This window comes from Rissa tridactyla, chromosome 2, assembly GCF_028500815.1.
Source record: "Rissa tridactyla isolate bRisTri1 chromosome 2, bRisTri1.patW.cur.20221130, whole genome shotgun sequence".
In the NCBI taxonomy this organism is placed as follows: domain Eukaryota; kingdom Metazoa; phylum Chordata; class Aves; order Charadriiformes; family Laridae; genus Rissa; species Rissa tridactyla.
Genome location: NC_071467.1, coordinates 106,178,766 through 106,322,944, shown reverse-complemented (window position 1 = coordinate 106,322,944; position 144,179 = coordinate 106,178,766). Strand labels below are relative to the sequence as shown.

General features: G+C 39.1%; 1 protein-coding gene across 2 annotated transcripts; it reads right to left on the bottom strand.

Moving 5' to 3' along the window:
• Positions 1 to 68,866: 68,866 nt before the first annotated feature.
• On the bottom strand, positions 68,867 to 143,350 carry SLC12A7 (solute carrier family 12 member 7). Of its 2 annotated transcripts, XM_054192955.1 has the most exons (25): positions 143,157 to 143,350; positions 125,895 to 125,989; positions 123,538 to 123,660; positions 121,023 to 121,169; positions 120,241 to 120,295; positions 118,178 to 118,308; positions 114,259 to 114,500; positions 111,551 to 111,762; positions 106,476 to 106,643; positions 105,018 to 105,116; positions 104,253 to 104,310; positions 103,098 to 103,272; positions 99,734 to 99,852; positions 98,882 to 98,980; positions 96,547 to 96,666; positions 94,409 to 94,513; positions 91,968 to 92,136; positions 88,896 to 89,091; positions 88,389 to 88,558; positions 88,107 to 88,238; positions 86,348 to 86,455; positions 83,281 to 83,397; positions 81,472 to 81,653; positions 70,316 to 70,449; positions 68,867 to 69,845 (listed from the first exon to the last, which is right to left on the bottom strand). In XM_054192955.1, the coding sequence occupies exons 1-25, from the start codon at positions 143,266 to 143,268 to the stop codon at positions 69,754 to 69,756; spliced, it is 3,360 nt and encodes a 1,119-aa protein (XP_054048930.1). In that variant the 5' UTR covers positions 143,269 to 143,350; the 3' UTR covers positions 68,867 to 69,753. The 2 variants fall into 2 exon arrangements, with proteins under 2 accessions (XP_054048930.1, XP_054048931.1); XM_054192956.1 differs by lacking the exon at positions 83,281 to 83,397 and having other exon boundaries at positions 143,157 to 143,348.
• Positions 143,351 to 144,179: the final 829 nt, after the last annotated feature.

The window sequence follows — 144,179 nt, the reverse complement described above, 5'->3', positions numbered from 1 at the left end:
ACTCTGCCGTGACAAAGTGTGAGTTTTTCTAAAGACTGCAGGCTCCAATATGGAACCTTTCTAAGATTGCACTTTAACCATATAAAAAATACCTCAGTATAGCATGCAGAACATAAGCAGCTTCCAGATGCCACCAAATAAACTGGGGACTCCAACCTGAGCTTCTTCTGTGAAATCTGTCAAAGAACCATCCAGATGTAGTTTTGATTACAGTGATATATTAAGGTGCGTCATTTGCATATGATAAGATCACAAGCTGAAGTTCAATGTCTTATCTGGATTTATTCCCATACTCTTAAGAGTCAGAGTTTCTGTCTCCAACTTTCTCTAATCCTAGCCAGAAATAAGATCACACTTTCTACAGGATTTGTGGCTACTCTTGCACATCACGCCAGACTCTTTTCACTGGTTCCCAGTGACAGGACGAGGGGCAACGGGCACAAGCTAGAACATAGGAAGTTCCGTTCAAATACACGGAAAAACTTCTTTACGGTGAGGGTGACAGAGCACTGGAACAGGCTGCCCAGGGAGGTTGTGGAGTCCCCTTCTCTGGAGATTTTCAAGACTCGCCTGGATGGAGTCCTGAGTAATGTGCTCTAGGCAATGCTGCTTTGGCAGGGGAGTGGGACTAGATGATCTCTAGAGGACCCTTCCAACTCTGAAGTTTCTGTGATTCTGTGACTCTGTGATCATTCATGGTTCCCCTTCTATCAAGTATTACAAATTGTAATGTTCAAGTTTAGTTAATCTCACTTCAGTCCTGGGCAGTTTTCACATGACTGAACATTCCTCCCTAAAATTATCTTCTCTATTAACTGTAGCAAAAGAACTAAATAGTCCTTCCAGAGGGTGATTTAAGCACATGGTGTTATAAAGATGGGCACTTTGCATTGTGATGAATTTCTCAAAAGACAATTTCCAAATTAGCAAGTTCTGATTCAATAATCATTTCTGCAAATAAAGCATCGTAATTTGAAATTTGTTTTGGGAACCGAGTGCTTTACTGCTTAGTTTTGTTATCTGTCACTATTACTACAAGCTACAACCTCACATGAAAATGTGTATGTACCATGAAATTCTATCGCATCCCTTTGTCACAGGAGCACTCAAATTTCAGCCTTACATTTGTGAGCCCTGAAGCAATCGGTAGTCATAAAACTTCACGCTTCCCTCAGTTAGCAAGACCTTTTCCTAATACTATCAACTTGAAGACTATTTCTCAGCAGAACCCTATAATATCCCAACACAATGGAGGATTTTTTTCTTCTTCAGAGCACCCAAACAGAACCAGGTAAGCAAAAGGAACTAGGGGAAACAAAGCTTGGTGTTGTCTTGTTCCAAGTGGCTCCAAAGCCCACATTCAAGCACTTCGAATCTCCACACACAAAATGTGAGACACTTGATACAGAGTCAATTAATATCAGTCAATAAAGAGAGAAATGTGCCTGAAATCACGCCTTTGCAAGGAGTATTAATGTCTATTTACATTCAGAATTCATAACCCTGAAGGGGTCATTCCTTAAGGTAGATACCTAAACCAACTTCTTCATTGAAAACACTTACAGAGTTATTCTATGAACCCAATTATTCTACTCCAATACTTACAGGACCCACTCAAGATGTGGAAGACAACATTCAATTTTCTTATCTGCATGTCATGATTTATTAATGTAAAAGAAAGAGAAAAAGGGCATTGGCAAGAGATTGTAACATTTAAAATGTCACATAAAACTAATCCTTAAATCTGAAATTTCACCAGGATTATAGAACCTTCAATTTAATTTACATTTTGAATTTAATTTCCTACAGTATGGCTTAGGGGACAGTTAAACACCTAGGTCTTTGTACTCAACGCTTAGATTCTTCTCCAAGGGATATATAATTTTGGTTTTGGTTCATATTAGCTGTTCAATGATTTCGGTATGGTGTTAAATACACTCATACAAAATGAAAATACAGATGGATATTTTATGTAATGTGTGATGTTAGTACGCCATGATTGCCTTCGCACAGTATTTTCCTATTTTTTTTATTGTGCATAAAGTCTTCTATTTGTACAAGTCTTCCATTTGTATAAATATTGACTTTTTCCTTCACAAATATTTTTACACTAGTTTACCATGTCTATTTTTCCTTTGTTACCAGAATTACAGAAGATTACCAAAGATTACAGTGATATTCTGTTTCACAGTTTCTGAATATTGGACATAATATTTATGTCTCAAACACCCCACATATTCCAATAAGATAAATAAAATTTCAATAAAGCGCAGCCAACGCAGCATCTGACTTTTAGCTTGTAAATATCAAAACAGCAGAAACAGAGTAAGACTTCCTCAACCTTAGTTTTTTGGACAAGACTCATATGAAAGCTTTACTAAAACTTAAGTCTAGAGTTGTAAAGGTACTTAGATGACCCAGTTTCCAAACATGTGGTAATATTAGCATATATTCAGATACCAACAGTTAGATGCCCTGCACCATCTAAACCAATGCTTTTAGTAAATTTCTCAGTTGATTTATTTTACAGAAAATACAGGTATAGAAAACACTAAAAAATTCTGGTGATCTGAAATAATGAGACATTATGTACCAAAAACCCCCACCTTTAAAAACATCAGTATTAATGTTTTCTTTAAGCTGCTCAAGTCATATGCCACATTTAGGGTCACAACAATGGAGGAAGGCTGAGGGGAGACCTCATCACTCTCTACAACTACCTGAAAGGCCATTGTAGAGAGGTTGGTGCTGGTCTCTTCTCACAGGTAATTAGTGATAGAACAAGAGGGAATGGCTTCAAGCTGCAACAGGGTAGGTTTAGGCTGGACATTAGGAAAAAATTCTTCACAGAAAGAGTGGTTAGACACTGGAATAGGCTGCCCAAGGAGGTGGTGGACTCACCATCCCTGGATGTGTTTAAGACTCATTTAGATGTGGTGTTAAGGGATATGGTGTAAGGGAGAACTTTGTAGAGTGGAGTTGATGGTTGGACTCGATGATCCCAAGGGTCTTTTCCAACCTAAATGATTCTATGATTCTATGATTTTCAGATGATGAAGAGATGCTTCAGTACAATCTGTTCTATTTTGCCTTTTTATAAAGATGGTTCTGATTTTTCATAGGACATGAAATAAATTAATAAAAAAATTTTGCTGAGTCAAGAAATTATGAGTTTGAGCATTCCTAATTCAATAAGCAGATGTGAATGACATGCCTTAAGACATTTCCTGAAGATCTGAAATAAGCTTTTTCCAATTCCAGGGGAAGCAAGTATGGCACTGAAAATTATGTCCTGCTTTTCTTAGCACCTCAGAGCTAAGTTTTAGTATCTTATACCTAGCTACCCACTTCTTTTGCCAGTAACTGCAGGTAGTGATGGCCTCCTAAAAAGTTAGAATCTGTGCCGAAAACAAAAAAATAAACAGTACCATATGCTTAATAACTTCAATCAAGAGACTCTGAAATGTGTTTAAGAAATTTACTACTTAATTTCTAATAACACCTAGATGATATCGCATGATATGGCTGGCTGAATGGCCAGGCCAAAGGAGTCACGAGCAGTGGCACAAAGTCTACTAGGAAGCAAGTCACTAGTGGTCAACACTGGGAGCCAATAATGTTTAACATTTTTATTAATTACCTGGGAGATGGAATAGAGCACACCCTCAGCAAGTTTGCATACCACACAAAACTGGGAAGAGTGGCTGATACGCCAGATGGCTGTGCTGCCATCCAAAGGGATCTGGACAGGATGGAGAATTGGTCTGAGAGGAATCTTATGAAGTTCAACAAAGAGAAATGCAAAGTCCTGCACCTGGGGAGAAACATCCCCAAGCACCAGCACATGCTGGGGGCTGAACGCTAGAAAGCAGCTCTGCAGAGAAAGTCCTTGAGGTTCTGGTAATCTCAAGCTGACCATGAGCCAGCAATGCAACCTCACAGCAAAGAAGGCCAACAGCATCCCAGTTTACATTAGGAAGAGCATTGTCTCCCAGGAATGAGAGCTATATTCAGTTAATTAATAAAGATATATCACAGGTACTTTTTTGTGGTAATACTGGAAAGTATTGCAGTAGTGCAGTTATCCTCAGTGAAAAGATCAGATATCCAGTCTCCATAAGGTGATTAAATGCTCCTGAAATCCAACTGCGCAAAGTCATGAGTAATCACTTGGGAAACCTTGGGCTTATACCTAATCATAAATCAGAAGTACAAAAGCAATATTTGTAAATGAATGTCCTTTAACAGATTTTTGTAATTTCAAAGTATTGGTGCTACAGTCTCGAATCTAATGTCAGTCCTTACTCACAGCAGGAAGATTAGGAAGATTATTTCCTCTGAATGATGCCAGAAGTCTCTAAAGAACCTTTTATAAGACAGCTTCTGGAATATGGTGCTATAGCAAAGGCTTATTTCAAGACTGATAAAACATCTGCAATTATCTCTCCTAATTTTAATTGAATTATTTTCACAATGTCTTTCTTAGGTGCTGCCAAATACTTTGAAATCCAACACACCTCAGTATAAATAGGTTAATTTTTCCCTTGGGAGCCAACAAGTGAATCAACAGACTAATTCATAAAAACAGCTGGAAGTCTATATTGGACTTGAATGTTTAAAATAAATTTTGAAACATAGACAAGCTTGATCCAAAAATAATCTTTTAATAATAATCAATATTTTGTTTGCTACAGTCTACTGACTTTTACCAGAGCTGGTCTTGAGATTGTACATTATGGTACTCTTGAATGCTTTACACTGCCTTCAGCATAGACCTCAAAAGAACAAGTCACTCCATAGTTATTCCAGGAAGAAATAGCCTAGGTTGTGCCTTATTCTAAATTAAATGTGACACACAACATCGTGTTTTCTACTATGCAACTGACTTTAGTTCGTTTGGACTCCCATGTGACTTCTAAAATTTTCAAATGATGGAAAGCTCCAGGGCAAGTGTCACTGAGTTTCTTTCATAGGTATATTCCTTGTGTGTGCCAACTTACATGTCCTACAAATACTTCAGCAAAAAGACATTGCACCAATGCCACTTCTGTTTCACCAACAAATAACAAATTATATTTGAAGACTGTCGCATTCAGAATTTATTAATTTGAAAAGATATATGTAAGAAGTCAAACAATAGAATTCAGTAGTGTTAACTACAAAAAAAAAGTTTATTAATTGCACATCATAGGTCTATCCCTGTACACCACAGAATATACATTGCATAGTCCTGTATCAACAGTACGTTATGGTGCATTGACAGAAAATATGCCAGTTACTGGACATTTAAGCAGAGAGGAACCTACTTTTTCCAAGAAAATCATGTCATCCTTTGTCCTTTTATGCAAAATTACCACAGGAGAACAAAGGCTTTGTTAATCTATCTGCCTTTCATACTCAGTCTCACAGAAAGGTAAACTCTTTCATAAAGTTAAAAAATTAGAGGAATGAACTATATATATAGGAAAATATCACCACCCGTTTTCTCACTGGGTGGGTTAAGAGTACAACCTAATCCCTTTTTTAGACTGAATAACATACCTGCAGCTGGACAGCACAAAGTCCAATGCCAAAATACAAGAGAAGGTCCCAAAACCAAACTATTTTAGTTTCAGAAGACAAAAAGGGAAGAAGACCACATCAGTGAAATGCTTCATTAAAAAACATGTCTCCTGAAACTGTAGCTTGCACTGTGTCAACTCATTTATATTTTTCACTTTATAAAAATCCCCTCCTTTCTATTCTTCTCAAGTCTTCAATATGCAAATAACTTACCTTCTCAACGTATGTCTTCATATAATAGAATGAGGAAGTCTTTCTGTGTTTGATACTATGCAGACGTGCAGATAATTAGAGAATCTGGTCTCTGAGTACAACAGACAGGAATATAAGTATCATACAATGACTGTTCAAAATACTATTCAGCACCAGGAAGGAATACGATGTTCCTTTTCACTAACTTGACAGAGTTTCTTTAAGGAGCCCAACAACGTTCTGTGTTTGTGGCTATGGCTCTCATGGGGAATTGTATGAATACCAGGGACGTTTGTTCAGAATGGGTCTTCAGATTGATATTTACGGTGTTAATTATACTTTAAAAAATCTACTCCAGCCAGTACCCACCACCTCTCGTCTACTACCAAGCTTCTTATATCACCATATATGACTATTCAGTCAAGGGATCATACTGTTGGTGGAAGAATTGAAACACATCACACAGGATAAATTTCAGATAATTGTGGGAATATCCCCATGTAAATTCTCCTGCATACCTTTTCTTCCTCACAACTTCTTTGGCTGCCCTTCCAAAACTGTCAAGTTTCCAACTCAGCTGTAGAGAATTTATTTGTATTTTTCAAAACTTCTTATTTCCTTGGATTCTTTTAAGAGATAAGGGAAGTAAGTTTCCTGGAGAACTGCTGTGAACACAACATACTAGGATCTAGATGCCGATTACCTGTAATGAGTGTACCACCTTACAGGTTGCTAATATTCTATCCTTTTAACAAAAAAATAAACAATATTTTCTATTCAGAAACCAATATTAGTATGGATAAGTAAAGAAAGAATAAGTATGCTGACAACCTTAATTATACAGGAACCTGGAAAACTCAAAAAAGCTTGTCTAAGAAGACAATGTAATTTAATATCTTCTACACATTTTAAAACATCAGTTAACCTTCTAGATTCTGAGAAAAGCTGTTCTCCTATTTCCACTAAGAGCAGATGCTCAAAGCCTCATAAATCTTGAGAGATTATATTTGTGTCCTTTCCAGCACAAATTTTGAGGCCCAAGATAAGCTTTGGGTAAGCATCTGAAACTTGTGAAAGCTTATCCAGACTGAACTTCTGAAACTTATCCATTGCTAATTGTCTCATCAAGCCCTTGCTTAAAGGATAAATAAGAGCACAGGATACGGGCAACAGCTGCACCCTAAGTACCAGCTGTGTCAGCAGCTTTTTCCTACCATTGTGCAGTTTTGATGCAAAGGTTCTGGATATCACAGGGCAAATTTATTGCTTCTATTGCAATTATTCCCTTGCAGTTTTTTTTAGAATTTCTGTAGCTGAGATAAACTGGGGGGGAGAAAAAATAAGTTATATTTAGGTAATCTCTTACATGATATATAAAGGAAAATACTTATAAAAATGAAATTAATCCTGGTTGATGGCAATATGCAGACAAATGGAATTCATATGAAGAACCTATGTTTTTCTACTTTTCTGATATTACCATCTTGTAATTTTTCTTCACTACATTAACCATAAAACCATCCAGATAGATAACAAAAAGGTCTCTTCCAAACAGAAGAAACCTCCCAAAAATAAGGCAGGGCAAGATGGTTTTATAGAGTCTAACTTTATCCTGTGGAGGCTAATTGTGTTAAGCCTTTGGTCCGTTAAATAACAGAGGGTCTTCCAGAAGGTAAGTGAGAGCTCATGTCTGACTTGAGACAGCTGGAAATCTCTGTTGCTTTTCCAAGCTTCAGTCACAATGATGAGCTCACAAAGTTCACAGAGAAGCCTACTTTTTAAAATTCAGACTCATATATGACACAAATATATGAAGCTTGAATTTTGAAGTGCCACAACTGACCAGAGATCTATTGTGAAGGTGCCATTTCATCTCAAGATTTATGAGGCTTTGCACATATTTCTTTTACGTTCTGCCTCAGGCTGCTTAAGAAATAGAAAAATATCTTGTTCCGTATTTCTTGTGTTCTGCTTTCAGAGTAATTCAAGAAGTGAAAATAAAAAATATAAAGAAATGTGTATGTGTATCAGTTAGTCAAACTGAGTTTTAAAGTTTCAGAGTTCAAATCATGTTTGGGGTGAGGAAGCAAGGATAGGAGTTCTTGTGCAATGCAAGCAATCCGCCCATCACTTAGTCTTAGCCCTTGCTTAACTTGTTTTCTATTTTACTTCACTGTTTTCTTTAAAGCAGTTCTCACACAGACTTCCATCGGGAATGGTTGACACATGTAGATCATTTCAGGTCCATTAGGAGTCTTAAAGTAGGAACACACAGGTGATATTACAATGTCTGCAACTCCAGAATTTTCCTGCATACTATTTATTAACTGTTTCATGTTGAGTGCTAAGCAACCATATCAGAAAGAATGAAATAGAGAAGGGAACTGTTGGGGAAATTTTATGGTACCTCTCGAGGTGAATTAAACACACATTTGTGCTTAAATATAAAAGGAAAATTTAATGAATAATGCATTGGGCAGTCCTACCGCAATACGCAGTTCTACATGGAGTCTGCAAAGATGCATCACAAACACATTCCTTATACACACTTGCACCAGCACCAATTCCAGGAGGGCTTGCATGGGGCATATCAGCCTGGCCCTGGGCCCGGTCCTCCATATCAGAGCCCAACTCTGCTGCCCAAAGGTGACCCCTGGGTTTGAGTCCCTGAGTATTCTCATTCCAGGACAGTCTGCAAGACAATGCTGACACTGTTTCTTATCACCAAGGGAAACTTCACTCTTTTGCAAGGAGTCTGTTCTGTTTCTGGGCATTCCTGCTTCCAGACAGTTTAACCACTTCTTGCAGTTGAGCCTCCTTGCCCTCCATGCCAGACCATTCCTCAATAACAAATTACCACTGCTGAGCAGTTACAGCTAGAAGTTCCCCTTGAGAAGAAAATGCTAACTGAGATCTTTTCCTGAACTGAATACTCTGTTCGCTTCTAGGTTGGGTCCATCTCTCTCTCTCCCGTTCTTTCCCTGTTTCGCCAGTTAGCACCATCCTGCGGTGCCTCTAACATAACAGGATTTTGCATTGATTTGCAAGTGTCTTACTTCTCCCTATTTTCCACAAACAAGAGCAGAAAAAGAAAGTGAGCAAGCGCTCGCTCTAGGTTTCTTGCTCTCCACAAAAAGGTTTAAGCTAATGTGCTTAATACGTGCTTTTTTTCCCAGGAGGGTGCTCAAGTACTGAGAACACACAGCTAAAAATTTCACACATCTATCAGTCAGACTGCAGTGGATCAACTACTATAATGTTCAATTCATGCCCAGTCAGGTGCTGAGTGGTGTCAGGTTTTTAGGCCAGATAAATGTTTTTCTTGGCACTTAGCTCCACATTCTTAATTCCATCCAGTGTGTTTTCATTTGGGCCAGAACAATAACACATTGCACCAAGAACCCAACCAGTTAGCCACGAAGGGCTGGCATTTACTAGAAAAGCAAAACAGCTTTATCACATAACCCTACTCCTAGATCCAGAACACAGTGGGCAGGGAGGGAAATCTAGCTTCGCTTTGTGTTGTCTAGCTTTTTCTGACTACAGAGCTGTTGCCTCATTTGTCTTTGGAATAGGTATCTGGGGGAGGATAATCAGCATTATTTCCTTCCATCAGCACATGAACTCCGCAACATGTTGATGTAGCAAGATGCCAAAACAAACATTCACTGTAGTGAGCCTGCCAAATCGAATCATAGAACCATAGAATCAAACAGATTGGAAAAGACCCTTGGGATCATCGAGTCCAACCATCAATCCCACTCTACAAAGTTCTCCCCTACACCATATCCCCCAACACCACATTTAAATGACTCAAACACATTCAGGGGTGGTGACTCTGCCACCTCCCTGAGCAGCCTATTCCAGTGTCAGACCACTCCTTCTGTGAAGAATTTTTTCCTAATGTCCAGTCTAAACCTACCCTGTTGCAGCTTGAAGCCATTCCCTCTTGTTCTATCACTAATTACCTGTGAGAAGAGACCAGCACCAACCTCTCTACAATGGCCTTTCAAGTAGTTGTAGAGAGTGATGAGGTCTCCCCTCAGCCTCCTCTTCCTCAAACTAAACAGTCCCAGCTCCTTCAATCGCTCCTCATAAGATTGATTCTCCAGGCCCTTCACCAGCTTTGTTGTCTTCCTCTGCACTCGCTCCAGCACCTCAATATCTCTTGTATTGAGTTGCCCAAAACTGGACACAATACTCATGGTGTGGCCTCACCAGTGCTGAGTACAGGGGTCAATCACTTCCCTACTTCTGCTGGTCACACTGTTTCTAATACAAGCCAGGATGCATTGGCTTTCTTGGCCACCTGGGCACACTGCTCTCATATTCAGCCACTTGTCAATTAGAACCCCCAGGTCCTTTTCTGCCGGGCAGCTCTCCAGCCACACTTCCCCAAGCCGGTAGCGATGCATGTGGTTGTTGTGGCCCAAGTGCAGGATTAAATAGTACAGTTGCCCACCTTCTGTTGTGAAGGCAGTATGCACATTCAAAGTGGGTTATTAACAGACGTGAGAGAATTACGGGACTCACCAAAATGAAATTTGTCCTCTGGCCAAGTCCGTGTGCATTAATCTTATCTGTGTTTAGAATCGTGCTTTAAAAAAAATATTATATAGTCCACAGATAGAACAGACTATTTAATCACTATCAGAGCCACGTTTAATCTCAAAATTTCCAGTTCCCTGTCTTGCGTTTGATGGTACACTTCCTCTCCAGTTTGTGCGGAGTTTTCCATTAAAGTTACATCAACAGTGTATTTATATGTCCCTTCTGCACACAGTTGGAACTGGAGGAGACAAGGCTCCTAGGAACAGAACTGGAAGCAAATACAATCCTGAAGCCTCATTTTCAGTGTGAAGACTATGCAGATTCAACACTAAAAGTTCCTGAACTTAACCTTCATGTCAAAGATGTCGGCCCACTTGAAGGAAAAGACCTCTTCTCTTCTGTTATGCAAATAGGAAACCAACTCCATTACTTGTTTCAGGTGGCAAAAGAGCAAACCTTACATACTCCCCAGAAAAGACACATTCAAGGAGACTCAGACAAGACAGACATCACGTCTGAAATAAAAAGACAGTTTCCAGTCAGTGCTATTGCCACAGCTGACTAGTGGCAATTCATTAAGCCTGACTACTTTTATTGTCTGCCCAGGTGCAGAAGAGAAAAGAGCATTAAGTTCTAACAACAGCCTCGGACACTTCCTAAAAAGAAAGATTCAAAATTTAAGAATACACTCTAGTGACACAAAAACAACTTCAGAGTTGAAGAGGTTTCTCAATCATACACTGCAGCATTTTTATTAACAAAAGAAATTAAAATCAAAAGGCCAAAGAACAAACTCTATACAGAAGTTTGGATTCTACTCTTTTATGGTTCATATTATTCTGAAATTCTCCTACAGGCAGTACTCATACTACAGACTGTATAATGATTTCCAACAGCCTAATCAGCAAGACTTCTGTATGACTTCTCTCAAACTTTTCTCCCAGAGGCAAAAATGGACCCCAGGATGACTTATATACAGTTTTCATTAAACAGCTTTTTAAAATCCTAGATAAATGTCAAGACTGTAAGACTAATTCTTCCAGACTCCTGCATCTTATTTCTCCCTCTGATTTTTCTAAATCAATATTAAAAAGGGAAGAAATTTATTTCTCTTTCTCTGGAAGCAACACTTCTGCAATGAGTTCTCAGTGCCACAGGATGAAGCACCAGGATGGCATCAGACAACTCACAGAAAGCTCCACTTTCTCTCCATCCCTCCGCAAAACAGAATGCGCAAACAGTAAATGGGCTTGGAAAAATGACAAACAGAAAAACACAACAGCAGAAGCTGCTGAGGAGGGCTGGCTCTTCTGTTTTGCAACAAACTTTGACTTTTGAATTGTGTTCTCCACTGAAGCAGAAAAAAAGAAACTTTTGAACGTTTACCCAAACGAGAATTACATCAAATGTTTATGTTATGACAAAATAGCATTCTTTGATGGAAGCACATTTTGCCAGAAATGTTTCTATTGGCTCAATATGAATTGGTATTGGCAGTAAGTGAAAATAATGACATAAATTATTCATCTTCAGGAGCAAGCAAGGAACAGGGCAGAAACTATCCCTCTCTGAATCATAAAATTCACCCCTCAGGCTCCTTTTGGGAAATGTAACTAATAGAGGAAGTAAAGAATCCATTTAATTCCACATATGCAAATTTTCAGTTATATGTTATCCAAATGAAAACATTATCACCGTATCATGTATGTCCCAAATGTTTGCATTTGTAAGACCTTAATACATTTCACCAGTCACCTACCCATATGCCTTTCTCACAAAAGTGAATCATTAAGAGAATTTAGGTTATTGAATAAGTCAAAAATGTCACTTGAATTTGCAGTTACCTCCCTAAGTCTTAGAAATCTTTCTTTCTTTTGATGTTGAAAATTACTATGATTTAACCCCATCATGTGAAAATATACTATTTGCAAAATATGCCTTCCCTTAAAAACAAAGTATAAGAACTATTTGGTCTTAATGATCAGATTACATGTGCACACATCATGTTAAAAGGCAAATGTGTTAAGTGATATGATAGTACTTTATAAAAAATTACTATGACTTCGACTTAAAATAAACAGAGTCAAGGCTGGTACATTATTACATAACTAAGTTTACTCAGCTTCTAGTGAAAAATTACAGATACACTGGCAACCTCCCTAATAATGAGCATTCTTTATTTATTTCCATTTACATCAAGGAAAGACTGAGGGATTATCCTACAGAAGGAAAAGATGTATGACAACTACCAAATTATTTAGGAAAGTATTTTATTTCAGGACTTAATAGCATTTACATTAGAATAAGGAAAAATGAACTCAAGTGTTCTATTTTTTATGGAGCTATTTTGTATTAAACTAATGGCAAAAGAAATTAAGCCTTCCTGCAGAAAAGTAACAAGGTTAGGCAATTTACTCCCAACAGTTTCCTGACAAAACTGCTTTTTTTTTTCCCCTGAAAGCTATCTAAGAGCATGTCTCCTTATAAACTAAATTCCCAGCCTTCCTATGTGGAAAATATGTCAAGACATAATTTTATCATTCATAGCCATACAACATGAGGCTTCATAGGAAACAATACTTTTGTGGTAGGACATGCACTGCCTACCTATTAGCAAGCAGAAAATATATCAGGGGTTTCTTTTCTGCTGATACTTTAAAATGAACTAAATACAGAAGAGTGATAAGTTTAATTCTCACAGAACTTTGTCAAGTCTTCCCAACAAAGCATGATTCATGTATGTGAGTTCTGCCTCTTGCTCACTTCGGCACCTGCTGCTGCATCTTAGTTGTGATGCCTTGATTCTCCCCATGCCCCATCCTGGCTGTAGTTTGTTGTCCATTTGGGTAGCCTCTACCAACTACACCTTATATATGGAGGCTCAGAAGCAGGGGAAATGTGCAAATGGTTTCCTGTTGTCCTCAAATTATCTTTTTGGCACATGCAACCTCCTGCATTAGTCTGTGTGACAGAGAGGACCTTACTAAGTCTCTACTACTAGCAAGCACATTCTGTTGAATTTACAAGATGCAGTCATTTCCAGTGGTAAACACAAAAATGCAATCATATAACTGAAGGCACAGACTGGAGAGCTGGACTTAATAGGAACCTAAAGCAATGTAGAAACAAATCTGTTATTACTTAATTGATTTGTGCTTGCAACTTACCTTGGGCAAGATATTTAAAGTGATTTAGCAACATAAAAATGCATGTATTTCTATAAGAGGATTTTCAAATGTCCTTCAACAGATTGGGCATGTAATTTCCACTGAAATTAAAGTGAATTAGATTCCTAATCTTGTTTGGTACTTCTGAACACTATACATGACTAGCTGGTACTTTTGAAAATAAGACCATGGAGAATAGTTTGAATTCCCCTTTGGCTCCTTAAATCAACAGCTACTCCATTAATTGATCCTCTACTTAACCTTTTCTTTGATAAAGTACAACAAATCCTAGTATCTTTGATTTTCTACATTTCCAGCTTGAAATTGAAAGAACATAGGCATAAAAAGAAAAATTCAGTTAACAAATTTCTGGCACCCTTGCAATACTTATTTCATATGTTTTTCTTTAGAATGCATGTGATTTTATTATTTTTTTTCCAGAAGAAAAGTGTTCAGAGACAATTATTTTCTTATGAATGATAGGAAAAATATTTTATATTGGCTTTCTCATTATCTTTAATTTTTTTGTTGTGCAAAAGCAACACTCTCAAACAAGTTATATTTTTTAATTCTTTTAATCAATAAATGGTTCTGACAGACATGCAGTTAAGACCAAACATTTCTTTACTGTTTTTCCAGTGCCATTAAGCTAATTATTACCACATTACAAGAATAGAAATATTTCTGCATAAACTGCTCAATTTTTTTCTCTTCTTAGATCAATCAGCATGTATGTTGGAGGAAAAAAAAACAATCACAGTTATGTAATTATTGTAGTTTATATTGGTTTCATCTCAGTGTAACAATAACTGTAACAATAACACAAGTGAGAGACAAATTAGAGTTGAAGCACACCATTGATCCAAGGCAGTTTAAGAGCAGTACAGACTGAAAGGAAGGGCAAAAATGAGAGAGAGACACAGAAAGAAACTGACTGTTCCTGGAACTATGGGAGTGTTGTAGCAATGCCTCAGGTTATGTTAAATTTATTCAGAGTTCTATTGTAATTAGTATCAGATTAATCATTCTCATTCATAGACGCTTTATTGAACAGTAAGTCGATATGAGAGTATCCTATAGGAAGTGGCTTCCCTTCAGGAAGGGAATGTTTTGTTTGAAAGTGTTGTAACAGTCCATTTGGATTTCTCCGATTTACAGGACAATATATTACATAATTTAAACTTTATTTCATGAGCTCATTAAGAAATGCAACAAATGAACATGATAAACAGGGACTCCATCCACTTTTTCACAGACCCATCTAGCACATGAATTCACTTATTCAAGTGATAGGGTTTCGTAACTTGTAACTGGTAAATCTTAATATCGTGCACTTACAAGAAAACAAAAAAAAAAAAGAAGCGGATGGTGTGATGGTGGGAGTGCTCATTCTTCTGACTCCATCACAATGTGGTCGTCGCCTTGGTCACACCAGGAAGCATGAAACCCTCAGGAGTCACTTGGAGACACTTCAAAAGCTTTCTGGGTAAGCTGATGTTTTATACCTTCCAGCTTGGAGGACTGGTCTGTACAATTTCCACAAGTCAGTGGATTATGGTGAAACTGCCAGATAAAACATAATTTCTGCAGGAGACAGCAATTTTGCAGGAGACAGTCACTGCATCGTGTCCCTTTAATCTGCCTGGCCACCTGACCTGTCTATATGGTGCTCTGTCTTTGACCTAGTGGTGCTGCTCCCAGCATACATCAGGCCTTAGCATGAGCTAGCTTAGACAAAATCTAAGCAGAAGTTGAGTGAACAGTCACAACTGCTCAACAGTTTTGTGTTCAGGCCATTCAGTCACTGGGGGGAAAGAACAAGCCAACTAAAGATACCTTATAGCCAGACATGAAACTTCTCACAAACAGCAACTGAATCAAGAAGATGGTAGAGTTTAGAAGTTCTCTATCCTACTTTGACTTCATATTGGAGCTAAAGGGTAAAAAGAAACCCAACCCTTTTTGAGGGGGAGTAGGGGGTTGGAATGGTATTTAATGCAGCTTTTGATTCATTCCTTTTGTGAAACATACAAACTATAATTCTCACAGACGCCACAGAAGAACCTGAAATGAATTTATTTTCAGTTTTCTTAATTTAGCAGCTTTAAAGTATGGAACAATAGGGTTTTCTTAAAATTAAAAGTTGTAGTGGTTCTATAAAAATAAAGGAAGTTTAACTTGGTTAAAAATTTAATCTTGTCTTTCACTTTGTCTGAAACCATAGGAAGATTTCAAGCAGGCCTAGTAATTACGGGAGAGTCAGGATGTTAAAATTAGAATGCTGTAACAGAGGAAATAAATGAAGCACTATCTACATATGCAGTATAATACTTTTTTTAAAACAGGAATTGGAATCGTTTACTTCTGTGATGGATATGGTTACTACTATGATAGAATGTGATTCATTACAGCACCAAACAGAAAGTAAATTCCATTTCTTTGCTGTATTTAAATCTACAGTTACTGTTTCCACAAACATGAAGTCCACTAGTAGACTTGTACATAGTGTTTGTGTAAGTTGGGTGTACTGTAACCAGTTCCAGTTGCAATCCTTACATCCTTGTCAAATGGTCCACAGTAACACATTTAAATTTGGGGCAATCCAGATCAGCTGTGGCCAATTCTTAGCCATTCTACAGAAACACTGATAAAACAGTTATAGGAACAAGAATCTGTGTTCCAACATACTATGGTATTTTTCTGTGAAAAGTCTTTGTCTTTCTCCATTCATTCCATGGCTTCCTCAACTTGTATTGTTGTAACTACCAAGACATGCCATACCTTATATAGTCAAACACCTTTCCTTATTCACTTTCTAAATAAATATGTCTGATCAGAAGTTTGGAAAAAATATTGTTATTAAAACACACATAGTGAAAGACTGGTGTTAATCATGTCTGCAACATACACTTAGGATTTGACCTTGTCTACATAATTCTATAAATCTGTGCCTTGATAGCCTTCTTTCAGAAACAGGCTTCAAAATATTTCTTTCTTCATCAATAATCAGAAGCGTAAGGTCATATCCTAGTACGCTCTATTCAATCTATATAATACTTACTCAAGCCTAGCCTCACTTCGCCAGTCTTGGGACAACTTAAAAAAAAAAGGTGAGATTCAGGCTCTTACTTTTAAAGTAATCTAACAATTAAGGTCTGCATTTTCAAAATAGTCTAAAATTGCTTAAAAGGGATGATCACTTGGTGGAATTTAGGAACATAAATCTCTTAGGCTTCTCTGGAAGTCAGGGCCTCAAATGTGTTTTATTTATTTTTTAAAATAATAGCAATAAATAGGGTTTGAATTATTTCTTCATCAATCCCTGGGTTAAGCCAGAATCAACATATTACTCATGTATGGCAAAGTAAATAAGAAAATATTTTCAACTGGCTTTCTTTATTTCTTTAAATATGCTGTCCAAACAGCTTAGTTTTGTCCGCTTATATATATATATATAAAATAATGTATTTTAGTAAAACTAGATTTTCGTTAATCGCAACTGCTCTAAACACAAATCTGTTCGGTTATAAAATTAATTAGACGGAAAACCAAATACCTGGAAAATATGTAAACTGTGTGACCTCTATTCTCTGACCACTGTCCCACACACCCAATATACAAATAGCTCCATGCTCTTGAGACATTTACCTTAACTACTCACACTTCACATAGCAATATAAGCAGTCACATGACATAACACTCTTAATGACAAGGTCCAATGCAGCAATCAAGCTGGAAATATGTTCAATTAAATCTTTGAACATTGTGTGTGCAGTGTTTTCATTCACAGTACAAGAGAAACACAGCACAGTAAGGCTTTGACTAAAAGTCAAAGCTAACTGGGGCCACAGAAAATCCACAACCAGCAGAGCAGTTCTGCTTGAAAAGTGGTTACTAAACAATAGCACTTTCTTGGTAAGTAAATGGAGCTGATTACTGTATATATAAAAGCATATTTGATAATTTCTGTAGAAAAAAGAAATACTTTTACAGTTATCAATTTTGCATGGAGTACATGTATTTGACCCCTTCGAACACAGAAGGAAAATTTAATGGGCAAATCGGGTAACGAATTTGGAATAATAAGTACTTAGGATGACACTGAAAACTGGTAAATTCCCTGTTCAGCCTCAGCTGCTCACTGTGATCTCCAGACAAATTACCTGGATTATTTCTACTTGTTGAGATTAAAGGCAGAACAAAGTATGCTATACATTGCCTGAAGAGTTCACTGTCTGCCCATTCTCCTTGTGGTGCATTGCAAAACATGAGCTCAGGATATCTGTGTGTATATAGCACTGTTGGCTTCCACACAGCCCTCTGTCCAACCTTTATAGTGGGAGTAGGCCTGCAAATATACTCCCTAAATTTGCAAAACTATTCCTGAATATAGTGCATGCCTGTGTGGGAAAAATTTAGGGGACAGGATAGCCTGTCAAAATCAAAATTCTTAACAATAGGCTCAGACCCATTGGCCTAAATTGATGTTGTTACATCCTGGTCCGACTACATTGGGCCTGGGAGAGGTTCACAATGATTCCAAGTGCGAGATTAAGACACAAACGAGGTCAGATGCCACTCACTGCAGGTTTATTGTTATTCCCCAGCAATAGTCACTGAGACAAGCGATAGAGTAAAGGCAGAAGTAGAGGAAAGGCAGAAAAGCGAAGCAGTATTATGGAGCGTAGCAAGAGTATAATCATCACCACAGGCCCAACGACGTCTCGGCGGTCCTCCAGAAGTTCAGTGGCATCCTGTTGATCCGTGGTTGATGGTGGTGGGGGTGTCAGTCCCGATTCCCAAATTGTGGTGGGTCACCATGCCAGCTGTAGTCCAGGTAGCCCAGGTCGGTCCGCAGCTTGACCAATCAGCGTGACGGTGGCCTTTGCCCAGCTAATTGTCATTTTACACAGTTGCCGTATAAGCTTTTCCTGCCCCATTGCTTCTTGGGCAGCGCTTGGCACAGTCATTGTGCTTCAGCAATTTTGGAGTTAACAGCACAGGCTTGGGTGGGCCCCGGGCTAGGCAGGGTCTGGCTACTCGGTAGCCAAAGGCCTACACATTTTCCAGTTGGGGGGGCAACATACCCTCTTCAGATAATGGCAGTCTTGGGTGGTGACTGGCAAGCAAGAGGATAGTTTGAAGAAGGTGATAAATAGATACAAGCAAGCTTCTTATCGGCCCGCAAGCCTGCCATCGATTTCCATAAGCTTAAGCAAGCTTTGAGACAATTCTTTTAAAGTTCCAGTCTTTCACAGATGTGTACAAATACCTTTTGGCTCTTAGCATTTCAGGCCCAGCATAAGTGAAATGTTCCTATATAGGCATGAAAAATATTTTTTTTCCCTCCTCAGGATGCACACGAGTTGTTATTCTGCCTCACCAATGACTGACAGAATTCCTTACTAAGCTTCTGTTGTGCCATCTGCACCATATGTGGTGAAGCACAAGCCAGAAAGGCTCCTGCTTAGATCCCAAGGCTTGATGTGCAGGAAAGGTCATTAGGAAAAAAAGAGCCTTTCTTTTTACAGAAAAATCACAGAATTCCATAGTAGCATTCTGTAGGGAGTCATCTCAGAATTCAGCTGCTGTGGGAGAGCCCCTGAAAAACATAATCTACCATAATGCAAATATTGGCATGAGATGTATGGGGAAGAATTTTAGATGGGAAAATGCCTACAGGCCTGGCTGGAGTGAAAAAATAAACAAAATATTCTGAAGCAGAAAGAGAGTGTTTGAGCACTCATTTGTCCAGATTAAGGGCTGTACTGTTCTTAGTCCTACAGGGATGCACATGGAGGGAGCTGTGCTAGAAGGACCAAACTTTCCCTATTAAGGGGGTTTTGACTACTATTCTTTAATATAATTTTGCAATATTAACTAGCGTATTTAATATGTTTAATATTGTTTATCAATTTTAAAACATCACAGAAATCAGGGTCGTCTAGCACCAGAAGTAGCTTCAATACACTAGGCTGCAGCCCCTGCCTGTCCTATTTCTATATAGGTCAGGATGGCATACTGGGCAAACTTGAGGCATGCCTCCTGCTACAAAAGGTAGTACTCTAAATCACCCAAAGGCATTCTGGATTAGCAAACTAGAGTGTCATCACTGTCTGTACAACACTTGCAATGTTAGAATCTTATAGAATCATCGAATGGTTTGCGTTGGAAGGGACCTTAAAGATCATGTTGTTCCAAACCCCCTGCCACTAGACCAAGTTGCTCAAAGCCCCATCCAGCCTGGTCTTAACACTTCCAGGGATGGGGCATCCACAACCTCCCTGTGCAACCTGTTCCAGTGCCTCACCACCCTCACAGTGAAAAATTTCTTCCTAATATCTAATCTAAATCTACCCTCTTTCAGTTTAAAACTGCTACCCCTTGCCCTATCATTGCACTCCCTGATAAAGAGTCACTCCCCAGCTTTCCTGCAGACTCCCTTTAGGTACTGGAAGGGTACTATGAGGTCTCCCCAGAGCCTTCTCCTCTCCAGGCTGATCAGCCCCAACTCTCTCAGCCTGTCCTCATAGCAGAGGTGCTCCAGCCCTCAGATCATCTTTGTGGCCCTCCGCTGGAGCCGTTCCAACAGGTCCACGTCCTTCTTGTGCTGAGGACTCCAGAGCTGCCTGCAGTACTCCAGGTGGGGTCTCACTAGAGTGGAGTAGAGGGGCAGAATCACCCCCCTCAACCTGCTGGCCACACCTCTTTTGACACAGCCCAGGATCCGGTTGCCTTTCCAGGCTGCAAGCGCGCATTGATGGCTCATGTTGAGCTTCCTGGCCACCAGCACACCCAAGTCCTTCTCCTCAGGGCTGCTCTCAAGCCATTCTCCACCCAACCTGTATTTGTGCCTGGGATTGCCATGACCCAGATGCAGGACCTTGCACCTGGCCTGGTGGAACTTCATCTGCTTATTCAGCACGGTGAAGTAGAGAGAATGTTAGCATAATAGCATAGTTGTTTTGGTTTTTTTTCTTGCTGATTAGTCATTAACAAAAAAAGATGTTGAAGTTCTTTAAGGGAAATTAAGAAGAAAGATTTTTTGGGACTTTAAGTTCAACTAAACCTCAAAAAGCACAGGTTACATCTGCCTTCTTGGTGGCTTCTGAAGCTGGGAAGGAAAAAATACAGGAAAACCAACTTGCAACCGGAATCTGCTAACCACCCCACAAATCTTTGAAAATATTTGGGTGAAAATTTGGTAGAAAATTCTGTATCAATCTAACTTCTATAAACTTTTACCAATTTGGTTGATTTGTAGTCCAAACACATTCAAAAATATAAAGCCACGTTTTCAATCAGAACAGGGAAGTGTGACCTGACAAACCAGTAGGTATCTGAATAACAACAACAAAATACTGGTAATTGTTCTGCAAGAAACAGTACAATGGGATGAGATTTCTACTACCTACAGGAGCTGCCATCATAGTTTTCAGGTCACTCGTTGCAAGTTTTTAGCAAGTTAAACACAAAGGACTTTTAAGGATTGTTCCTCTTCAGTAGCAATGTAAATGCAGACTAAATCTACCAGTATTTTAAAACTTTCCATTCACTTATTGCTAAGAAATGTTATTATTTCCTTTCTTATTATTTTAACTTGATTACCGTTATTCCAAATATTCAATAATGTGGTTGTAGACGGTGATGGCCACAGAACTTGGCCAGTTTTCTAACCAAGGTATATATATACAACTGGTAGTTCACACCACAGTTTATGTCTATACTCATCTCAGCTGAGTGAGAGCAAACATTGCATTAGGTTGAATTTGGCTCGGAATCACATAGCTTTTTTACTTGAGGAAGCAACAGAGAGGCATAAGATGTAAAAAAAAATAGCCGTGTTATTAAAGCATTGAGTTACATCTGAGGAATTCCAGTCTTCTGTCACAGACTTCATATGAAGTTCATATTGGGAAGTTCACATGATTTCTCTTAAATCTTTCTTTCAGATCAAATTAAACAGGTCTTAAAATCCATGAATCCTCCACTTGCTCCCATACCACGCCAAAAAAAGAAGACCAATCAGAGCCCGTGGACAATGAAATTGGAACTACCTTAAATCCTTCCCTTAGCCTTTAACCATAGTATGAAATTCTTTAAGTTCAGAGGTTCAACACCTCTTTTTTACGTTTGGGTTTTTTTTAATTTCATTTTAAACAGTGTATTTTAGATTTTCTAGTTCAGCCAGAAAGGAATGTCTGAATACCACAAGAAAGGCTATTCTCGCATAAGTTTCCAACTTAGTCAAATCTAGAGAATACTGATATGATCTTGACAAATATTGTTCTTGATAAATGTCCTACCCAATTTCCATATCAAAGAAGTTCTAATGAGTTTGCTTTAATTTAGAATTAATAACCCTACCTGTCTAGAGGAATCTCCAAACCTCTAGGCAATTCAAAGTAAGACAGAGCTTAAAGGGTAAACTTGCATTCTCATTACCAGCTAATTAACAATTTTCTGTACATCCCTGTTGGATGTTGTCCTCAGAAATAGATACTCATCCTTTTTCACAGAAAGATTTCGGAAGTTAGCACTCTGTCCTGTCCCCTACTACCACTTTTTTGGTGTCTTCAAAGTAGTGTGCTATTTCCTATTGCTTTAAAAGTTTATCAAGGAATTCCTCAATTGTTCCAGTAGCCAAACTTTCTTAACGGCATAGTTTCAATATTTTGCATTCCTGTATGTACAGCATACAGGTGGGCAGGGTTAAAAATAAATAAATAAATAAAATCCACCTAAATCTGAAGTGGATTAACAGGACCTTGAAGAGCCCTGCAGAAGGAACTGATCAAATTACATTGTCTGGGTGGAGCACTGAGGTAAAAATGTGTGTGTGCACAGATACGCAGGCTTAGGAACAGTATAAATTATTTATTCCAAGTATAGAAGAAGTATGCTGTAGCAAATTCATATTGATATGCTAAATAGGGATGATACTGCTGGCAATTTATAGGACTTAACACATGTCATTCTGGGATCAGTACTGCAAGCCATGTTCACCCAGATGTAGTTTCTTATGATACATATCACTTCCATGAGCTTTTCAATCAATAATAAGCCTGTTTCCCAATCGGCTAAGAAGGCAATATGAGAGCAGGTTGGAAAAGTAACCAGATTTTTTGCCAGTAAAGAAAAAGGAAAGATCAGAGTCTTTTCAAAAAGTGTGTACTAATAGGCACATCTACTTCATTCTGCTGCCATTCTAGTTTAGGAAAAAACTTGTTTCAAAGTTTTATTGATTTTCTTCTCTGTTCAGAAGATGATTCCTATAATTCCTCTGGCATCTAATTGTATGTGCAATGCAATTAGTTTCTTTTGCACAAAAGCTGCTATACAATAAATTTATGAACTGGTCAGATATTATTTTGTTTAGTGATTTATTTTGTTTAGTGATTTATTTTGTTTACAGATCCAAGCTCTTATTCTAAGATATCTTAGTGTCTAAACCCTCAGATTGCCATTTATTTCATTCTTGGAATAAAGAAATACTTTTAAAAGTCTAAGAAAACTGCAAGTACAGAACCAGAAAGAAAATCCATTAGAAGCCATGTAGAAGTAGGGCAAAGCAAACAAGTAGGAAACAGCCATTCAGTACAAAGAAATAGAAAGAACATGGTCAGCATACTGAAGAACTTTTGTGGAAATTATGTATGTACATCATCATGGATATTCTATCTTTGGGTCCATCTACTGGCCTTATTTCTTACTACAACTTTAGACCAAAGTGTATCATACAGGATCGCTAATGATTTTTAGTCAACTAGCACATGTATTAGTGACTACAGAACAGAATGACTTAGTTTGAGCATCATTTCTGGACGGACTTCGGGGATTTCCTAATGCAAACTCCAGTTCACACAGGTACTACGCGTGTAAGATTCCTGGAAACTGTTAGCTGCATGGAATGCAGTGAATTAACTTTGTCATAAATACACTTGCAGTTATTGCTCAGTGTTACTAGGATCTGCCAGGGGTACTGTGGCCCATTACTCCTATCTTACTTTCAGGTTTTTTTAAATATATAAGCCTCCATAGGTTTTATACCCATCAATTTAAGTATAGCCTAAACACATAAAGCTTTATGATTTTCAACCCATTCACAATTTATGAACACTTTGTAACTTTCTAATGGAAGTACAGACCCTTTTATAATAAACATAAGCTGACTGACAAGCAACTTCGTTTCTCTGTTGCCTGTCATACAGTCCTCACAAGCACTCTGAAGTTCTACAGAGATCCACCCGTCACTAGCTGAAAACCAGAACTTCTGTCCTAGATGGAGACAAAACAACACAGGCCAAGGAAGTATCTGTTACGGCCCACCTACCCTTGACTAGAACCAAAAAAGTCAGCTGAGCCTACATTATCCCTCTTACTGTCTAAACCGTTCAGAGAAGTCAGCTTTTCTGAAATGGAAGTGCCCACTTAAATACACATACATACATTTCAAACTAGCTAATATATGTAACAATTATACTGGTCGTGTTTCACAGTGTATTGAGTTTATGTGACAAAGTTTTGGTAGACGGGGGGGTTGCAGGGGTCATCTCTGTCAGAAGATGCCAGAAGTTGCTGCCGTGTTGGACAAAGGCAGTTCCAGCCGGCTGCAAGATGGACCCCAATGCTGGCCAAAACTGAGTTAATCAGCGATGTTGGTGGTAGCGTCTTTGTGATAATGTATTTAAGAAAGAGTAGAAAAGCTGTGCAACAGCAGCTGGTGAAGAGGAATGTGAGAATATGTGAGAGAAACAACTATGCAGACACCAATATGGAGCAGGCTTCTGGCAGGAATGTCAGCCCATGGAGAGGACCCCACACAGGAGCAGGTTTTCTGGCAGGACCTGTGATCCTGTGGGGGACCCACGTTAGTGCAGTCCGTGCCTGAAGGACTGCAATCCATGAAAAGGACCATGCTGGAGAAGTTCTTGAACAGCTGTGGCCAATGAGACTGGCCCACATTGGGGAAGCTCATTAAGGACCCCACACTGGAGCAGAGGAAGAATATGACAAGGAAGAAGTGGAAGAGACAACACATTATGAACTGACACCAATCCTCATTCCCCATCCCTCTGCACCACTTGAGGGGAGGAGGTAGAGAAGGCAGGAGTAAAGTTGAGCCTGGGACAAAGGGAGGAGTGGTGGGAAAGGTGTTTTTAGATTTGTTCTTCTTTCTCATTATCTTATTCTGATTGGCAATAAATTGATTTTCCCCAAGTTGAGTCTGTTTTGCCTGTGATGGTAATTGTTAAGTGATCTCCCTGTCCTTATCTCGAACCGTGAGCTTTTCATTGTATTTTCTCCCCCTGTCCTGTTAAAAAAGTAGAGTGATGGAGTGGCTTGGTGGGCCTCGGCATCTAGCTAAGGTCAATCTGCCACACAGAGCTTCCAGTTTGGCCCAACAAGCAGATAAAAAACCAAGCGAGGACAGCAATTACATGCTTTTTGCTGAACCTCTTAAACATGAATCTATTACTTAATTAGGTAAATTATGTCCAGTGGCTATGCCTTCAACATCACAGCCACACCTTTGATTTAGTAGGTGGAGAAATAGGAGAAAACCAGCATGTACTGCAAACCACGGGGCAGCAAAGCAGAAATAGCAAAACATCAATTGAGAGTGTCCACCTGGTATGAAGGGAGGCCAAGAGCTCTTGCAACGGTGAATTTGGCAACAATATCTGCACAAGGATTGCCGAGCTTCTGCATCAGATATGTGACATTATTAAATTGCAATTTTTAATATATACACAGTACTTACTGTACTGTGGCACTTGATCTGAAGTATAAAATTTACCTCATAGAGAATTGCATCATCACTGTTGAATTCATGGGAGTCAAATAAGCATGAGTATTGCTGCACTGGTATTATATTGTGCCAGGAGTAACTCTTGTCATAAACTGAGTGGCAAAAGCTGCATGCTCCCATTTTGGGTGCAGATGTGCAATTACAAGAACTCACCCTTCAAGAGGAAATCAGAATACCTTCCCAATTACCAGTCAGCACATTTAATGAAAAACATTTTAAATGAACTATTTATGCATAGTTTGGGACATTCCTAGCAGTCAAAACCATGTTATATAAAGCACAATGAAAGCACACAACCTGAACGCAACATTTTTCCTCCACCAGTTTTGCCAATTAAAGTATATTATTCTAAGAAGCAAGCCAAGTTCTCTCAACCTTTTATTTTTTAAGCATAAAAATCTGAATCTTTTTTCCATTTTTTTCTCCCCTAAGTTTTAGTCATCAAAAGAAAATGTCCTAATGACTAATTAAAAGTCTTTTTCCACAGGAACACAATAGAGATATTCTGTTAGAAAGTAATACTTACTTTAGAAAATACAAGAGTATCATTTAGAAACTTTTACAGCACTACTTGATGATGCAAGAAACTGCTAAGATATAAGAAAAAAATCTAGACAACAAATTCAAATCTAGACCAATGACTTTTGATCTTTTACCAGGTTCTTTCCCGTCTTTTTTCTATACATCTAAGTTTGTACAATGGCAACAACTTTGTAGATGTTCTCTGGTGTTTGAATATTACATATGACAATGCCGTATAAAATGTCTCAGCAGCTCCAGCTCAGAACATCTGCACAGGTCAGTGAGGGGAAACATAATCAAAAAGCTGGTGTACTCGTTTGTATATTTTCTTCATAGTAGCTCATATAGTGCTATGTTCTGGATTTGTGACCAAAACAGTGTTGGTAACAAACCCATATTTTACTTACTGCTGAGCAGCGATTAGACAGCATCAAGGACTTCTCTGATTCTCATACTGCCCCACTAGTGAGTAGGCTGGGGGTGCACAAGGGGTTGGGAGAGGACACAGATGGGACAGCTGACCCCAACTGTCCAAAGGGATATCCCACACCATATGGTGTCATGCTTAGCAATAAAAGCTGGGGGAAAAGAAGGTGGAAGGCGGGGGATATTTGGAGTTATGGAGTCTGTCTTCCCAAGTAACTGTTATGTGTGATGAAGGCCTGCTTTCCTGGAAAAGGCTAAACATCTGCCTGTCGATGGGAAGTACTGAATTAACTCTGTATTTTGTTCCGCTTGTATGTGCAGCTTTTGCTTTACCTATTACAATGTCTATGTCTCAAGCCATGAATTTTTTCACTTTTACACTTCTGATTCTCTCCCCCATCCCACTGCAGGGGAGTGAATGAGCAGCTATGTAGGGCGTAACTCCCTACCAGGGTTAATCCATAACAGCTGGGCTAGCAATGTGGTCCTCCTAAGCTAATGTATGTTGTGTGTCAGGCATGTACTGTAATAAAGATATAATATACAGTCCTGAAACAATTTCCAATGTCTCTAGTTTGGATGTTCCAGGACCACACTACCTTGCATAAGGGTAAGCATGCTTAAAGAGTTGAAACAATCACGAAGACGCAGATGTACTAAGTCTAACATGCCTAACACTTTTTGATGCTTAATTCTGATGTTTAACTCTCAGTGCGGGTTACGAGGCTTTTGTAGATCTGGGACTAGATGATCATGAGCTATCAATAATGCCAAAACAGGCTCAACTGAGGTACGCCAAAAAAAAAAAAAGTATAAAATTTACACTATTTCTTTTATTGTATGGTAGTAGAGACAGATCTTCAGTCTTTAAGGCTATAAATCAGCTTTCATGGTCACTGACTTCCCCCCCCAAAAAAGCACACTAACATCTACCTGTCAACAGATCATATTTCTTTGATTCTATTCTTCTCAAATATTTAAAGCAGAGAAGTCCATGTGGACATAAACATTAATGACTAACTACCAGAGAGAATAATTGTAAATTTAAAAACCATGGAGAAACTCTTTCCTCCCTTTCTGTTACTTATTCTGCAGGAACACAAAGTCCTATTTCCTGCCAGATATTGCAAGTTTAGATATACTCATAATGATTCCCCTCCCAAATACACAGTACACATGATGTGAGTGAAAGGTCCCTTGGCAGTGACGACATTCTGTGAAATTCCAACAAGAATGAGTAGCTTTCCATGTATGGCATCATTTTTGTGCATTACATTTTTGTGCACTTTGTGCTATATGTGGATCCTAATTTAATATATGTTTGCCTGTATTAGGTATTGTAGGCTGCAGTTTATACTCTAAAAATGATTCAGGTTAAAGCAATATTCTTGTTTTCTGAACAAAAATTCTGCTCTTTTCCTAAGAAATTGCATATAGTCTAAGGTTCTTCCAGTCACATGCCAATGACAAAACTTTACTACCCACCTAACCCTAGTATAAGTGACAAGTGTAAGTGCTCCAGGTGCCAAAGCAGAGATTCCCTGCAGCCCATGGAGAACCTGCACCAATGCAGATAGTCATTGCAGTCTGTGGACAACCCCACACTGGTGTACATGGATATTCTTGGAGGAATCACAGCCTGGGTAGAGGTCACACCAGAGCAGATTTTTCTTAATAGGAACTGCAGCCTGTGGAGAAGACCCACGCTGGAGCAGGGCAGAAGTATGATGAGGAAGGAGAAGCAGAGAGGAGGTGTTATGGACTGACTGCAGCCTCCCATTCCCCATCCCCCTGCGCCACTTGAGGTGGGGGATAGTGTGGGAGACTAGAGTGAAGGAGTGAAGTTGAGTCTAGGGAGGTGGGATGAAAGGTGCTATTTACTGTTTGTCTTTGTTTCCCACTACTCAAATTAGTGATTGCATTTTTATTGGCAATCAAGTAAGTTAATTTTCCCCAGGACTAGTCTGTTTTGCCTGCAACAGTGACTGGCATGCGGTCTCCCTGTCTTTATCTCAACCCACAAACTTTCTTGTTCCTGCTCTTCACACTTTCTCCCCCTGACACACCCCAGTCCTGGGGGAAGGAGAGATGAGCAAGCTGCTGGGTGGGAGCTTTGCTGTTAGCTGAGGCTAAACTATGACATGAAATCATAAGCATGTTTGGGTTCACTCCGATATTTGCATTTTCTTCTGCCACTAGTAAGAGTAAAGTAGTAAAGTACATTCTTGATGCAGTCTTAAACACTAATATGGATGTTAGTTATTCAAAGAAATTGAAAAGGAATTCCAAGAAGAAAAAACTGCAGTAAAATAGGAACACTGTTCTGTTTCTATTTCTTTATATGCAATTTCATCAAAGTTAACTTTATGAAATACGTAAAAGAAGATCATAGAATCATAGAATCTTCATGGTTGGAAAGGACCTTTGAGATCATCGAGTCCAAGATACATTAACAAATCCTTTCCCTTTCATTGTGTACCACATACACTACATCATACTTGACATCTAAAGTCACAAAGCCCAGTGTATTCTGTAGTTTGGGTCCCTTCTATTTTCCAGCATATCCAAGCTCCTATTAAAATTGGTAAGCAGTTATTTAAGTAACATGATGTCCAAAAATAATTATTTTTCTACAATAAGAAAATATCATGTCTATTATTTAAATACTTATGATACATTCTAACAGATATATCAGATTTGTCTTTGTATTTCTTTCTGGATGGCTTATTCCTCCTATAGCCTGGTATTACTGATTTCACCGAATATTTTCCAAACACAGTCATTCAGGCAATGAAAAAATAAATACCTGTATTATACAGCAGGCTGAAATAATCGACATCCTGTACTCAAAGTAAAGGGGACCCTTAGGAGCACAGGTGTTTCTTCTTTTATAAAAATTTACCACTTCATTAGTTACAGAAGATTAGTATAGCCATTATACACCAAAATATACTATAGTATCCATAATTTGCATGTGTCAACAGATGTATTACACAAAAACCTGCAAAGATAATTAGCTTATTTCTGAAAACATCTTGCCTTGGAGTCACTGGCAGGCCTGGGAACCATAGCTTTAAATGAATGTGAACTACATTTGTGGAGTTTAAATAACAAACTAATTTATTTTTGACTTTTGCAATATAGCCACTAAGTAAAATTTAGCATCTGTAAATGGCCTCTGTGTCCTAGTGAATGGACTCAAGTTAAGGAAGGGAGCTTTATGGTTGGCCCCTCTCCAGAGTCTGAGGCTTCAGGCTACATTCCTGGGATTTGCTGTCCATGGACTCTTTTTTTGCCATGATTAGGTAGGTCTCTGTTAGAACTTATGGCAGCAAATCAATGTCCTTTTCATATTACTTGCTCTGCTTTCTTAACCTCTTAGAGCTCAAAACCCAGAGAGGCCATATTTCATTCCAGCTATATATCATACTGGTAATTTCCTGTTGATTAACAAATATGCTACTAATGTTTACTAGTGGTCCTACCCTAATCCTTATAGGCATTCACCACTTCCTGCCTGGCAGAGGTGGCAGTGTGATCTGTTCAGGGAGTACCAGACATGTGCTCCTGGGTCAGCTAACTTGGCAACTGCAAGACATAAATACAAAAAGATAAAAATAGCATCATGTTGGGACAGCTCTAAGAAAAATGTTCTAACACACCTTCTTTAGTAAATGGTGGGAGAAGAGAAAAAATGAAAGTAGAACTATAATCCTTTCTTTTTTTTTTTTCCTCAGTAAGAGGGTGGTGGTACCACATCTATATTTCATCCTCTCCAGTAACACATACGCGTGTGTGACTGGACCTGAACAACAAGTTGTACTGCTGTTGGAAATGCTGCTTGATACTTACTTAGGAAACTGCAGACTTTGAAAGTGTTTAAACCTGATCCTAATGAGTACCTTATAAATTTTCTATGCCTTAGTCACACAGGGGAATGAGGTAGACACAGTTGCTGCTAAAAAGCCTCCACTTACCATGTAGAAGCTAATCCTTTTGCTCCAGCAATCCCAGTTCCCAATAGGTCAACCAAGGTGGCAGCCACACACACACATCTCTCTGAGCACCCATGCACTGTTTCTTATCACAGAATATGAAGATCACTGAAGAATCGGGAGTTTATGCTCCCTAAGTTTATTGCAGAATTAGAAATATGAAGCCACAAAGCAACTTTTAAACCTTTAAAACTGACTAAAAGCCTGAATCAATGGTAGAGCACTAAACAAAAGCAGAATTTAGGCCATGATTCAGGACGGCTTCCTAAAATTATGAGGACACCGTGTCACTCTATTAGTTCACAGACTTCTAGTCATTCTAAACTGAGGCTGTGGCTCAGATTACTTATGTGGTAAAAGACTGCAATTTGAAGCCAATTTGAAACACTAACACACCAGGGCCACTTATAAAAATTCCAAGTACCTGCTAACATAAGATTCTACTGTCTGATAGTGGGGAAAAAAGGGTCTAACCTCTCACTCACATGAAAATAATAGGGCTGGCTCTTGACATAAAAATTCCAAGTACCTGCTAACATAAGATTCTACTGTCTGATAGTGGGGAAAAAAGGGTCTAACCTCTCACTCACATGAAAATAATAGGGCTGGCTCTTGACATATAACAAATTACAGAGTTTTGATTAAATGTGTGTATGTGTGAAAATATAAGGGTTAGAATAATCCAAGGAAGTTTAGACTACTTTTTCCTGTGAGTTATTTTTTGTATTTTGCATCTAGAGTCCAAGTTAAGAAAAGCTCATAGTCACTCAGTCTTTACACTCTCTTTTGAGGAGATTTTGCAATTAATTTTTCTCTGGCACACCCAGGTTTTCGAGGAGTGAGAAAAAATATTCATATGTGTATTATGGAGAATGTAGCATAAACTTTTTCTGGTATTTAATGATGTGATTAAAAAAAAAAATCACTGAAGTTTTCATACATACAGAATTGGAAGTGAATCAAAACATTACCATGAATAGGGTGGTCAGCTGAAGTGTCAGACCCTACAAATGTGGCACTCAGCCAGAGCCTTCCTTCAGCATATAAATGCTAAATAAGGAAACAAAATTCACACAGACATATCAGTCTTTGTCTTCTATGGAGCATCATGTAGTAAGTCTCACAAAGGAAAGGAAAGCACTCTCCCTCAGTTAAGTTACGTGAGATGGATGAGCAAGACAAGAAAGCTTCAAGCAGGAGGTCACTGCCTCTCACAGAGCCTCACGAGACACTCCTTAATTGCAACCCATTCCTGTGCTTTTCTCCAGAAAACCAAAAAGTTGAAGCACAGATACACAAACTGGAAAGAATGTGGAAGTTGTAGGTGATGCCATTAGGAAAAAAAACAAATTCCAGAAAAATGAGGCTCAGGCATTAAATGTGAAACTTAAGAGATTTTAATTAGGATTCACGAAGAGAAAACCTTGCATATCAGTATTTGTGTTGCTCTATCCCGGCTCGCCGACAAGTACTGTAAAGTTGATTATTTTATAGATATTAGAGCGTTTCTACTGGATGAATTGAATAAGATAGAGGTTTGAAGGAAGACATGTTTTAACATGCCAGAGTAGCATGAGAACATGGCATACACTGTTTTTCCCACAAGATACAGCTGCATAGCTTCATAACCTACCAATTAAGTCAGGGGTCAACCAGCCTCCAAGAGCTACAACTTCCAAAAGCTTGAATGAGATTACAATGTTCAATAGACAAAGTCAGTACAACTAAAATATTGTCAGATGCTTCTTCTATAAAAGGCTGATAGAAGACCAAGATTTGAAACATGTGGTACCCAGCTGTGATCTGCCATTCAGAGTAGCAGAGTTTTGTCTAAAGACACTTACTTTTCAATGCTATTTAAGGAATTTCAGGTATTTGCTGATATTCCAGTTATTTTGCCTTCCCCAAATCAATAATCTATAGGTTTGAATTGCTGTACTGTGGAAATAGCTAAAAGAACAAATTGTAACCATTGTGGGGCCTTTGCAATCAAGTGTTCCATAAGGTAACAAGAAAGAGCGGCTCTCAAAGACAAAATAATCTAGATGAGGGAAATATCATTTTCCTTTGACTCACTGACTTTTTTTTTTCTGTTGTGCCCCATGCTCCAGGCTGCTGCAGTGTGGTTTGCCAATATATGAGGTACAGTCACTTTTCGTGATTTTCTGGTTATTTCTGAATGGGGGAGGGAGGTGCACTTGGTGCAGCTTCCATGTCAGAGCAAAAAGCCCACCCTCTTAATTTTCTGCATTAGAAGCACATACTTGTGGCTCAGCATGCAGAAGATTGCCACTATTTAGTCTCTTTAGGCACATACTCCTTATTTCCCCAATGCAGAGACCAGAGCAGAAACTAAGTACTTTTTAGTACTACAATTCCCAAAAGGAGGCAGGGAGAGGGAAGGGGGAAAGGAAAAGACTCCATGACTATTACTTGCTCTGCTGACAACTGTGTGATCAGTCAGGATACAGCAAGCAAGGTCTGAAAAGTTCTTGTACAGTGGAAATTAGGAGGGGAGTGGGGAATATTTAGCTAAACAGCACAAAAGATTTTATCTATTTAGCTAGATAATTACATGGTCCCATCACTGTAGTATCTGAGCACAACCAATATTTATAAGTAGGAATAACATGCTTGCTTGCTTGCTTTCTTCCCTTACATTTTGGTTTTTTTTAAAAAATACTTTCTATTATGTGTGTAAGAGAAGAAGCTTAATTTATAGGACATTAATTCAAAAAAATTGTTGGTATATGTATGAGCAACTGTGCATGAGGATAACCTAAATCACAGAGCTAGTTGTATTTTATTGTGAGAACAATTAGTTCCCCACTTATTCTTGTTACTTTCCCCATAATGAAATTTTGGTGTTTTGTTTGTAACCAAAGCTGCATCCCTCATTAACCTGCTCTGCGTTGGGTTAGCTATTCACATCTGAAAGTAAAAGTCTACCTCCATCATGAATACACCTATCAGCAGTACTGCCAGCTTTCTCTACATCTCGTCACAGCTTCCATATTCTAATGTGAGGTACTCAAAGAAAAAAGTGATTTTTCAATTAAATGGTGGTAGCCTCTGAAGCAGAACCTCGAAGAGATCTGTACGTTACAGCCAATACAAGAAAATGGAAGAGCAGATCTTCTGCTCATAGATTCTAAGGATGGCTTTTCTTTTTGGTATAAGCTGCAGCTTATTCGGTTTCATGGCTCTGCACCATTGAAATTATCATATATGAAAATGCCTCAGTAGGACACAAATTCTCCAAAACACTCCTCTCCTCATCCAGCAAGCATCTCATCCATCTTGGATAGATTTGTTCATAGACAACTATTTAGACAAGCACTGAGAGTGTGAGCATGTTTTTGGTGTAGAGGAAACAGAGCTCATTGCCCGGTACCTCTTCCAGGGTTTCTACCCAATTTCTGCCTCTTCTGTAGTTTCATGAAGGCAATAGGGGAATTCTTAGATCCACATGATTCCCTAATGTTGAAAGCCATTTCAAATTCCAGATAGGTAAAGGAAATTTGCACTACAGTGATGTAGTACCTTGTTACTGTCAAAGCCACCAGTGTATACCAAGTTAGTTCTACCTAGATACACAAAAGCAAATGCTGAAGCATTATTGCAGTGTGCTGTCCATGTGGTTTATTGAAGAGCTTTTGTTGATTAGAAGTTACTTGAATCAAACAGATGTAGCTTTAGGATGTAAATACCCTTTAGCTACAATTAAAACATATCCCCCAAACATCACTGTTCTTCTAAAAGCACTCCTAGAAACCATAGCTTCCTACAAATCATAGACCCTTCTCAGCTCAGTAGCCCCTCATTTTGTTTGTGGTTCATTTATATTATTGCAGTTATTTTTCCTTCTTCCTGCACTTATAGTAAAATGTATAGCTTTTAACTTTTAAATTCAGAAAGGAAAAAAATAGTTGCAAAAGCAACTGAGTGCAGTTTAGCAAGCATAACTACTTATTCCATCCTTTAATGTAAAAAGCTCCCACTAGCTAGACTTGCCTCTGTTTCTTAAACTGTCAAACCTTCACCTAATTTCTCCAGCACCACCTGAAAATGTTAAAGTTGGCTGAGGTAAAAGAAAGAGTAGTTTTTCTATAGGACACTGAGCAGGCAAGGTTTTTGTTTAAAAAAACAAAGGAAACTGTTGTCAGGTGACCATTCATCAAAGAAGCCTTGCTCAAAACATGTCACAATGTCTATGAATCACCACTATGCTGGTTCCAGGGTAAGAACTGCCTCTTCTTGTTACAATGCTTTCCATTGTTTTTGTTCAGACTGAACTAGAGTCAAAATGGGAGTTATTTTTTGTGAATTTTCCTTCATTTCAAAGCTCAGTGATACATGGTATAATAATTTGTACCTTCTTTTAAATAGGGGGATATAAGTGACAAGGCAGGTAATTCTTTCTGAAGGCTTTGTCTTCGCTTATCTAAGGATTGGCACTGGGAAAATCCTCGTAATTCTTTATGAATGAGTGACACCTGCTGGACAAAATGGGATTTAAAAAAATACCTCCCTATAGTTCAATAATCTTATTACACTAGAAAACTGAACAACAGCCACAGCTTCCTTAAAAAAAAAAAAAAGCAAAACATTGTATCTGCCTTCAAAATCCTCAGTCAAACCAAGTCAAGTTTGTGCTAAAAACAAATGAGCTATCACAACATTAATGTCCTAATTTTTTCTGTCTGGAATTTCAAAGTCTTCAAATATAGTTTCATTTCAGTTTTAGATGGTTTTTTTTTCAAAGTTCTCTTGGAAAGAGAAAGGAGACTAATCCCCAGTGCATGTTGCCTGGTAGGGGGCTGTGGAAGAGAGGCAGTTTTCAGGCAGGATCCGCTTGCTTGAATATTTTTTTTAACAAAATGCATGTATCTCATTTGGGGGAAAAAAACAAAAACAAAAACAAAAAACAAAAAGGAAAAAAAGAGGAAGAAAGAAAAAGGTAGCAGTTCAGTTCTGCAAAGAAACTGACAGACAGCTAAGCGTGAGGTGGTGCAATGTCAAGAAGATCTTTCTGAACTCTGCCTCAAATCAGTCTGAACTGTTTCCTGGAGATAACTGACAGAATTGGGATCTTGCAACAGCAATAATACATATCAAAAAGAGCCCAAAGCGGTAAATGTACCCTTTGTACAAGTCTCATTAGTAGACACTAGTAGTGACTATACAAGTGGTAAGTAACAAAGCTGTTGTCTAGAAATTTTAGATAAAGGCTAAAAAGGAAAAAAACCACACAAAGACAAAAGGAAAAAAATACTTCTCTTTATTTCCCTTTAGGTGCTAAAGTAAGCCAAAAGTTACAGTCAGACGACTAACGCCAAGAAATACTAATTAGAATCATAATATGGAGTCAACTTCAAGGAGTAGCTACTTGAATACAGAACTACAGAATACATCGATGAAGTCTTTAGCTGATATAAATTGGTTATTACTTCTGTAAACAGTACTTCTATTCCTGTCTTCCTTCTTTATAAAATTCCCCACTAGAACAAGTTGAAGAGTGCTGTGATAATACTCAGTCCCCGAAAAAGATACACAGCATACTCATACCATGCCTCAAGACATTTCATGGAAGCACAAAGGACTTTACCTAGAATCCACCTCAATAATTTTCTAGGCAATGAATAATTTTATTTTTTTTTAATCTTTCTCTATATGGATCCTCCAAGACCTGTAATAGGAATAACCCAAAAAACTAATGACTACTTTACACACAGACTCCTAAGCTTTTTTTGAATGCATCAGGACTTTTGTACTGCTTATACGGTCCTTCCTAGTAATGTCACAAGTAAATCACAGGTTTCAAGTAGTTTATTCCCAGGAAAATATGACTATCCTTGCAAGTAGAATTGTATTGGACTAGACTTATCTGTCCAATTATACAACATCTATAGTTGTATATTCACATATATTCACCATACAGACAGACAGAAACAAACTTGCAGTACTTTTGTGTCCAGGATCAGAGTAAATATGTAATATCCAAAAGGAGAACATCTGGAAAGATATAGCCTCTAACAGGCATCATCTACTTTGCTTAATCCATCTCCCATATGCAGTGCAGTCAAGAAGTCAGTTCCTGTGCCTATATGCGACACAGTAGTAATCTAACTCATAGCTTGACCTCTGGAGCTGGGAACATCTCTACCAAATAGGAGTGTGTTGCGTGAAAAGGGGCAAAGCGGTTGAAGGTATATTGGTTAAAGGTATATTGGACTCCTTTCCACGTGAATGCAAACCGCGCTTTGTCCTGCTCAAGGAGGGGAATCATAAAAAACATGTCTTTAACATCTAAGGCAGCCATCCAAGGATGGGCAGCTCCTTGTATCATTGTCACAATTTCCGCGATATTTGGAACTGCGGCGGTGAGGGGTGCAGTGCTGGCATTCAACTTTCGGTAATCTACTGTGAAACGCCATTGCCTGTTTGGTTTCTTTACCGGCCACACCGGTGAATTATAAGGCGAGTGAGTCCTCTTAATGATGTCTCTTTTTTCTAAATCTGATACCACCCCATCCGCTCCTGCAAGCGCAGCTGCAGGCAGTGGATACTGCCGGATATGAGTGATTTTAGAGGGAGGTAAAGGCATGGAAGTTTCCAATAGACTCAGTTTCACTGTGTCTATTACTTTTTCGCATCCTGCAAAACTCCACACAGTTCCATCTGGGAATTTCCACATTCGCCCACGCAGCACGTCAAATCCTAGGAGGTTAGTACGCGAGGCACCCACTAACACTTCCGCCCTAGTCATTCGCTGCTCTCCCGGCAACCAGAGGTTAATTTTTGCAATGGGGCATGTTTTTACCACACCATCAATTCCTGCGAAGTTGACTCTGCGTCTGGTGGGATTTATACCTAGAAGTTGTGCCGTTTCATTAGTGATTGCAGACATTTGGGCTCCGGTATCAATAGTAAAGTTTACTGACATCCTCTGGGGTCCGACAAGAATGGCGATAATAGGTTCAGAATCTTTATGAGAGAGCCATAGAATAGCTAGTACCCGCCGGACAGGGTGGCTCACTGCCCTCCCCGGGGATAGGAGTTTTTTGACTGGGACTCTGACAAATCAATCAAATTACGCTCCGGTGCAGAAGGTACAATTTTCTCACAGCTTGGGGATTCTCTGGTTAGACTTTTCTCCCCAGCCGAATTATTCTTTCTAGTTAGGGATTGGACCAGTGTACGGAGATCTCCCATAGGGACACCGTGCAAGAATTGTCGGGGCACCCCTAATTGTAGGGCTTTACGCCACAACTCATTCCGGTCCTTATCAGGCTTAAACCTTTCCACCGGTTTGGGGTTTTGAGTGTGAGTTCGGACTTGGCGAACCTTTCGGGGGTGTTCGGAGGATTTTTCACTAGTTAGGCTGGCCCAGCCCATTCGGCGCCCATATTGGTCTATTTCCTGTACATATTCATTCCAGGTGGGCATGTAGCGACGCCGGCCCCGCCCATGAGCATCCCAAGCCTCTCGTATACGATCTTGAGTACGGACAACGAATGGTTTCAGGCAATCGGGAAGACCACGGATGAGAGGGGCTAATCGATCGGGGTCGATAGCAGCTGACATTGGGGATTTCCGAAATTCCTCTCTGTCATACATGGCTTGCAGACAAGCTGCTTTCCGTATCGCCGCAAACAGTTCAGAGTAGCCTGTAGCTCTAATCTCTAATGGCTCTCCCCTCTCTCATGGATCCATACCACCTGCCCAAAAGGCTGCTCGAGCGGTTAGGGAATAATTATGATCCCCGTCCATTGTAGTTAAAAACACTCCTGGTCCCCAAGAGTCTCCTGCTTCTTCCTCACTTAACATAATTCTATCTCCTCCTTCAGAAGATACTCACCACACATACTCAACAGCTGATTCTTCTGGCTGCCTCGAATATTTTTCCCTTATTTTCGCTAACTCTGTTGGTGTCCATGGAATAGTACGCACAGTGTTGCGGACTTCCTCATCATCCTCATCAACTGTGGTTTCAGTTTTAATCAGAGGTCATAAAGGAAAGACTCGAGATTTCACAGTAAAAGTCCTTCCCTCCTCATCTTCTTCCTCATCTTCACTATTAGACCAAAAATCTCCGATCTGGGTTCCAGAATTTGGATAACACATTAATTTACGAATTTGTTGGACTTGGGTCGAGGGCTGCATTTTATCTAAGAGCCCAGTCACCCTTTCCAATAACATTTTAAGTTGGTGATTTTCACTCCCAAGTTGAGCATTCCAGTTTCCTAAACATTCATTCTCACTCACAAGCTTATCAACTTGAGTTCTTAATTTTTCTCCTGTCTCCTTTTGAAAGGCTAGTGATGACTTCAACACCTCATTCTCCGATTTCAGGGTTGCATATTCTACAGCTGAAATCAGATTAGGAGCAGGGGTTTCTCTAGCTTCTTGTTGTGCACAAGATAAACAGGCGCCTAACACCGCACAAATCACACCTTTGCCTTTCCCGGCTCTGAGCTTCTGTGAAACCTGACACTCTTCAATAAGTTCCACCACTTTCTCTTCATCCTTCCAAAATTTATGGGCCCACTCCTTCCCAGCCTGGGAAGGGGCACAATCATATTTTTGCAGCAGTTTATCCATGGCAATCCTGCCGACTACGCCAAAATTCTGTTGCGTGAAAAGGGGCAAAGCGGTTTTGGCAGAAAATAAACCCCCTTGCGTTCTAACACTCCTCACCCAGGTGGGAGGCTAGGTGCATCTAGGTTTAAATTCTGAGTGATGCCCAATTCAGCACTATCAGTCCAATCGCGTTTAATATGTATTAAACATTAAACATTACAAAAGTCAGGTTGACATCGAGGAGTTTGGTGCTCCGTCTTGTGGCCACATACATTTCCTACACCATCACCACTTCACCCCCCTCATCTGATGCCAGTGAAGAATTCAGCAGTCGCAACAATTTAAGACCAACATAATCTACCAGTAGTCGCACTCTTTATAAAGATATAGCAGTCAAAACTTCTTTAGAGCATTTTCTTCTAAACAGGATCAGTTCAGTCTTACTCCTACCTTGAGTAAACTGATAGGAACACTTGGGAATGCTGTCATGTTACAGTGTTCATTTCTTTTTATCATAGCAGAAAACAGTGGTTTAGAGTTTTAAATTATAATTGTATTATAGTAAGTAAAGGAGATACTTAAATAATAGTTAAATCCATGCCAAAACCCCCAGGTTTTCTCTTCTTTCCAAGTGTACTCTAAAAAGTATTCACAACAGAAAGCTGAGTTACCATGTTCTCACACATGTGCCATAAGCTGCATTTATTAAAGACAAAAAAATCAAAACCAAACTACAAAACAAACCACCAAAAGCCCACCAACAAAACAAAACACAAAACTGCCACCACAACACAGAAAACCACGACCCGCCCACCACCCCCCAAAAAAACCCACTTTCTTCTGACCGTAAAAATCAGATCAGATCTCAGGCTTGAATATCTCACAGAGTTCAGGTCATCTCTGTTAAACACCGTTAAGTGGGATGAAACCGTGTCACAATATAACATCCAGCTTTCAAGGACCAGAGGAAACAAACAAAAAAAAAAAATCAGACAAAGCAAAACTGCTCCTTCCCCAGGCTGTTCTGGGCTTCACTGGCCTATCCACACACCAGCTAGGAAGCTAGGAATGCTTCCCTCCTTTGTCAACCTAATATCAGAGCTCAGAAGTGCAAGGAAGACAGATCTGTAGCTGGGCCTTGATCAAACCTTACCAAACAAGGGTGTTGGGCAGGACCTCAGAGATCACATAGACAACTTTTGGTAGCCCAGTGTCCCCAAACACCATTCCTTGACAAGACATGTTCTAGGGTTCTTTAGTATGAACATGTAGCCAAATTATATGCTGATAGAGCAAGAGAGAAATCAAGAGAACCAACATTTTCCTTACTGCTCTGAGCAATCAAATGCAAAGGCATCTCTTATCTTTTCAATTTTCTGTCCCATGAATCATTTCAAGTAGAAATATACATATGAAGCAATGGAGAAAACCTATTCCGTGTCCCAAAACTGAATCAAACTTTTTGGTCTCGATTATTCCAGGATTCTAAACCACGCCACTAGAATGGATCAATCCCATTAGTTATTCGTTTTTGCTGATCTACATACTTCCTAACTCCAGTTGTAATATAATTAAAGCAAGAATATAGCACAGGACATTCCAAGAAAAATCCTGTTTTCATATGATTTGCAGTATGTACAGTCGAATGCAGAGTTGAAGTTGAATAAAAGGTATTTGAAGGTTCATACAAAGCATGTCAGACTTCAAGGGATCAGGGATTAATAATCTCCCCAATTATTAATACAATGTTAATAATCTCTGATCGGGCAATTATAAAACAGTAGTTAATAATCAATATTTTCTGAAATTCGCTCACTACAAATTACTATTAAATAATTTGATTCAGAATATCTTGACACCTATTTTTAATACTATGTCTTATTTGTTTCACCTATTTCTAAAACTCCAGACCTCTAATTACTCTTGTTAAATTAGTGATTATTTATTGCATTTGCAGATATTTACTAAAATTAAACTTTATGCATTTCTTTGAAACAAAGCCTTTCACAACATCAGTTCTAAGCCAAACAGATAACAAAAAAGTTCTCTGGTGGCTTTTTTGGTGATGAGATTTTTCTTGCATAGGTCATATTATTGCAGTAGAAACTTTACCACTGGGCTTCTTGTCATTAATTAATTCCACCAAAAAATGGATACAACATGTGATTTCACCTCCTTTTAGGAGAGACCTCTATTTTAGGTATGATTTGTATGTCATCAGTGTCATCTCTATCAACTTCCATCTAGTTCCAGTAATTTACTTGGACTCATGTAGCTGTGTGCTACATCTGATAGAAAGGAACAGCTATAATATATGGCTGACCAACTCTAGTTCATCTTTGAGTTTGTTTTAAAGGTTCATCATAAAAATGTGTAGTTTTTAGAAATGTTGGAGTATTTCAATAGTTTCAATTGGACAATGTGGAATTTTTTTACGTGATTTATTACAACCTTCACCTTTTAGCAAGTTGAGACCAACTGTTTTATGTGGCGATGGGTCATCCGTTGGCAGCACAGCATCTATGTAGGTGATTTTATGCAGAAAATAATATCTCAACCAGCCATAAATACTCATTCTTAAACTTTTTTATCATTTACATTTGGGATGCTTAACCAATTTCTTCAAGGAAGAGAAAGGGCATCTTGGTTGTTCATTTTTCAGCTGTCTGGCCTGAACAGATGTGGAATGGGTTTCTTAAGCTACGTTTTGACCATTACTAATAGTCTTCAAGTCTTTTGGAAAAAAAGAAAAGGCAGGAGGGTTTTTAAAACGAGCAGATGCATGAGCATGTTTAATGGATTTAAGTCACCAAGCTGACAGATGCTGTAGCTGCATCCCTGAGACTACTAATGTCTCATAGTCAGTTTGAAGTTTGGACACTTTCCAAAGCTTCCTGCTTTGACTAAGGAACCATATTCTGAATAGTTCAAAGCAAAGTGTTTTATCAGCCTATTTTTCTATACCTAGAAAAATCTCTTTCACAGAGTACTTCACAGCAAGACTAAAATCTGCTAAAATCTGAGAAAAAATCTGCTATAATACCGAAGAAGAGTTCAGCTTATATGAAAATCACCCTCCTGCTGCCATTTGTTTCTGCTTACATTTCCTTTCTGTTTTGCACATGCACCAATCATGTGGCAGTAATCAGAGATGTGTGAGCCCTAAAACTTAGTCCTTACCTATTTCTTGCCAAAGGACTCAGTGTTCTGATTTAATTGAGTAAAAATACATTTGCCAGCCCTCTTCCTATCACAGAGATGCTATGTAGAAGGCATTTGGAGCTAAATTTTTGAGCCCTAGCAAGAAAACCAAAATCCTGGGGGAAGATAATTTGACACAAAAGGGGAGACCCAAAGGAGAGAGCTTCAGAAACAGTTCTTTGTTAGTGAGCATGAAGCTGGCATGGCCCAGGTGGAGTCAAAGTAGATTATAGACAAACATAATTTTTTTCAATTTTAGAAAGAGGGGGAAAAAAGGCAATCCAAGGTTATCAAAGTGTCCAGAGTATAGGAAGACCCAGAGTAAGCAAAGGAGGTGGGAAAGGGAGTGGGGAAGGATTTTGCCCCACCACCACTGTGCTTATCTCCTGCCCACTACTAATGGGAGGGTGGGGGAAGCTGAGTATAAGTCAGAGAAATGAATGATAGACATTTAGTATAATTTTTCAAGTAAGTGAGGTTTATGGACAAAAATAAGACATTGTCCATTTCACCTTTTGGGGAGAATCTTGAATTTTCTTTCTATTTGTTAAGAGGCTTTGTAAAGCTCTGACCAAGAAAATACAGGGACCACAAGAATCAGAAAGGTTTACTATCTCCTTGGGTCACCCCTCAAAGGAGAACACATTCAGTACGAGCCAGGAGAGAAATAAAAGGAGGTCATAAATAGATCTCACACAGCACACTGCCTCTTTGCAGAGCAAAGACCTTCCAGATACATCCTCCGTATAAAAACTCAGCAACTTTTGGAATCCCAGCAAACCCTGTGCTGCTTTCCTTTGGTTTTTAGGATGAAGGTCTGCCCTTCCAGAAAGGCCTGGTTACTTTGTCTACTCACAATTCACCACAGTCCTTCCAAGTCCCTGGCTCCCTGACTGCTATGGTCACCCTTCCTGTACTAGCTCAAACTCATGAAGGGGCTCGATTCTCGTTTACTCAACGGCTCTCAGACAGAGCCTTCCAATGCCCTCCAGAAAGCAACCAGAGGATGGTAGAGAGGTCTCTTGCTACCTGCCCACTCCCACCTCCCAGAGAGATATCACAAAAAAGACCCATGAACAGAACAACCCCCCATCCGCATATACAGCATTAACATGCAGTTAACCTTTGTGGAATTTAATGGCTCATTAACTCTAAGCTGCCAATGAATATGCTTATGCTTAACCCGATAGAGTTTCAGTCAAACTCTAAGCTGAGTCAGATAGGATTTCTTCTCTAAAAGACTAACTACCTGTCAGTGATCCTCAGAGTAAACCTGAAATTGTCATTTAAGCCTTCATATTTTAACTCTTCCCCATGTAACTATAGATTTCAGATCATTGCCATTTTATCTGTGCTAGGTAATAAATGAACATGAAACAATATCTGGTAAGTTACTAAATAAATACTCACAAGATCTTGTTTCTCTTCTCTTCACAGCAGATTGCCAGTTCTTCCAAATAAGTAGGGGACTGGAGCTCCCTCCTGTAAATCTTGAGCAGGCTTGTGAACCCTCTCTCCCCCACAGCACAGTCTTCCAAGACAAAACAATGAGCTCCCTTTTCCTCCAGGAAGGTCTGCATAACCTCTTTCTTCCACAGAAATACAGCTCAAATGGAAAACCAAGCAAAGCAAATGTACAGCTCATTGAACTACAATTTACCACTCTTGGTGGGCCCAGTGGCTATACAGCTGAAGTGTCAGAATGTCAATGTAGGCCTTCTGGGCCGTATTCTGTATGAAAGAACATTTTATAGCCATTATAATGTAGTAAAAACAGGTTTTCAGACTCCATTTAGGATCTGGGTAAAGTCTGTGTCAAGAATCACAAATCATGTTTGTTTCACAATAAAATGATTAAGGCAGTAATTGTTGTTCTCACATTTCTCTCAGACCACTTGTGTTGCAACAAATTCTATACAACAGTATTCCTACACTAAGGAAATGCCACTCTTCATACCTGTGAATCCTTTTGGTCTTAAAAAAAAACCACCAAAAACAAACAAAAAACACCAACAAAAAAAAAAGTCATGTTTCCTCAGATTTATAGACAACTTGAATTTTGCTGTATTTGTCAAATGATAACTACATATGAACTGAAGAGAAATAGATTCATTTGTGAAGTTCAAATATTCATACAGAAAGTATTTTAAGGAAAACAGCAACCATTTAGAAACTAAGCAAACAAAAAAGGTCTTTCATCTATCTTGACTCTTTTTGAGATGCGTGGAGAGTCTTATAGTCAATGAAGAAGGTAAAAAAATATGGACATATTCTACACGTATTGAGGAAAATCATCAGAGGAAACGATACAGAGGAAGAAAAGCTGTAGTTCTATGCACAGCATACATGAGAAATCAATAAGGAACAGCAGAATTATTATTGACTTGATGCTGCTGCATGTACAGCAGGGGCTTCTCAACTAGATGAAGACTTTCAAAGTCAGTAAGCTGATGGCAACTGAAATGTTAAGAGGCAACCTGAATGTTATTTACAAAAGAAAAATATTTACTTCAGAAGTCAGTAGATATTACTTGATGCTGAGAAAAAAGAAATGGCCATAATTTTAAATGTGGTAACTGTGCTCTAGCTCCAGCACTGGTTCTGGACTTGAAGAATCTCCTGGTAGTGAAAAATAAGCTATTAAGATACACTTTGTAAGAATTCAGGGCCTGACCATGAAGGGTGGAAACTCAACTAGATTGTTGCTTTTATTACCATTGAGGTTCAGTAGGATTTTAATATCCTTCAGGATGTTTGCAGACTTTATTGACATGGATTTATGTAAGCTGTTGTATGGTGTTAATCGCACAGACAATTTGTGTGAGGCAACTATCAAATATACTTATGTATTTAGTTAAGCTTTGTTCCTGTTAAGTCACTAAGTAACAGACTTCAGTAGGAAGAGTTATGTCATCCAACAGTTTTTTAAAAGCATTTAAGAGATTTATTTTAAATGGAATTCTATGTCTTGTTATTAACAAAGTAAAGGTAATCATTGTTTTCTTTCCTCCTTTACATCCAAACAACCTGAAAATACATATGAAAAATGTCTGTAGTATACAAATAGATCTCTCTCATAATAATTATCATGTCTTGATGGAGGCATTGTAACTGTATTTTTACAGTGCTAAAGCATTGGCACTGATGTTGTATAATTTTGTACGATAATAGTAACACTTACCTCTTTCCTAAATAAATTTGCCATTGAGTATTCTCACATTTCAGTGAGATAGTGACTTTACAATTTTACAGTTACTTGTGAAATCATTTAATTGTAGACATGTAGAATGGATGTGGACAATCCCATCCCATGCCCTTAGACTTGACCGAAGCATTAGGCTCCATTTGTGTCATTACAATTTGATGCTGACACTTCTGTAAAGACTTCCTTCCATCAACTGATGAGACAGCAGAGATTTGGGGAGAACGTGGTTCAATTTTGCCTTCAACTGGAGTTTATTCTCTTTTGCAGATACCACTAAACCACGTAGACACGTTGGCCCTCAGAAACTAGCAAAAATATATTGCTTGAGCTAACAAAAATTCTCAGCCACTCCTTCTTCTGCAGAAAATGGCATGAATTTAACACTATTAAGCATGATTCAACTCAACAATTTTGGAGTCACATATAGAATCACAGAATCATTTAGGTTGGAAAAGAACCTTAAGATCATCAGGTCCAACCATTAATCTAACACTACGAAGCCCACCACTAGACCATGTCCATAAGTGCCATGTCTACACATCTCTTAAATACCTCCAGGGTTGGTGACTCAAACCACTTCCCTGGGCAGCCTGTTCCAATGCTTGGCATTCACAATAGCCTCTTTATTATACAAAATGATCTGCCAAATAATACACATTATGAAAAAGTATTTTTAAGTGAAGCAAAAGATCCCAATTACTTGTGGTTGTGCAACCCCTCCTCTCTGCAGCAAAACCACTGCAAAGCTGTTAAGTGCCTTAAAAAACATGTCTGCTTCGCAGAACATGACACCATGCTGGGATTTCCAAGTTAATGCCTGTTGTTAGCCCTCAAAAACAGGGCTAATGAACCCAATAATATACCATGTTTACATGTTTATTTAGCTTCTAAAATCCAAGCTGACATCTCTGCTTTGTACAGTATACTATGCCTCACAGACATATCAGATTTTTGGCACCCTAACATCTCTATTACAGTACTACAACACATATCTGAAGATAGAGGTAATACAGGGCAAAGATGAGAATGATTTCCTGAGGCAGTAGAAGGAAAGACAAAACTGCAACTGCCATGGATATAGGCAGAATGAGCTCTTGCAAAGATGTGATAAATGCCTTTGTTTCAAACTTTTACAAAACCAGGCAGTTGCTATTGAACATATCTAAGCTACAATCCACAGATCGTGGCTGCCATTAGGGACTGGAGCAGATTATTCCTGCCAGATATGGTCCTGCTGCAGCAGAAGCACAGATAGACAAAAAGATAAGATTAGAGGGAATTTGGTGATGAGAAAAGATGGAGGTGTAATTCTTTTGGGTCTGGAGACAGGGAAATGATACAGGTGGCAGGAGCTGGGGGGAAAAGCATTCAGGAAAAAGTGCTACTGGCTCCTTGGATGACAAAAAGTGCAAAGGACTCTTAATAGGCAGTGCTTGCAAGGGAAAATTCCCTAAAGCAATTACATATATATATATTTATGCCCAGTTCTGTAATACTGTAAACTTAGCAGCCCTTATATTTGAAAAATATGCATGTGTGGTGTGTGGGATTTGACTGCATGTCAGAAATTATTTTCACGAGTTTATAAAAATTGCAGGTGTTCCCACAGAGGAACAGACGTGAGGTGGGAGGATATAGCACAAAGGAAAGCAGACATGTCTTTCTTTGGAGGAAGCGTTCCCTCTATTTCTTGGGAAAGAAATAGAAAACAAAGATAGCAAGGAATCAGTAGGACAATAAAGGCTGTCAGTTATCCCTATTTAGAAAACAGAGGAGAGTAGCTAGCAACTGCACATCAGTAGCAATGGAAAGGCATATATTAAGAGTAGATTTTTTGAACTTGAAGTTCTCACACACATTTGGAGAAAAGTAACATGGAATTTTATGTCAGTTTATAAATTCCTTAGACCAGTTTACTACTTTACTGTCATTTCTATTTTCAAGTTTTCCCAGATACCTAACCTGAACCTCCCTTGCTGCAATTTCTGTCTACTAGAAGTAGTCTAAATTCACCATGATCTTGAAATTCGTTTCTCTTTGCACAAGGTTTTTGCACACATTGAGACTATTTTTCACTCCTCCTGTGAATGCTTCGGTAAATCTGCGGTCTTCCTTGTTGCTCTTCTCAGATCTGTAACCAACCGTGTAAGTGCTCCATCCTTCTTGAAATATGGGAGGTCAAAGCAAAAACAAACCAAAACCAAGAGATAGGAATGATGTCCTAGTTAGTTATAATAGGACTTTTCAATTTTTTGTTTGGGGGACAAATATTTTTTATAGTTACTTGTAGTAGCCCTGAGTATTAGATTTTTTTTTACAGGTCATTATCTCCAAATTTAACCAGATTAGTCCTCATTCCACCACTAGTGCCCTCAGCAAAATTGTAAAGACTTCCTTAATTTTAGCTCTATCACCAAAGATGTTCACTGAGGGGAAAAACCACTTTCTTGTTTTACTTTTTACATGGCTCCCTAAAAGTCCGTTATGTCTGACTAATCCAGCACAATCTTTAATAACAGTGGAGCACAAAAACTTTCCAAATCCAACTTCAAATTTTATCATGTAGGAAGGTTGCTATCGTAAGTCAGCTGTTCTACTATTATTAACTCTTGCAGTACAGCCTGCAAACCAGAACAAGCCAGTGGACTTCTATAAACATGCTTGAAAGCAGAGAGGTTGGAAACCTATATATCAATTAAAGGATGAGTAAATTGTTCCCAATGTGCAATGAATTTTAAGCTATTTCATCTTAAGTATCATGTTGCCAAGTAGAGATGCCAACACAAGTGCCTTGGCATATCTTTCTCATAGTTGCTGTTCCTAGTTTTGGCCTTAGAGCCAGTAAAGATCTTTCGAAGTCTCTTTTTTCATCCCTTTTTTCACTGTCCCCACATCAAGAAAAGCAGTGTATTTCCTGGCCTTACTGTGCACTAACATTCTCGTTTCTTACCAAATACTTCAATTTATGTCCATTTTTTTAAGAATCATGCAACGTATGAAATCTCCTCTTATAGCTATTAAGTATTTGTAGTAACTATTGAATATAAAATGCAGCTCTTCATTTCAACACACTTCAATTGCTTGATCATGTTGAATCATAGAATCATAGGGTTGGAAGGGACCTCTGGAGATCATCTAGTCCAACCCCCCTGCCAGAGCAGGGTCACCTACAGCAGGTTGCACAGGAATGCGTCCAGGCGGGTTTTGAATGTCTCCAGAGAAGGAGGCTCCACCACCTCTCTGGGCAGCCTGTTCCAGTGCTCTGCCACCCTCAAAACAAAGAAGTTCCTCCTCATGTTTAGGTGGAACTTCCTATGTTCAAGTTTGTGCCCATCACCTCTTGTCCTGTCGCTGGGCACCACTGAAAAGAGCCTGGCCCCATCCTCCTGATACCCACCCTTTAAGTATTTATAAGCATTGATAAGGTCCCCCCTCAGCCGTCTTTTTTCCAGACTGAAGAGATCCAAACCCCTCAGTCTTTCTTCCTAAGAGAGGTGTTTGAGTTCCCTAATCATCTTGGTAGCTCTCTGCTGCACCCTCTCCAGCAGTTCCCTGTCCTTCTTGAACGGGGGGGCCCAGAACTGGACACAGTACTCCAGACGTGGCCTCACCAGGGCAGAGAAGAGGGGGAGGATGACCTCCCTCGACCTGCTGGCCACACTCTTCTTGATGCACCCCAGGATGCCATTGGCCTTCTTGGCCACGAGGGCACATTGCTGGCTTATGGTCATCCTGTTGTCCACCAGGACTCCCAGGTCTCTTTCCACACAGCTGCTCTCCAGCAGGTCAGCCCACAACCTGTGCTGGTGCATGGGGTTATTCCTCCCCAGGGGCAGCACCCTACACTTGCCCTTATTGAATTTCATAAGGTTTCTCTCTGCCCAGATCTCCAACCTGTCCAGGTCTCTCTGTATGGCAGCACAGCCTTCGGGTGTGTCAGCCACCCCCCCCAGCTTTGTGTCATCAGCGAACTTGCTGAGGGTGCACTCTATCCCCTCATCCAGGTCATTGATGAATAGATTGAAGAGGACTGGACCTGGTACTGACCCCTGGGGAACGCCACTTGTCACTGACCTCCAACTAGACTCTGTGCCCCTAATCACGACCCTCTGAGCTCTGTCTTTCAACCAGTTATCTATCCACCTTACTGTCCACTCACCTAACCCACTCTTCCTAAGCTTGCCTATAAGGATGCTGTGGGAGACCATGTCGAATGCCTTGCTTAAGTCAAGACAGACCACATCTACTACCCTCCCCTCATCTCTCCATCCAGTCATGCCACCATAGAAGGCTATCAGATTAGTCAGACATGATTTCCCCTTGGTGAATCCATGTTGAGTACTTCTGATAGCTTTCTTTTCCTCCACATGCCTTGAGATGATGCCCAGAACGACCTGTTCCATCATCTTTCCAGGGATAGAGGTGAGGCTGACCAGCCTGTAGTTCCCCGGTTCCTCCTTCTTGCCTTTTTTGAAGACTGGAGTGACTTTGGCTTTCCTCCAGTCCTCAGGCACCTCACTTGTTCTCCAGGACCTTTCAAAGATGATGGAGAGCAGCCCAGCAATGACTTCTGCCAGCTCCCTCAGCACTCTTGCATGCATCTAATTGATCTAATTGATCCCTCACTCAATCCTCCTCAATCCAAGGGAAGTCTTCTTCTTTCCCCGTTACTTCCCCCAATGCCTGGGACTCCTGAGGGTTGGTCCGAGCAGTAAAGACTGAAGCAAAGAAGGCATTCAGTAACTCCACCTTCTCCACATCCTCTGTCACCATGGCTCCTGTCTCATTCAACAGTGGGCCCACAACTTCTCTGGTCTTCCTTTTGCTTCCAATATACTTGTAGAAGCCCTTCCTGTTGAGCTTGACATCCGTAGCCAGGTTTAATTCCAAGGCGGCCTTGGCTTTTCTTGTTTCATCCCTGCACGCTCTGACAGCATTCTTGTAATCTTCCCAAGGGGTCAGTCCCTTCTTCCACTAATTGTAAACTTCCTTCTTCCACTTGAGCTTTTCCAGAAGTTCCCTGCTCAACCATGCAGGTCTCCTGCGTCCCTTAGCCGATTTCTTTCTCTTAGGGATGCACCGATCCTGAGCTTGGAGGAAGAGGTCTTTGAATACCAACCAGCTTTCTTGAGCCCCTTTGCCTTCCAGAGCCCTAGCCCACAGGATCTCTCCAAGCAGTTTCTTGAAGAGGTCGAAATTAGCCCTCCTGAAATCCAAGGTTGTAATTTTACTTCTTGATGTTTTGTGCGTAGTACCCATGACCCTGAACTCTATCATTTCATGATCACTACAACCTAGGGTGCCCCCAACCTTAATATCCTCCACCAGTCCCGCTGTGTTTGTCAGTACCAGGTCCAGGAGTGCTCCTCTCCTTGTTGGGTCCTGTACCACCTGTGTCAAAAAGTTATCATCAGTGCACTGGAGGAGCCTCCTGGACTGTGCATGCCTGGTTGTGTGGTCTTGCCAGCAGATATCAGGGTGACTGAAGTCACCCATGAGAACCAAGGCCTGCGATTGCGAGGCTACCTTCAGCTGGCTGTAGAAAGCCTCATCAGCATCCCCATCCTGAGAAGCTGAAACTTACTTAATGTCAGATTGTGACTGTGTGAATACAATAAATTGCCAGCTGGGAAGCATTTACCTAGCCCTGTCTTTATCCCAACTAATAGTGTCATTGATACCTCCACCCCTCTCTTTCCCTAAACAGGCTTACAGAATATTCAACTGCAGAAATAACTAAAATAAAGCACTCATCTAAAATTGGAATAGAAGTTCTGAATGGACTAATGTTATTATTAGCTATATGAAAACCAAGAAGCCTCTATCCAGTCATGGAGATGCCATTAGGAGAGGCACAGTAGAAAATCAGAGAAGATTCAGTGGGTTTATTATTCAAATGTATAAGTCTAACAAAGATTGAGAAGTCAAATGACTGAGGTTAAAAAAAAGATCAGCAGTGCTGCCAGAAGTAAAAACCTGACTTCTGTCTACACTGTTACCTGTACTGAATCCTTTAAAAACACATAGTAATGGCAATAGGAGGTTGGATTTGGTAAAGGATTAATCTACTTTCTCATAATCAAAAAAAATATCGTATCACGTATTTCAAAAGGGAGGTTTGCTAAAAGAGTTTGAATTAAGTTTTGTAATGAAGGACTCCACACCAAAATATCATCATCTTTGGTATCGTTGCAATCTACAGGGAACACCTATACTATCGAACTTATGTGACTAAATTAGACTCTTCAAAAAAGACTGCGCTGTATTTAATCACTCCAGGAATGTATTCTCCTCAGGGGCAATTTGACGTACCGAAGCGGAGATATTTCCTCTCTGAGGCTTTTCCTCTCTTCGTCTACATAAAAGCATCTGTTTCCTGGACTTCAACAAGAGTTATCATAAAGTAGTGCTTGAATTGCAGGTTCTTTCTTAGTAGAAATAATAAATAAATGAGCAAACAGCTTCTTCTGCATTTCCCCTAAATAAATAAATAAATAAATAGGTATATCTTTTTAAAGGAATAATCACAACTCTGTTTCAGAGTCTTCTACCACCAACTGGTCATCAGTCAGTAAAAGCCCATTTCTTCAAGGTCAGTTGCCCCAAAAGTTCATCTGTGAAAATTAAACCGAAAAGAGGTGGCACTTTTTGGCGATGATTTTAGATATTATACTCCTGAAAAATACTACTGTATATAGAATTAGCACAGTACTCTTTACAACCACAATACTTTGGATAGAGGAGGAGTTAAGATTTTATGAAGATACCTGGGACATCTTCCAACAGCATATTTTTAAATGCTTGCCAGTTTCTGCATGGTCTTTCCAAAGCGAAAAAGAAGAAATGCTCCTAAGATTTTTATGAACCTTAAGGGATCAGTTGTATCTGGCACAGGGAGTTTAGCTCTATCCAGAGAAGAAAACTCCAGAAGACAGAGTACTTATTTCTACTCCCTCACTTCAAGTAGATGAAGGAATTTTCATGTGAGAGCCCAAGAATTGTGTTCAGCTCACCTCCACATTCTGCCTCATAGGAGGATGCGACAACCAGCTGCAAGAGCATCATACACTCCCTTCTCTCCCAAGCAACCCACTGGCACCAGAATCAAGAATGTCCTTTCATTTACATTTACCTTTATTTAAGCTACATCAAAGTAAGTCTGGTTTGAGGCCAAAGCTAATACAATGGGTAAGAGTTACAAACACGATAGAAAAAATAGATTCCAACTTAGTAACAATTTACAACATGTCCCTAAGTCACAAAATATGTGCAGTGATTTTTCATTCAGACAGTGGAACGCCCTAGGCACTAGGCAGATCAGTACAGACACACCAGTCCCAGCTTCAGGATGTTTGCAATTGCCTTGACAGGCAGGCAGATGGGCTTAAATAAAGAAATGTGAGTTGGGAAAACAAGATAATAATATAACAAGAGTTTAGTATAAAAGCAGCTAGTCTGTATTAGATGTGTTTGGTAGCACCAGCAAGAAACAAACTATCCATTTTGGGGATTCCTGCTCTACTTCAGGTCACAGAGCAGGATGGCAGAGAGTCTCACTGTATATCTCAGATGAAAAAGTAATTTGTCAAACAATTGGAAAGGAAGAGTAAGACTCAGTAGCTAAATACTTTCATTTCCTAGCACTTAGGAAGTAAGCACTAAACATCCCCTTGGCTGACATTTATAGCAAGACACCCCATATACTATTTATAAAGTAAATAAATTCATTCTTCAGTGGCAACAGGGTACGTGGAAGCCACAGAGCAATTTATATTGAATTTCTTGTCTATTTTCAATTTCTAGAGTGAAAATGGTGTCCACTATTTATACATTTATTCTCTTCCACTAGTAGTTTTTAACTTACTATTTTACTGGAGGTACCACAAATCAAAGATGGAAAATACATTATTCTCTCTGTAGTCTAATAAGGTTTCCTTATCCTTTCCAAAACAGCAGAAACTTCTTCACAGTTAGTTCTTCTGATCACTCTAAATGACTTCCCTAGTGCCTGTTGACACTTGCTGCTTTAATCACTATAAACAAGGTTGCCGGGGTTCTATCCCAGAGAACATAAGCCTTTATATGTGCAGCTACTGACCCTTCAATGCAAGGTCAAGTCTTAGACGTATCAAAAACAAGCCACTGTTGGCTTAGTCTTACCCTTGTTTTTGCAACAAGAGATCACTGACTTCTGACACATTTATCAGCTGTTGAAGATTTGTTTGTTTTTCCTTTCATTGTACCAAATGCTTCTTAGATGTCTGCAAACTTTGTTTTCATTTTGTTTGTGTTTTTCTGGAAATGTGTTTTCCTACAGAGGTTTCTGAAGCAATCATTATCTCTTCTTTCCCAGATCTTTCTGTTTTGGGACACAAAATTCAAGTAGTGACCTGTCTACTGCCAGATGTAAGATATCACATTATGTGTAGCACAGGGGAAAAGTATGTCCAGAACCACAGATTTCTAAGAACTTCTGTCACTTATTCCAGGAATAATATTCCTGGTGTACACCACACTGAAGCCGTGACCGCTGGGTGCTATGCTTGTTCACATATGCTCACAGCATGTACAGCAGTTCTACAAGCTGTACGTTATTAGATCCAGCCAGTTTTCTCACTGACTAAGTCATGTTTTATGGTTTGTGTCTGGCATAACTACTCCTTGAACAACATTTGTTTCATGCCTGAAATCACTCAGACCTGAAGACAGTTCCCTCTCTGGCATCCCATTATGCCAATCAGTACTCACTACAAAAAGTTAAGGTACTTCATGAAACTTCTACAGGAGAAAAAGAATGCCGGTTCATTGACAACAAAAAAGACAGAGGTGGGCTTTAAAAAAACTCACAGATATTCACTTGCCGAGTGTTACAAGAACAGTGGCTGAAAAATGATTCATTAACTCATGGGTCAACAGCATCACCATGCAAGATATACTTGCATGATGGATTAATTCAAATTGAATCTGATCCCAGAGATGAGGAAAGCTAGAATCTCTTCTTTGTATTACGTGATCCCTGTTTCACCCAACCATACCTTCTACTCCAGGAACATCTGTAAGATACAGGTGTGTTTTCTGATGTGCTAAATAATATGCTATCAACTTTATCTCCCTTAAGTTGATCCCTCAGGATAACCATTTCAAACCTATGAAGTCCATCTACTGTATCTGATAACCAAAGTCCTTTGAATAATGCAGTGATCTTATTTTCATAATACTTTTTTTAAAAGAAACAAAATCTGATTATTTCTTACATAAACAGTCAGGGAAAAGAAAACCAAAGAGAGCACTCTTTTACCCAGGAAGCTTAAGGTAGAGCTTAAAGCTTAAGCCTGGCTTTCTGCCCAGACACTATTCTGAGCCCGAACCTCATAGGCATCCTTACAGCTTCCCATTTATAGTCAAAAGTACGGTCTATTTACATACTTGGCATTTATAATAGTTGAGCTTGATCCCAGCCACAGTTGTCCCGCCCTATGCTGCCATGACCACACAAACAGGGATAAAATGTTTCTGTTAGATTAAGCCAAATTAAGGAACGCTCAAACATAAGTGACTGTGCTTCTAACTTGCTCTAGTGGACTCTGTCTATGCGGAAAGAAGAAACAACATCTACTCTAATTTTCTTAGCCATACAAACTCCTCCCAAGCAAAAGGAGCAAAAAGTGACACGTACCCATTTGATATACATTTGCTCTAATGCCTTATTGGGCAATTAGAGATGTCTAAAAAAGTTGCCACAATTCATTTTCAGTCCTACTCACTTATTAACACAGGATTGTAGATTATTCCTATAGTCGAGCATTCTTTAAACACTAACTTAATGTAGCAGCAGCCAGTTCTGTTCAGCTACCTGAGGTTTGAGTAGGAAAAAAGAATGGAACAGTATTTACTGAAGAAAATAAGGCAAAAAAGACAAGTGATGCAGGACTGGAATTTACACGACTGTTAAAGAATTTCACTATTTGGTGGGTACCTCTAGGTTTGCTTTATTAACAACTCAGAGTTGGGCCATCACCATCACCTCAGTGAGCGGCAACCTAGATGGGACTCTAGGACACAAGAGGGGACAAGCCAGATATTCCTCTGGACAGATCTGTTTCCAACAGTCGAATTGCTGGCGAATCAGGTGAGTTCACTTCAGAGGCTTGGGCACGGGTAATTCCAGACAGAATTATACTGGGATACTCTTGTGTTTAAACTTGCAATTTATAATATAGCACAGAAGTAAAGATGGGGTCAACACCCAGCGTTGAAAGGGGGACTGCCCTTGCTGAGGTTTTAGAGAATTGGAAAAAGATACCCTTGGCACAGGCGTTACAGAAGCAAAAATTGATAACATTGTGCCAGGAGGAATGGCCATTCCTGACGAGATCTTAAGGAGGAGGACCAATGGTTTTATGGCCTCCTAAAGGAACTTTTAAATCCCATAAGTTTAAATTTTTGAGGATAATTTTAGAAGATTCGGGAAGTCAAGATATTGCTATATTTTGTATAATTGGTATTGGTATATTTGGTATAATTGGGCTCAACAAAGGAGGAAGACCTCCCTTTCAAAAACCGAGGGAAATTTGGTCCCCTCAGCCCCCGAATTCAGGGAAACTGATATGCCTCCGAGAAGTGCTGGGATGTACCCTATGTGTTTGGAATACATCCGAAACCCAAGGGCAGGTCCTGGTGCACCTACCGAAGTCCCTGTGGTTACTGCACTTATGAAACATGAGCCTTGGAAACAAGGTGATTTAGTAGCCTGTCAGTCTAAAATGCCTCGGCTATCGGATGATGCTGAGAAATGTGCTCAGTTATTATCAGGAATTGTTACTGATTATACCCCCAATTGGAATGACATGCTGTCGTGGTTTAGCCTCAGATGGCAACAATGAACCACGTGTTGCTCTCTTGAGCCTTCCCAATATGGGAAAGAATCGGAAGAAAAAGGCAAAACTTGTGGGTTGAGACAAAGGCAATTTAACAGAACAGGAAAGGGAACAAGAAAACAACAACAATAACACGGACAGAGGAATATGCAAACACGATTACAGAACTGCTGCTCACCGATGCTCACCTACCGGACCCAGGACCAGGATGCCCCAGCCAGCCCAAGCAGTGACTTCCTGCCCCCTTCCCTGGCAGCTCAGAGTGGGCGGAATACCTGTGTCCCTGCCGGATCCTGGGGAGAATTAACCCTATCCCCGCCGGAACCAGGACACATGTGAACTCTGCTGTGAGAATTATTTCAAGCAGAAGAGAGAGAAAAAATTCTCCAAAAAGATAGAGAAATTGCTCAGAGAGGTCCAAGGTTAAATCCCTGGCCCAAACAAGATCCTGAGTGGAATTTAACAACTACTGAAGGGACGAGAGCTCATTGGGCTGCTATCCAGCACTTAATAGAAGCAGTCCGACAAGCAGATGAAAAAGTAACTAATTGTTCAAAAGTCTTAGAATGTAGACAAAAACCTGATGAACATCCAAGTGATTATTTGGGCTAATTGAAAGCTACTTTATTAAAATATGGGGGCATGAATCGTGACAGTTTTCAAGAACTGTTTGCTATTAGTGTTTTTGTAGATCAATCTGCTCAGGATATAAACAAGTATTTTAAGAAGCGTATGCACGGTTGGCAGGGTGAAACATTAACCAAAATTCTAAATATTGCAGCCTTTGTTTGTGACGGAAGAAATTAAGAGAAGCAAAGACGAGAAGAAGAAAGGTTAAAACTTGAAAGAAAATGGGACCGATTGGAGAAAGAAAGAGAAATTGGACTGTTGGCTGCGGCAATTACTCAAACATATAACCCCAGGGGAAGAAGTCAGGGATTCCCCAGGGGAAGGGTTAGTGGGAGAGGACTGAGGGGTAGAGCCTTCCTATTTCTCAATGTGTTAACTCCCTAGAATGTTTTTATTGTGGAAATTTAGGTCACCTACAAAGAGATTGCCCACTGTGACCTGTAGCAGGACCTGGAGGACCTCCACCTGCCAGACCTCCTCAACCTCATTCACAGTGAAAGATGATGCTCAACTTCTCTGGGAACTAAAAGCGCAATGGGATCTGTCGGAATCAAGGTAGATGAGCATGGTCAGATCTCTGCAAAGGTAAATGGTATTCACGTTAATTTCTTAGTAGACATGGGAGCTACTCTGTCATTACTAAATTTCCAAATTCCCCAGGTTTCAAATGACGTGCTTAAAGTAAGGGGTGTGTTGGGGGAAGAAATAAAGTTTCTATCTACCCCTTTACCTGTGATTTTAAATGAAAAATTAGTATGGAGAAGTTGCGTAATTTCCCCTGATTCTCCTGTTTCCCTTTTAGGATGAGATTTGTTGCAGGAACTCGGTATGCTTATTGCCTTGACTCCAACCAGCATTCAAGTGATAGTGACGAATTCTGAAGTAGTTCAATTGGATAATCGGGAACAAAACAATTTCGATAACATACCACTTGAATTGGCTGCAGTTCCCAGAGAATTATGGAGCACATCAGGAGATGAAGTAGGATTGCTAAAATCGGATGAACCAGTAGTAATTAAAACAAAAGGAGGAACCCTCCTTCAATCCGACAGTATCCAATTGTAAATGAAGCTATCCCTAGTATTGAGAAATAAATTGTGCATTTTCTAGAGAAAGGAATTCTGAAAGAATGTTGTAGCCCTTATAATACCTCTATTTTACCCGTAAGTAAACACAGATTAGATAAGGACAGAGATCAGGAATATAGATCTGTTCAAGATTTACGAGCTGTGAATGAACATGTTATCGCTCCTCATCCTGTGGTACCCGATCCCAGTCTAATTTTAACACAGATACCAATTTGGGCACAATACTTTACAGTGCTTGACCTTACCGGAGCCTTTTTTAGTATTCCAATAGCAGAAGAAAGTCAATTAATTTTTGCCTTTACCTGGCAAGGGAAGCGGTTAACTTGGACTAGATTACTACAGGGGTTTACTAGCTCCCTCACAATTTTCTCTCAGATTTTAAGAAATGATCTACAAGATTTGTTTTTTCCAAGCAAGTCTGTTTTGGTGCAATATGTTGATGATTTGTTATTAGCAAGTAAATCCAAAGATGACTGTATAAGAGACACTGAATATTTGTGTATTCAACTTGTAAAAAAAGAACATCGTGCATCTCCATCCAAATTACAATTTTGTAAACAGCAGGTAAAGTACCTTGGATTTATATTAAAACTGTGAAAAAGGGAAGTAGACCCTGAAAGAGTTAAAGCAGTTCAGGAGATACTTAGACCAGTGACTGAAAAACAGTTACGGGGATTTTTAGGACAAGTAGGATTTTGTCATCCTTGGATCCCTGGGTTTAGCGAAATAGCTAAACCTTTGCACGAAGCTACCCAGAGTGAAGAAATAGAACCAATTACCTGGGGTCCTGAAAGAGAAAAAGCCTTTTGTACTTTAAACACAGCACTTTTGTCTGCCCTGGTGTTAGGGCTTCCTGACTATTCAAAAAGCCCTGTCCCCCCAAAGGGCACACAAGTATGAAATAATTTTGTTATTGGCTGATAATTTGGAACTGGAAAGGTGCAATACTTTGAATCCAGCTACTCTGATGCCTTTACCTTCTGATGGAGAAAAAGATAACCATAATTGTGATCAACTCATAAGTGAAACCAGCAAACGGCGAGACTATCTGAGAGACCAACCTTTGGATAACCCTGATTTGAATCTTTTTACGGACGGTTCCTCGAATTATGAAGAAGATCAAAGATGTACTGGATTCGCCATAACGACAGAAACACAGGTACTGTTGGCGGGACCTTTGCCTGCACCTTTGGGTGCACAAGGAGCAGAAATAGCTGCCCTTACAGAAGTGGCTAAGCATGCTGTCGGGGCAAGAGTTAACATTTATACTGACTCTAAATATGCTTTCGGTGTGTCTCATGTGACAGACATGTTACCCAGACCCCTGAGCTAGAAGACAGGGATGGGGAGCAGAATGAAGCCCCTGTAATCCAAAGGGAAATGGTGAGGGACCTGCTTCAGCACCTGGAGGTGCACAAATCTATGGGGCCAGATGGGATCCACCCAAGGGTATTGAAAGAGCTGGCGGAAGTGCTCACCAGGCCACTTTGCATCATTTATGAGCAGTCCTGGACAACCGGGGAGGTCCCAGCTGACTGGAGGTTAGCAAATGTGACACCCATCCACAAGAAGGGCCAGAAGGAGGATCCAGGGAACTACAGGCCAGTCAGTCTGACCTCGGTGCCTGGGAAGGTCATGGAACAGATCCTCCTCAGTGCCATTACACGGCACATGCAGGAGAACAGGGTGATTAGGCCCAGTTAGCATGGATTCGTGAAGGGCAGGTCATGCCTATCAAACCTAATATCCTTCTGTGACAAGGTAACCCACTTAGTGGATGAGGGAAAAGCTGCGGATGTTATCTAGTTGGATTTTTGCAAAGCTTTTGACACCGTTTCCCACAGCATTCTCCTGGAGAAGCTGGCTGCTCTTGGCCTGGACAGGTGTACTCTTCGCTGGGTAAAAAACTGGCTGGATGGCCGTGCCCAGAGAGTGGTGGTAAATGGAGTTAAGTCCAGTTGGTGTCCGGTCACAAGTGGTGTCCCCCAGGGCTCGGTGCTGGGGCCGGTTCTCTTTAATGTCTTTATCAATGATCTGGATGAAGGGATCGAATGCACCCTCAGTAAGTTCGCAGATGACACTAAACTGGGCGGGCGTGTTGATCTGCTTGAGGGTAGGTTGGCTCTGCAGAGGGATCTGGACAGACTGGACCAATGGTATGAGACCAATGGTATGAGGTTCAACAAGGCCAAGTGCCGGGTCCTGCACTTGGGTCACAATGACCCCATGCAGCGCTACAGGATTGGGGCAGAGTGGCTCGAAAGCAGCCCGGCAGAAAAGGACCTGGGGGTGCTGGTCGACAGCCGGCTGAATATGAGCCAGCAGTGTGCCCAGGTGGCCAAGAAGGCCAACAGCATCCTGGCCTGTATCAGGAATAGTGTGGTGAGCCGGACGAGGGAAGTGATCATCCCCCTGTACTCGGCACTGGTGAGGCCCCACCTCGAGTACTGTGTTCAGTTTTGGGCCCCTTGCTACAAGAGGGACATTGAGGTGTTGGAGCGTGTCCAGAGAAGGGCTACAAAGCTGGTGAGGGGTCTGGAGGACAAACCTTATGAAGAACGACTGAGGGAGCTGGGGTTGTTTAGCCTGGAGAAGAGGAGGCTGAGGGGAGACCTTATCACCCTCTACAGCTACCTGAAAGGAGGTTGTAGAGAGATGGGGGCTGACCTCTTCTCCCTGGTGACAGGTGATAGGACGAGAGGGAACAGGTTCAAGTTACGTCAGGGGAGGACTGGATATTAGGAAACATTTTTTCACTGAAAGGGTTATTAAACACTGGAATAGGCTGCCCAGGGAGGTGGTGGATTCACCATCCCTGGAGGTGTTTAAAAAAAGGGTAGATGGGGCACTTAGGGACATGGTTTAGAAGTGGCTTTTGTCAGGGTAGGTTAAAGGTTGGACTTGATGATCTTAAAGATCCCTTCCAACCTCAGCGATTCTATGATTCTATGATTCTATGACAGGGACCCTATGAAAAGAGAGGGGTTTTCTAACTTCAGTGGGAAAAACTGTCGCACATGGAAAACAGATAAAAGAATTATTACAGGCAATACAATTACCTTCTGAAATTTCTGTCATCTATATAAAGGCACACACTCAGAGGCAAGATATGATCTCTAAACGGAATTCCTTAGCAGCTCAAGCAGCTAAGGCAGCAGCTCGGCAAATTGCATCTGTTATGTCTTTGATACAACATGATGAAACGTTGGAACTTCCAGAGATGGATAAGCTGTACGAGGACCTCCCAGATGAGGAAAAAGAAAAATGAACTCAATTTGTAGCTCAACAACGAGGTGGGCAGTGGATATTAAACCACAAGCCTCTTCTTCCAAAAAGGTATTTATTACTGATTACGCGATGGCACCATGAAAAGACTCACAGAGGGCCAGAAAATTTAGCGCTCCGAATTCAAAGACTTTGGTCTGCCCTGGGAATTTATGCAGCAGCCAGAAGTATTTGTGAAGGATGTAAGCTTTGTAAACAGTACGCTTCTGTCCGAGTTAAGCCCCCCAGTGGGAAAAGGCCTCCTGCAACTTTCCCTTTTCAAAAACTCCAAATTGAATATGCAGAAATGCCAAAAACAATGGGGTACTCTTATATGTTAGTGATAGTAGACCAATTATCAGGATGGGTAGAAGCTTTTCCTACTAGGAAAAGTGATTAAAAAGCAGTAGTAAAAATCCTATTAAAAGAAATAATTCCAAGATATGGAGTCCCTGAAGTTATTGATTCAGATTGGGGAAGCCATTTCACAGCCGCAATATTAATGCAAATCTGTAACTCCTGAGGAATTTTCAGTTGTTTTCATACCCCACACCATCCAGAATCATCAGGTCAAGTAGAGCGAATGAATAGAACTTTAAAGGAAAAACTGTGTGTAAACAGACAGGATTGAAGTGGCCCGATGCTCTGAATTTAGTTTTGTGGGACATTAGAAATACCCCAAGGCAACTGGTTGGGGTTTCTCCAGCAGAGATTTTGTTTGGATGAATACTTGCTGTACCAGGGACATACATGCCAGCAAAAACTATCCTCTTGGATGGAGATGAACAGGTCACACAATATCGTTTGTATCTGCAAAATTCCTTTTTTCAAATGCGAAATTGTGCTTATTGGTACCAAGGAGTAAGTCCTGAGATTCAGGTCCATGATATACGACCGGGAGACAAAGTGTATATCAAAAATTTTAAAAGGAAAAATAGGTTTGAACAGAAATGAGAAGGACCTTATACTGTTTTACTAACTTCTTTTTATGCTATTAAGGTTGCTGGGAAAGAGACTCGGATCCACCATTCTCATGCCCACAAAGAATTATTATGCCCATAAAGTATTATTTCTGATGGCATTTGTTGATATTTTATCCTGGGGTGACACCTTGTGGACAAAGTTCGCATTGCGGTATAGAGATGCCAGTACCCATAGAAATGTTATTATATATAGCAATTGCTCTTGCCAATTTAGGGGTCAAATTACAGGCTATCAAACAAAAGCTGGTCAGGTCATTTTTTCACCTACTAGTCCGAAGACCCAGCAAAGAGACCCTATTTGTCTTTTTGAAAATTTTCTCGAATTCTGTGACAATGTTAGACTTAGAATTGACGATCGATGGGATACTTGGACCAACAGCCATGACTACTCTAAATGGTGGGGCTCCTACAGTTTTCCAACAACTGTACCTTCATATCACATTCAGATTCAGGAATAAACACGGGGAATTGGGACATGGTGCTATGATCATCAGATGTGGGGAATTTATGGTTACGGAGATTGGTGCTGTCATGGATTCAATCTATTGCACAGTAGCTTTACTTACAAATTTAGGAATGTAACTAGGATAAAAAGTTTGGTTCAGAAAGCCAGAGATGTTAGCCTAACCAAGTCAAGAAATTTGTGGGAAAATAATATGCATGTGTCTTTGTTAAAATCTTTTACTAGTAATTTGAATTTAAGTGAATGTTGGATTTGTGCAGCTCTCCCAAGGACGGTGAATCAAGGATTTCGGCTTGTAGGGATTCCTATCCCTAAAGATGCAAACTGTGCCAGGACAGAAAAGTGCGGCTTGATCTCAGTGTCCTTGAGAACTGCTTTCACTGCCCCAGTATTCTCTGTGCTAACACCCTCTGCAGAGCTGGGCTCAAAACCAGCAAACACCTAGTGATTCCTCTCACGTGGAAAGTGCCTGGAGGGAAAAGTTGGGCTTGATCTCACTGTCCTTGGGAACTGCTTTCACTACCCCCGTTACCTCTGTGCTAACACTCTCTCCACTGCTGGAAGCAAACCCAGCAACCGTATGGAGAATGCTCCTACACAGAAAGTGCCAGGATGGAAAAGTGGACCTTGTTCTCCCTGTCTCCAGAAACTGCCTTCACTTTTACACTTACCTCTGTTTCAACATTCTCTCCACAGATAGGCTCAAAACCACCAAAAATCTGAGGATTTCTCTCACAATGAAGGAGGCCCGAGGGAAAAGTTGTGCTGCTTATGTCAGACGCTTTTCCCTCCTGACACCTTGGGTGTGGAGCAGTCTTTGGATAAATGAAAACTTTTGGGGCCAGCCCTCGGGCGAGTGAGAAGGAGTGGTTTCGAGGCTGAAGGCACCAGGAAAGCCCAGAGCCCAGAGCTCTGTTGGGCCATGCAAGCGGTTCCAAGAGAGCATGAGTAGAAGGCACAGTTTTCCCTTAGGGCACCTTGGGCGTGGGAACACTCTCCAGATGAAGATTTCTTGTTTGAGGCAAGCTCTGGGGTGGCTGAGAAAGGGCGGTTTTGAGTCTGAAGGTGTCAAGGAAAGCCCAGAGGTCTATAGGGCCGTGGAAGCGGTTCCCAGAGAGCTTTAGAACAAGCCACAGTTTTCCCTCCTGGATCTTTGCGGGTGGGAGCAATATCCAGACATATGGATATTCTGGAGGCCGGCCGTGGCAGAACTGAGAAAGGGTGGTTTTCAGGCTGAAGGCGCCAGGAAAGCCTGCAGCCCCCAGTTCTGTGGGGCCATGGAAGCGGTTCCCAGAGAGCTTTAGCACAAGCCACAGTTTTCCCTCCTGGCTCTTTGGATGTGGGAGCAATCTCCAGACATACGGAAATTTTGGAGGCCGGCCCTGTCGGAACTGAGAAAGGGTGGTTTTGAGGCTGAAGGCGCCAGGAAAACCTGGAGCCCCAAGGTCTGTGGGGCCATGCAAGTGGTTCCCAAAGAGCTTTAGAACAAGCCAAAGTTCTCCCTCCTGGCTCCTTCAGCATGGAAGCAATCTCCAGACATATGGAAATTTTGGAGGCTGGCGCGGTGCCAAGTGAGAAAGGGTGTGTTTGAGGCTGGAGGCACCAGGAATGCCTGGAGCCCCATGGTCTGTGGGGCCATGCAAGCAGTTCCCAGAGAGCTTTAGAACAAGCCACAGTTTTCCCTCCTGGCTCCTTTGGCGTGGGAGAAATGTCTGGATATACGGATATTTTTGAGGCTGGCCCTGGGGCAAGTGGGAAAGGGTGGTTTTGAGGCTGAAGGCGCCAGGAAATCCTGGAGCCCCAAGGTCTGTGTGGCGATGCAAGCACTTCCCAAAGATCATGAGAACAAACCACAGTTTTCCTTCTTGACACTGTAGGCATGGGAGCAATCTCTGCACCTTTGATTTTTTTTGAGGCCAGCTCTGGGGCGAGTATTAGCCAGCTCTTTAGGGAGTTTTACCAGAGAGATTATGGTGCCAGTGAAAGCGGTTCTAAGAGACAGTGAGATCAAGCCACACTTTTCTGTCCTGGCTCTTTCCATTTGGGAGCAATCTCCATATGGTTGCTGGTTTTGCTTCCACCTGTGGGGAGAGTGTTAGCACAGAGGTGAGTGGGGCAGTGAAAGCACTTTCCGGAGATAGTGAGAACAAGCCCCTCTTTCCCCCTGGCTCTTTCTATACGGGAGCAATCTCCATGTGGCTGGTGGTTTTGAGCCCAGCTGTGGAGAGAGTGTTGGCACAGAGGTTACTGGTGCAGTGAAGGCCATTCCTGAAGACGGTGACAACAAGCCGCACTTTTCCCTCCTGGCACTTTCCACGTGACAACAATCACTAGCTGTTTGCAGGTTTTGAGTGCAGATATGGAGAGAGTAATAGAAGAGAGGGTACTTGGGCAGTGAAAGCAGTTTCTGGAGACAGTGTGAACAACCCCACTTTACCCCTGGCTCTTTCTATACGGGGGCAATCTCCATGTGGTTGCTGGTTTTGAGCCCAGCTCTGGACGGTACGTTAGCACAGACGTAACTGGGGCAGTGAAAGCAGCTCCCGGAGACAGTTAGACCAAACCCTATTTTTTTTTTTCCTCCTGGCACTTTCTATATGGGAGCAATTTCCATTTGGTTGCTGGTTTTGAGTGCAGCTCTTTAGGGAGTGTTAGCACAGAGGTTACGGGAGCGGTGAAAGCAGTTCCTAGAGACAGTGTGAACAAGCCACGCTTTTCTCAACTGGCACTTTCGATGTGGGAGCAATCGCAGGATGATTGTTGGTTTTGAGCGCAGCTGTGTGAAGAGAATGTTAGCACAGACGTAACTGGGGCAGTGAAAGCAGTTTCCAGAGACAGTGAGAACAAGCCTCACTTATCCCTCTTAACTCTTTCTATATGGAAGCAATCTCCATACATTTGCTGGTTTTGAGCCCAGCTGTGGAGAGAACATTAGCACAGAGGTTACTGGGGCAGTGAAAGCCATTCCCACAGACAGTGAGAACAAGCCGCTCTTTTACCTCCTGGCACTTTCCAAGTGGGAGCAGTCTCCATATGGTTGCTGGTTTTGCGCGCAGCTCTGGGGAGAGTGTTAGCACAGAAGCAGTGAAAGCGGGTCCCAGAGACAGTTAGAACAAGCCGCAGTTTTGCCTCGTAGCTCTTTCCATGTGGGAGCAGTCTCCATATGTTTGCTGGTTTTGAGTGCGGCTCTTTAGAGAGTGTCAGCACAGAAGTTACTGGGGCAGTGAAAGCAGTTCCTGGAGCTACGCTCAAAACTCAGTAAGCATCAGCATTCCATCTTGACACCCCGGGTGTGGGAGCAATCTCTGCACCTTTGCTCTTTTTTGAGCCCGGCCCTGGGGAGAGTGTAAAAAGGTGGTTTTGAGCATGAAGTCGCTAATAAAGCGCAGAGCCCAAAGGTGCCTGTGGTGATGAAAGCAGTTTCCACAGAGAGTGAGAACAAGCAAGAGTTTTCCCTCCCAGCACATTCAGTGTGGGAGCAATCTCTGGCTGTTTGTTGGTTTTGTGCTCGGCCCCGGGGGGGCTGAAAAAGGTGGGTTTTGAGGGTGAAGAGAGCAGTAAAGTGCAGAGCCCCGACGTCTGTGTTGCAATGAAGACAGTTCCTAGAGAGGGTGAGAACAAGCACCAGTTTTCCCTTCTGGCACCTTGGGTGCGGTACCAATCTCCGGCCTTTGCCTAATTTTGAGTCCCGCCCCGGGGAAAAATGAAAAATTATCGTTCTGAGGATGGTGGCGCCAGGAAAGTGCAGAGCCCCAAGGTGTCTGTGGGCATGAAAATGGTTCCCAAAGAGAGTGAAAAAAAATATTAGTTTTCCCTCCCAGTACCTTGGGTGTTGGAGCAATGTCTGGATGTTTGCTGCTTTTTAGCCCAGCCCTAGGGAGACAGTAAAAAGGTCGTTGTGAGGATGAAGTCACCTGGAAAACTTGAAGTCCCAAGGTTTGTGGGGCATTGCAAGTAGTTTCTAGAGAGAGTGAGAACAGCAACAATTGTCCCTCCTGCCACCATTGGTGTGGGAGCACTCTCTGTGGATGTTTGGCATTTTTGAACCTGGCCCTGAGGAGAGTGAAAAAAGGCAGCTGTTTTGGGGTTTTGTTTTTTGGGTTTTTTTGTTGTTTTTTTTTCTCAGGATTGCATCACAGTTCTAATTTTTTTTAAGGGAAATGAAGTAAAAAATATGTAGTCAACATGGATTTATCAAGGGGAAATCATGTCTCACTAATCTGATAGCCTTCTATGATGGAATGACTGGATGGAAAGATGAGGGGAGGGCAGTGGATGTTGACAATGAAGTGGGGGGATGGGGTAGTGATAGTTGTTGTTTTGTGGTTGTTTGTTTCAGCTCTTCCCTGCTACAGCTTTTTAGTTTATATTCTCAACAACTGCATTTGATGCACAGTTGATCCGTGAAGTATTGGATGTAGCCCGTTCGTACATCATGCAACAGAACTGACATTTTCTCATACAATAAGCATTTGTGTCTTCTAAGTACTGAAGGACTAACGATTTCTGTTGCTGGTAGCTCGCTCTAACGTTTTCACTTGTTATACCGCATATAACAACAAAGCAATCTGCCAAATGAAGCATGATGCTAAAAACCTCTACATCACTTAACTAAAACCATCAATTACATCTTGGAATTTGAAGCACAAATAGAATATACAAAAATATTTACACATACTAGTAAAGTTTGATATTTTAAAATAAGATTTATAGATAGTATTTATATTTTAGACAATTATTAAATATTTCTTTTCAGTTTGATTTCACTCATTTTATACTCAGGCAACTCTAATGACTTCTCAACGGAAAAAAACAACTACGCTGTTATACCTGCAGAATGCATCCTGGAAAAAAAAAAAGTCACAGCATAAAGGATACAAATAAAAGACGTAGTTGAAATAGCCAAAATTGTTCCAGTAGGAATAGATTTCTGAGCATCCTTAAGATCTCCAGACCTGTTTGAACCCGCCATAATGCCTTAGAAAGAGACCAATTATTATGTCATAAAAACAATTAACACTAGCTTCCTGTAAATATCTCATAGATTAGAAACATTTAACTTTAAGCCTGATTTAACACATCATTACCAATGGAGCAGGCTACAGAAGCGTATTGTAATCCTGCACAAATCATCAATTTATACCTTAATTTTGTTCAGAAATTTGTGTTACCACTCATAGTTGATTGAAAAATCCCAGAAAGCTCAGGAAAGACACAGATAAAAAAAAAATTGAGGAAGTTATTTTTCAAATATAACTTCAGAATACATTTTAAAATGGGGAAATATACAGGAGTAGCAAGATGTTGGGGATGGATGTTATAAACTAATGGGGATTTAGCAATTTTAGCCAGTGTGACCAAATGCACTAACTTTCTACTAAACAGACCATACATAATAAGATATGCAAAAGCAAATCAATAAGCTAAGTAATAAAAAACTATATAAACAAAAAAGAAAGGAGCAGGTATTCCCACATATTCTGCACATCTCCCTCCTCCTCAGATATTTTCCCCCCAAACACACTCAAATTCTCCAGCTAACCTGTCATTCATAATAGTTCTAGACACATCCTAGGTGCGGTATTTTCTCCTCAATTCACACATCAATGTGTTGGCTCATTGTAAGCTTTCCCCAGACTCATAAACCAAACCATTTGAAATTCACCAGGGCGACGTGATTACATTTCTCTTCTGCCCAGTGGTCTGAGAATGCCTTTTCACGCACTTCTTGATAGCTGTGCAAATCTAGCACCTTCTGGTCAGTCCACAGGGCTTCCGTGTGTCTGTTGTACCTAAAGGCCTCTAGAGTGCCTTTGGTGTGCCCCCAGGGTATCTGAGTGCCTATACATAAACCTCATCCTAACCCTACACCCACACACAGTGGTCCACAGGTGCCTTTTGGCATGCACCAGCAGCATCTGAGAGCCATCTGAAATTCAGTAGGTCATCTGATTATCCTCGTGTTCCACCTGTTGCTATGCGTCAAACTACAGGGATTGGTAATGGCTACTTTGTCTTTGCTGTTTAACGTTGTTTTGCTTTGCCTGAAGGAGCTATGATAAAAGCACTGGCCTTGACCCTATTTCAGCCCTGCAATAACTGTTGTCTGAGCAACAGATATGTTGACTGTCTTATAAAAGACTAGTTTATATATGTTTAAATAAACCCATTATTTTTAGAGTAGAACAATCTTCTGATACCCAACACTTCCAATACCCAAAAAAACTCTTAAAACAATATTTACAAAACTGAACAGAGTCCGAAAGAGGGCAGAATTCTGACAAGCAAAAAAAATTTCTATTGAGCACCTGAACTAAATTGTTTGACAATTTCAAATGAAACATACTTAAGAGCTTGTTCAGTTCAGAAAGACAGATTTTATTTTAAACAGCAGCACATACATACAACATTTTCAAAATATACATATTTGAAAACAAGACTGCATTTCATTAACCAACTTGCTGTAGTTTATCAAGTGTTACAGTTATATTTGCAACAAGGTGGAGTTACTGCATCATAGTCTTCCTATGAGTTGGATGCTTTTAGGTTTCACTGGTATAATTGTGCAATATACTATAACTGCCAATAGCTCATGAAAGAAAAATCACACAAGTTGTCAGTTTAATATTACTGCCACCTGGAGAATTCAAGCTACCTGACTGAGTATTTTAAATAGAGAAACATTATTTTAAAAGTGTGGCAAATCATGAACTTCATGGAAACACTTTATGCACATAATATACAAGTTTAAGTGGTTGTATACATTTCTGAATGAAGTTTTCTGAATCAGGACTAATCCCAACAGAAGCAACACAGCAGCATTTTGGTAAGGGAGGAAGCCAACTTTTCCTAAAACTTTTCCCTTTTATTTAGATACAGAACAGAGATTAAAATAATTCAGAAGTTGCTTATGTTTAAAAATACCACTGCATTACCATTTATTTTCTTGTATTTAACCGCAATTTAACAAGTGTCAGAATATGCTACACATAAATATCCTAACACATCCACCACTTATTAATTCACTACAGAAATATTTTCTACATAAATCTTCTTAAAATATAATTTAAATGTAACTTTTTAATAGAAAAAGCAGAACACATCATGAAAAGATTCAGCTTGCAGGTAATTTTCAATGCACTAAAACTTTTAATGAAGCTGCTCAAATCATGGCAAATAACTTTGTTTTCTCATTGGGGGGGTGGGTGTGTCAAACAAAATGTGCAAACAGGTTAAGAATAAATGGTGATCACTTCACGTCCACTGCCTCGGACCAGGAGAACTCTATCTAGACCTTCTGTGAGAACTTCCAAAAACTCCATGTCTGAAATATCATTAAGTCAAGGAATTTATTCAGAAAAGACAAAAGTAGCTACTAATCTCTCAAAAAATCTGGCATACAATGCAAAAAATAAGTTAAACAATTTTATCAAGGAGTTTTCCTGTGTCACCCTTTACTGTCCCATTATGTAATCCACCTGCTTGCTCAAGTGGAAGAGAGGACTAATTTGGGAGAAGTTTCTAGTTCTGCCCTACTCACCTACAGAAAAAATAAAAATAGAGATTTTAAAAATCAGTTCAAAATTTAGGAATGCTTTACCTCAATTCACTAAAAACCCCACCACTGTCAACATTTCTTAAAAGTCTGTTTGTGGAATCAAAAGTAATTTTCTTGAAGGCAAACTTATGCTTACCATCGTTACTAACGATTATTCCAACAAGTAGGCAATGGCACAATCACAAAAATCAAATGCCTAATTTCAAGAAATATGGAAGCAATATAGTAAAGGATACAGTTTTCATCGCCTTTTCTGTTTTTAGGAGGTCCAGGCATATTCAGGAGAACTAGCTGAGCATGCTGTGATTTATTAAGCACTACTCCGTTGAGCTTCACTGCGGTGTGCATTCTTCTCACATTTGACTGATTCCTAGCATGCAAGCAAATATTTTTAAGTATTGTCACAATAGTTGAGCTCTATGTAGTTGAGCTCATAAATTTAATCTGTAGGTACACAGAATAAGCTATTTTCATGGACACCAGTATTTGTACACATTCAAAATAAGTTTGAGAAAACGCAATACCTAAGTGTTCTTTTCAAAGAAAAAATCTTTAACTCTGAAATTCAAGCAATTCTAACCAGATTGCCAAAATGCACAAAATATTCCAATTGACACTTTTACAAAGATGAAACAGAAAATTTCAATATAAATTAAGTTTAGTCAAAAAGACTGAGAATCCAGTTTGTTGAATTATACAAGAGACTAACTGGATTTGTATAAGAAATTCTAAACATAAGAATTACAGGAATGCAATGGAAAGATTACAGTATTTATATTGCACAATACAAGGTTTCTCTCATGCTCCTTTGGAAACATTACAAGATTACTATAAGCCCGGTGAAGAAAATTCAGAAACAGCATAAAACTTACGAAAAATTAGTTTCTCACATCCTAAAAGGCAGTAAGCAATGAACTAAAAGTGAGCCTCTCCCCTTATATTATCAAAATTAACTAATGCTTTCCTTCTTACAGCCACAAATATAATAGTTGTGGATTTATGCACAAGAGGAAGAAACTGCTAGGACTTCAGAGATTTCCTTATTTCTGGATCTACCTTGGATGGTTTAATTGCCCTTCAGACCAAGACAAAAGAATAGTTTCCTTATAGTTCCTGAGAAACTACCACCTGTGTAAAACTAGCCAAGACTGGAAACGAGTCATGCGCTACAGCGTGTGACTCTACCTAATCCCATTTATCCAAAAGATCTGCTGCCCAAAAGTAGACTCTTTACAAGTGAAGTGAGTCACTTCAAAGGGAATCTCAGAAACAACATGTGACAGCACATCTCAAGAACAGAGATACTGACATACTGATATAAGCCACTTTTTAATCACTATACTATGCAATTTTCTTAGCACTGTAACTAGGTCTCACAGTAAAAGCACAACTGTACCCTGCTCAGCTGGGCTCACATATTGTTGTGGTGGTGTGTTCTCCCCCTCCCCCCCCCCCACCCTGGCTCCTTCTCAAGCCATAACCACCAGTGGGAGTTGTGATGAATTGCACCCGGACTTTGGGGGATGGCTGGCAACACAGTCAAAACACTGTCTGGAGTGGAAACCTAGATACTTTGTTCCCATGCGAATATGACTATAGGTCAATTATCTCACTCTATAAATAGCGGACGGCCCAAGAGTCCTTTGAACTCTCCTGCATGGCAGCAGACTGCACACCAGGATCTCCCCGGCAGTGGGAATGCTCGCTTAAGGTTCTACTCCTCGAGGCTGAGCAATTCCTTGCTGCAGCAGATTCTCGGTAAGTGACTGATAGCATGCTAAACTTTGAAATCTTAGGTAAGTGATATAAAGGATTGATTGCGCATATATCATCCCTTAGACATAAACCGTTGGCCAAGTCTGGGACTAGGACTGGATCCAGCCGCACCTAGACTCCTCTCTGAGGAGGAGTTTAGAAAGCAAGGGGGTCCTTTCCGAATCTTGTGACTCAACAGGAGGGTCTCCCTGAGAGCTTGTCTCACCTTGTCCTCTATGCAGTAAATAAAATGTACCTTTCCATTCAATCTCGTAAAACACTGTCGCATTCACTACTAACTTTGTTGAATCACCGTTTTATATTAATAAATATTTCACTACTCTTACGAGTGAAGTTAATCACTCCGCCTGCAACAACTACAACAGAGAGAAAACTAGCAGGTTAGTAGCAGCAGGACATAAGACATCTTCTGAAGTGCTTGATCAATCTGGCACCTTTTGAATTCCACTAACAGCCATCAAAATTACAGCACAAGCACCAGCACTGTATCAGCTTAAGTAAACAATAGAAATTAATGAGATCTCTTTTCCCAAAAGAAAAACATTTAGGAGGCCAAAATTTACAAGAGGAAACACATAACTTTGTTCTACTACCAGAGGTCGTTTCAAGGGGACTACACCAACTCCAAGAATCTTCTAGCAACATGAGCCCACCCTCAGATTATATCTGTGAAATGTGCTTAACTGATTCGTGTCAGTGTGGACAGTGTTAGGGCCACAGGGTGAAGTGTGACCTTTGATTGTTTTGTCTGTCTGGCCGCAGATGAGACGGTGTGCCTGTCGTGTCTGTGTTTTGCAGGAGCCACCTGGCAAACATTCTAGAATACCAACTTAAACCAGTCCTGTTGTTATCTGCATAGTGACCTGTAAGGGGGGGGATACACCCATTTTTGGCAAGGGCCAACCATTTTAGAGGCAGTTATGAATATGTATTAGTATAGGAGATATAAACCAAAAATGGGGTCTGTAAGGTGTGTGTCTTGGTTGGGCAGAGACCCCCGGCACACCCAGCGCTGTTTGCTTGCCTTTGTTCCTTTAATAAATTATAAATTCTAATTGGAATCCTGTTTGCGATTAAATCATTTATCACAATTTGGGGGCTCGTCCGGGATGGTCTTAGTTCCTGAATTCTGACTTGATCTAGGAGGGGCGCCCCACCATTAGGTGGCTCCTGATCAGGTCAGGTCAGGACTAATGCCATCCTGAACCTGAGCAAAGGCAAGCAAAGAAAAGATTTTGATTTTTATTTTTATAAGCTCCCTTGCCGGCTGCAGCAGTTTATTTTACCCGTAATTCTGCGCGCGAAGATCCGAACGAAGACGACGGAGTCGTAAGTATTTAAAGTGTATACCGTTCGGTTGGGTGGGATTCGGTTGCCTGCGTGTAAGAGTGTGATTGAGACGGAACCTGGTTCCGAAGTGATTGTGGAGGTCTTCTAACCGCGGTTCCAATCTCCCGCGAGGGACTTGGCCGGTGAAGGACCGAAGCGATTCCTATAGGATTCGTGGGTGGGTGATAGGTCCTAAACCCCCCGCAAGACACTCTTACTGGTAACCAAGGGCTGTAGGAATTGCCACAGTAAAATTCCTAGATGGGTCAGACAAAATTGAAGACCCAGGACCAGAGGAAAGGGAGGAAATTACCAGATATACCACTGGAAAGTCCATTAGGAATAATGATTAGGAATTGGAATGAAAGGGGCCCCAGAAAAGGAAAAAGTAAATTAAAATTAGTTCACTATTGTATGATTGAATGGCCGAAGAAACCTTTAAAACCACGTCTTTTGGCCTGGTTTTGGATCCTTAGAAGACTGGATTTGCCAGGCCTTAAATCTATATGTTAATTCAAAGGAACCTTTTAGTCAGGAGGAAAGTGATTATGCAGGATTATTTTCCGGCTTCAATACTTACATTAAAAACGGATGAAAAGTCTGAGAAAGAAGAAGGAAACAAAGACGAAAAAGGGAAGGAAAAAGATGATAAAGGGGAACCACTGGATAACTTACCACCTCCATATCCTAACAGTCCTCCTCCAGGGGCCGCAGTACCCCCACCAGTGCCACCGTTACCCCTGCCTCCACCACCGACAGCACCGGAATTAGATCGACCTCCAGCTGCATGTACAAGAAGTAGAACTGCCACATCTGGGGGAGCTTCTCTATATCCCTTATGAGAAGTACCCCTCGGAGGCAATCAGGGAGGCATCGGGTTTGTGGCAGTTCCATTGAATACCACAGATGTAAGGAATTTCAAGAAAGAAATGGGGACCCTATTAGATGATCCCCTTGGAGTAGCAGAAAAACTAGACCAATTTTTAGGACCTAATACTTATACCTAGGAAGAAATACAATCCATTTTAGGGATCTTATTTACTGCTGAGGAAAAGGGACAAAAATTTTTGTAGCAGCAGTAAAAGAAAGAAAAATCAGAATCCGTTTAGAGAGAAAAGGGAAAAAAAGAATAGAGCAGACACCCAGAGGACAGCCTCATAGGGAGAGATTCACAATTCCTGTCTGTTACTACTGTAACAAGAGGGGACATGTTCAGAGCAACTGTCGTAAGCGAGAACAAGATGAGAAAATGTTCAAAGAAGAATAGGGGTGTCAGGGGCTATGTCTTTTGGGGACTTAAACATCAACAGAGCCCTTGATAAAATTATTAATAGGTCCCCATAAGGAGGAGGTTTTATTTTTAGTGGATACAGGAGCTGAAAAATCAACCATTCAGAAACTTCCAAAAGGAATAGAGATAGGGAAGAATTATATGTCAGTAGTCGGGGCAAAAGGAGAACCTTTTAAAGTCCCTATCTTGAAAGATGTAGAAGTAGAAACAGAAAAGAAAATTTGTCTTAATGATTTACTTTTGCTCCCTGAAGCGGAATACAATTCACTAGGAAGGGATCTGATTTTGAAGTTAAACTTGAGCATTCAGAGTCAGGGGAACAAACTGCAGATCAAATTATATACTTTAACACAGGAGGATGAAGAAGCTATTAACCCCTCGGTGTAGTATAAAGAAGGGGAAACTGGAAAAATAAAAATGGACCCCATAAGCGTTCAAATAATAGATCCACATCGTTCGATTAGATTAGTAGCAGGAGAAACTGAAGAGGGGACCCGAGAAGCTACTATTAAATTGTTAAATTTTCTAGGGGAGAAGGGATTGAAAGTGTCCCGATCAAAACTGCAGTTTGTAGAACAGGAAGTAAAATACTTAGGACATGGGCTAAGTAAGGGAAAGAAGAAACTAGATTCTGATAGGATATCTGGGATTCTATCTTTAAGACCCCCACAAACTAAAAAGGAGGTTCGGCAAATATTGGGATTATTAGGATATTGTAGATCATGGCTTGAAAATTATAGTGACAAGGTAAAATTTCTATATGAAAAATTAACTAGTAACCAACTTAAGTGGTTTAAAGAAGATGACCAGAAATTTGAGGAAATAAAAAAGGCATTAATACAAGCACCTGTATTGAGCCTCCCAGATTTAGAAAAACCTTTCCATCTTTTTGTGAATACATCAAATCAGACAGCATATGGAGTTCTTACTCAAGACTGGGCAGGAATAAAAAAACCTGTGGGGTACTGTTCTAAATTACTTGATCCAGTAAGTAGAGGATGGCCTGCTTGTCTCCAAGCTTTGGTAGCTACCGCATTATTAATAGAGGAAGTTCGGAAAATTACCTTTAGTGCTCCTTTAAAAGTGTATACCCCACACAATGTCAGGAGTGTTTTACAACAAAAGGCAGAAAAATGGTTAACGGACAGCCGGATCTTGAAATATGAAGCAATATTAATAGACTCCCCCGATTTAGAACTGAGGGTGACTTCTGCTCAGAGTCCAGCACAGTTTTTGTTTGGAGAGCCATCAAAGGAAGTACAACATAATTGTTTAGAGGTAATTGAGACCCAGACTAAGGTGAGGCCAGACTTAAGAGATACTGAGTTAGAAAATGCAGAAGTGTTATTTGTAGATGGCTCCTCCCGTGTGGTGGAAGGGAGGAGAAAATCAGGATATGCCATAATTAATAAAAATTTAGAACTTATAGAATCAGGACCTCTGAGTCCATCATGGTCAGCTCAAGCTTGTGAGCTGTATGCCCTTTGTAGAGCCCTGGAATTATTACAAGGAAAAAGCGGGACCATATTTACGGATTCTAAATATGCGTATGGAGTAGTCCACACTTTTGGAAAAATTTGGGAGGAAAGAGGTTTAATTAATACCCAAGGAAGGAATCTAATACATCAAGAACTAATAGTGAAAATTTTAAAGGCGTTAAGAAAACCAAAGGAGATAGCAGTGGTACATGTGAGAGGACACCAAAAGGGATTAGATTATCGAACCAGAGGGAATAACCTAGCCGATAGAGAGGCCCAGGAAGCAGCCCTGAGGACTCAGGTCGCTAAAATTAATGTAGTACAAGTACAAGGAGACGTTAGTGAAAAAGAACTAGAGGAGAAAGAAAAGAAATTTACCCCTGAGGAACAGGAAAAATTAGAGAAAATAGGAGCTAAATTAGAACAGGGAAAATGGATGCTGCCAGACGGGCGAGAGATGTTGCCAAAAGCTTATGCCAGGGAAATATTAGAACGATTACACACACAAACACATTGGGGTACAAAGGCGATAAGTGATCATTTCCTTAAACAATTTGGCTGTATTGGGATTTTTGAAATAGCAAAGCAAATCACGCGAGGATGTTTAAATTGTCAAAAAGTAAACAAGAAAGTGTTTCGACAAGCAGCCACGGGAGGAAGGAAAACAGCTTATAGACCTTTTGAAAGAATACAAGTCGATTTTACTGAATCACCTAAGGTAGGGAGAATAAAATATTTACTAGTAATAGTAGATCATTTAACACAATGGGTGGAAGCTTACCCTGTAGCGTGAGCTACGGCACAGATGGTAGTAAAAATCTTATTAGAACACTTAATACCTAGATATGTGATAATCCAGTATATTGATTCTGATCAGGGCACACATTTTACTTCTAAAATAATAAAATTATTATGTCAATCATTAGGTATTCAATGGGAATACCACACTCCGTGGCACCCACAAAGCTCAGGGAAAGTAGAAAGAATGAACCAAACAATAAAACAGCAATTGGCTAAATTAATGATTGAGACACAGATGTCCTGGACGAAATGCCTACCATTGGCACTATTAAACATAAGAACTAAGCCACACAGTGAGACTGGATTATCGCCATATGAAATGTTATATGGAATACCTTACTCCCAAGGGATGCCCCTGGGGAATAAGGTACTTGAAGATTATAGTATCCAAAAATATATAATATCCATTGGAAAAAGGTTAAAAGAACTACGAGAGATTGGGATGATGGCTTAAACACCACCATTAGGATTTGACACGTGTCGCGAGTGAAAGGTCCAGTGAAGGAGTGGAGAGTCACATCTGAGCCCGGAGAAGCCAAGCTAACCATCAGACGAACTTAAAGAGACCTTCATCAAGAAGCATAAGCTAAGTTGCTGTGGGAATTTCATTGTAACTACTCCTGTAGAATTAGTGGACAGGGATAAATACCTATTAGGAAAGGTAATTTAGTCCATTGTGTAAACGGTGTTGTTTATTTTTAAGGGCAAAGTGTTCTACATGTTTTAAAATATATCATTTTCCAAAAAAGAAGTCAAGGATCTAGGAAACAGTTTAGAATTTTCGTGCATTCGCTGTGGGGCCACCACTCCCTTATATAACCTACCATGGGTTAGGCTTTATTGTTGTCAATTTAATCAAAGAGTGTTTCTTGATTGAAGGTTACCCCTTAAAAGATTAAGGAAGAGGGCAAGACCGGGGGGAACGAGTGGTGCGGCTTGAAAGGTCTGCCAAGGGCTGCAACCCCTTCGGGCTGTGACTGCCAATCACTATGGCCCTGACCGGACCTCTTCTGGTCCTATTTGGGGTAAGCTCCTTGACTCTGGTTATGGCAAACAACTGCAGCCAGTGCGTAGTAACTACTAGGAGGGGACGGGTAAGTTCCCAGACTTTGGTTTATAATATCGAAATAAAAGAAAGAATAAGGCAATCGGTACAGCACAGACTACTATAGAAACAGGAGTGGAATATGAAATTCCCACAGTTGCTAAAAATCTATTTGTAAATCTTGCTGAAAACATTGCTAAGTCATTAAATGTAACTAATTGTTATGTTTGTGGTGGAACAAACCAAGGTGAACGATGGCCATGGGAGGCTATGGAGAGCAATATTGGTAATCCTCAAATATGGAAAACAATGCGACACAAAATACCAAGATGAGAACTGCTTTGTATCAAAATCGCTTAGCCTTGGATTATTTGCTGGCACAAGAGGGAGGTGTTTGTGGGAAGTTTAACCTTAGTAATTGTTGTTTAGAAATTGATGATGAAGGGGAAGCTGTAAATGAACTTGTAAAAGAAATGAAGAAAATTGCACATGTCCCAGTTCAGACTTGGACTGGAATCGACCTAGAAGGATTCTGGGAAAACTTTACGGGAGGTGATTGGCTTACTAAAATCGGGATTGTTATATTGGGGGCATTTGCAGGATTGTTAATAATTCCATGTTTTATACCTTGTTTTATTAGACTAATACACTCAGTTATACAAGGAACGCAGATAGCTACAGTACCTGTTGATTCAGAACCAGGGAAAGAGAAAACTCTTTCCCTGATGATCCTAAAGACAAAAGAAGATTCGAAACTAATACCAATTCAGCAAGTATTAACTCGGTTGGAAACAAAAACACGAATCAATGCCATAGAAAAAGAAAATGGAGGATTGTGAAATGTGCTTAACTGATTCGTGTCAGTGTGGACAGTGTTAGGGCCACAGGGTGAAGTGTGACCTTTGATTGTTTTGTCTGTCTGGCCGCAGACAAAATTCTAATTTTGTCAGATTCTGTCTAATTAGACAGATTCTAATTGGAATCCTGTTTGCGATTAAATCATTTATCACAATATTATATTAATATTATATATTAAATGTGGAGTTGAGAACAGCAGCCAGATAGAGGTTCATGCAAACATAGGGGACCAAGAAAGATGGAGAATGCTGGGAGCATATGTACTTGTGTACTACTAAGTTCCTTTTTTTTTTTTTTTTTACTATGAAGGGAAAAGCCATTAACAGGATACTACTACAAGTAGCATGTCTTACGTTGTATTTTCATGCTTGATTTTGCAGGGACAATTGGAAAAAAAAAGGCATTTTGCTGGAAGTTTAGTGGCCAGTGCAGACCAGCCCTATCAATTCCAATTGATTCTCTTCGCACACGTGCACACCCCTATTTTCCCCCCAAGACATTTCCAAGACTTAGTTTATTAGTCCCTCCTGGGGGATTTTCTGTCACAGCAGCCATCTGTTGTAAGAACCAACTGTAAAAAAAATAATACATGGAACAACAGAATACTTGAAGATCAGTTTTTCAGAAGCAGAACAGCTGTTTGAGAAGACCAAAGAACAACTATGAAGAGAGAGGCAAGAGTGAAGAAGTGCACAAATACTGAAGTAGAAACGTTGTTAAACAAAAGATAAACCGCAGGGGAAATATGCAGGGTGTATACTTGTGATGGAGTGGGCAAGAATTCATCAGAGACATAAAGGTTCGAGTTGACTAAAGGTACATTGTGTACAACGTGTATTTCATTTAGCCTTCAAGCACTCGTAGAACTGAAATCATACATGGTACAGAAGTGAGCTCTCTCAGCTTTCATAAGCAGCTCAATCTGTTAAACAGGCAAAATGAAAACAACAGTGGGCACTGAAAAGAAGCAGAGCAGTCACCAGTCAGTTCCACCCAAGAACAGAGATGTGTCCCATTTTTGCATGGTGTCATACCCAGTATATATCTGATCTTACATTATTTGTACACACGCACTGGTTGGTGGAAGTGAGACAAGAACTGGCATTTGATGAAACGTGATAGTTCCCTTTGTGAACAAATTCATCCTTATTGTTCAATTAGTTATATCACAGTGGGGACTATTTTTCCAGAACAAAAATATATTCACTTTTTAATGCAGGTAATTAGAAAACTCAATATTGCACTGGTACAGAGGAGTACTGTCAGGTTTCACGTTCTTACAGAAACTAAAATGCATGTTCTGTGACTTACCTTGAATGGAGAGTTGATAACATTTAGAAGAAAACATTAACAAGTTACAATGGAGAATATTTTTCAGTGATAAATGCTAAATCACAGTAAACAGAAACAAGGTACAAAAGAATACATGCACTGCAAATCATGATGTAGGAAACATGCATACAATGTACAAGACCACAAGAACCAGGGAACACAGCCTACATTGCTAAAGTGAAATGAAATTGAGACTTACAGGTTTCCCCATTCTCTACACGGAAGGGAAGCAAATACACAGGAAAAAATATTTATGCCATTAGGTACATTTTAAATTCAACATCATTAAGATATTTTTATATTAACATAAAGTTTGAACTGTTATTTCCACCACCTAACCACATACATTATTTTTTAAAACTACTCTGACATCTGTCTTGCACAATTTTAAAGAAGTAATAGGAAATATTTCTAAGATACTAACAAAAAAACCCCTAAGAATTAGAGTATAATACATGCCAGAACAAAACCAGTGCTTCAGAGCGTGAGCAAGATGATGTTTGCAATTTGCAGAAGGCAAACTGTTTCTAAAGAGCTCAGACCAAGTCCACAAAACAACTTTGGATTTTAAAGGTGCCAATTCTAATTGTACCTTCTATGGTCTACAAGTCCTAGATTTAAGACACAATTCCTTTAGATATTAAAATTTCTCTCGACTTCCACTGTTTTGCTTTGGGCACATGCAGAAAGTAGTCTATGCCATGCTTATAACTGCATTCTTCCAGAACTCAAAATATGCATGTGTGTGCTTGAAGCACAACATGAGGAAGCAAACAGGCTGATATCTTTCTGTCATTGGTTTGTGTCTACTACAGCAGGCTTGACACAGGCAGTAGCTCTTATCTAGTAAGTGACTTCTATTTAAGAAAAAGACATTAGGGAATATTTCAACAGGAAATACTTAATATAACAAGACATATAAAGCACAAATTTTATATTGATTTAATGATGAGTGACCAATGTTCCTTTGAAAAAAAAAAAAAGACCAAAACAAATTAAAAAGCAACCAAAAACCAAAACATCAACTAAATGTCTTGAAAGAGTCTATCTGCTTCTTTGGTACACCCTCTACCCCAACAAAACACAATGAGACAGGTGAGTGATATACAGTGTTTTGTTACCCATGAGAAAAGAGAAAACACACAAAAGTTATCATTAAGCATTTTAACATCTATGCTTTCTGGTACAATCCAGAAGTTGAGTTAATAGCTTAAAGTCTGTCATATTTAAGCTTCATTCACAACATTCTTGTGAATAACTCTTCATAGTCATTGTTGTTCCACCCAAGTCCATGCCAGTTTCATAAGGATGGCATTTAAGTGAAGTGCATGGAAAAATCATGTTTGTACTCAAATTTTAAATGAGCCAGAATCTCCTAAAAAACAAAACCCAGAACACCAACACCACCACAACAAACAAAACCCCCCACACTAAAATGCACATAACCAAACACAAAACTCCAAACACCACATGTATACTTACGGCTTCATGTTGAAAATATCTTTGAAGCCAGACACATTTGAATCTTTGTGTTTATGCTTTTCAGCTACAAGCTTTTCTTTAGTCCAGGTCATTTGCACTTTTTCCGGCACAGCAGCAGCCACACTTGCTTTAACTACTGGAGTTGAGTGTGAGGCAGTGTTTCTGTCATGGATCAGCTGAGCCTGGCCACAAAACAATCACCCCAAGATTCAGTCAAAAAGAGTGTTTGTAGAGTACACATTATTAAAATTTTCAAAAGGAATTTCACAGCAGTGGAACAAAAGAAGATACAGAAAAATGCACCTTAGTTTGTGAACAAATACCAGATTGTTTTGACTTCAGCATGAAATGAAACTGCTTGTAAAAATGTGGTCATTTGTTTATATTTGCAGGATTACATCTGGGCTAGGATGTTACTGTTGTAATGATCTAAAGTGAGGCTGAATCCAGGCTGAGGGTACTTTATTAACACCAGGGGGTTTTGCCAGTGAAAACCTTGAAAGCCAGTGCTCTCATTCTTCATCAGTTACACTGTTATTTTCTCAGATGCTGCCATAAACACTGACCGTCATTTCTCTCCATATATGTGATGATTCAGAAGAATCAATTTCATTCAGGCCAATCAAAAGCATGCATAAAATCAAAGCAGATGAGAAAACTACTTTCTGCCTCTGAACAGTGATTTCCCTAGTGGTTCACAAACTGTAATTGCAGCTGTTTTTAAATGCCTAAGAACTTCTGTATTTTCCCTGAATTATTTCCCTAGTCCCTATCCTTCAGGATTCCCAAATCGTAGAGTTCAGTTCTGAGGTTCACATAAATATCTATTTGTTTGACAGTTTTGTGTATTCCCAGAAGATTAAATCACAAGTCAAGACTACAAATCAGAAATTACTGTGAATACAGTTCTACCATGAAAACGGTAAAAGCTCACAAAAACATGCCGATTCTGTATGTACTGGTAATCCAATGAACTAAAGTTTCAAACTAACAACTGTAAGATGTACGCTTCAATGGAAGAAAGTTCTTTTAGAAAGACAGTGAGGCCAAGAGAAATTCTGGACCTATAGCACATGGTTATGAAAACGCAAAGACAGCAAAAGCACATTTTGTTAGTGCTATTTTGATACCAAATTAATTAGATGGAATAAAACACATTCTTCTCATACTTCATGAGGAAACAGAAACACAAAGTTATACAGCATTTCTACAAACTAGGCTACACATCTTTAGATACGAGCAACACTTCAAGTGCACACTAGAACCATGGACTGCATCAGTCCGTTTCCTTTCAAACTCACCATGCAGAAAGTAGTAATGACATTCACGGGTTAATAAGGGCTTGTCAATAAGCATAGAAGTTTCCTTAAAAAGCCCTAGTATATCTATACAGTCTCTGAGAAGCTTCAGTGCTTCGATATAAGAACTTTAAAGGAAGGCAACGCTTTGTGAAAGCATGAAATATACTTATTAATGAAACACCCACTATTATGACTTTTTAAGAGATAAAAGGCAGAGAAGTATTTTTGCTCCTGGCTCTTAAGAAAAACTTGCGCTCTCAGACACAAATTTTTCTTTTATGGAAATTAAGGGTGAGAAACAGAACGTAGTTCATGCTGCAGAAGCATCACCTAGAGAAAAAAAAATGGAGGGAAAGATAATGAACTTAAAAATAGTAAAATTAAAATTTATAAAGAACTGTTCCATAACAATGAATGAACAAGTTTTCATTTGTAGTTCAGTTTGCAATAGCGGCACTTCAAGTGTTGCAATGGGAAAGTATATCTAGCCAGTACTATGTCCAACTACCTCTTCCTCTCGATAATCATTAGTCAGCAGTGCCTGAGCATCTTGGCCAATGGACTGTGGACTGGAGTAGCTTTTTCTTCTGATTGAGCCTCGAGACTCATCAGTGATGCTCTGAATCTGGGACAAAAAGGTTACCAATGACAAAAAAAAAAAAAACAGTCTACAGGAAGAAGCAGATGACCATATTATTTAAAACAAAAATCGGCTTCCTTTAAATAGATAGGATTTTGTATTGTAGCTTGTTATAAACTTAGTTTGTTTTCACAAACATGCCATTTGTTTATATATACTATGGGGCTCTTTCTGAAGTGTTTAGCAGTTATGAAGTCACTTTACAGAAATTTGTGAAAACATGAAGTGAATTGAATTCTTTAGTCTATATGGGAACCTCAGATATTCACTTGTTTGTGAGGGTCACATCCCTTCATGTATGTGATGATTCAGACGAATTGATTTTATTCAGTTACAATCAAAAGTATGAAAAAAAATAAAGTAATCAAGCAGATGAGGAGGCTGTTTTCCAACTCCAAACACTGATTTATTTCCCAGCGATTCAAACTAATTTTGATCCTCACCTACATGCACCCACGTTTTTGCCAATCTTACCTGTCAGCAGCAATCTGCACAACAGCATTTGCGCTTTGCAACCCAACACAAAGTAGTGGTGGGATGGATGACCGCCTTCTCACAGCTCCAACAATATCACTGCCTGACCCAACAGTCATTAGTCAGGACTAGCCAGAGAAGGAAGCCAACAACCACCAGGAACAGAGGCAAGGAAGTAAACAAGGCTCTACATTTTCTTGCATCTTTGCAGCACCATTGTCGAAGTCAAATAAATAAATGCTTGACAGTTGTGCCTGTCTGTGCAGGTAAGTCTGCAGACCTTACACTTTGCAGGCATGTATTATATTTATGCTTGAATAGAGGCAAATCAACCAAGTTTCTCAAAAAAAGGAAACAAAAATCGGATGAGTCCCTGTGCCCCACTTCCACAAGAAAACCCATGGACAAGATTAAATAAAGTTCCATTTAAAAAAAAAAAAAAAGACAGAAGAGGGAAAGGTGAAGGTGATTCCTAAGGGATAACGGCATGGCTACAAGGGAAACAACAAATAAATGCTATACAAAGCTAAGTTCTCTTTGAGAAGGTTTGTACCTTGTTTGAAGAGGTAAAGCACAGAAGTGAGGTTAAAATACTAATCTTGGTGGTAATAGGAAACAAAACCACAAGCACCATTCAAAGCTGGAATATCAGGGTTACATTTGAATGTCTGGAGACAGATAATGAAAACAAAACCAATGCTAATTTGAACTACTGATACTAATGAGAGAAATGTTTGGAGGTCATCGTAAAACCAGAAGAGATAGCTCAGCTAATTTAAGAGAAGATGATCAGATTACAAGAGGGCCTGCCACACTGAGTGCATATACTCAACTTGTAGCTCCAGAGGAAGTGAAGGCATAACTAAAGCAACATTTTCTGATGAAAACACAAAAGAACAAGGTAGACTAAGGTATCCTAATCAGAAACAACAGATGGATATGGATTGTATTGTTGGACAAGGCTGGAAATAAGTACTAGATTTTCTTGGAATTAAAGGATTTTACTTCAGACCATGAAATAAATTCAATGGTATTTTGAACATCTCAGATTTAACCCTGCCTGATATGAAGGAACAAATTGAAGCTGTAATGGTGATGGTTACATTCAGTAATAGAGTAATAGAAAAAACCCAAAACATGGAAGGGAGAAGAGAAAAAATTAGAATCTTCCAAGCAAACAACCCTCCGAAGTAGTGTAGATTACAGACAACTCAACAAGCTGAAAAGCAATTCTTTTGTCTCTACTACAATTTACATGTTAGAGACTACAGAGACTTATGTCCTTGGGCTACTTATATAGCATTTATGAGTAAGTTAAATCCTTAAAAGCCTACTGTAGATTGATTAATCACTCAAACTCCACTGGAAAAATACTAGTGTTTAATAAAGAAATGAGAAAAATCTAAAACACTAAGGAGTACAGGAGAGCTTGTTTTTTACTGAAAAGACATTAGGCAGGCTCAAATCAAAAGAAAACTACCATGACACAGATGAGAAGATAGGTAATTTTGAGCAGCACTGTTGTAGCAATACAAGGCATCTTTAGGAACCTTAAAAAAAACATCCTGTAAAATGGAAAAAAAGAATAGATACGGAGAGACTAAAAAAAAGGAACGGCATGGACTTGTATGATTAACACCAATAAGGCTTAGGTGTAAAATGAGTTACAATTATCAGTAGACAAAAAAGCCGCAAGAGAAAAATTCTGATTATTTTATGAATGATAGCAGTTAAACACAGTAGAGATCTCTTATTTGGCACAGGAGAGAAATCATTATAAGTGATAGCAAAGCCAATGCATTTAAATTCCTTTTACATCACTAAGAAGTGTTGATTTAATGGGATAGTTAACAGAATGAATGAGGTGGTAGAAGCCAAAAGAAAAAGAAAAATATTTTAAAGTTACAAATATTCACAAAAATACAGCTGCATGCATCTTGTCATCATGCGAAATACCACCAGGGACTAGTAAGGGTAGGGAAGCAGCGAACATAGCATTCCCATCTGGATATCGCAGGATTAGAGGTTAATCAGCTTAATTTTGGCTCCAGAAACAACAATTAATTGATACATAAAACATTCAAAATAATGCAGAAACTAAAAAATAGGTCTTGTTCAATTCACACTGCCAAGGCACAAACAAAGCTAATGATCACAGTTGATTAATCATGAACCTTACCTACAGATATATGTCAAGTTTGAAAATGCTCTGGATATATTTTCCACACTGATTCTCAAATTTTCTGATAGTAAATACTTGCACTAATCTTAAGAAGAGAAGAACTCTGAAGTTTTTTTCCCCACATTATTTTAACCTTGCAAGTGAAACCTGCTGTAGAGAAACTAACATAGAATGCAGTTATAAGAGCTTTTGACTAGTTAGAAACTGATTAGAAGCCCCAGCTAAGAAATACTACTTGTAGATTTTTCACAGAACATCTTGCCAAGCCAAAGTCCCTACCTCTCTCTCCCTTTCGTTCTTTGATAGCTGCATCTGTTTTAGCATTTGAGATCGCTGTTCCATCATAAGCGTCTTCTCATATGTGAACGCAGAAATATCATTTTCAAACTGCAAAAGAGATTGGCATTAGAAACATCAGAAGAAGAGTACTACTCAGAAGAACAACATTTACACAGTGTACCACATTCATTCCTGCATTCATTCAGTCCTGGCTGAATTTATGGCATTAGAGTAATACTAAGCATATAACTGATCAATCATTTCCGCCCTCATTCTTAAAACTTCTTCTTCAAACAGTAATCTTGTACAATGAACTCTCCTACTATATCAGTATCAATGTGATCTTTATCTGTATTTGAGGTGCTTGGGACAGACTTTCCATTGTTCTGTTCCAACTAGGCTGCAGAAACAAGAAAGGCTTGAAAGCACTTATTTAAACTGGGTCTGCATTGCTGCCTCCTGAGCGCGTGTGCATATTTGTTTCCTTAAAAACTGTTTAGGGCCACAAAATAACACATTGTCATTTCACCGGTGAGAAGCATTTATGAAGAAACTCCGGCATATATTCTGACATCAGCTCAAAGCTAAAATACAACGTAAAAAGTCTACAGCAGCCATCTGTGTGGCTACTGACTCATAACGTGTCTCTTATCTTTTGGAAGATTCTCAGGGTTAAATATGACCCACATAAGAAAAGAATAAATTATGCTTTGTATAGTATCTTCTGCTCAAAATCCAACCAAGGCTGAGCCTTTTTTATGGCACTCTGTTCGCCTTCTTTCACCTGCACATGCCACAGCATTTTAGTCTTTTATATTCAGTACTCTAAACAAAACAAAAAATAAAATAAATGGATTTCTCTTACTTCCTAGTTCTAAATGTTAACCAAATCTTTCGTAAGTCATTTTTTTTTCATAATTAATTAAAACAATTCTTAACACTTGCTTTATGGCTGATTAGCACGATAAATCTTTTGGGCAGGTTTTGTTCATTCCAGGAACTGGTGGTGGTAGAAGTTTTGAACCAGTTGGCCTGTCTTCCTCTCACTTCAGAAAGAGTTTAAAAGCTTTTTGGGGTTTTTTTTGGCCTTATTTCGGACATTATGCTAGTCATCTTTGAGTGCTGGAAATTAAGTTTTTCCTTAGTTGCCAAAAAAAGCAGGTCTAGACAGACTACAGCTTTAGTCCTTTCTCTTTAGCAATTTATGATCAGTATTTAAAAGAGGGAAAAAAGTTAAAAATTTCATTTTGTCACTATTTCACTTGTGACTCCGTAGCCATATTGTCTTGCCGTTCAGTGCCAAAGAGGCTGGCAGTGCCAAAAACAACTGCCATACTCCCATGGGGGCCTAAGGATTCCTTATTCCAGAGAGATATTTATGCAGCAGTTGGAGAGATAGACATGTTCACCCTCTCTCACGTTGGATGCCATGGCTTATTAGACTAAGCATGTTCAGCCTTCTGTTTTTTTCCTTCCCGAATGAACTATCACTACGGACTAGTCCTCATAAAGTAGGCATTAACACATCAAGATGGCCCAATTCTACTTGACAAAATCATTAAACTCACTATAAACTCAAATACACTAGCATTGTGATATGGTAAGATAATGCTGCTTAAAAAACAACCTTATTCTTGGTGGGACTGCAACGTTTCCCTTTTTATCTTTGGGCTAACATCTCTTAGTTTCAAAAATGTTAAATCCTTTTTCCCCAAGTTTAGTCTCAATTGCACCTAAAAAGACATATGCAGTAACATACCATTTCAACAACTTCCACTTCAGCATTCAGTCTGAGATGATATAAAAACATCTGAAGATCCTTCTTCATTTGAATGCTATTATCATCCATTTGAGCAACAGTGAAGATACGCATTTTACATTTTCTCCAAACCTATCAAAAAGATACATTATAAAAATTCATAACACGGTGATTGCCATCACCATGCATAATGCTATCAAGGTGAAAGAATATTTCATTAGAAACCCTTAAGACTATTAACTGCTGGAAAATTAAATCCCGGCCATTTTTTGTTGTCCTTGCCTTGTGCTGTCGAAGGAGAAAAGGCAGTAACATCAGCATACCACCATCATGAACAATCCACCACACATCTATGTTTCCCTCAGTAAAACGTTCTTGATTTGTTGGGAATAAGTCAATGTTTTTAGCCACCAACAGTGCTTGCTGAGCTGCTGTTGTTTCTCTTACAGTATCTGCAAGGGAAAGCAAGACATTTGATCAAGGACTTATAGTTTTCAATCACAGCCCTTGTTTTTAATTCAAAGGTTTAAATCCTCACAGATTCTGCTGAGGCAAAAGAGGAACATCCTGGGTTTAGTGGGTTTAGAGACTAACCAACTTAGGAGAAGAACAAAACACGCCATGGTTGAAGAGATTGAGGGCTGAGAAAACAGACTCCACATGAAATCAGATGTGGAGAAATATCCACTTGTCTCCTGGATGTTCAGCATCACACTTCCTCCACACAGCAAATACATTAGTTACACAGTTGTATTGCAAATGCATAGGACAAAGTCAGTAAACGCATACCAACAAAATTTTTCCATGAGAAACGATTTTCTGTTTGCTTCCATGACTGTGGCCATGCCATCAGGACTGTGTTGTGCTTCATCCCTCCTAGACCAGCTGACTGAATCAAATATGATATTCCATCTCTGAAATTAGGAGACACCACAATCTGGCAAAATCCTTTAGTCTTTTCTACTCCCATTAAGGCCTTAACATTCTGCAAAAAGAAGATTACACATTGGGAAATACAATCATCAGCACTGGTAATAAACACCATAAGGAGTAACAGCACTAAATAAGAGCAAAACATTAGCTATAATGTACAACCAACATTGAGAAACCAATTCCAAATTCCAAAGCAGTGAACATGATTCTATAACAACCAAAAACCAAAACACCCACCTCCCCGGCAAAAGACACCACACACAGGTTTTTCATTACTTTAGTTGTTCAGCCTTTTATTTCCAAAGAACAATGAACAAGATACATGCAAAACCACGCTGACAAAGATAAATAAAATAACACTGCTTCAGGTAAAGTCAAAACTGCTAACTGACAAAGCACTGTACATTTGGAACGATGAGTCCTTTCTTTTGGACTTGGGAGGGTTTAGAAAAGCATGATGCCAAGGACTTGAGAAGAAGAGGCCAAAGGTCCTTAAACAACTTTGACATTAAGAAGCTGATTCTTTATTTAATCGGCTCCCAAAATGGAAAAAATAGATGGGCAGGCAACAATTGCAATCACTTCCTGAATAATGACAAGATAAACTGACTAGATTAAGTCTCCCACACCCCTTTAGTTTCAAGATGGCTCCCTCTTCTTTTAAACAGACAAATAACCAAGTAATTTAAAAGTAGCATTCAAAATGCTTTTAAGGTTGACTAGGGAACATCAGCTTTAGCATTTACTATGTTTTGATGCAAAATCCTATCATTACCAATGACTCGTATGGGAGATCAGCATGGTTTCAGAAGGAAGAACCAGTACATCAAAATTTGGAATTTTGGAAGCACCAAAATTCTTATCAAAAACCATCAGGAACAGATTTGATCACAGAATGTCTGGCACTGGCTCAGCATGGCTTCACATCAGAAATTCTGTTTAGTAGAGGGGGAAAAAAAAAGTCTTCAGAGAATTTGGTAGCAAAGCTAACAAGCCTGTTAGAAAAGGTAACAAGTCTGCCACCGTGCAAACAGTATCTGCGAGGGCATATCAGTTTAAATAGATGCTTTTTCCTTTTTAAGAGACAGACAGAAGAAATCTTGATTTCCTGAAAATCTTCTAGAAACATTTTCTAGTTGAATTTTTCCAAAGCCAGCGAGGCCTCCAGATGCTCAAACTTTTACAATTAATCTTAATTTCCATTTTAAAAGCACCAGTTTCCCTAACCTTAACACCAGGCCTGACTTTCTAGAGAACCCGGAGATTAGCTCTCCCTTAAATTCATTCCTGTTGCACCTCAAAAATGTAGTTGACTTCAAGTTAAGCCAACTATAGGTAACATTTCAAATCCTCATGGGTAAGCAGTTTCTGTTTAAAGATTTTTCTTTGGTTTATGTCAGAGGCCTGATTGTATTCTTGGTCTTGTTTTCTACTCACACGCGTTGATAACAACAGCTTAATAACAATCACTTTCACAACAGATCATTGCTAGACTTTTTCAGCCAGGTTTTCAAGCTGCTTGCTCTCTTGGAGCCTTTTCATGTGATAACAGCTAGGCCATCTGGCTTCATACTTTCTTATTTTAAAAACCACTAGGGACAAGACTGAATACCAAGAGGGATCAAAAAGAAAGCTGTAAGAAAAAGGGTAGTTAGCTTTAAATGCATTTCGATATCTCAAATGCTGATCTATTTTAGAGATACCAGGTCTGAAAAAATCACAGGCATTTTTACACAGCTTTGAAGACAACCTGGATCAAAATATCAGACATTTCAACTGATACTCTTTTCAACGACATTGAAGATATTAACCAATTTTGGAAGATATAATGGCAATCATCCTACTTTTGGAGTAGACTTTACAGTAGTTTTCTAAAGGCAACAGATTTTTCAATGGTATTCAATACAATACATGAAACATAGTATTTTCTAAAAACGTTTCCCCACTCTATAATGTTAGGAGTAGGAAAGTGTGCATAGGTAAGCAAATTATCTGAGTTACACCAATACTGGATTAAACAAAAGTACACAAGTTGCTTAAGAGTAAACAAAAAGGGAAACTTGCTTTGCATTGGAAGTTCAAGCTGTACAAACAATGGATCTTCAGAAACTCAGTCTATTAACTTCCCCTTTTCCTTCAGGGGACAACTTAAAATTAAGTTCAGGTATTTTCAAGGGCTTCCCACAAAAACATTTATGTGTTTCCAATCGGGTAGCACAGTCAAACACTGACAAGTTGCCAGGAAAAAACAGAAAGATTCCAGTTCAGTTCACTTGTGTTTGTAAGCACAGTTAGATGTCATCTTAAACTACATGACAACTTACCATTTTTTCCTACCTCATCCTACCTTCTCTGGAGATATGGGATAAACAGGAAAGAAAAACAAAAGATAAAGAAAGTAAGGGATCTCAAGAAAGATGCTGTTTAGAGTTAAGCAACAGAGTAGGATTCCAGCAAAGATGGCTCCTAATCCTAGGTCTGCTATGTATTTCTAGGACAACACAGAAAATATCGTGTATACATCCAGAGTATGAAATTATGCCAAACACATCTGCATTTGTTCGATAAATGTTAAAATTTCTGTTAAATAATTCCATTTTCTTTGTGAAGTAGTTCGTTAAAAAAAAAAAAAGTCTACCGCTCGGCTTTTTCAAGAACATAAATTTGATTGTGAACCCAGGGCTCTAAATATCAAAAAAAAAAAAAAGAGTTAAGAAGTATCAGCGTTGTCTTACCCTATTAGGAAATTTTATAAAACATTTTGCCACATACACCAACCTATTCTTTATATATAATCACTGATTGTGCTGATAAGTAAAAATTGATTCAATACTTTACAATAGTCTGTTATAATTCAAGATATGAGTTATCCAGATTCAATAGTTAAATACTAATGGAAGTTACAAGTGTTTGTAAGCTTTTACATACCTCTTCAGCTTTCTGAGTTTCTGTACTTTTATCCAAGTAGATTCCCTGAAGCACAGAGCCCACGATAGTCAGTCCTTTACCAGCCTTCAATTGAGAGGTGAAAGAAAGCAATCTAGGATGTTTCACCAACTGCTCACTATCCAAATTTAGCAAGACCAAAAGTTGAGGTCTGCCAAAAAAAAAAAAAAGAAAAGTTAAAAGCACACATATACATAAGCAAGAAAGAATTTGAAAATTAAAATTAACAATTAATAAAATGCAGATTAAGTGTTTAATTCAATGGAAAATATTCACCTATCAAGCAAGTCAGTCATAATTTGCAATAGCAACAAGACTTTAGGTACAGAATTCCTACAGGAGCCACCATACCATCATTCAGAAAAGCTACCTTAAAGAACAGTTTTACCAAGAAAATTATTGAATTAAAACTATCAGCCTTCCATGGTCACCTAGTGCAACTTGCTGCTTCAAGGGGGTAAGCACTGAATGCACACCAGATTGTTTACAGCTCCATCCAGTTGAAGATCTCCAGAGACAGAGATATTATCGCCTCTGGGTAATGGCTTCAATGCTTAATTACATCATCTCTCTCTCTCAATTTGGTCATGTTCTCTCATTTTCCTACCATATACTGCTATGAAGAGTCTTGATTCCATCTTCTCAGTAGTCTTCTTAGGTATTGGATACTTACCAGTTAGTCATATCAGCTTTTAAGCTCCCCTTAAGCCTCCTCCAAGCTGAATAATCATTGCTCCCTCAGCCTCTCCCCACAGGAGATATGCTCCTGTGCCCCAACCATCATGTCAGTGGTCCCCTGCTGAACTCACTCCAGCTTATTGATGTCTTTCCTACATTAGGGTGCCCAAAACTGGATGAAATAATCTAGACATATTCTAGAGAGTGCTGAGCAAACACGAATATTATTTTCCAATATATTTACTTCTCAATATACTAGCTATGCTCCTGTTGATGCAGTCCAACATGTCACTGACAAGGCACACTGTTGGCTTACTATCTACTGGGAACCACAGGTCCTTTTCACCAAAACAGGTTCCCAGCCTTGGGAATGTCTCAGCCCAGGTACTGGACTTGTCCTTCTGGATTTTCATGCTGTTCTTGTCAACCCATTGCTCTACCTGCATAGGTCCTTCCAGAAGGACAGTCATACCCTTAACTGTACTGATAGCACTCCAAATTCAGTTTCAACTGCATACTTGATGAGGATGCGTTCTGATTCCTTTAATCAATACCCAACCTGATTACTTTTACCAAATCAACAGTTTATAGTTTTCCTGTCATTACTACAAATTCAAGAGAACGATGAAGAGCCAGAGCACACAACCCACCTCAAAACCAGCACAGTTTAAGACATAACAAGAAGGTCCAGTTCTAGCAACTACATTGTCACACTAGCAAGGTAACTCATCTGGAACCGAAGCGATATCAGACATTTAACAGGAAGGCTCTTAGTCAACACTACATTGCATTGTGTCTCTGAGATGCTGTGTTCCGACAGTTGGCTGTGGCTTGTGTATTCCATAGTAATTGCTTATGTGCATCAGTCCCACGACAAATGGTGTAATAATGTCATGACACCGAAGGGCAACAGAACATTGCATGTGCATGCACTCTGGGATACTTTAATTATAGTCACTGCTGTGTGATAGTATCACAAAATTACTGACAATTTCTTTTTGGCGTGTTCCACTGAACAGAGTTCTTCTGATTTGCATTACGTTCATCAGAAGTGACAGTGTGCAAATGTCCTTTTGTTTTTAAATGCTAAGTAATTTTTTGTGTTTGCTTTGAGAAAAATCAATAGTTTAACAAGTAAAAAGAATATATTGCAAAAATAGTAGCGGACATCTAACTCCATTACATACAAATGGACACCAAATGTGAGATTTTTGTTTTAATGATATCTAAGCAATTTAGAAAGTGTTATGATTAAATGAACCTATATTAAAAAAAATTGCCAAAAAGAGAATTTAAATAAATAACAGATCCTCTGTATATTTATACAATGTAATTTCAGGAGGAACATAGACAGAAGCACAAAAAAAACCCAACCACCATTATGGAATTGAAGCATTTCTTCTATAGAGACAGTGGGACTCAGTGATAACTGTTCATTTGAATCCAAAAATCTGTAAATAATTAAACACTAAAATTCTTATGTACTTTTGAAAACTATAACAATACCACATGGATTTAAGTTTGAGTTAGTTTGCCCATATTTCTAGCAAAATTGATTACTGGCTGACCATAACTCACAGTCTATTGCACTAAAATAATACTATTGCAACAACATCATTGCCATGCCCAAGTTAAAACATTATTTTAATTATGAATTTCACTTTGGCCATTAACTATACCAGCAGTATTTCCAATAGATTTACATATTTCAGGAATTGTGTGACCTTGGAAGGCATAGGGCTTACCTCCAGTTCTTGGTGTGAGGAGGACTGTCTTCAACACGAAGCAAAGCATAGCGAGCTGCATTAAGAGACAGTCCTCGGATTCCATCACCCCATTCTTTTTCCGCTCTTCAGGGTGCAGAAGAGATTCAATTAACAGGGTTCCGTTTAGTTATACAAATTAAGTACATTTTCTCATGTGAGAGATAAAGGGCATAAAAAGTTAACACTCTTTTTTGCATGAATGCATGAAAAAACTCATCTTGCAGATTTAAATCAAGAAGGAAGACTATACAAAGGTGTGAAGCAGTCTCAGGTACCTTCACGAGTACTATTTGGTAAGTATTTAATAATATTTATTATGGCCTATTTTATTTATACTTCAAAAGCTTTTTTGTAGTCATGAGAACTACTCAAGTGCCTTTTAAGCACTAGAATGAATAAGTGAGGGCTACTTAAAAGGAATTGTTTTAAAGAAACAGAATGAATAAGTAAGACTTGACTTTGTATGGATTAGTGTGTTATATGTTCTCCCCCAACACCACACTACATACAGCTTTCTGCACTTCCTTTCTTTCCCAGCTTCTCTCCCAGATGAGCCTAAAGCTTTATCCACCCTCCTACCACTTTCAGTCTCCCTACATTTTCCATTCCTCTATCTCCCAACACAAAGCTACGCTATAGACGAGGTGGCCAACCAAATAAGAAACAATGGTTAGGCTAACGCATTGTTTTCCTCTGTGGGGATTCTAATTAGCAAGGGATCCACCTCCCTTGCCCTCCCTCCTTCCCTCTTATTTCTACTCACGAATTCTCACTGAACTTTGTTACCACTAGCCTTCTTTTGAAATTTAGATGAAATAAGCCAAATTGAATTCAAAAGCGATTAAAAACAACATGGCAATTAAAATGTACCCTGACAGGCAGCACAGTCACATAAGTTTCTTTTACTTAGTTATCCAAAAATTAAAATAAAAACTGAGGTTTTCTCCACACAGCAGTTTTTAGAATGCTTCAGGGTGAGTTTCTCCCCACTGCCAAATCAGCCCCTGCATTTGTAAAGGCAAGGAGAAGAGAAATTTCCACAAAAAAGAATCTCTTTGCACAGGGTAGATGTGCTGGCTACATGCCAACATTTGTAGAGCCTGTATATGAATCTGGATGTATGTGCATACTTACATACACACACAGAAGCAGAACTGTTATCATCTGATCCACCTTCCTGGCTAAAATAGGCAAATTAATTTCCTTATCATTAACCCAGTAAATGGAGCTGTTACAATCCAGGAAAGCATCTAATCTTGAAAGAGAGATATTAAAAGATGGAGAACCCAAAAGATGGAGCAGTTTATACCAGCTGATCCCCTTAAGATGTGTGCTTAACTCATCAAAACAACTGGCCTCGCTTCAATTTCCTGCTTGACAATTTTTCTTGACTATAATCTTTCAGCATTGGGTATCTTTCTTCAGAAAGGGAAAGTACACACACTACTGATCATAATCACCTCTAGTGTTTGGATATGTTGTTCAGTTGGGATTTTTTTGGTTAGGTTTTGGTTTTTTGTTGTTGGGTGAGGTTTTTTTTGGTGGTTTGTTTTTTGTTGTTGGGTTTTTTTGTTTGTTTATTTTTTTAAATTAACTCAGTACACTCCTTAAGTCTCCTACTTGCACAGCATTTCTTACATGTGTGGCTCTGTATGTGCCCCTACAGTGCAAAGCATGTTGCAATTTAAAAATTATCTAAGCTTTCAGAAAACAGGTAACTTCCAGTGGGTGCTCTGGATTGTTCAGTGTCATTCATTCTAAGAAGTGCTACAGTCAAGTGAATAATAAGGTAACAGATATGTAATATTTGCTACTTGATATTAAAAGGTGATGTTTCTGAGGTACCAAAACTTTACACCATAATCTGTGCTCAAATGAAAATTTCCCAGCCTTATTGGTTCTTATTTTGATCAGTTCTGTCTGTGGAGAATTTTGCAACAGAGCTTCCAGAGGAATTAGAACCTGAAAACTTACAGCCCTTAAAGAGATGGCATCTTACCTTGTTTCAAGGAATACTCTTAATTGTATTACTTCAGTTGTGTCTATTTTATACAGAAGTACTTTTTGCTGAACATTAAAGATATTAAATATAGAATAAATAAGATATATGGTCTTACCCTCTATATTCTATGTATTTGTATATACATCCTGCGATTAGCATGGCAATCAAAGCATAGTACCAAGAGCAAATGAACATCAAGGCAAGACATAAACTCATCCCCAGGAATGAGAGAGTCCTAAAAGAAATCATGTTTTTCCATTTTTTTAAATAGGCATGCAAACGTTCTACAAAGTCAATTTCTTATTTCCGTTAACTTCCAGTAAGGCCTTCTTCAAAGGCCATTTCATAGCTACTATACAAATAAAAATACATTGTCCCAGTTTTAGTTTACAAAAAAAAGTTACATTCTAAACTTTTGCGTGACTTAAATTATACAGCTGAACTAGATATTAACAATAGATATACTACCTTTGTCAGCTCTGAAACTCTATCAGTACCTCCAAGTAAGGTCAGTTTCAAAACACATTGCTATCACTCACTGTTAGATTTGCATTTAACCAAACTCAAACAATACTAAACAACATTACTTCCAGCAAAAATAGTTGATTAGTTTAAATAAGTGTGACTCATCTATTATATTCTCCACTTGCTATTGTGACCTGTCTCTTAGGCGAGAACACACATCAGTAGACAAGAATAGACAACAATCTTGCAAAGGCTATAAAGAAAGAATGACTGTGAACTGAAAAAGTTACAGAAGTATTTACAGATTAAAGTTTATACTTCTGGTTTGCCCACACTTATTTCAAGATAGGCGTAAGTCAGCTCAGAACTAGACAGTTCTGTGAATACTTTTAGTCACATACGACACCCCAGATTTCTTTTCACCTGATTTCCAAATTAGAGCTAGCTTTCACTGTATTGACAAAGAGCATCAGCAGACCCAACTTTCGTTTGGTAGCTTTAGTTTGCTTCTTTAGTACCATACAAGTATTTGAGTCCAAATGCATCCAGTTTTAAACCAAATAAATGCTTTCTACCTGTTATGAGGACATGAATCTAAGTGTAATTTGTCTAAAAGAACAACTACTCTTTCATGCTTGACTTAGCCAACTTTACTAATGCAGCCAAACACTTTCACTCAAAAAAAAATAAAGTCCCATCCCAGTTCTGGCCAAGCATTCTGATACCTGCTTTGGCTAGAAGTGATTACAAAGTCACACAGCGAGTCAGTTGGCTCCCTGATCTCTCTGGGAAAAATATAAAAAAGAATTATTTCTAAATGGTTACTAATTCTGCTGCTGCCATGTCACAGCCCTTTGGGGTTTTTTTCCTCACTGTCATCCATCCTGTACCTCTTGCTACCATCCATCTTATCCACCTGCCTTAGCTTTTAAGCTACTTTGTACCTCCTACTATGCTTCTTCCACAATCAGATTATTCAGGGGAGGTGCAACAAAAAAGCCCCCAAAAGACAGCAACCCCCCGTTTTCCTTCATGTTGCAAATACTACTAGGTGTCTGCAGTGATAAAACTGGGAGACTGGCACTGATGTATTTGGAGGTTTAGGTGCCAAACTTGTAAGCACCTAGTGAGCATATTAAAAAAGATTTTTCAGAGCTGAAACTGTGATATTTCCTTTTCACTCAGTTCTTTAAAAGGAAAGTAATAAGCAACTCTTACGTCCTAGAATCAGGCCGCCTTATCTCCTAAACACTCTAGACTTCAAGGCGTTTCAGCATTAAAAATTTCTCAATACAATTAACTGGGTATGTATTTTTAACATGAGGTAAAAAAAAAATAAAGAAGTTTCCCAATCTTAGTCTGAAATATTTGGACTCTTCAGCCATTTAAAGAAAATAAACTAAACCAAAAAAATCACACCCACACTTTCTGTATATTAGACCTTTATGACTTTGTCAAGTATCCACTTGTCTACTGCAGTTATCAAATGCAATGTCTAAAGCATGACGAATTTTAAAAACAGTAATATCACATCACTGAAAGAGCCAACTGATGTATATTAAATGAGATTTTTTTTCCCTGTACAAGTTTTGGTTTTGTATTATTTTTTTTTGCATGAACTGTAGTGAAAAGTCTTATCAGCCTTCCTGAAAATTTTTTACCACTTCTCCTTATCTACATATGAGAGACATTTTATTTTTTTTATCTTCATCTCACATATTCAGATCTCTTGGCTTATAAGCAATATTAAATGTCATCCTGTAGCCCCTTCCCAAATCCTCTACGTTAGCCACATTTTCATGATCACAGCTATTACTAGTCCTATTCCAAACACATGAAAACAAATGTCGCTGTTAGGATATTCAGAATCATGTAATAACTCATTTAAATCAGAAAGGAAATTTTTGTTCTATTTTGTAAGAACATCAACAATTTAAGACTGCATAATTAATTTTAACTCTTCTGAATGAAGGAATGTTCCCTACCAGTGGTAATACTTGAAACGAGGTCTCCAGTTGGGAGTCCGTAAAAGCGTCTGAACTGCACAAGCGAGATTTACAAACATATAGCACATAAGGAAGAACCTGTTATAAAAAAAAAGAGAGCATTTTCCAATAGGAAATTAGCTAGACAGATTTGCATTAAAAGGCTGAACACAATCCAAAGAGGCGTAAGAACTTGTATGCCATGTTCACAGTGTCCAACAGAACACAAGATGTACATTAAATTAATACTTGTAGAGTATTAGGCCTCAAAACATGGTATTAGCATCACATGGAGTCTCAAACAAAGATTTCAGAAAAAAAATGTAGCAAACAACTGATAATCAATAGATGTATCCCATCGGCTGGGACAGAGTTAGTTTTCTTCATAGCAGCTCATATGGTGCTCTGTTTGAGCAGCCTGGTCCAGTGGGAGGTGTCCCTGCCCATGGCAGGGGGGCTGGAACTAGATGATCTTTAAGGTCCCTTCCAATCCAAGCCCTTCTATGATTTTACGTTATAGATTTGTAACCAAATCAGTGTTGATAACACAGGTATATTTACACTGTTTCTGAGCACTGCTTACACAGTATCGAGGCCTTCTCTGTTTTTCTTTCAACATTTTATTATTAGCATTCAAGAACTCTGTCCTGGAAAAGGTCTTTTGTGCCTAGAAATAAGTTCCAGACAAAACATTTTGTTGTTTCGTATCATCTCCAGGATCAAATAGGAATATAATTGTTAGAAGATGAAGTCTAGCATGTGTTATTTCAAAAAGAAAAACCATTACCTAGTTAATTTAAAAATAAAATTATATTTAACTTAAGAACACCAACACACCACATTCATACTTACATTGAAAGAATTGGTGCCACACTGTCCAATGAGGCTATCAAAATTCCTATTTCACAAATACCAGCAGTGAGGAGCAGAGCCCAAGTTGGTTCTCCATTTGCTTTTCCATGACCAAATACCTAGTTCAATTCAAGAAAACAGCAAGATTAGGGAAAGCTGTTCATCATACACTTATGAAATATGGTGCAGATTGCAAACTAACTCTAACTGGAACCAAAAATAGTCACTAATTACAAACGAAAATGAAGTAATCTATACTACAAAAAGCTACAAACAAAATTGCAAAACCACCCACTTCCAATAAGAAAAACATTTACTAAAATAAGCAGTGACTATATAACATTAAAGTACTACTGCAGTTGCTGTTGAACTTAAGTAACTTCAAATCCACATGCATTGGGGATTTATGTTTAGTCTATAAAAAGCTAACATAGCTGAGGGCAGTATTTTTTTGTAACATACAGAATAGCTGTCAGCTCAGTACTTATAAGCAGATATATTGATCTTTAAAGAGAACTTAGCTAAGCCCATGGTCTTGCACAGAGCCCTACCAAAAATCATTTTGCATGTGGTAAAGAATTCTATCCAGCTATACTGGTGATAGATGGCAAAACGCCTCACCTGAAGTTCCAGTAGTGTTTATTCTCCTCCATACAATTATAAAGGCTAAACCCTCACTCCCATGTGCCTTAATGCCTTCCTTTCAAAATGTCTAGGTTCTTCACTTCACTCATTCTCATTACCGTCTCCCTAGCTTCTTGTATTCCATCAATCTTCCTTCTCCTGTATTAAAATGCCATTTTTTTCTGCTCATGTTTCAAGTATGTTGTTTTATTTCTTAAATATGTCATACTCTTGCCCCTGTATTAATCTCCTTGCATTCATTTCCTTGGTTTTCCACGCAGCTATATTACTCCAAAACTGCAAGCCCTTTTCAAGTCTCAAATTCCTCTTCAAACATCCTGCTTCTCCTGGATTCCCTTTCCTTCACTTCCCAAACCACGTAAATTTTTTTCTTCCGATTCTTCACTCCTTCCAAATCTAACCCTGATAAGAGAGAATCATACTGTCACCTTCTCACCAAGTACCAAATTTTTTACTTCGGGCAAAAGTGAAATTTTTCATTTGTCTCTCTCAATACAACCCAGCATTTACAATTTATTGCGTTACACCCCCTTCCCACCCACAAGTCAAACTCCATCATGATTCTGTCCCCCCACCCCAGCCTACCTAGTGTATTTACTTCCATTTACAGGTAGAGGTTTTGCAAGCCAGGGAACATGCCACTGCTCTGAACCGTAAAATAAAGCAGCAGCATGTCTGATACTCTTGTACATCCTCATCATCTTTCTCTAGCCCTGGTAGAAGAGATGCTCTTCTGCCACACCAAGGGAATGATGATGTAACTTTCTCAATGAACAAGTTGCCAATACTGTAAGTGCCGAGCAGCTCACGCCAGTAGAATTGGAGATGCAGCAGTTACGTTTCCTGCTAGCAGTAGCACTGCTGCAAGTACTGCTGGCAGAACATTCAGGCAGCAGAGGAGCTGCAGAAGTGGCAGCTGCTGTCTTTTTAACTCTTTTTAACTCCCACCAGCAATACTAGTATACATTTACGGTGACCATTCTCCCCTCCAGCCCAAGAGAAGAGAAGGACATAAGAGAAAATATCAAGGATATAGCCCTACTGAGTCTAGGCACTAGCAGACAGACCAGGGAAGCAGCAGCAGCAGAATGGAACCAAGTGATTCAAGACTGAGAAAAAAAAGCTGGCAACAGCATTATGATCTGCCTTTAAAAACAAAACTCAACACACAACAAAAAAAAACCCACAACACAGAAGAAAACCCACCCCCCCCAAGCCACTAGCATTACCTCTTCCATTTTGCTTTGCTTCTCAGCTTTTCCAACCATGTCCTCTAACCATGTACAATCCTTCCCCCTCTTCACAGAAGTGCTTTCCTCTCCTATTTCCCCATTACCACATATTCTGCACATCTCCCTCCTCCTCAGATGTTACACACACACACCCCCCCTCCAATCCCACTCGAATTCTCCAGCTAACCCATCACTTATAACAGTCTAAGCACATCCTAGCTGAGGAATTTTCTCCTCAATTCACACATCAATGTGTTCGCTCATTGTAGGCTTTCCCCAAACTCACGAACTAAACCAAGCTGCTGTTCTATACATAGCCCTCACCGACAATGGATTATAGGTATCTCTGAATAGAGTTTATTCACCAAGAGTAATAGCCCATTTTTAATATGATATACTACACCGACCTTAGATGCGAGACAGCATCTCGTGTGTATGTATTCCGTACTTTACCCAAACATAAGTTTCGTCATGTAATTTAGGTATCACAATCCCAAAGAGATATATAGAAACAATCAAGTGTTCCAAATCATCCTCAGGACTCTCTCCACACAGAACAGCCTATTCTCCTAAATTCAGTCCTTCAGTGTCTGTGCTACCTGCAATTTCTTTCTGTGTTCTAATTTTGACAACTGTCCCCTAACTCTTCTCCCAAAATATTCAGTTACTCAGAAATAATCCTGGTTCTTATACTTGAACCTGTTCTAGGTAGGTTATCATTGTGCTGTGCAACTGTTGGCTATTCTTGGCAATTTGAGGTAAGCTTTCAAACTCCAGACTTCACCTCAGAAATCACAGCTTTGCTCTCTAGACACTATAATCTTTTGGAATTTTATTTCTTTATTTTTAACTCAGGTCTAGTTGTCTAGTTTTTACAGATGCAGCCCAGCAATTGTGTTAAAAGCAAGTGTTCTCTTTGCTTCTGTTTGCCAGTTCCCTTACTGACTTCCTTTGAGAAAAATCTCATTTATTCTGAAAACATTCAGAAGTATGTCAGAAAAATCTTAATATTTGGAGTCATGGGATGGAATTCTATGGTGACGTGTTACATCTTTATTGACTTCATTTACCTTAAAACAAAATGAATAAAAATTAGAATTGTATCTCTATGATACGAGAAGTCTCATGCAGTTCCATAGTGAGATTAAATCAACTCTGTTCACATATACAAGTTGTAAACAAAGCCTGGAGTCAAGAAGTTCAGTTGTTAGCTGCTTCTCAGTTCATTTAATTCTATTTATAGAAAACTAGTATTCTCAGTTTTAAGCCACTAACTTTTATGTTTAAGAACAAAAATAATGAAATAGCATTGCGCAGAAATCCAAGTTCAAAGTTTGTCCTACAATAGCTTGATCTATTGCTTTACACAATTAGAACTGAGCACCAAATCTTTCTCTCACAGTTCTACAGGAATAGCAGAAATAACGCCTTATTTTTCTGTCACAATATAAGCCATATCTGAAGTACTGTAAAGAAAAAAGTCTCACTTGAATAAACGGTACAATCCCATCTCTTGCAATGGCCTGCAACAGACGGGGTGCACCAGTGAGACTCTGGAGACCGGCACCGCATGTTGAAAAGAATGAACCAATCACAATAACCCATGGAGAAGGCCAGGCCAGTGTACCAACCACTAGATTTCCATTCACGGCTTCTCCAAACCTTAGTGAGGGGAAAAAAAGAAAAAAAAAAGGAAAAAAGTCAGTAAGAATTAAAATAACTTTTAGTATAGCTTCAACACCCACACTTCAATCTTGGACAACAGCACTTTTCAGCAACAAACACCACGTCACAGCATGCACTACAGGACTTCCCAACCAACCAATTATCTTTATTCTGCTGTTTTAAAGAAAATGTATTATAATTGATTCGTTATAAATGCTGCCTCTAAGCAGACATGCAGCAGTCATCAGGACCTTGGCAAACTTTACAGAATGAACTGCTTCATCACTAAAAGCAAACTTGGGCATTAGAGAGAAATGGACACCAGCAAGGAAACAAATCTGAAACCTGACAACAGATTAATCTTGGCCAAGTCAACTTCTCCTAAGGGAGAAATCTATCAAAATCTGGAGGGTCTGTTCATGCTTATCTCCATTCCATTTATTCCCTTCACACTTCACGTGCCTCAAATACCCTCAGGATACTCACATGGGTGAAAACTGACATGACTCCTGACCTGCAACTGATTTTTTTAAAAGCAAAAAATAGTGATACATCCAGTGGAAATTATAGGCCTGATGGTACATTGCAGTCTCTCTCATGAACTCTCCTTGTCTTGTAACTGTCAAAAATATTTTTCTGTCTTTGTTCCTCAGAAGCTTCTTCTCTCAAAGTACTAACACTCCCCTTACCACCACCCGTCAGCTCCAAAAATACTATTATTTTCTTTCTCAAGAACATTTTATTAGGGACAGTAGCATGTCAAACATTAATCTTATATTCTGCTTCTACTTCTTGAAGGGATGCAGCCTGATAACCTGACCCATTTCTGCAGCCATCTCAGTTTAACAGACAGACTTTCCCTCCAGTTTTAACCTAAGCAAAAGAAAAATTTCCCAAAAGAGCCATTAATAAGTCCTATTAATATAACCCATGATCATACACACTCCCTGTAAAATTAGAAGTTGAATATGACTTACTTATCTCTTAATATCACACCTTCTATACAGGCACCAAACAACACTATACAGGAGAGATCTATTACTGAGACTGAAGGAACATTACAGTATAAAAAAAAATCACATACATAGGGAGAAAACACGTAATTTTTCAGTTAGGGATGAAACGAAAGCATCCATGACAATGAAGTGAGGGGATGGGGTAGTGATAGTTGTTGTTTTGTGGTTGTTTGTTTCAGCTCTTCCCTGCTACAGCTTTTTAGTTTATATTCTCAACAACTGCATTTGATGCACAGTTGATCCGTGAAGTATTGGATGTAGCCCGTTCGTACATCATGCAACAGAACTGACATTTTCTCATACAATAAGCATTTGTGTCTTCTAGATATTAAAGGACTAACGATTTCTGTTGCTGGTAGCTCGCTCTAACGTTTTCACTTGTTATACCGCATATAACAACAAAGCAATCTGCCAAATGAAGCATGATGCTAAAAACCTCTACATCACTTAACTAAAACCATCAATTACATCTTGGAATTTGAAGCACAAATAGAATATACAAAAATATTTACACATACTAGTAAAGTTTGATATTTTAAAATAAGATTTATAGATAGTATTTATATTTTAGACAATTATTAAATATTTCTTTTCAGTTTGATTTCACTCATTTTATACTCAGGCAACTCTAATGACTTCTCAATGAAAAAAAAAAAACAAACAACTACACTGTTATACCTGCAGAATGCATCCTGGAAAAAAAAAAAGTCACAGCATAAAGGATACAAATAAAAGACGTAGTTGAAATAGCCAAAATTGTTCCAGTAGGAATAGATTTCTGAGCATCCTTAAGATCTCCAGACCTGTTTGAACCCGCCATAATGCCTTAGAAAGAGACCAATTATTATGTCATAAAAACAATTAACACTAGCTTCCTGTAAATATCTCATAGATTAGAAACATTTAACTTTAAGCCTGATTTAACACATCATTACCAATGGAGCAGGCTACAGAAGCGTATTGTAATCCTGCACAAATCATCAATTTATACCTTAATTTTGTTCAGAAATTTGTGTTACCACTCATTGTTGATTGAAAAATTACAGAAAGCTCAGGAAAGACACTGATAAAAAAAATTGAGGAAGTTATTTTTCAAATATAACTTCAGAATACATTTTAAAATGGGGAAATATACAGGAGTAGCAAGATGTTGGGGATGGATGTTATAAACTAATGGGGATTTAGCAATTTTAGCCAGTGTGACCAAATGCACTAACTTTCTACTAAACAGACCATACATAATGAGATATGCAAAAGCAAATCAATAAGCTAAGTAATAAAAAAAATATATAAACAAAAAAGAAAGGAGAAGGCAGAAGTACAAGAAGGATATTTAGGAAACCACATGTATGCATCCCTGTTTGAATCTAACAAGAGAAAATACATTTTCTAGCACATACTGTGACAGAAGGGAAAAAGTCATACAATAACTGACTAATTCTACCATCTTTTTTAGAATTGCCCTGACTACTGTTGGAGGCAAAAAAACCAAACATGGAAGGTAATATCAAGTCATTCCAGTGCAAAAGCATGAAACTGTAATCACAGACTCGGATATGATGAGATAAGAGAGCCTGGAGTAGAGAAACGGGAACAGTGGAGGACTAGAATACGAAGAGACATCTCCACCTGGTATTCTACTAGCAAACACAGCTGCAACTTCGTGTCAGAGTTATGTTTTGTTACTTGATATTACAATTGATTGAGCTGGGACTTTTGAAGAAAAGTGTTTCTTGTTATTTCAGTCAAATGTGACCTGAAGAAAATGATATAGAGCTAATCTAGCCTTTCAACTTAACAAAAAGTCTCTACTAATTACAGCTGCAAAAAATTATTGGACATTTAAACAAGTCACAGGCAGCTCACGGCTTGAATCCTGAAACAGTCATCTTAATTCTCAACTGCTCCCTCATACATTTGAGGATTAAAATATTACAAAGGTACACACCTTATTTTGAATAAGCATTTAGTAACACATGGAGCTTTTGTCTTCTTTCCAGACATAGAAAATAGCACTTAAACCGATTCCTTGTTTAAGTCCTAATGCCCCTTAAAATGACCAGCCACCAGCTATATCTCTCTAGCACCAGAAATATGACGTGTTTTCAATAAGCATTCACACACAAAAAATAATCTTTTTTCAGCTATAAGTACGCATCCTCACTCAAAAATAGTTGTATCTACCTGTCACAGATGGGAAATAAATCCCTACAAGCATTGTGAAATAGGTCATGATGTCTGTAAAAACGTAAGGTAGTCCACCCATTTTAGTCTCTTCTGATCCGGCAACTGATGGTTGATCTTTTTTCTCAACTATTGATCCTTTTTCTGAATAAGTACTCCACAGATTATCTAAAAGGGGGAAAAAACCAAGAGCCAGTGTCATCTCTGTTTCAGGATATTAAGCAGCGAGAATCTTATGATTCAGATAGCTTTTCTTACACAAAAATCATGATGTTTACCAACATTTCCTTATAAATCCAACAAGACAGCAGCAATACAATCGATACCAATTGTAACTGGTGGACATCTGCGTTGTATGCCAGGAGAAATGCAGTATGGGATTTGTCATACAAGATTTCCTCTTCCATTCTCTTCCCACCTGGAATACTGCATCCAGCTCTGGAGCCAGCCCCCAACATAAGAAGGATATAGATCTGTTGGAGCAAGTCCAGAGGAGACCCACAAAGACATTCAGAGGGCTGGAGCACCTCTCCTATGAGGACAGGCTGAGAGAGTTGGGGTTGTTCAGCCTGCAGAAGAGAAGACTCTGGGGAGACCATAAAGCAGCTTTCCAGTATTTAAAGGGGGCCTACAAGAAAGCTGGTGAGGGACTCTATCAGGGAGCATAGTGATAGGATTAGGGGTAATGGTTTTAAACTGAAAGAGAGGATATTTAGATTAGATATTAGAAAGAAATTCTTTACTGTGAGGGTGGCGAGACACTGTATGGGGCTACCCAGATAAGTTGTGGATGCCCCATCCCTGGAAGTGTTCAAGGCCAGGTTGGATGGGGTGCTTTGAGTAACCTGGTCTAGTGGGAGGTGTCCCTGCCCATGGCAAGGGGGCTGGAACTAGAGGATCTTTAAGGTCTCTTCCAACTCTAACCATTCTATGATTAAAAAAAAAAGACTTAGTCATAGAATAAAACTAAAATATATTTGTAGAATGCCCTTTTACATTGCACAGACATATGGATGTATTGTTAAAAAAACAAGGGAACTATCTCTGGGTTCAGACAATTTTTAGCATGTATTCATATTTCTTGTTCTTATATTCTGAGGAGCAGATCAAAAAAGAAATCCTACTTAGCAGTAACTTGAGTTCTTTGAGGCCTGCTGTAAAGAATAACCCTGGACAACAGTTCAGGACTCAGCTGTTCATGACAAAGGTATTCCATACAGTGACAATAAGCAGAGTAACCAGACTCCAGAAGAGAACTGATAAGCAAAAAAAAAAAAAAAACACACACCAAAAAACCAGTAGAATGTGCCTCAAACTCCCCAACAAACTAAGGATGCTTGTTCTATGAAAATTGACAGGTCGAAGTATCAGTAGCTTTGTGAGAGCTTACATTTGTGGAAACACTGGTTGTGCCCCTTGACAAGACGATGAGAACGTTCAACACATTCTTATTTTAAAAAGAGACAAGTTGTCTTGTCCCACGTGGGGAAAACAAAGTAGATACTCTCCCATTCTGTCAAAGAGACAAAGGATTTTACACCACAGAAGTAAACAATTCCCATGCACTGCCAGGTTAATGGATCTGTTAGCCAGTTTTCAGCCATCCAGTACAACTTAAGGGAATTAAGGACAGTATTCTAAGCCTTCACAACAGCAAAAGATTACCTTGAGCACAATAAGAGATTGAATCTGAATCTCTGTAAGTGGACAAAGATAGGCTACTCATATCCAGATTTGTAACAGAAATCTTACAATCTGTAAGCATATACAGAAGCGTGCATGAGAAACATAAGAGACAGTAGAACAACGATTAAAAAGAAAGTATTAATTGCTACAGAATGGTATGTGTGTTAGTTCATTCAAATGAAGACAAATACCAAACCGGCCTAGAGAATGCTGAAGACATACAAAAAAAAGCATAAAAGAAACAAGAGTTGCAAATTTCAGGAATTTTAGCAAAGATTTGAGAAGTGACATGAAACAAGGCAAGATCTCCAAATTAGCATCCAATCCCTATGGAGCATAAAGAGAGTCCAAAAATCAATTCATCATTGCCAAAAGCACTAAATACTTAATGAGGACTCAATAGCCTGTGTCCTTTTTCAGTATGACACAGAAGTGACAGTGTCCTGAGCACTACAATGCATATAACTCTACTTGTGGAAGTGTGCACTCCAGCAGGAGTGGGTAAAATTAGCTTTGAGAGTTTGTAAAATAGAAATCACTTTCCCCTTTTGTAAGATGTCACACATAGCTTTGTTACACTAGTTTCCTAAGTTCATTTTCCCAAAAGTGATAATCCAAGTGGACTTGAAAGCTAGGGTGAGGAAAAAGGGTCACTTTTCAGAAGAGTCCAGACATTTGTGAGGAGGTAGGTTCTCCTTTTAGGACCATTCATGAGTTGCTGAGGTTCCTCTAGCAACATTTAGGGACACATATACAAGATCTGATAAAACTTATCTAACCCAACAACATGTTACCATGAAGCAGAATGATGTCAATGAAAGCTGCGTCCAGAATTATTTCATTGCTGTTAGGGCCACAGTCACGAGGAGGTTTGGTCAGCTATTTGTAGAATTATTTATTATCGTTATGCACCTTCCATTATTATTGGTCTAAGAGATGCATACGTACTGTATGTAAGTACCCAGTAAATGGTGTGAGGATTTAGCACACGCTTCCTGAGACACCCAGGAATGATATCTGAGTATTCCCAGTCACAGCTCAAGAGACTTAGATGTGCAGAGTCTGCAGTAGCAAAGTCTTCACACAAAGCAGAACATACGGCACCAGTGGAGGACAATCCTCTTTGAGAAATCATTGCCAGTCAAGTTCAAGTTTACATCAGATATCAGAACATGTGCTCATACTCAGCAAGCAGGACAGGTGATCCACTTAATTTAGTCTTAACATTACGTGACACTAGGATAGCAAAATGCACTTTTATACAGTAGTGCTAGTTCACAGAAATGTTAATCAGCAAACAGAACCAGAGCACATTTTTCCAAAAGCAAAAAATTAGTACTCAGGCTGAACCTCCAAGAATACAGAAAGACCTGAGGTGATAATTATGAGTTTACCTGAAATCATATTGCTATCCAAGGACTGAAACATGACAAACATGAGGCCAACTTAAAGAGAGTTTCAGAGAGATCAGAAAACTAAAGGCTCACAAATAGCACCTGCACATAGTTGATAGCAACATTAGTAATGGAGAGAATTAGTAGACACACGGGTGTTATCTTTTGAGTTCTGACAAAACCAGCATCTGTCCATGGTTTCTTCTTGAGTTTCGAGGAACTGGGGAAGTCTCAGCATAGCTTTTGTAAGAGAAAGTTGTCAGAAGTATTCAAGCTCCTTGAAGGAAACAAACAAAGGCAATCCACCTAATTCAGTCACCTGGATTTCTCATGTTTTTGAGATTCCTCACCCAAGGGATCTAGAGTAGCCACAGGATAAGAGGAAAACTCCTCACATGTACAAAAAATGGTTCAAAGACAGAAAGCAACAGGTAAGAGTAAGTGTAAATACGGTTTTATAATACAGGAAAGCCATCAGTCAGTTCCACAAGAATCAGTGACAGGATGTAACCAGTGCTTTCCAGCACAGTCATACAGCCTGGAAAAAGGAGCTAGTAGCTAGATGAGAAAGATGAGAAAGCTTACTGGTAATACTTAATTATCAAAGTTGAAGAAGCAAAAGCGACTGCAAATAGCTACAAGAAAAGCCATATCAGACTGACTGAACAGAATGCAATGATGAAATTCGCTATAAGTAAGCATCAAGCGATGGACACCAGAATGTGTATCCCTCACGCTGAGCTTTCAGCAGACTCTCAATGGTTGTTAGACATTTTAGCATTATGTGGCAGTAGAATAGTGAAATGTACTTTTAGTGCTAGTAGTGCTAGTTCAAACAGAAGTATTAATCAGTGAACAGAACCAAAGCACATTTTTCCAAAGGGAATATTATTACTCAGCCTGAAACCTCCAAAACCAAAGCAGCAGTGTAAAGCTTACACTGTAGCAAAAAATTAGAATGTACAGTTGTCTTCTGAGCTGGGGCAGGAAATGTAAAAATACTCAGGAAAAAATGTAGATACGCATGTGGTAAATTATAAAATGCATTGAACAAACCCTAAGTCACATTTCTTGTAACAAACATTTCAATCAAAGAAAATTTCATTTTTCATTGAGGAAGTTGAGTGTGTTTTTTTTAAATCATACAAATTTATATTCAGAGAAGCCTATGCTTCATCTAGTATCTTTTTATGTATTTGTACACTTTATGTTTGATATTTTAAACTGAATTACTATGGTAGTAGTGATTGCCTAGTGTCCCTATGTAGAGTTGCATATTCACATAAATCAAACTTTATTTTAAGGGGAAGCAGGGGAGAGGTATCAGAACATCCATTTCATACCTGGAAGCATTATTTGTTTGTATACAATACAATCCACTGCATGCTCAAAATGAATCTTATGACCCAATGCACTTGTAATCCCAAGCTCCCACAACTATACAGGAATGTAAACAGAAGAAAACCTATACACTTCATAGAACATCTCCTGTCCAAATGCTAGACTGGAAGCTAGAAAGACTGCTTTTCTCCAAACCCATCACTAATTGCTATGTCATATTGGACAAGCCACAGGACTTCATTCCTCAATGCACCACCTGTAAATTGGAAATAAGTTCTCTTTCAGGAGTGTTTGAGAATGTATTAATGAACAGCTTATTGAAATAAATGTATTCGGCATACAAAAGAGCTACACATTTTGGAAAAAAACAGCTGTGATAAACATTTTCCTATTTTATTTTTTTTTGTTGGAACAACGGGTTTTGAAAGAGTGCCTATAAAACTCCAATGACCCATGAAGTAAAGAGTTTGATACAAAGCTTCTAAAACAAGATGGAAACTTCACAGGAAGAAACATGCTCTAAGTAGCAATCTTTCACACAAACAGATAAGAAGTAAAAGAATAGCAACAGACTAGACCATTATATTACTGAATAGCTACAGGCCAAGTTAATAGTGTCCAAAAATTTTTAAATCACTGTGCTTTCCAACTTACCAGTTAGGACTCCACTCATTATTCCTGGAATCCCTTGAATTTCTGTTACATTATTGAGACTAAAGTAGTCATCGCATGTAGCATTAAGCAAAGAACTATCACAGAACAGGCGCCACAAAGTTGTAGTCTTTGTTTCATTATTGCTTTCAGTAAATTTGGCACAGACATCAAAGCTGCGTTTTGACAATGTACGGTTTCCAAGGAGACAGATACTATAAACAAACAAAAAACACAACAAAATCATGGTGATCCTTCAATACAGTGCTGTGCATTAAACTGTTTTTTGTCCATTAGACTTCAGAAACCCATTACTTCTAGTACCTATCTTATGGTCTACACTACATCTACTAAAACAGTATAGAGCCTCTGCATAAAGAACTATCATCAATAATCTTTAAAACACTAATCAAACATTTCTACTTTAAGCTATTAATAGCTATTTTGCATTCTGATTTGTTCTTTGGAAAATACAGTCAACTGAAGCAGCTGCGCCACTAAATAACAGAGTTTGTGATTCGTTCAGTCCTACAAGAGAGGAGTGAAATTAAGTAATAGTTAATGTAACGATAAGCCTGACCAAGAAAATACAAAAGTAAGATTAAGCAAGTATGTCATGCCCTTTTCTAGCAAATAAATATTTTAGATGGCCCTCAAAAACATTAAAATCTAAGAGGTAGGAAATGAGCCAGGAGGGTTAAACAGCAAAATTTAAAAACATTGATGGGAGTACAAATTAAAGAATCACATGGCAGGAAGCAATTAAAACACTCAGAAACAAAAGAAAATGAGAAAACTCAGAATAGTCTGCAAAAAAAGCAAATTCCTAACAGCAAAAACTATTAAGGATCTAGGAAAGTTTCTTTGGTAAGCTACACAAAAGATGTTTAGGAGACATCTATTCCAGGCTTGCTAAATAATGAAGTGATATATAGTATCTACAAAGACGAAAGACAGAACATGAAATAAAACATTTGTGTTAGGCAGGTAAGTCAAAGAACACTTAGCACCCATCTAATACATCTGAAGGAGCTCAGTTAAGCTGATAACAAAGAGTAAAAACATACCATTTTGGCATTAGAACAAGTATACTAAGCCAAGCAGAATATTGACCTAGCGCAATATCCCATTTCTGACAGGAATTAAGAATAGATGCCTCAAGAAGAGTACAGTACACCAGTACAGCTTCAGGGTATGGCATCACACGGAAACCAAGCAGACTTAACAGAGAGCTGCTGCGAGAAAGATCATCTTGCCACTTGCCTTGCTTATTTTCCTTTTTAATTGCTATTGATTTGGTGACCCTATAGCAGCAGGGTGAATTGACTCAACTCACGGAAACTTCTTCCAGTTTGATCCAACTGGGAGATGAGGTAAATTATTTTACCACCTATACAATGGCCAAAGCTAATACAGGTTAGTGATGCTAACTCAACTAACCAGATAAGTGGAAGCTGGTTTTTTTGGTCACCGGTTTACCACCAGATCAGCTTTGCCATAATATAAAACCACACTTGAATTTCCCATTTTGAGACAGATGGGCGAAAATCTGAACGACTACATTTATTTTAAGATAACCCTTCTCCCTCCCCACCCCTGCCCAAGCAATAATATATCAAAGTAGTAGCTATAGACAAGGCTTCCAGAAACTTGGTAATAAATCTTACCTGTCCTACATATACAGATAAACCCTCTTTTACCTATATAGGTGACTGAATGATTTAAGTATTTCCCTACTAGAAGTTACGGTTTCTTAGAAATTCAAGTTTTCTTCAGAAATGTCAATTTTGAACACACTATATTTTTTCAATAGAGAACTTGATACCATTTTACAGTACACTCCATGAATACTGCTTTAATGTTCAGTTTGTAATGCAACCATCCACACACTTCTAAGTACTATAGTATCTGTAACAGTCACACAGTAAAGGATAACTTTGGTCCTGCATAACAGATGGCGCTTCACAGCGGAACAGTCTGCTAACTTTTGTTCACCTGTTAAGTAGTATCATTTTGTTTTCTCTCCAAACAGGAAGAGATACACAAAAATACAACTCACATGCTGATAACTGGACACTGGACAAAGGAAATAATTATTAGTGAGCTAGGAAAGGCACAAGCCAAAGATGTCGAGAAGCCTCTCACGTGTGACAAAAATTAAATTTAATTTTTGTCAACAAGAAGGTAGAAAGCCTTCACAAATACTTGTAAATTTAACACTGCAGTGTCTCAATTTTGAGTAGGGAGAAATGGAAGTTTCAAAAATTTCCTCATGACAAAGAAAGTTTGAAAGTATGTTTCTATCATAACCATGGGTCATAGCTAGAATGTTTTCTTGAAGTTTTTACTTTATTCTATAGGTTTTTAGTTTGATTCTTTACCTAAAGCAGCTCTATTTACTGTCAGCAAAACTCATCTTCCTGTTCTTTAGGTGTGGATAGAATAACATCCAGTAATTTTAAGTACCAAAGAACATCTTCCAGAGTATCATGTCTTATCAACAATGAAAGTTTCAGATAGATAACTCAGAATAACAAATGAGCACATAATTGCCTAAAACACATAAAACTTACTATTGAAGCCAAAGTGCTTGTATTTTGAAGTTTATCTTAAAACATTAAATGGTTACAGTAGTTATTCCCTCCCCCCAGTTTGTTTTTTGGGTTTTTTTAATTTAAAAAACCCGCAGTACTTTAAGATATTGCACTTACGGAAAGTCAGGTGGGTCAAACGCAGTCTTAACAACTCCAGCATATATGGCAATGATAGAAAGAATCACACAGGCAAGGAAGACCAATGCAAGTTTGTTGACATACTTTACTCCCACGAAAACTACTATGGCCATCAGAGTGATAATACATGTTCCATAAACTCTCATGTTGTTCAGCATAGCCTCTGTTTCTTCACCAACCTCTCCTGCTTTAAATATAGCAGCACTTGGAGAAATGTAGGTCTGCAAAAGATATGGCAAACTATCATATACGTAATAACATTTTATTAATAAATCATTTACTTGAACTTCAAAAACTAATCTTCTATTACACTGTCAGTTTTATTCTTTCACAAAAGAGTTCAACCAGAATACATAGGCATTTCGAAAGCATAGAGATAAAAGGAAGGAGGCGGCAGGGATGACCAGAAACGAGTTTTGAGAATGAGGTACTGCTTTTGATCCAGCTTCTCTTTAAGAGTTTCCACTCTTCAAAGTCATGTCACTGCCAGACAGGCAAAAAACACTAAAGACCTGGGCAGGGGGGCTACTGACAAAAATTAAAAGAAAGAAAACAAAACAACAACAAAACAAACAAAAAACTAGCTCAAACACTCAGCTCAAAACAGATATATCCTTAGATTCATTTGAAGCATTTCCTGATAAATAATTCCGTTGATTAAAATAAAACATGAAGAGCCAAACAAAACCATAATAATAAACTAAAAGTGTTTTCAGTACTATAGTCCCTGCACTATATTTAATAAAATTCCAAGAAACATACCTTAAACATCGTACCTTGAAAAATGTTTTATGGTGAGTTTACCTTAATTTTTAATCTGAATTTGCAACTGCACAGTTTAAGATTAGTGAGACAAAGCTTAGTCCTGTGGTAAAATAGACATTTTAAACTACTGTAATTTCAAACAGGATTCTCTTTGAGATCTCAATTTCATATAATTTTGTTCTGGGTTCCACCTGAAAAGAAGCTGGCAGCACAGCTTATAGGACTCACACTGGTAAATGCAAATGAAAAGACAAATTCTGACCTATAGTTGTGAGACATTTCTGCACTATACTACATAATAAAGATATCTTTATTCCTATTTCTAACACCTTTACAAAAAAGACTCTGCTCAGCTATTAGGGGAGATTGTTTGATTCTTTATCTAAAGCAGCTCTATTTACTGTCAGCAAAACTCATCTTCCTGTTCTTTAGGCGTGGACGGAATAACAGCCAGTAACTTTAAGTACCAAAGAACATCTTCCAGAGTATCATGTCTTACCAGCAATGAAAGATGCAGATAGATTCTCAAGTTCAAACTTGATGCAATTCCACTCCTCTAAAATAACTGCTGAACTGACTATCCTTCTAAAGGCAGGAAGAAACTTTGAGTAGGAGTCTATCCTGATATGTTCAGAACCAAAATCCAAAAACAGACATAGGCAACTTAAATTAAAGAAAATTCTAGTAAAGAATTAATTAAATTTTAAAATTAAATTTAAATCTAGTAAATTAATATTTACTAGAATGCAATAAGAGATGAAAATCATCACATCACCATGAAAGAAAACTAAAAAGCAAAATGAAAAAATGATTACAGAGTATTTACGTATTGTTATTAAAAAATCGTCTCCATTGTGATGTTGCAGAAGTATCAGTCTCTGTATGGAGGTACTCCAGAAGGTGTGCTTTGTTGCCCTGCTGTTAACAGCCTTTGCTGGGGAAAGCCACAGGCAGATGCCTGATTTTTGCCCCTCCAAATAATCCATGTCCCAGTGGAGGAAAAAAAAAAAATAAAAATCAATACTTGTGCACTGGGGCTATGACAGCATTCTGGTCTGAGGTGTGCCTCCCATCCTGGGAGGCTAAATTCCATAGCTGAACTCCATACATGTTTATTAGCAATACAGAAAAACAGCATGCCTCTTAAGTAGGGAGAACAGTGCACTAAATCCAATCCACAATGTGACACAGTGCTAGTGTTGTTAATATAGATCAGACCTCACAAGCTAGCAGTAATGAGCGAAGACTATCTCTAATTTCAAATCCATGTTTTTTTGAATTTATAACGTGGGTCATAGTAAGTAACCAGAAGGAGTAGTTCTGAAGTACCTCCTGTGCATATCTGCACAGTCTCTGATATGATGACCAATAACTGTCTGGCCCCTCCTGGATGAGGCAAAGCCACAGTAGATAGGCCAGTGCCATACAGGCAGTCTTCAACTGCATCTTTATAGGAATATGAAATTTCAAAGCCGTTAGTCTAAAAAAGAGAAAATGGGATAGATTCTTAATTCCTGCCTCATAGGAGATACGCCCTTCATGTTCTCCATAACCTTTCATTGGGCAGCAGCTTTCCCCAGTGAAGATGGCAGTGCCAAGCATTGTAGAAGCTGAAAAAATTCTGCACATTATCCTGGGAATGCTTGTCTGATGCCAAGCCTACAGATTTTCATCTGGAAGGAGTCCTCCTAGACCTCAAGAAAACATGGCTTAAAAGGCCTTATGCCATACTCACCAAGACTAAGTAGCTCTTCCAACAGAAATGCAGAGCCACCTAGGTGTGTTGACTGCTTACTGTAACGTAGTTGCCAGATTTAAAACCTTATAGTCATGATCTTAAAACTAGAACAGTAAAATGGAAAACTAATTCCAGTAGATACAAAGTAAGTGGAAGCTCCCCTGAAGAATTCAGAGCTCAAAGGCATACAGCCTGGGAAAAATGAAACAAGATATATATTGAGAAGTTACAGCAAGAAGACAAAAAAAAAAGATGCGGAAAAGACAAAGGATAGCTCACACCATGAAATCCACATCCTTGTTAAAACTTGAGAGTCACAAGGAAAGGAACCAAAGCCTTCTTATGTTACATGGAACGAAAAAATAAATAAATAAAAGAGTAAGACATCATTCAGAGTTGAATTAAATGGAGACTGCAAAGCGAAAGATAAACTGACTCTCAAGATGGACTCAGTATAGCTTTTCAATTCCAAGTCTAAGGTGACCTAAAGGAAGTGCTGTGTGCATCTGCTTATTATTGTTTGGAAAAGGAGAGGAGGATATACAACACAAAAGCAGCATAATATACAGATCAAACTTCTTGTAAGTTTGTTGTGATGCATCATGAACATATGCAAACAAAGATTGAAAGAAGAAATTAATTCTTTCACATTTGTAAGTGAACTATTTTTAACTTAAAATAGCTAACACCGTCATTAAATCCAAATGACATTTCAGAGGCCCTAAAAATATGCATTGTTGACTATGATTTAATCTGCAACCTAATGTGACATTTCGTTAAGGACTACATTATTTCTTGTGGTATTTTTTGTCATTTTTTATCTAGAAGTTGTAGTTTTAAGTTGGTACAAAAATCACTGAATTAAATCTTAACATGTCTCCAAAGTCTACTTGTTAATACAATGTTATTTTCTGCATAATTTATTGAAATATTTCCTATTTATTTTTAATCTCCAGTTTGGTCCTATACCTTTAGTTTTGGAATTTTAGGTATGTCTTACTAAAATAAATATAGTTTTCCTTGCAACTCTGTAGGTGTATAGTAGCACAGGCATAATTTATGGGACATTTGGTATTCAGAACATGTTATGAAAAGGTAACAACAGATATATCTGGTACAAATTAGTAAGTGTCAGTTACCAAATTCTGTTTGGTTACTACTTTAACCAGGACAACATCAAACAGCCTTTAACGTATTTTTGCATTGCTGATAAGAATTTTTTGAACTTTTTCAAATAGTCACAAGTAGAGTAAGAATAAGTATTGACATACTGGAAATATAGCATCAAAACATTAAAACTCACCAAACTAGAATGCATTTTAGGCCAAGTGCATTCCTCAGCAATCTCCCAAAACAGCCCAAATACATTTAATCTTAAGAGAAACTAGTACTTACCAATAAAATTTCAATGGTACCAAGAATGTACATTGCTCCTGCAAAGGTTGTACCCAAGTAGAAACAAAGTCCCACTGCTCCACCAAACTCTGGCCCTAAAGATCTTGAAATCATGTAGTAAGAGCCTCCAGCTGTGAATTTGAAAAAAAAAACTCCAGCCCTTCAGATTAAGGACAGCAGTAGAGAACAAGTTTGAATCATTCAATCAACATAATCAAGATAACTACCGCATGCATCTCGGTTGAAGTGTTCATACCAAAACCGTATTTAATGTCTATACCACCTATGCAGCTCGAATGTACATTTCAAAGTGCACAGAGAATAAACACCAAGGAAATAGATGAAAAAGTCCACAAGCTAAACAATCTAAATTAAGAAAAGGATATACAGGTATAACTAGATGTGAATTGATCTTTAGTTTCTAACCCCAAGCTGTTCACAAACAATAAGCTTCCAGAATAATTTCTTTATGAGATGGAGACAAAATAGAACTTGTCTCACTAATACATTAACACTAACACCCCAGAATTTTTCAGTTCTTCTCACTCATGTTTCCCATATAGATGCATCATTTTTCTTTAAGTCATAAACCACCCTCCATCCTCCTGCCCCTCCCCACCTCTTCACTGTAACATTTCCCTTTCTATAAGGTTTAAGTTTCAATCTCTTTATCTCGACTTCCCCCTAGCCCCCTCACAGCATGCTCCTCTCTTTTTCCCTATCCATCTTCTCCTAAATTCGTGATGTTTTTCCCACTCATGACAACTAAGGAAGAAAGAGGAGACAGAGAAAGGAAGTGCTTTACTCTAAATAAACATACACCAGCCTCGTATAAAATTAGTCCACAAATAAGAAACTGCTTTTCAATATGAACAAATGAAAAACTAACCACAAAATTTATGAAGCATCACCAATCCTTTAACTAAACATAATGCTGTTGCATGTAACAGCAAGAGACATGATCCTGCTGCTCGGGTCTCTTTCAATCCTAGGTTCCTATCTGTGCTTTCTACCTCCTCCATATGTTCCAGTAGAAGCAGCATTTCTCCAAGAAATCGGCACCAACAAAAAAAGTGAAAGTGAAGACCCATCTAGGGTAAGAACTACCAACTTCAAAAGATTTCTGTGACACTCGGACATTAAGCAAAACCTTTACAGTGAACTTGAAAAATATGAGAGGGAAAAGAGCAGAACATTTTAGTTATCTGGACACCAATTATATTTTATAGTGAAACGTAGTTATTCTAAGCTTTTGAAACAAATTTTTCGATTGTATTTATATTTCATATATGGTACGTATCCACGAAATGCGATTATTCTACATCCTGCACAAGTCATAGCATTTACTTTTGCCCAACAACTTATGCACCAGTTCTGGAACCCCTTACTAAGCTAGAGAAGCTATGCAAGTGAAGAACTTTTTTTTTTTAACATAATTAGGTAAACTGCTCAGAGTTCACAACAACATCTGAAAACTGGTATTATCAATTAATGTGTTGAGAAACTGAGAAAGATAAGAGCTTCAAAGACTAACTGATTTTGCATCAAAAAAAAAAAATCAGCTTCATAATTGAAGAGGTATCAGTTCATCTGTTTATCCTGAAACTTTAAGGAGATGATCGTAACAGAGTGCTTATATAGAAAGAGATTTCTGCCAACAGGCTGGCTGTTATTCTTGCACAAAACAAGAAACTTGAACAAAACTAGAAAAAAAAAAAAAAGAAAAGGACAGCCTTATTTGTAGATTTGTAAAAAAAAAATCTGCTGTTCATGAAGACAAGTCTCTATTAGTTAAAATTATAACACCTGATCTTTCATTCAAACAGAATCAAGTGATTTATGACAATCAAATGACAGAAGTGTGCTACAGTTCATAATTCCCAGAAGGTCCAGTAAAAAGACTGCAGAAAATTGACCTTAAGTCATTTGCAAATCAGTTACAAGCACTTGACACAAAAGCATTACTTCTGATACTTCAAGTGACAGAAATTTCTTATCCCAGCTTTAAACTTCCATCATTTGACCATTCACCTTTTCAGATAATTAAGGTAATTATACATTACCTGGAACGACACCATTTGTTGCTATTGCACTCATTGAAATTGCAGTTAGCATAGTCTGTGGAAAGATGAAATAGAGGAAATTTAAAATACTGAAAGTTTTTTTGAAAGATGAGGCAAGAAAGAGTGATTACATGAAACTAGGATTTTTAATTTTTTTTTTAATAAGATGTTACAGCAACCAAAAATGATCATGTCTTTGGTTAGGGATACACGTGTAAATTAAATACTAAATTTTTCAGTAGAAGATTCAGTCAATTTAGATGTTTGAGACAGTCTTTAAAAAGAACTGGAAGAATACAGATCACTGAATACATTTAAAATAAGTTCATTCTCCCAATTAAATAGGAGTGACAAACTGATCAAGTGTCATTGTTATGACGATATCATCTACTAGCGGTCTCACATTCCAAAATATTAGTTTATGGACATAATGCTGTGGATTGATTTGTAGTTTATATTTCAGTCTGTTCTGAAGTTGTAAAAAGCAGAATAGCTCAAACCTCAATACAAATCATGAAATATTTGCCAAAAGCTGATTTAATAAAAATCAATGTAATACTTCAAATAAAAGCTTACTGTGATCAGCTCAAAAGAAACTCCATACAGGCTAGAATGACACGTGACACTCAGCACATATATATATATCCCATGTCTCTCAATTGCACTAATACTTAGCCATTAAGGAGAAATCTTTCTCTGCTACTCATATATTAGGAGGCAGCAGTATTCTTGTAACAGGAAACAGAAGATTTGGCCAACAGAAAAGAAAGAGGTTAACTTACACAAGCACAACACATGAACACGATTATGAAAGACTCGAGAACTCCAGCTGTTCCCACAATCCACGTTAAACGTAGAAAAAGGATGACCCCCAAGATGTTTTGCAAGCAGGGCAGGTACACACCGATAAAAGTGCCCATACGTGGAACCTGGAAACAAAGTCAGAACATTAATTCCTTTGTACTTAACAATTCAAGTCCATAAGCACTTTCTTCCACAAAGGCTCACACTTATCACAAATGCTCCATGAACAAATGCCAAGTGAAATTGAATGGTAGCTTCAGAGCACCCAGCTTCGCAAGTATTCATAGGCTATTTATGCAGAAAGATTCCTGAAAAGACAGAAAACTATTTGTCATAGCAAATCCCCTTGTTCCATAGGAACTAGGGTGAAAACGTGATAGGGGGTAAGAAGCCCCTTTATCTGTTATTTACAAATCTTTACAAACTTACTTCTGAAATACCAGTTACAGACTACCATTGAAGAGAAGTTACTGCTATCATCAAAATAGCAAATATATTCTGCACAAAGTTGATCACCAATTGCCCAGCAGCTGGCCCACAGTGTGATATTCAACAATAAGTGTTTTCAGTTTTTAAAAGACAACAGACATTATGACAAGGGCAGAAGAAATGCAAAGCTGACTACCATATGTTTCTGCAAAAGTTGTAAAACCTGACACAACAAGTGTTTGTACTTTTTATTTGCTGGTGATCACCATGGGCCAAGACACACACAAAAGCATTCAGGCTTCATTATTTAAGTTCCAGCCTTCTACACTTCTGAAGAAATCAGGCCTTGAAAGACTCAACTTAGAAGTAATAGTTACAGTAGGTTTTCAGACACAGAAGCTCTTCTTAAATCACAACTCAGGCTGTGAAAAAAGGCAATCAATTAAATAAGCAAGCGCTGGTGCTTTTTAAGTTAACGAAATTATTAAGAAGATACTAAGTTCCCAAGGACTTATAAGGAAACTTGGAATGCCATTTAGACTATAATCTTATTTTTAGCATCTTGGACAATATTCATGTGCAACATCAATGCTACTGTCTCAATTACGACATTAAAAATGCCACTCTGCCAGGCTACTACTTAGCCATCACTTAATTTCAGGCATGGATCTGAAAAGAGACACATGCATAGATATGTTTTCAGGCCACCAGATGGTGCTCAAACGAGGTTAAGTGCAAGTGAGGACACGGTGTGCATTTGGCTAGTCAGTTCCAGAGGGCTCAACACTGTGCTGCATCAACAGAAACCTCTGCCCAACACTGAATGGAGGACAACGATCACACTTAGGAAAGCGTGAGTCGACCAGTGTTTGTTTTCTCATATCTCAAGCTGTATCCTCAGATGAGAAGACACAAGTAGAAAACAAAACAACCAAAACAAGAAAAAAGAACAAGCAAAATGAGACAAAAAGAAACCCCCCATATAAACAAGTGCAGGATAAGCAAAAAGCTAAAAGAAACAGCTGGACTTTATTCCTCACCCTTGCCCATTATCCTGGTACCAACACTTCCTACACTAATGTAAACAGTTCTACTGCAACTATTTAGGTACCATGCCATAAGTCCCTCTTCCAGTCAAATGGGCTCCAGTTGTAACCTTACTTTCCAGCACCTTTTCGTATCTGTCTCTTCTCCTATGTGCTCATTTCTTTTCATTCTTATGCGCTTCTCCTCCTTTCTCCGTAGCTCAGCATACAAACTCAGTAGCAGCACCCCCTCTACACACAAAGATGAGTGACTCCCAGTACTCTCCTTTTCCCAGTATCTACTGTAAATTTCTTTCAGTCACCATGCTAAAACCAGTTTCAGCTCGTTATCCCTCCTTGCCTAGGAGTTTTTCTACTCTGTCAGGTCACATGTTTTTGATCCAAGCTTTCTCCTTCTGAAACAGCTTCCTGCTCACAGAGGGATCAATCCAACATCTCGTAGACTGCGACCGTTGCATGTGTTCTGTTTCTACAGAGGCCTAGACAGCTTTGGCTATCCAGTAGACAGCGGTTGAAGAATTCAGTTGCTACCTTCTAGCACGCGTGTTTAGGGATGTCCCAAAAAGAGCCTTTGCCTCTTCTTCCTTCACCCCCACCCCCTGATAAATATCGTATTTTTGAGGTATGCAACAAAATGTTCTATTGGAATGTGTCCATTAAGTTTTAAAAATACTTACTGCAACACACACAAACAAGAGAGCTACTCAGAAAAGCTGCCACCATGTTAACAGGAGTAAATATCCTATGGATTTAAAGAGTCATCTGTTTCATCTTAAGTTTTCCTTAAATTTCAACTTCAGGTAAAAATCCAGCCAATTAAAATGCATTAATAAACCAGCCAAAATAATTCTTAAAAAGAAATCATAACACAAGCCATACTGCAAACACTTCAGTTTTAAATTCAGTATTACAAGTCTCACTCCTCATTTTAGGCATTCACATATCTTCTTTTTAGGTTGAAGCAATGATCCTCTTTGTGGCTAGCTTTGTCTCAGTAACTTATTAGAAGTTTAAATACCTTGACTTCCTTTCGCTTGCTGTCTTCATCTGCTTCATGTTCCACCACACCTTGAGTCAGATTAGTGTAGTTTGCTAGTTTATTAAGAAGAGATGACACCATGGGATTACTATCCATTTCTTCCTGTTGGGATTTTAAGAATACTGCATTTATTAAATAGGTTTGGGTTGGTTTTTTTCCCCAAAAGTCATGATTTTATGATACTACTTCAAACACATACTCAACAGGTCAGCCCCAACTCACCCAAACCCAAAAATTAGCATGACAAAATACCAGTCAGCTTTCAACCAACAAGAGCTCTAAATCTTTCCAAGTTTAACACCATGAGGCTATCTTGCAATATCGCTTTCACTTTTTTACACTACGTTACAATATGCAGCTTGTACAGCTGGAATACAAGGGAAATCTAGAGAAGGGGCATTGGTAATTATAAAAATCTATTCCTATCACAATAGGGTTTTTAGGGGATTGTACTGGCAGGATTGAGTCATTAGGGCATTTTTCCGGCTTCTTGCTTGTCTAGAGAGTGATCTCAAATGATTCTCTCAAGCACCAAGATACTTAAGGATCACTCTCAAGCCTACTGTCGCAGGCTTATTTAATCTTAAACCATGCATGCGACTTCCAAAGTATTCATTTGTTGAAAATACAGGCACATACGAACATCATTTGTAATATTATTTGACACAGAAGTCAGCTCATCTTTCTTTAGACAAATATCTGCTACGAAACAAAAACATGCTAAAACAAACAATAAAGTCTAGGAGAAGCATATACAGTAAGAGTATTTGAGAAAAGCAGAACCAGAGAATTTGATCAAGTATACAAGATCCAATATTGTAAGGAAGACAAAAGACCAGGATTGCAAACAGAAAGACAAGAACTAAGCCATCTCTGCCTGAGGCATTAGGTCATGATAATCATGGTTAAGATAGCCAAACTTCTTTGTAACAATTTATACAAAAATTTAAACACAAGTCAGCTGAAAACATGAGAAGAACAAGATTGTAGGAAACATACTATGAAACATATATACTACCAAAAAGGTTCACCACTACAGCAACAATGGTGATGAAGTCATTAGAAGGCTTTCAAGGCAACACTGTGACGGCATGGTCTATAATCAAAAATATGTAAAAGATAGTCATCGTTACACCATCAGCTGAGGATTTAATGTCAGCCACTCTTCAAAATAACTGATGCAAGCATATGTTTTAAAAAGGGACAAAAAGCAGATACAGCCAATTTATCAAACTTAGGAATACAACAGGACATTTTGGGCATTGCTTTATAGAATAGAGCCTGAAGGAGAGAAATTTGTGAGAAAACTCCACCACCATGGTTTCTTTCAAAAAAATCGTAAGAAATTCCATAGGTGAGAAAAGACAATCAGTGACCAACACTAGTTTGGCCCTTAGCACAATCTTCTCAAAAACTTAATGAAAAATAGTAAAAATACATTATTTGGGTTATGCAGAAAGAGGGAACTGAAAGGCCGTCTCCCCTATGCTAAGATATTTGAAAGGAAGAAGAGATGACAAGAGGAATAAGAGGATGACAAAAAAATAGTGGGTAGACTGCAACAGCAGGATGTCTAAGCAAACAATGTCGGAAGGATCTTGTTTATTGTTAACAGCAAGCATCAGAGCAAGACTAGTTGACACTGGTTAGAGCAAAACAACTTAGGTTGAACTTCACTAAAACTACTATTCCATTGCAAAAGTATACTTAGAGGTACAATATCAATATTTTTTTTTAAGGGATTTTAATCAGTGAATTAAACAGGTATTAAACTTGCGTTATAAAGTAGATGCTTATATTGGAAAGTAGAAGTAGCTATGGAATGCTCTACATGTAATTGGACAATATAACTAAGGCATGGCCTATCACAGTTGGTTTTACAGTTTTGCTGCTTTAAGAGAAGTCTGTATTTCTCCTGTTCAACTCAATATATTTGGTAATCCTTTTAAAGCTGGATATTGCTTTTTTAAACCACTACCTTTAACTTTCAGAAGGTTTCTCTTAACAACAATTTCTAGATCCTAGCCCAAAAATCTTAAATGCAAGAAGGCTTATTTCATATCTTCACATGAATGTGTATCAAAACGTACTGTTGTTGCCTACATAGATAAACGAAAATATAGAAGGCAAAAGAGCTGTAGCACTTTTTTTTTATTACATCATTCAAATCCACTGAAACGTAATGTTAGCAGGAACCAAGCTACTAAAGAGTTATTAAAATTGACTTTTTCCCCCCACTAAATTTCAACAGAAAGAAAACTGCAGTTTGCTTGTTTTCATCTTATTACCAGAGTCTCAACTGAAGGTGAAATACGTTTTTGGGTTATTTAACTTACCTCAAAGAGAGCCATATTCTTTCCTTCATACATGTTTCCTCTGTCCATCTCTGCATTGTTAATAAATGGACTGCTCTCCCTGGCAATCCCATCCCCTGGTGGAAAAGTGGAACAATTAGAAACAAAAGGAAAAAAAAAAGACAAGGTATACAATAAGAGGAATAGACATAAAAATTTGGTTCTAGATAACACTGGAGGTAGCTGCCAAACTGTGTGTCTTTGTCATACATGGACTCAACATCCACATTTACGGGAATTGTACAAAGATTTGACTGTTAAAGTAAGTTTAGTGTTCTGCCTCTTAACTATTACTTATTATTCATTAATACATGCACTGATCTCTCCCCTGCCCCATCTTTTCAGTTTACTTAAAAGCACTTGATAATAGAATTTCACATAAGCAACAAAAAACCCCAACCTACCTTTTCATTACTTCACTGGCTCCCTGAAAAAAATTCCAGTAGTTTAGCCAGGAATTTATGAAAAAAAAAAAGCAACGTAAAAAGAATTATTTTATAAAGGCTGTGGAGACTCTTCCATGACATGGTATATTTATTCTATTCCTTCAATTCTGTTCTATCAATTTCATTAAGCTGTAGCTCCCTGACCTCCTCTGGCACACCTCTCAAAAAAAAAAATGTAGCATCACTTTCACTGCCTTCCAGCCCAAGTAATACAAAAGCTATTACATGCCAGCATTGTCACAACATTGACATTTCCAAGCAGTCAAGTCCTTGCCTATGTACTTTTGCCTTTATATTCACAAGTTACAGCAACAGCACCTACCCGGTCTCTTCACTATAAAATTAAGGAACACCTGGAAACAAGTTGTACACTTTTCCCTTTGTCCTCCACTCTGCCCCCTCCAGGACACTTCTCCCCACATGAAGTCCCTGAACAAAGCTCTTGCAAACATGGACACCAGTCTCAGAACAAAGTATTATCTTTCTTGTAATAAAGACAGAAATAGATTTCAGTTCCTCAAGCAGATGAGAGACTACATGCCTGACAGATTTCCTACCGCTCTCCATAGCTCCCTTGTCCAATAGGCTATTCATGGTATCACTATACTTACTGGTATCATGACATACAAGACGCATACTATCATAAGAGACTCAGAAGATAGCTGTTTTCCATTAGGGCTCTAGGATTAATTCCACAATACAGAGAAGAACTGTTGATAAATTCATCCATAACTGCTGTTCTTATCCAATATATCCATATCCTCCATCTTTCATTTTTCTGTTTTTCTACAGTTTGTAATTGGTCCCCTGTTGCTTCAAGTCCTACAGCCTGGCTAGGTCCCCCTCCTCCACCAATGCTTAATGCAGGGCCAGCAGAAGGAGCACGGTGAACACAGAAGACTCACCCTCATAGACCAGCAACTCAAGATGTTTCACAGTGCATGGAAGTTGCTGGTTTGGCACAAGATTGAGAAATTGGCATTTATCCTTTAATTGGCTCCATGGTACTTAGAGAAAGGTTCAGTTAGCTTTTACATAGGCAACAAAGAGCAACTCTGTCCCCAAGCAAATACATGTTGATTACTCCCATCTTCTTGCTAAAGCGTACAAGCACTAGAACTTCTTAGTTAAGACCTTGCACTTTCTTCCCAAGATTTTTGGAACATTGCTGTTCTTTTAGATCCATTCCTTGAAATGACCATGTTGTTTTTGCTAAAATTTTTTACAATGCATTCATTGCAAGGCACGTTCCCAAATTAAAATAAGGTTGCTTGATATTTTTGTCTTACTAAGACCACGCTTCTATTGATTTTCTTGCCTATTGACAGCTAGTAGCTGTTCTTACTAGCTAAATAACTCCTCCCTTCAGGGTACTTCCAATCCCTTCAGAAAGGATTATTCTTCAAGAAGTGAGCTGGGGAATTTCAAGTACTGTTTTGCATTCAGGAGTGTAATATCACTGGAGTTACTACTTCAGTGGGTATCATTAGACTAATCAAAACTGTAGACAAACAAATAATGTGAATCAGTATTCACAATTCTGAGGTTAAAGAATATAGTTTTGTCTTACCAGTTCTGGAAGTAAAAATCGGCATCTCAGCACTGTATATGAAGTATTCTAAACTGTAGTCAGGAGAATAGTAAGATCTTCTTTTATTTCTTGTATTTCTAAACAAACAGTTACTTGGCTTTGCTCCAATAGGAAAAAAATCTCAGAGCACAATATGTCTAACAAGTCTTGTCAAATACACCCAAAAGACTTCAAATGGAAAAACACAGAACTCAGGTTTTCTATTCTTCAAATCCTTTTTCAGTGTTTCCAACCAATATTCTACCTATTTTGAAGCTTTTCAATGCTAGTCTTCAAAATAGCCCTGTCACTGCCAGACTCTATAGAAGTCTCCTGTTTCTTTAATACAGATGTCTCTTCATATTTTGTGTTTCGTACAGTATTTTTATAGTATTTGACATGACCAGCATTATCTATTTTAGCTGTTTGAAAGAGGATCAATGCTGAAAAAGCGACCACAAAAATATGCTGACAAGTACTCTCTCATCTGCAAGTTTGTTGATCAATCCTACAGTTATGAACACCTTTGAACAAGCTCCTTTAATTTTTCGGTATTGCTGTCAACAAAATCGCATTGCCTGTAAATTAAAAATGCCACCTTTGGGAGTATGCTTATGTAATATGCTTAGAAATACATTGAGCCTTCCAAACATGTAACTCAAATTGAGATGTATTACACCATCCAGTAGAAAGAACTAGTTTTAGGATCTCAACACATGGTCAACTAATATGGTGACGTTAACAAAATAATCTTTAGCTCATCCTTTCTTCAAAAGAAGGGATTCATTAGAAAACCAGAACTAAAGAAAGACAGTCAGGATTTACACTTTTCACAAATGCTGTAAATATCACCACTGGTGCATCAGGTGGAATGGAGCACAAAGAAAAAAAAAAAAAAACATTTCAGCTGCTTCCCCTGAGGTAACATGGAACATAGAAGTAGGTATGTCATTCCACTAGTAAGTCTCAAGCCATTTACAGCTTTATGTCTTAACCCCATTCCCTTGAATTCTATGAAGAAGAATAATCAAATCAGAGAATCATTTACATTGGAAGAGACTCTTAAGATCAGAGTCCAACTGTAAACCTAACGCTACCAAGTCCCTCAGCACCTCATCTATCTGTCTTTTAAATACCTTCAGGGATGGTGACTCAACCACTTTCCTGGGCAGCCTGTTCCAATGCTTGACAAGCAAATCACCTTTCACTCAGGCTTCTTTGAAATTGCATCAAACTCCTCTAAGGTGTACAGGCGAATTAAACATACAATAAAAATTATAACTTCCAATATAGTTTTAGACAGTCTTCTAAGCTGCACATGTCTTCTGGAATCCAATTAAAGCACTCAAAAAATCTATACTTAGTGTTATTTGATTTCTGAAAGTAATTCAAGTTACTAGGTGTTACAGGCAAAACATATTCAGTCTGGACTAGCTTAGTAGTCCATCTGAGCCAGTATTTCATCTTGGACCATCAGAGATCCATGAGAAAGGCAAAATTTAACAACAAAAATCATCCACGGGCTTGATTATGGTCTAAGGTTTCCTCTGTCTTAGGACATACGCAAGAAGCTCACCCATTGATGCGACACTCCATTCCACCCAACATAAGGTGATCAAAGACTAAGCTCTATAAATAAACCTGTCTCTGTCCCCCCAAATATATAGTTTAAAATTATTATTACTACTATTATTACATTTTTAATCTGCTATGGAATGTTCACACACCATAGCACAACTCTGTGCTTACTGATGGGCCAGTAGACAAACTAAAGCCACAACTAATGTTCCTTTCCTAGAAGCCTGTACGGTATTTTCTGTGTTGATGGGACATGCAAAAATTCCTACTCCTGATTTCTACAGATACTCAAGCACTGTGATGGTATAGCTATATTTACATGGAAATTAGCTACGCCAAATTACTTTTTTATATATATACACATGAAAAACCAGCTGCAAACAGAGAAAGCAGAAGATGTCTCAAGTTTGGGAAGTAATATTCAGAGCGTTCGTACAGATCATTACAACGTGCACTCCCATACACCCCAGCCCCTCAATTACCTATGCAGCGTAGCCCACACAAGTTATCCCAAACCATCCCAGAGTTGTGCTAGCCTCAAGTTTAAAACTGCCAATGCCACCAGATGATTTCTCATTAACATTTCCACACAGCAAACAAAACTTGCATCAGAAATACGTCTCCATATCACAATTCAAAGTGTTAGTCATAGACACAAAAGACTTCGTTCAAACTCATATTCCTCAGAAGTTTCAGAGCAGCAATCCTCACAAACACTGACAGGTAGAATACTTTGAGGTATGTTGACAGTTTCTAAGCTGATCCAAACCTGTCCATTTTATACAGTGTAAATAGAGAACTGAACAGCGTAAGTTAGAAATGCAGAAGTCACCTTTGCCACCGAAGAGGTGGCCTTCTCATTCCCTTCTCACACATACTACTCACCCATTTCTGTCCCTGTATCACATTGTTCCTCACACAAACAGATATAGATATATCTATAGTAAACTCAACAGGGGTGTGTGCTTAATGCTGAGTTGGAAGAGAGTCATTTTGATTTTGCTTTTGTTTTTATTCTTGCTGCTACTTTTAATCCAGCCAGGTTTGTGTGTTCACTACATGAATGCTTGTGCTGGAACTAGAGACACCATCAGTATAGGAATAAGCAATCAATGTAAGCAAACCCACTTCCTTAGCATTGATGCCAATATTACTAAATCATAGAACCACAGGGGCTGGTTCTCCACCTCCCTCCCCCAAATCAAAAGAGGTAGAATATGAAAAAATGTGTTACAGGTATCTTGTCTTACAGAAAGTGGCAGAGCAGGGCTTGGGGTGGAAGGAAATGATCACTTAAATGATCCTAAATTTGCACTAGGATGCTTGTTCAGGAGATTAAGGACAAAAATATTAGACCATCTAATCTGATTCCCTTTGTTTCCACAAGTTACAGAATTTCATTCTGCATTAGGCTCTATAACTTTGAAAAAAACATACTGAGATTTCACCAATTATCTCTTGATGTTTTCAGAGCTGAAATAAGAAAAAGGACTAAAAAAAACATTATAAAGATAAATTGATAATTTAAAACGGGATGTTCTTTATTTCTATTTAAAATTGGCTCTTTTCAAACTTGTAGCTATAACATACTAGTAGACCTTCCAAATTTAACCACTCACACTTAGTATTTTCTATCTGTGAAGGTAACTCTACTTATAAAATCTTCTCAAGCTTTCTTCTGAAAAACTGAAACAGTTAAGTTCATGAAACATTTTCCTAAACTTTAATCATTTTTGTGGCAACATTCTCTCCAGTTTAAGGCATGCAAAAAAAAATTCAAACTTGAAAAGTCAAATACAGCCTTCTAACAACATTCTCAATCCTGCTATTTACAGAAGTCTAATCATCACCTCTCTATTCCAAGGATCAGGCTAGCCCTCTTTACCACAGCATTAAACCAAGCTCATCCTATTCTATTCCAGTCTGACCCCTAAACCCTTTCCAGATTCACTGCTTCCTTGCGGTCCCACACTATGTCTGTCATTATGATTCACATTCAATAAGTGTTCCTATTTGACTTTATATTCAAACACATTTTGTCCAAAAAAGCAAGCATGTACATCTCCTGTCATGTAAGACTTTAACATCTATCTGAAAAATAAAAGCAGATTCTTTTTATGTGACAAAAGAATACAGGTGGTGTTCAAAATAGTGAGAATGATCTAAACTTTTCAACCACATGGCCTCAAGTAAGATAGCTTGGCTGTGATACGGTATAGCTGTTCCCTAAACATGTGTAAAACTAAGAAGTTTTGCTTACCACTAGAAATTTCTGCTTTAGACAGTAGCATATAAAGTTAGAACACAGTTGAAGAATAATACTTCACAGGAGAGTCCTAACCTTTCATGGTTTCCAAAGGGCAACTCAATCACAGTCCACATACCTTGAAGGTTACGGTTAGCCAGATACAGGTGAAAAATACCATAGTTTTTATTTTAAAACTATAAACATTTTCATTAAGTTAGTATTCAGTCATATTAAGAACAAACCACTACAAACTAAGAATATGAAGATGAGATCCTGTTTGCACAAGAGTAAACAAGTATTTACTGTTAATGTAAATAATCTTTAAGGTAAAAATACATAAAATTTAAAAGTCACTAGAACCAATGTATACAAGTGTCACATTCAAGAAAGCTACCTGTGGCAAAAACTGTAATTTTATCTTCTCTATCATGCATATTTACTTCCTATAGGTCCAAATTTTTGATTGGCAGCTAAAGAGAACTCAGACAATCTTAAAAATTTTATTTCTTACCACTCCTAAGCCAAAAACATACAGAAGTATTCTTTAGAGCTCTAGCATAAACTCAGGTTTTAAAAAGCCACTACCTTGCTTTAGGTCAAATTCTAAAAAGACATCAATAACCTTGTTTGAGCACATCTTGCCTCTGAATTTCTGCATCAGACGGGTTTAAGAATTCAGTGCAATCTACTTCAAAGTTGCAGGTTATTGGGTTTTTTTTAGTAAAGAAATGTCTAAATATATTTACTATATCACTAATTTATTGCATTATTTTTATCAATGAGAAGAACGATTTATGTAAGTTATCTCGAAAAGCAGAACAAGGTATACTTAAGGTCCTTCTAAACCCCCTTACATAATGGAGGATTCTAATACTACAACCATCACTTACCTTATCAACATCACTAAATTTTAGTTTTCCTTTACTTAGGCTACTATTATGATCAAGCACGGCCTACTTCTAATGAAAACACACTGCAAAAGCTCTTTATAAATTCTTTATAATATAGCTGGAAGAACAGAACCTGCTATTTCAGTAAGAGTCATTAGAACCACGGTATTGTCTTTTAAAGAGACTCACTTGGATTTGGCCCACTTTCTTCATAATCTTGTTCGCTCATTATTAAGGAAAGCCAAGTTGTTCCCCTCTGTTGATTCTTCACAGATCAAGAATTGAAATAGGAAACTGACAGTTGCTTCCTCCCAGCTTTGTGTAAGACCTCAAATCCTGTTTCTTACTAGCATTGGATTAATCCTGAAACAAGTCATTAAGGCTTCATGCAGTGTGAGGCATGCACATGACACAGACAAACTACATGACAGTCAGAACTCTCTAAAGAGAATTAAGCTGGAGGATTTCCATCAGCAATAAACACCATGCTTAGTGAAATGGGCAAGGTCAAGTTATTAAATCACCCCACATCTTCCCCTAGTAATAATTACATTTAAGGATTTCTTTACATCAAATAAATGCACTTAAAAATACTTCCACTAAGCAGATCAGCATACATTAGCAACAAGCAGCGTCAACCTATTCTGTCTATTAAATAAGCCAGTTTTGTGCATCAAATACACGTTAGCAGATCTTAAGCAAGTTCACCATAAGTATAGTTGCTAAACATTGATTTTATGTAGAAAGAGCTTGCATTAATTGTACTTAAGATACAGCAGATAAAAAATAATTAAATATAATTCTAGTAACTTTGCAAGCACTCTTTTTTAAAAAAAAAAAAAAGTATTTTGAAATTAAAGGGGTCCTCTTTAAGACCGGCTGCATAATTTGTTAGTTCTCTTTCAAATTAGATGTATCACCATTTTCTAGTTTATGTATTAATCTATTTCAGCTTCTATACCAGCCTTAAACAACTCCATACAAACTGTTTCAAGTCTATTAAATGGATGCTATTGCTTAGAATGGACTAGTTCCTGTGGTCAAATCTTTGAATCGCATCCGAAATCTACTCTTTTCTGTGATCCTAACACCTATGCCACAAGCACGGTCAACCGCAGAAAGGCTGAAAGGGTTGAAGGCTCCTTCCAAGACCATTTCCCAAAGTTCCTCCTTGCTAGAACCAGCTCTGGTACTTACTAGGTCCCTAGAAGAGCCGCTGTAGCTCACTGATGCTGCAAAAAGCCTGCCTCCTGTACCTCCCCATTTTGAATTCCTCCCCCGCAGCCCTCCCCAGGACTGCTTCTTGTTCGTCACTAGCAAAATAAAGCAGCTCGTGCAAGTCCTCAGCAGATGTTCCACAAAGCAAGACAGTGCAGTAGAGGGCTAGAGATAGGACTGGTCACTAATCAATGGCAGTAAGCTATTGCTTGCACATCCTGTCCTGGTAAGTTTCTATCAGGACAATTCTACAGATAAAGCAAACTTCTGACATATTTTCAAGGATGTTCTAAACTTTCCTTTCTGAAGCTAGAAGAAAAATACTCAAGCTTCCCAGTCTTCAAAATTGGAATTAATCTGCTAAAAGGTTTTATTCTCTTAAAAAAAAAAATGTAAGCTTGTAGGAAGACTTGAAGAAGTTGCAAACTGTGTGCCCCCTGTCAGAAGGCAAGAAACAGAACAAGTTGGTTTTCTTTTTTTTTATTTCTTCCTCCAGGAGAAGATTTTTTCTTTCAGAAGACACACATGAGTTTAAAGAAAAAATAATCCATTTTTGCAAAGCAGTTACCAATCAACATCTCACCTCCTGAAAGCTCCCAGAAAGGCTTCCTAAGCAGGCTGAATGCTGCTTATTTTTGATTGCTATGAGTTAGCTAAAGGATACAGCTAATTAAAGTACCTAATTAAGAACGTTAACTGTTGAAATCAGGAAGCAGATAACAAATACTGTCCAATTTACACAGGCATTAAGCCATGCTTTCCTATAGCTGTGATTCAAGCGGAAAATTATTGAGGGATCATCTTTAAGTTTGCATACTGCTAATTGCTCGTGAATCCATTTCTGAGGATACCATCAGACCTTTAAAAATAAGTAGGTAACACTTTTGATGCCCTAAAACTCCAGAATGGCAATTTTGAGGGTTGAGAAGCTACCACAGAAACAGTTATACCTTTTGTAATGCAGGGTCAGGACAACATAGTAAGAACATAGCGTGGCACAACCTAGTGCATCAAACTAGATCCAATTTTGCAACTACTTGAAAGTTTGCATTTGAAGTCAGAGAGATTGCAGTTTTCATAGACTTCAAGTGGCAGGTTGACCTTAGCTAGCCACCAGATGCCCACCAAGCCTCTCTATCACTCGCCCTTCTCAACAGGACAGGGGGAGAAAATAAGACTAAAAAGGTTATGGGTTGAGAAAAGGACAGTGAGATCACTCAGCAGTTACCATCACAGGCAAAAGAGATTCGACTGGAGAAAATTAATTTAATTTACTGTCAATTAAGAGAGTGGGATAATGAGAAATAAAAGCAAATCTGGAAACACCTTCTCCCCCTCGCCCCTCCCTTCTTCCCAGGCTCAACTTCACTCCCAACTTGTCTGCCTCCTTCCCCCGAGCAGCACAGGGGGATCAGGGAACAGAGATTACAGTCAGTTCATTACGTGCTGTCTGTGCTGCTCCTTCTTCCTCATGCTCTTCCCCTGCTCCAGCATGGGGTCCCACCCACAGGAGACAGTCCTTCATTACCTTCTCCAATATAGGGCCCTTGCTATGGGCTGCAGTTCTTCAAGTACTGCTCCAGCACGGTCCTTTCTATGGGGTACCATCCTTCACAAATGGACTGCTCCACCATGGGTCTCCTCATGTGGTCGCAGGTCCTGCCAGAAAACCTGTTCTGGCATGCCTCCTCTCCATGGGCCAGGAGCCTCCTCCAGTGTGGGCTCTCCATAGGTCACAGTTTTCTTCAGGGCACACCTGGCATGGGGGTCCTCCATGAGCTGCAGGATGGAGACAACTTGCATCCCATGGTCTTCACCACAGACTTCAGGGGAATCTCTGCTCCAGCACCTCCTCCTTCACTGATCTTGGTGTCTGCAGACTTGTTTCTCTCACATGTTCTCACTCCTACCTCTTAACTGCTGTTGCACAGGTGGGGTTTTTTGTTTGTTTTACTCTTTCTAATCAACATTACCAATGGGCTCAGCTTTGGCCAGTGGCAGGTGCATCTTGGAGCTGGGCTGTCTTGGAGTCGGCTGGAACTGGCTCTGTCTGACACAGGGGCTGCTTCTGGCATCTTCTCTCTGAAACCACTCCTGTGGCCCCCTTGCTACCAAAACCTTGCCATGTAACCCCAATGCACATCACCAATTGTATTTTTCTTTCAGCAGGGAAGGAAGAAACATTCACAACCACTGCTGAGAGCAATGGCACCTTCTCCACTGAATTCATCTTTGCTGCACAGCGTCAAAGGTGCAAAGAGCCAAGAAAAACATATTCCAAACCTGTTCTTATTAGCTTGGGGTAGGGGAAGGTAAATAGAAACCTGACAGGATAAGATACACTATTAGCATGTCACGGGTTGAGCAACACAGGACTAATTTCTCTTCTAATGCTGGAGAAAGCTCCACTTTTAGAAGACTCTAGTATCTGAATTTGTGAAAATACTTCATTTATAGACAGCTAGGCTATGTGGGATTCAGGGTCTCAGGGTTTATGAGGTCGCCAGGTGCAGGGATGAGGAGCGAGCAAGGCCTGGGCATTTGACCCAGGCTGGCCAACAGGATTGTTTTATACTATGAATGTCATATTCAATATAAATCAGGAAGTTTGCTACGTAGTTTCTCCTCTCCCTTGATGGTGGTGGTCCAGAGAACTTCCTATCCTGGTGCCGGACCCCTGAGGCTTTCACTTCCTCCTGAAGCCATTGTGCTCTCAGTGTCCAACATCTACTATCCACTGCTCGCAGTGCACAGCTTCCTACTGTTATAATTGGCTGAGTATATTTTTTGTATATCATATATTAGTATTGGGATTAATACTAGTTCTTTAGTATTATTGTTAATTATTTAATCTTATCCTATTAATTCTATTTATATTTCAACCTTGGTGTTTCCTTGCTTTTCCTGATCACCCTTTCCAGGTGGGGAGGGGTCACTGGGTCATAGAATAATTGTCTAAGCAAGAATAAATTGTTATGTGTTTTCTCAAACCATAACATAGCCAAATTAAAATTCTGCTAGTTACTGTCTGGTCAGTTCACAAAGCCATGGCATACAAATAACTGCAGTTATACAAATTACAGTCTGTACCAGAAATGCTCCTTGTTAAACTGGTACATTGAATCAAGTAGAAAGAGAAATATATCTGATTATGTAAGAAATAACACATAAGCCACAAAGGATTATGTTGGGAAAAAAATAAAATTGGTAGGAGAATCCATTTAAATTGGTAGAAGAATTCATTTACACCAAACAATGCATTTTGTTGGGTGTGGGGGGGGTAGTGGCACAGATAACAGCACACAACACCATCAAGCTTAATATCTCTACTCCGATTGAGAAAGTAAGTCCCCTGTGATAACATTCTATATTTCATTAGTCTGGAGAGCAAATAAAAATAGCACTAATTGTTTCATTCCCCATGCTTTAGTAGCTATTTTTATGTAAAGCAACAACATAGGTCAAAGATGCAGGAAAAATTAATCAGGTTAGTGCCGCCAAAAGGGGTGGTCTTCTTTCTGTGTGGGTGTGGAACAATACCTATTTCCTATTCAAGGAAATAAAGCCTCTTAAAACAACTTTTTAGAGATAAACTTTTTTTCCTGTCATAGTTAGTCTCCTGCCAGTTTGGTTCCCTAAAAGAGTTCACAAGAGGTAGCACTGGAGAAAATAGAAATACCCTTTCCCCCCCAGCAGCAGCTAGTAAGATCTGCTATGCAGTAACAAACTGTATCCTTTACCAAAGGCATCCTTTACAATGCTTACCTGTGAGCTTCCACAGGATAATGGTCATCTTAAAATTATAAAATAAGAAAACATTACAAGCACAGTTCCATTACGAAAAAACAGTAAAACAGTTACACCAGAAGATCTTTACTCACTCATATTCTGATGGCTGCAAAAGTATTATCAAAAGAAAAATCAGCAATAAGAGATCAAAAAGCTCAGTAATAATATTTTCATTACAGGATCAGAGAAGCTAAAATTATGAGGTTTGATACCACTATATTTGATGTTAGTTTCTTCTGAAATATTCTACTTTAAAAGTTGTTTTATGACTAGAATTATTTACATTTAGCTCTTAGGCAATAAGTACAGTAAGAGAATGTTTCTTTCACATGAAATTAACACAATGGAGTAAAAACAATAACTTGCTATTTCAAGCATTAAGATCCTCTCCATCACAAAAAAAGGTCAAAACTGCAACAGTCTAAAAGAAATGTTTGAACAGTTACAAAATGCTAAGCAACCACTTACTCCACAGTGAAGTTATTTAGTTTATTATCCTAACTCTGCCTCCTTTATTTGCCCTCATTTCCCTTGGAGCTATCAACAACTAACAAACAGAAACACCCATATTCACGATGATAAGGGTAGCTATGTTAAACAGCAAATGGATCAATTAGAGTACCTCGCAGAGCTGGGCATACATCAGGAGTTGACCTGGACAGCCAATGCCCCTCAGGGCAAAGAAAATTCCTGTGTATAGCTCTCATGCCTATGATTAAGTGTCAGATACACATTTATCTGCAACAGGAATAATATTTTTCCATCCCAACATTGTATTATACAATAAGACATTGGGGTGACATGGGAGAACCACCAATGTGGCTTCTGTACAGGGAGATTCTGTCTCACATGACTAAAATAGTTTTCGAAAAAAAAATAAAAAATAAAAATCAACAAGCACATGGATAATGGAAACCTAATTTATACAGTCTGCCAAGATCTCCAAAAGGCTTTTGATGAAGTCCTCCTCTGAACATACTTAAGGAGCTAAAGCAGCCATAGAATAAAAGAGAAGATATTAGATAAACCACAGGTAAATAATTGAGTAAGAAAGTAGAAGACAAATATAGTCTGGTCTCAGAAATGGAGATGGTCACTGAAGTTCTGCTGGGACACTTGCTGTTCCACATTAATAAAAAACATCAACAAAAGTAAAAAACACAAGATGATCAGAGATGTGACAATTTGAAACTGTTTGAAGTTATTCAGGATAGTCAAGACACAGGCCAACTTTGGAGCACTGCAGATCTCCAAGACTACATGAATGTTAAACTAACAGGCAAAATTTGACGTAGAAGTTTAAGAGCAGATAGATACATACACAAAGGAAAACAATCAGAAACCAGTTGGGCTGCAGCTGATCACTACCGCTCATGAATGGGATAGTTTGGTTAAGACTGTTTCATAAAAACACCAGTTCAATAATCACTTTTCAAACCACTGCCTGAACATCAGGAAAAAAAGGGAGAAGAGTGCAGTATGGGGAAGAAAAAAAAAAAAAAAAAAAAAAAACACAACACAAAAAAAACACCTCACCAAAACCAAAAATCACACACACCACTGTTTGTTTACAACTTGATTATCAAATGAAATTCTGGAACTTCCCCAATTTCAAAATGGACAGAAGTGGAAAAAGTTCAGAGAAAGACGGAAAGTAGAACAGTAAGTATGAAACAGTTTCCAAGTGAAGAATCACTAATGACTAAGTAAGAGTATGCAGTTTGGAAAAAACGGTGACAGAGTTAAGATGAAACAAGGTTTATAAAAAGCTTGAGTAATCTAGAGAGTGACATACACATACCTGCCTCAAGAATTAGCATTTTATAGAAATACACAGCATCCGTGCTTCATTAGTTATGTGATGACTTCTTGGTAGATGACCAGGTTTGTGATTGATATTCCTTGTCTTCAATTCAAAAATATTTTGTAGGAGTTAGCTCTCACATTGGTTTCTAAATAAGACACTGCTGTGGCTAGGTAAATAATACTATGGGATGCTAAAAACACTAGTTATGCTTTGAAACACCTGACATGCAGAGCTACTGATGAAATAGAGATTTGATCGACTTTACAAAGTTTGGACAGGTCTATCCAATAGACAGTCACTTACTGATACGTGTGAAGAAAACAAACAAAAAACCCCAACACAAGTCAGAGCCAGAATTTCTCTTAAAATTTCATCCATTACTGCCTACAACAGACTCCCTGTTTCCTCCTCTTCTTCAACTAGTTACTATTTCCTGACTACCCTTTCACTTGTAGCGTACTATAAACACATTAAGAGACACAGACACATGCTTCTGCACTGGCACATATGCCTTCTGATACTTTGTCCAATATTTGAGTTAGCAGGCTCCAACCCCCAATTATATTGTTCAATTCAAGCATTAATTTCCACTCTACCACCCTGCTCTTCCCAAGTACTACTTTGGCCATTTGGCCAGTGCTGTAATCCGGGCGAATAGCAACTCACCCAAGTCTTCCCCTTCTTCACACATAACTGTCACATAACTGAGAAAATACAAGGCTATAGAATTTCAGATGACTATGAAGGAGTGAAGAACATACAGTAAGAACATCTCAGCTTAGTCCATTATCACATAAATGAGTGCCAGGTATGAGTGAGTGTAAGGGGATAAACGCACAGAATAATTGATAAGTGCCTTGCTAATAAAATACCAGAATTACTTTAGTGGTAATCTAATGGCTAAACAGCATACAGTCTACTTCCCTCCAAAACAAGTGTTGTGGGTTTAGTGGTGGGATTTGTTTTGGGTTTTTTTGGTTGGTTGATTTGGTTTTTGGTTCAGCTGGGGTTTGTTTGTTTGTTTTCTGGGGATTTTGTTTGTTTGGTTTTTTTTAAACGAGGTTCTAGTGCACTCAAGAGTTCCAGAACACCTACTTGGTTTTTAAGCCAGACACGTCAATCAAAACTGCTAAAATTCTAGATTCCCAGAAAAGTGGAACAAAATTGTATAGAGCTGTATAGGCTAAGGGTGAGCCAAAGGGGAAGTTCCCATTCTCCTCTCTTTTTTCACTTCCATCCCTGCTCTCAGGCTTTACCCCGTCCCCCCAGCTTAACACAACTCTAGACATTCGCAGACTTTTTGCAACACTCACTCACCTGAACTCCAAAAACAGGGGAAGCGTATTTTTTTTTTTTTCTCTGCAGTTAGTTTTCTGCCAGTTTAGCATGTTGACCCAGCTCCCTGAAGTGTCTGATGAACACCAAGGTCAAGTGCAGGAAAACAGAAGGGAACTCAGGGATGTGGAAAAGGGCAGGAGAGAAATATTTACACCCTAGCCTTTTTTTCAAGGCAGCAGGCTTTTAGATGGATTTAACAGCTTTTAGCTGTACTAATATTTTAGAATTCTTTAAAGTTTTCATGAAGAATGAGTCAATGAGAATTATTTGATTACACAGCATTAACTTAATTTGATCCATTACAGGTTTACATACCATGACCATCCATATAATACCTGAGGCAACATTAAGCAACATTGGGTTCACATCCCAAACCTCCATATCTGAGTATGGTATTTAATCTCTTAACGAAGTCAGAGCTCTCCGACTATATCTTGTTTACAAGCCTTCTCTTTTCAGTGTTTTCCCCTCTGCTCCCTATTTTACAGGCACATTAACAGGAAGAGTCATACCTAAGTTCATCCACTTAAGTGATACGGATTCAGAACTGTAGATAGTTTAAACATTTTGCAAATATAACTGCTAGTCCACACAAATTCTACTTAATTGCATGAAGAATTATTCTTTTTCTTCTTTTTTAGTCACAACCCTAAAGGTTAGAAATAAGCCACTACAGGAGTGCCAGTTCCACTCTTTCCCTCACCCTCCCAAGATCTCCAGATGTTCCAAGCTTCCACATGCTACGCATGGTCTAACAACTCCTGTCTAACTAAGCCTGTATGTATTCCAGTATTTTGAGATGCCATGTGACCAAACGTGACACTCCATGCCTTTCTGGCTAGCTCTTCTACCATAAGGAAAACTACCCAAACAGATTAATGCTGTATTGCTGTCATCCATCCAGTACAGTATAAAGTGTGGCAACAGTTTGTTTTTTTTGCTATTTTTTCTATTCCATTTAGTTTGGGGGAAAAAAAAAAAGTGGCAGTTATTAGAACCCTTGCTCACTGCTTGAACATACCAAAAGAAATGCAACTACATGTAGTATATATCTTTTACAGGTAGGTAGGGGTTTGATAGGACAAAGCTCTGGGAGAAAGCCCCCCACCCCCCCAGCCCTCTTTGTCTGCTTGGGGTTTAATGGATTGTCTTCCTAAGAGTCTTTGTGCAAAAAAGAAATAAAAATAATGTAAATACATTTAAGTTTGCCAAATCTGTTTATCATCTCTTACATTCACATGCAATATCACATGGTATTAGCCTTACTTAACTGTGATCTACACCACGAAAGGGAGAAACCACCATTATGAGGAACTGCCTCTTACAAAAACCCATCTTTTTCTAACATCTAAAAAACCCCCAAACCGTTAACAATGAGTATTGATTGTAACACCCAAAAGACAAGTGCAAAATCCAACTAGCTCTCAGAGTGCTAGCAGTGACTCAAGCACCATACTTGGCATTGCCACTGCAACACCCTTTGGAAAGAGGAAGTGTTAAGGGCTTCTGAGCCAAAGGAAGAAAGAGTTACTGCTTCCTTAGCAGCGCCTTATCATCCAAGTGATAAAAGCACTCATTCCCCCACCACCACTTGCAGACACATACTTGTCCCGCTGCCCTGACCCGACCCTCGCTGGTGATGCCCCAACTCCTAGCTCAGGCTTGATTCTGCTCCCCCAGGGCGGCTTCGGGGGCGAGGCCTAGCAGGAGGCAAGGCGCCTAACACCTTGCCACCAGGCAGCAAAACACAACACGGTCGCTGGTGCAAAAGTACATGGCTGGACAAACACCTGGAGCGAGGCAGGTGTGGCGTGCTCTTCTCCACAGCCTGAATTAGAGCTCTCCTACATCTCTCTCTAGCGAGCTCCAGGAGGTAGGACTTGCCTGTTTAGCAGAGGTTTTGTGTCTGCCTGTTGAGCTACCAGCGGCACTGGTTACTTCCGCTCCCCCTTGAAAGCGGGCGGCAGACTGACCGCCCCACATCGCCCCGGGCGGGCGCCGCGCCCGCCCCCAGGCTGCTCCTCTCCCCCGGCTGGAGCCGCCCAGGAGCACTTCCTCTTTTCGGGCAGCGGCGGTAGCTTGCGGAAACAAAGAGGAACAAGGTCTCGGCCACCCCAGGCGGCGGACTTTCGCCCTCTCCCGAAGCGCTCTTCTCCACCTGGACAGGTAGCCCCGGTATTGCCCCCGCTGCGGAGAGGCGATGTGGCCCCTCCACAGGCTGCAGGAGCCCTCCGGCGGCGAGACCCCCTGCTCCACGCGGAAGCCCTGCTCGCTCACACACCCACCCCGCCGGCGCCGTCCTCAGGGACTGCGTGTGTGTGTCTGTGTCCCCGGCACCTCCCCGCTCCCCTCTCTCTCACCGGAGCCCCGGTCCCTCTCCTCGTCTTCTTCTTCCTCCTCCTCCTCCTGCCGCTGCCCATCCCGCTCCTCGCCCTGCGCCTCCACCGGCACCACCGTGAAGCTGGTCGGCATGGCGCAGACGGCCCCAGGACCCGCTGGCGCCTCCTCCCAGGGCAGCGGGCAGGGTAAGCCCGGCGCTGCCGCCTCCCTCACGTGAGAGCCATTTCCTCAAGCAGCAGGGGGCGGTGCCTCTGGCGCCGGCCCCCGCCCCCTCCAGCCACCGCCCCCTCGCCGCCTGACTGACGGCGCCGAGGCCGCAGCTCCGGAGGGAGCGACGGGGGCGCGGGCGGCGGCCTCCCGGGGGGCGAAGAGGCGGAGGAGCGAGGCGAGGGGAGAAGGGAAAGGAAGGGGGAAAAGAAGCGGTGCTCTGACTAGCTCTGACTTACATACACACAACTTCACGGCTCGGAACCGAGACGGGTTGGTGGGAGATTTTGCTCTCCCCCGGAAGGGGAGAGGGGAGCCGTCGGCACGGAGAAGCGTCTGCTGTGAGTTGAGCTAGTGCCATTGGGGAAACAGCCTGAGAAGGGCGTGCGTGTGTGTTTGTGTGAGAACCGCCCTGGGTTGTTTTACTGGGTTTCAGCTATGGCTGTTGGGCACAAAAAAATGCGTCCTCTCCTTATCAGACCTTGCCTTGCAGATATCCTCGCAGCAAGAGGACCACCGGTCTGCTGGTCCTCGGATCCCAGCAGGCAGAAAGTGTCTTCCAAAGGAAACCAGAGCCAGACTGTAGAGCCCTGATCTTCCAGGTCTCTAAAGGGATGGCAGCGTTCCAACAACCCAAGCAGGAGCTTTGCAGGTTACCAGTTGGACAAGTGTACCTTGGGACCGCCAGGAGATGAAGATGGTTCCCAGAAATCTGCTCTCCCACACAGCATCCATGGGTTGCTGGGGACAGCTGAAGGTCCTGTGATTCAGGTTGGAGTCAGCGTGTAAGCTCTGGCCTGAAGTGAAGCAGTTTCAGTGAAGCAGTGGATGGGCAG

What these genes read in the sequence shown, in the direction of transcription:
- SLC12A7 (XM_054192955.1), bottom strand. Translation starts at nt 143,268, where the DNA reads ATGCCGACCAGCTTCACGGTGGTGCCGGTGGAGGCGCAGGGCGAGGAG. An exon ending in AGAATATGGCTCTCTTTGAG is followed by an intron (nt 123,661 to 125,894) that starts GTAAGTTAAATA and finishes AAATCCCAACAG; the next exon opens with GAAGAAATGGATAGTAATCC. An exon ending in CCTCACACCAAGAACTGGAG is followed by an intron (nt 92,137 to 94,408) that starts GTAAGCCCTATG and finishes TTTTTTTGGCAG; the next exon opens with ACCTCAACTTTTGGTCTTGC.